The 144179-nt window shown below is 41.8% G+C and overlaps 1 protein-coding gene and 1 long non-coding RNA gene across 2 annotated transcripts; both read right to left on the bottom strand.

Moving 5' to 3' along the window:
* Positions 1 to 26622: 26622 nt before the first annotated feature.
* Positions 26623 to 28841, bottom strand: LOC135983809 (uncharacterized). Its single transcript, XR_010601627.1, has 2 exons — positions 27714 to 28841; positions 26623 to 27279 (listed from the first exon to the last, which is right to left on the bottom strand). It is a non-coding gene; the product is annotated as an uncharacterized LOC135983809 (long non-coding RNA).
* A 52209-nt stretch (positions 28842 to 81050) lies between these two features.
* Positions 81051 to 142262, bottom strand: NEDD1 (NEDD1 gamma-tubulin ring complex targeting factor). Its single transcript, XM_065560866.1, has 16 exons — positions 142130 to 142262; positions 139060 to 139208; positions 136471 to 136565; positions 133168 to 133284; positions 130988 to 131128; positions 124775 to 125004; positions 124074 to 124275; positions 122299 to 122491; positions 105331 to 105462; positions 103918 to 103965; positions 103330 to 103559; positions 101343 to 101499; positions 99799 to 99955; positions 89588 to 89654; positions 84492 to 87422; positions 81051 to 81628 (listed from the first exon to the last, which is right to left on the bottom strand). The coding sequence occupies exons 2-15, from the start codon at positions 139190 to 139192 to the stop codon at positions 87318 to 87320; spliced, it is 2007 nt and encodes a 668-aa protein (XP_065416938.1). The 5' UTR covers positions 139193 to 139208; positions 142130 to 142262; the 3' UTR covers positions 81051 to 81628; positions 84492 to 87317.
* Between the last annotated feature and the right edge of the window lie 1917 nt (positions 142263 to 144179).

The following is a 144179-nucleotide window of genomic DNA, read 5'->3' as shown; positions in this document are numbered from 1 at the left end:
TTCACATGGCATTTTTGTAGCCGGTATTGCAAGGTATTTATGTACCAGATATATTAAACATTCGTATGCCCCTTCATGCTTCGGCCACCATTCCAGAGGACATGCTTCCATGCTGATGACGCGTGTTAAAAAAATAATGCATTCATTAAATTTGTGACTGAACTCCTTGTGGGAGAACTGCATGTATCCTGATCTGTTTTACCCGTATCCTGCCATATATTTCATGTTATAGCAGTCTCGAATAATGACCCGGCATATTGTTCATTTTAAGAACACTTTCACTGCAGATTTGATAAAATGCAAAGAAGGTACTAATGTAAGATTTCTAAAAATAGCTACAGCACTTGACCAAAGGTTTAAGAATCTGAAGTGCCTTCAAAAATCTGAGAGGGACCATGTGTGGAGCATGCTTTCAGAAGTCTTAAAAGAGCAACACTCCAATGCGGAAACTACAGAACCCGAACCACCAAAAAAAGAAAATCAACCTTCTGCTAGTGGCATCTGACTCCGATGATGAAAATCAACATGCATCAGTCTGCACTGCTTTGGATTGTTATTGAGCAGAACCTGTCATCAGCATGGACGCATCTCCTCTGGAATGGTGGTTGAAACATCAAGAGACATATGAATCTTTAGTGCATCTGGCATGTAAATATCTTGCGATGTTGGCTACAAAAATTCCATGTGAACACCAGTTCTCACTTTCAGGTGCCATTGTAAATAAGAAGCGGGCAGCATTATCTCCTGTAAATGTAAACAAACTTGTTTGTCTTAGCGATTGGCTGAACAAGAAGTAGGACTTGTAGGCTCTAAAGTTTTACATTGTTTTGTTTTTGAATGCAGGTTTTTTCTGTACATAATTCTACATTTGTAAGTTTAACTTTCATGATGAAGAGATTGTATGACAGTACTTGTATTAGGTGAATTGAAAAATACTATTTCTTTTGTTATTTTACAGTGCAAATACTTGTAATCAAAAATAAATATAAAGTGAGCACTGCACACTTTGTATTCTGTGTTGTAATTGAAATCCATATATTTGTAAAAATGTAGAAAACATCCAAAAATATTTAAATAAATGGTATTCTATTATTAACAGCGTGATCAATCATGATTTTTTTTAATTACTTGACAGCCCTAGTAATTAGTAATTGCTTCAAGGAAGCCCTCATAGCCAGTGCAAGGGTTGCCTCTATCTGCTGGAGACAGGAAGCAAAGCAGATGTAATTTGCCCATCTAGGTAACATGATATCATCCAAACTCTCTTCTTTCCTATCATTGCCCCTGGCTGCAGGGATCAAACCTGGTACCTCTGGATTTTAAAGCATGAGCCTCTACTGCATGAGCTAAAAGACCAACCTCTGCCAGCCAAGGCTCTAGCCAGCTTATCAACCTCTCGGAGTGTCCCAGACACCACGAGAAGGGAACAGATCACCACACTAAATGGGCGTGGATTACGCACATAGCATTATATATAAACTTACCATAAGCAAATTATAAAATTTTCACAGAACACCTGTGATTATTTTTTTTAATTTTAAATTAACAAAGAGTAAAACAGCAAAGAAAATAAATCTGCAATTATGTTTCAAAACATTACACTGGAACACAAATTGGAAAAAATATATGAAATTTACAGTTAAAGTGTCACATTTCTTAATACCCTTCCCCTCCTTCTCTCTCCCTGGAACTCACAAGTTTGGAGTGAACTCATTCTTGCCCTAATTTCTTCACTTTTGTCATTTTGTGACATAATCTTAGTATTATTTCAGCATAATTGTTGTATTTAATACGTTTGCAGTAACAGTTATGTGGCAAAGTCAAATATCATTTACAGTATATTGAAAAAACAAAAATATTAAAAATCCAAAAAACTAAATTATATCTCCTATTGTCTACCTTCAGAAAGCATCTTTCTTCTTTCTATGCTGTCTTTTATTAAAATCTAACACTAATACTGGGTTAATGTGACAGCTGTGAGTATACAAACCAGGTTTGGAAGGAAATAAGGTTTTATTACTTTTGCAAAGATACATAGATAACTTAAAAGTGAAAGAAGGATGAAAAAAATCTACCAATTCTGAAAATAAATAGAAAAGAATGTATAAGCTAAAAAAATTCCACTATTTCTAGTTAATTAGGCTGTGAAGTTTAAGATAAAAATACCACTTCTCTCTGTGGTATGTTAGATAGAGTTCTGTAGTTCCCAGATACCTATCTTTCCCAATATAAATGACTTTTATGAGATTCAAATAAAACACTTGTGTAACATTGAAAATTGTCTGATTTTAAAGATAGAATTATAAAGGTGGTATTGTGTATTAATATAGATATATACCACTAATGAGAATTAGAACTTGGATTAGTCAAACCAAAAAATATACATAAAACAACTCATAAAAATAGATTTACTCGTGCTGGAATTCTTCAGGAGTGTTATGACTTCAAATGTAACCGTTGCAAAATTTCAGCTGGAGTTCAGCTTCTTAAAAAGCCATTAGACATCAAAGAGTGAGTCATTCTTCAGTGAACATTAAATGACAGAAAGTTTGGATGCCATTAATGAAGTTGAACATTAGGGTTTTTGTAAATCATTAAAACAGATGCAACTCAGTGTTCCAGTTATGTCAACATTTTAGAAAGTTTTGTAAATTTATGTATTACTACAAACTTGTCCTTGCGGATGAACCTTAACAATAACACCAAATCCAAAACAGCCCTGTCGTTTGGTTAAGTTTGAATTCTGAACCAAATTCTCATCTGAATTGCTTAGCTTGGGTCCCTCTCTAGTTAGGATAACACAAAAGAGAGTTCTTCTTACCTTCTTTCTCCTCCTTTCCCCTCCCCCCCACCCCCCGTGACTCAGTTACAGTAGTACAGGCCAGGAGTCCAGTGGCACCTTAAAGACTAACAGATCCGTTAGTCTTTAAGGTGCCACCGGACTCCTTGTTGTTTCTGTGGATACAGACTAACACAGCTACCCCCTGATACTTGACAGTAGTACAGGCCTGCACCTTGTCAAGTAGGTGCAATCAGTTGGAACCAAGGGCTTTGCACCCCCTGAATTGCTACCTTCTCTCCATGATGCTGCCCTTCTATTGAGTAGGGGTCCATTTCAAAACATTGCAGCACATTAATTTCCATAGTTGGAGAGAAATGGATGTTACAGAGTCAAAACTGATATAATTTGTTTATCTATCAACACTATATATGCAAGTTCTGTTACTCAAATAGAGTCAGACCCAACTTCACACAGGCAGCTCTGGAATCCCCAGCTCAGTCACCAGGCAAAAACTGCCTCCATTGCTGTCCTTCCAGGTCTCCAACCATCCCTTCCATCCATCCATCTCCTCCTGGCTGTCTGCCATTTCACCCTCCAGATGAGAGCCAGTACAGCAGTAGCAGATGCATCACCAACTCTCACTGCCAAACTGCTACTGCTCAGATTCATTGCAATAGCTACACAGGTTACTATTTAGAGAAACCAACAGATAGATAACCAACACATCTTCACAAAGGCACAGAGCCAGTTTGCAAGCCAAGCAAAGTGAGCTGGTGATAGAGTCCTGTAGAATGCTATCAGTATATGATGCATTTGAGGAACTTCTTCCATAGAAGAGGTTGTGAAAGAAATATGCAGCGCCTGTGGGCTTGTTCATTTCAAAGAAAATGATAACTTTTGGAAAAGAAAGAAAAACCACAAAAGACACAAGAAAATATTCTTCCATAGCTGCACATTTCTGCCTGATCTCCACTGAACCAGGAATCAAACTAATTAATGTAGACTGAGGAAAAGCAATGCAGCTCAAGAGCATGAAACATTCTGTCCAATCAGATGGAAGGGAAAGTGGTAGCCTAATACCTCTACCTTGTATTCCTGAGGCACACAAAAAGATAAATCTTTGTTTTGTTCTCTACTCTTAGCCCAAGTTCATTTCTCTCACTCAGCTTTCTTCTCACCTCCTCGTTAAATTCTTTTGGATTGTTCTACTTTGTTAATCGTTCCTATTGTTTATTCACTAGCTGCTGCTATTTTCCATCGCCTAATAGTGATAATATTATCACTAGCATCCAGGTAGGGTGATCACCATAGACCATGGAGCCTGGTAAGATAGTCAAGAGAAAGGAGAATATAAATTATCATAAATCAGGAGGGAGGATGTCACAACCAGAAGGTGACCATGAACATCATGGATACACAGAAGGGTGGGATGGGTGAAGAGTATAATCATAGTTAGGATGAGGCTGGATAAACTCAAGTATCTTATTTTACATAGGTTTCAGAGTAGCAGCCGTGTCAGTCTGTATCCGCAAAAAGAACAGGAGTACTTGTGGCACCTTAGAGACTAACAAATTTATTAGAGCATAAGCTTTTGTGGGCTACTGCCCACTTCTTCGGATGCATATAGAGTGGAACATATCTTGAGGAGATATATATACACACATACAGAGAGCATGAACAGGTGGAAGTTGTCTTACCAACTCTGAGAGGCCAATTAAGTAAGAGACAAAAATGTTTTGAAATGATAATCAAGCTAGCCCAGTACAGACAGACAGTTTGATAAGAAGTGTGAGAATATTTAACAAGGGGAGATAGATTCAATGTTTGTAATGGCTCAGCCATTCCCAGTCCTTATTCAATCCTGAGTTGATTGTATCTAGTTTGCATATCAATTCCAGCTCAGCAATCTCTCCTTGGAGTCTGTTTTTGAAGTTTTTCTGTTGTAAGATAGCCACCCACAGAAAAACAACAGAAAAACTTCAAAAACAGACTCCAAGGAGAGACTGCTGAGCTGGAATTGATATGCAAACTAGATACAATCAACTCAGGATTGAATAAGGACTGGGAATGGCTGAGCCATTACAAACATTGAATCTATCTCCCCTTGTTAAGTATTCTCACACTTCCTATCAAACTGTCTGTCTGTACTGGGCTAGCTTGATTATCACTTCACAACCTTTTTTTCCTCTTACTTAATTGGCCTCTCAGAGTTGGTAAGACAACTTCCACCTGTTCATGCTCTCGGTATGTGTGTATATATATCTCCTCAAGATATGTTCCACTCTATATGCATCCGAAGAAGTGGGCAGTAGCCCACGAAAGCTTATGCTCTAATAAATTTGTTAGTCTCTAAGGTGCCACAAGTACTCCTGTTCTTTTTGTTTATTTTACATAGGGTCCTACAGAACCTATAACTGCCCTGGAGAGAAACTACAGTATCCATCAATGTAGGTTAATAGCTTATGAATCACAGAACAGACTCAATCCAGTTCATTCTTTTCTTCTTAAAAACCTACTATCATGAGTCTTTCTGTCCTTGAAGGACAATATTATCTATACTGGCAATGTACTGTATGTAGTAGAGGAAGACATGTATTTGAATTACTTCCACCAGAAATGCTGGAAATCTTACAAAGTAAAACGCTTTCTCTCATGTCAGTAGCCTGTGGTACAAAGTGTCTTAAAAAAAAAAAAGCATTAGATTTGTCTAATTGTTTTCTAAACGGATTCAATCCTTAAAATTGAATGAAATTTATTTTTCTTTCTACATTTCAAATAATTTAGTTTTTAAATAATTAAGTGGTTTATTTTAATAAGTTTGTTCTGAATTAAACAGGAAATAACAAAACTGAAAAGTGACCAGAATTTGTTAGGAATATGATAGCTTCAGTAGGTTGCAGTATTTTAAAAAATCCATTATACATAATTAAGCAACTTGATTAATATAACTACAGATTTCCTCAAAGTGTTTTAGTTTAACATATATAGCATATATAAATAATTATATAGTAAATGGTGGGGGAATTTCAAACTCTGACTGTAGTATGTATATTACCAAAACCATTCTAGAATGTTCTTAAAATTAGAATTGGGTTTCTCATCTTCACAAATAACTAACTTTGCACACGTGCACACACACTCTCACTTCGCTTGCTCCTCGCCCCACTTGCTCCATCTACACAGGTGGATATTAGATTTTTATTTTTTTTTAAACAGCCAGCTAATGTACAGTAGTTGAATGAGAGAGATGAAGATACACAAGAGGAAATGTGTCATTAAACAAAGTAAAGAATAATTCTTTAGAAATTCCAGAATACTTTATTCTGGGCTCATTTTACAACGAGAAAGGTAAAACTCTTACAGCTGCCCACGGTGGGAAGTAATGTAAGCAGAGCCACTGAGCTCTTTCACACACTTACAGCTGTTCAGGAAGGTCAAAGTAACGTACATGCTGAGGTAGCATCTATGTGCCAGATCTTCTCAGGTGCATTTATGCACCAAAGATTATATTGTCTGCTCACCCTGTCTCTAATACAGTGACGAACAACTGTTCTTGCTACTGGGCTTGGACAGGAGCCACCAACTGGATTGAAATCTTAAGCATTAGGACATATCTAACCCAATGCAGTGTTACTCAAATAGTTGATGGAACATTCACCCAGTTTAACAAACATCAAGTTTAACTTTGCATATACTGATATGTAATGAAACTGTTAAAAAGACTGTCTAAAAATGTTATGATTGCCTATCTTACAGAAAGAAGACAATTTGCAGCCAAGTAATTGGTACATTTTCCTAGTGTGTTATGTTTCTCAACACATATTACTGTGGATGGATATTATTCTCCCTTTTCTTCAACAGGAAAATGACTTGCCTCTGAGAATGAACAGAATCTGTCATTCTGAGAGCTGACAAATGCTAACCACCTCTGGAGATGTTCTTTACTAACATCTTAAAAATAGGGAAATATCATATCACAGGATTTAGGGAACAAACAAAGAAAGGTTATGGGGGGAGGGAGAAATACCACAACTTAAACATGCATATATTTAGTGTCTAGTTCACACTGGCAATGACAAATAAAATAAACAGTGGACTTTCAAAATAAAGTGTAACTCATGATGTTTATATTACGTAGCATTTTCCAGTGCAAGAGGATAGAAAAATGTGCTTTGCTAATAAACAAGTTATTTGTTCAGTGATGAGCACAAAACTAACATCAATGGTGGTGGTGAAACTAAATGAACATGATAGTTCCTTTCTAGCCTTAAAACCTGTCAATCTATGAAGACAGTTTAGGGAAACCCATATATTTGTATCACGAAAATGGTATTAATTTTCCCTTTCTCTACCTCGAGGATTTATGGAAAGCACTTCAAATATTAGCTCGCTTTATACTTTGTTTTGTTCAGGAAGACCAGAATCTAGGAATAGAAGCCATATTGGAATGGAAGATTTATGAGAAATGCCATTGGATACAGGGTCCTGAGTTCTCCACAACAGAGGCTTTAAAAACAAGCTAAAAAGGACATTTAGCTAGAAGAGTACAAATCTGAAACCAGTAAAGCATAACAAAAAGGAAGCTAGAGAAACCCACATATAACAAATCTGAAACAAGAATTTCTCAGTCGAGGAAGGCAGTTCTATTTTTCTAATAATTGCTGCATTCGTCATTAATTCTTGAAATGCTGATCTAACAATGTCACATCAAGTGCAAGAAAAGTGGGATGGCAAGCCTATTGCTTGGCTCAAACAGTCTTAAAAAACAAAAAACAGAAGTAGGGCTCCTTATATTTACAGCACCTTGTGATAAACCACATCCAGTTTTTAAGCAGCTCTCTCAACTTCCCCATTGCCCAAAGTCCTTTTTAAGTCCTGATCCTACATGATATTCTTGCTTCAAATGACACTTGCTACCTTCAACCCTGTAGTTAGTGTGGAGAATTTCTAAAAGTCTATAAGTTCCATGTTTGCTTTAAATGTCATTCATGGTTGCTGCCTAACCAGCAGGCATGAGTACCAAGGAGAGGGAGAAATAGAGCATTTAAATAGAAGTGGAGTGAAACTCAGAATATAAAGGACTGTTCTCCTTTATTAATACAGAATGAGCTCCAGTGTACTACAGCCTCATCCAAAATCCCTAATTTTTAAGAGGTCTCACCAAAAGACCTAGGTAAGGCTATGTTTTAATCACAGGTATTTTTAGTCATGGACAGGTCACAGGCAATAAACAAAAATTCACGGCCCATGACTTTTACCATATACTTCTAACTAAAACTTGGGCTGGGGGCACAAGTGCTCTGTGGGGAGGTGGCCCAGGACCCCGCTAGTGCTGGGGGAGGTGGCTGGGGACCCCCGCTGGTGCTGGGGCTCACAGGCTCCCTATCCAGCTCTGCCACATGTCCCTGCAGCTCCTAGGCAGTGGAGGGGCCAGGGGGCTCTGTACGTTGCTCCTGCCACAAGGGCCGGCTGTGCAGCTCCCACTGGCCGGGAACCGCAGCCAATGGAAGCTGCTGGGGCGGGGCCTGCAGGTGCAGGCAGCACATAAAGCCCCCTAACCCCTCCGCCTAGGAGCTGCAGGGTCATGCCAGCGGGAGCCAGGGAGCCCCCTACCCCGAGGTAAGCACCTCGCGCCCCTAGCTCCCTCCCACACACACACCCAACTGCTGCCTTACCCATAAGTAAAGTTTTTGTAAATCAAAGTTTCTATAGTCGAACAAAAGCGCCGACAATCCAATCTAAAGTTTCCTACAAGAATTGGCAAATCTCTCTATTCATGAAGTTCCTTTAAAACTGCCCCTCACACATTTTAAAACAGTTCCTTCAGTTCCATATCTCTCCACTTAATGTCAATAAGTTCTTTCCCATATCATCTCAGAAGCTGTCATGCTCAAATCCCATTTCACATTTTCATTGCAATTCTATACAAAGTTTTTATAATTCAAAGTTCATTTATACATTTGTATATATTGTATATGTAGCTATCAGACTCATTGGACTCTTAAAAACTTGAACAATCTTAGCCTTTCACTGATTAAATAACCTTTACAACTTCAACAATAAAATCCACTTCCGTACAAAAATATATTGTAGAATTTATACCAACTCACTGATTGTGAAAGTATGTGCAAATATTTTTAAATTTCTTTCACTCTTCATTTTTAACAAATGAAGTGATGTTACTTAGCCAGGAAAGGAGATAGTTTATACAGAAGTTGAATGAGGAACTCGGTCCCTTCTTTTTACCTTTTCCTGTAATACATTAAGTTAATGGCCATTAAATTTAAAACAAATAAGAGGCAATACTTCTCTGCTTTGACTGGAATGGTTAACTGGTACCCACTAACCTCCATGTCAGGACTGAAATTCCAAACCTTAACTTAAAACAAGAACTGTGCACAAGGTAGGAATTCCTGGATGAGAGTCAAGACAGTTGAGTCCCTCACAGAAATGCCAATTGCAGGTGGTCCCAAAAATCTAAGATTCCTCTTTTCATCAGGCTATAAATTTGTCAGTGTATGGTAGGAGAAAAAGAAGGAACTGGCAAGTTTTTATCCTACCCGCCAGAATTTTAAATTTCTCTGCCAAGCTCTCTATAAAGCATCTTCTTTCTTAGCTAAATAACTTTTTTTTTTAAATGAAGAATTAGTGTCCGATGAAATAAGTTAAATAGTAGTGAAAGGCACAGGCTTCAGAAAGGCAAGGTTGGTAACACTTTATCCCAGGGCTCTGATTAACTCAGTATCTAAGTGATTTGGGAGGCCTACATCAAGATTCTGTGTGAGCTTAAAATACTCTTCCTTGATGGAGACAGACCTTGCTTGTCTTAACTCAGAGAGGATTACAATAAATGACACTGACTCCTCTGATGCCTCAAAGTCCTCCACAGGAGTTTGCCCAGCACAAACACAAATCTTTTTCAGACCCCACAGGATCAAGGTCCAGAGAGCTTTTTTTTTTTAAATCTAGAAAAACTTTGAGCCTTCAAAGGCCACCTGCAAGGCCTTCAGATGAGTCCTCAGACCCCATATTGACAACCACAATGGGGAGAAGGGACGTAGCTTGTGAAGCACACAGTTAGTCCCCAACTGCTGTCTGAGATGTTTCCTGTCTGCCCTATCTTAACTCTGTCTTGTGGAGGCGGAGGGAGAAGAATGAGGCCCCCTCTCCAAGAGCTGCAAAATTTCAAACAGGGGCTAGGGTTGAAGTTCGCAGCCCTCCCTGATCCTTATTGTGTTTCCACATTGGTGGGCCTCAGTCTCCTGGTTGTACCCCCTGCCAGGCCAGGGCTCTACTTTAGGGCTTTTCCTGGAGAGAGGACCTCTCTGTTTCATCATTAAAAGTGGCTGGGAGGGCCCACACGGTCCGCTAGGATTGACAGTGTATCTACTCCACATAAGAAGCATCTTTCTGAGTCTCCTCATCTATGCAACCATCTGCAAAGGTAAAGAAACATCACTGGTTACAGGAGGTGGGCTGAAAAGTAAAAGCCACCAAAATCATCTTCAGATGACTGGCTAAAGATGGAAGTGCTACTCACTGTACAGCATCATAATCATCATTTACCTTTTTTCATTACATAAAGATTATTGGAAGGAAACATGCTCAGGTGTTTTATTAATGGATTGAAATTTGTATGTATTATAGGTGGAACAGTAGGATCTCTTGTGAATAAATATGTGGATAACAGAACAGCGTTTTGCTGGATTTGCTGGAATGAAGGAGACCAAGCAAATGTTGACTGATCAGGCACGAGGAGCACGAAAGTAGAATCTTTCAACAACTATAAGCCAAATCCTGCAAAACTCATCAATGTATATGGACCACTTATTGCTGCAGGGATCCTCTCCTGGGATTTTGTGTGTGAGTAAAGTCTGGTGTGTGTGGATTTGTTTTCAGGAACTTGGTTACCTCAAGCTCATCATTACGTTCCCATGCCTGAAAGCACTGCTGGTACCGTAAAGAGTGCAGGTCCTCAACCAAGAATTTCAAATATTTGTGGTTTTGTTTTAACCCTCTAAAAAGATGTTGGACTAGAGTAGAAGTATCATACCTCAGAAGCACAGGAAGGATCCAGACAGGTTAAATATATGAAGATGTCAGAGAACAGCAAGAGAATGATAAAACTGAAGTCAGTAATATTATCCAGTTCAAAAGCTATGTGGTAATTAAGCATGCTATAACATGGCCAAATTTTGGACTGAGGTGGAATTTTGGCCAGTTTCCTAACATACCTATGCATAAAGAATAGTGCTTCTAGCCTGCACTTCTAAAATGCCTTAAGAAACTTCCACTGCCTTTCCTTAAGTAAGATTGGGATGCTTTTCATTGACTGAGAAGTTTGCAGTATTATTTTGCGCATGTTGATGTGGTGCAATACTTGCAGTCGATATCATTTTTATGTACAAAATTGTGCTATGTAAATCTAACAGCAGCCTTTCGCCATCCAGTAATGGTGTAGTGCTGATAGGATTTCAATTAGGATGGGGAAGATGTGGAAGAATGCCAGCATTAAAACTTTCTGGTATCAAACAGCAGGTTGCCTTATGTATTCAGCATCTTAGCATTTAAGCTCACTGCAACTGAACTCAGTTTGTATCAATGGTGATTTATATCAAGCATTGGGAAGACAGGTCATCTCCTAGTGCTGTCTTGCAGAATTATCATCGAGAACACAGAAGCTTATAGCAACATAGGAAGTCAGAGAAACAATTCATGTACTATCAAGTCCTGTAATGGTCCTTCTATTGCTAAAAATATCTCAGAGATATTTTTGTTTATAGCAGTTTTGGTTTTGGAGGAAAAACACATTGCGAACACCATTTTGAGTGTAAACTACACTGCATTTTCACTATCGCCTTTTTACCTTCATCTTGGACTGGGATTCCAAGGGGTGTTAGCAACGGACTAACAGTACATAGCAATCAAGAGTCATTAATCTGGAGGGTCTCCCATTCAAATGGAAGCACCTTAGGACAATAAGCTAGCGGATACCAGAGGAACCAGATCAACCAGGTGGGCTTATAACAAAGCTGCAGAGCATCTGATAAGAGACTTGAAGCCACTGAGGAGAGTCACCTGTTTTGGAGGGGAGAGGCAGGAAGAGAAAATTTGAACCTTATAAAAGGAAGGCTCTCTCACCTGCCATTTTGGAGGGAGAAGAAACCAGAAGTAGATGAAGGCAAGACTGGGCAGAAGGAGAAGGAAGAGAAGAGGTCCTGACCAAAGGAAACTGACCAAAACCCAAAGGGCTCTTGGTGTGGTGAGGAAACTGAGGCAGGGTTTTGCATTCAGGGTTTGTTATTTTCCATAGCTCTTTATATATCTTGCACTTTGTCCATGTGACAAATGTAACTGGTTTAGAGATTCTGTTGCAAAATCTTATGTCCCTCTCTTTCATTGTAACATGGTCCCTGAAGGGGAAAATAGTAATCCAGAGGGTCTACGGCTTTGGTGAAACTTTGGGAGCATGCAAGAGCTATGAGGGAGGTTTGGATGAGCTGGCATGAGTTTCAGGGTCTAGACAGTTGGACTGCAGAGTCCCCATCTCTCAAGTACGGGTGCTAGACAGAGGCTCTACATCCTGAAACTGTACCTAGAAGCAGCCCAGAGACAGTGCCTAGACCCCACCCAGCCCAACAGCATGTGGGATCCAGTGATTGGATCCAAGTATAGTAACCTGGTGAGTGTCAATCAGTGTTGTAACAATCCTGGTAGAGCAAATTTTGCACAATTCAATTTCTCAACTTATTCAAAAGTTCTTATATGTTTAACAAACACTAATAAGCCAGGGTTTTCACCCTGCTCTAAACACAATGTAAACATTACATATCTGGTCCAAACTTCTCCCTTACTTCAACTTTACAGGTAACTCAAGCTGCAACCATAAAACCTCAGCATCAACTTTCTCCTCAATGTCTCTTTTTGAGACATTCTTGTCCGTCAACTGGAGGTAATAAGATCAATCCACAAATTTCAGTTAGCAATAGCCTATCTGCATCTTTATGCATGGGTCTAATATCTGAACCTAGGTGGCTCAACAGAAGCCCCCTAATTTCTTATGCAGGGTCCTAGAAATTAGAGCTGGTCAGAAATGTATTTACAAAGCAGAGGGTCATCAGAAAATGGTAATTCATCACACCCAAAATAGTTTTTGGAAAAATCTCTGGTTCAGTGAACATTCAGTAAATCAAAGGCCTGGTCCACACTAACCCCCCCACTTCGAACTAAGATACGCAACTTCAGCTACGTGAATAAACGTAGCTGAAGTCGAAGTACCTTAGTTCGAACTTACCGCGGGTCCAGACGCGGCAGGCAGGCTCCCCTGTCGACTCTGCGTACTCCTCTCACGGAGCAGGAGTACCGGCGTCAACGGCGAGCACTTCCGGGATCGATCCGGGATCGATTTATCGCGTTTAGACAAGATGCGATAAATCGATCCCAGAAGATCAATTGCTTACCTCCGGACCCAGAGGTACGTATAGACCTACCCAAATGTAGGTGTTCTGATGAAACCCTGCTTGATGTCTTGACAGGTTGCCAAGTGGGCTGTCTGGTTCAGAGGCAGCCAGCCATGCCAAGACTTCCAGGCTCCCTAGCATGGAGCCAGGATCCTAAAAGCCGTGGGAGCCCTGGCTGTACTGAGGGCTCGGTTCCCAGCTTTGCAACAGGAAGCCTGGAAGCCCTGACAACCCTGGGTTGAGCCACAGCTCTCAGGCTTTGCAAGCTCCCTGCTGTGGAGCCAGAAGCCTGGAAGTTCTGGAGTCCCAGGTCCAGGGCAGTCTGCATGCAGGTTTGCCCTCAAGCCAAAGACTCTGGGAGCCCCTGCAGCTGTTGAAATTATTCTCTATTACCAGTAGTCAAACTGAAAAGAATATCCAGTTCACATCAGCTTTTAGGGTCCCAGGAAGCATATTTCATTTTGGAGACACTATATCTTTTTCTTCAGAATTTCCTGTTTGCATGAAATTAAAAAAGAAAAAAAAAGTGTTTGTTTTGAATTGTAATGAACCCAAATTTCAAAATAGCAAAATTTCCATTAACTGGAAAGTTCCTGCATTTTGGCCAGCTCTACTAGAAACGATGACTATTGCACTCCTCTCCCATCAATTAATATTAGGGTTATCGATTAATCGCAGTTATTTCACGTGATTAACTCAAAAAAATTAATCACGATTAATCGCATTGTTAAACCATAGAATACAAATTGAAATTTATTAAATATATGATGTTTTTCTACATTTTCAAATATATCTATTTCAATTACAACACAGAATAAAGTGTACAGTACTCACTTTATATTTTTATTACAAATATTTGCACTGTAAAAATGATAAACAAAATAAATAGTATTTTTCAATTCACCTCATACAAGTACTATAGTGCAATCTCCATTATGAAAATGCAACTTCCATTTTTTTTTGTTAAATAATTGCATTAAAAAACAAAACAATGTAAAACTTCACAGCTTACAAGTCCACTCAGTCCTACTTCTTATTCAGCCAATCGCTCAGACAAACAAGTTTGTTTACATTTGCAGAAGATAATGCTGCCCACTTCTTAATCACAATGTCACCTGAAAGTGAGAACAGGCGTTCGCATGGCACCGTTGTAGCTGGCGTCACAAGGTATTTACGTGACAGATGCACTAAAGATTCATATGCCTCTTCATGCTTCAGCCATCATTCCAGAGGACATGCTTCCATGCCGATGATACTTGTTAAAAAAATAATGCGTTTAATTAAATTTGTGGCTGAACTCCTTGGGGGAGAATTGTATGTCTCCTGCTCTGTTTTACCCACATTCTACCATATATTTCATGTTACAGCTGTCTCGGATGATGACCCAGCACATGTTGTTCGTTTTAAGAACACTTTCACTGCAAATTTGACAAAATGCACGGAAGATACCAATGTGAAATTTCTAAAGATAGCTACAGCACTCAACCCAAGATTTAATAATCTGAAGTGCCTTCAAAAATCTGAGAGGGACCACATGTGGAGCATGCTTTCAGAAGTCTTAAAAGAGCAACACTCTGATGCGGAAACTACAGAACCCAAACCACCAAAAAAGAAAATCAACCTTCTGCTGGTGCCATCTGCCTCCGATGATGAAAATGAACATGCATCGGTCTGCACTACTTTGGATTGTTATTGAGCAGAACCTGTCATCAGCATGGATGCATGTCCTTTGGAATGGTGGTTGAAACATCAAGAGACATAGGAATCTTTAGCACGTCTGGCATGTAAATTTCTTGCGATGTTGGCTGCAACAGTGCCATGCAAATGCCTGTTCTCACTTTCAGGTGACGTTGTAAACAAGAAGCAGGCAGCATTATCGTCTGCAAATGTAAACAAACTTGTTTGTCTGAGCAACTGGCTGAACAAGAAGTAGGACTGAGTGGACTTGTAGGCTCTAATGCAGTGTGTCTCAAACTTTTTTTTTCCACGGATCACTTGAAAATTGCTGAGGGTCTTGCGGACCACTTAATGATCTTTCCAAATGTTGTTTGTACCGTTAGCTAACTATTGTAAAGTGCTTTGGATAAAAGCACTATATAAAAAAATAATAAACATTTTTTGTTCTACAAATAAAAGCACACAACTCATATTTTAATATCAGTAGTTTTACCTTTCTAATGTGAGGGATGTGCCCTCTCTCCCCCACTGTGGCAGCCCCCGACCTGGGGCTGGGAAGGAGGGGGTCTCTCCCCTGCCACAGCAGCCACAGTGCTGAGGCTGAGAAGGAGGGCCGTCTCTCCCCAGCAGCCACAGCCCTGGAGCTGGGGAAAGTTGCCTTTTTCTCTGGCCACCGCAGCCCTGCACATCCCTAATTCCCCCCACCCCCTCTTCTCACTCCACTGCCCCCTCCCACGTACCCTCTATTCTCCCCAAGGCCACCACCTCACCTTACATGTGTGTCTTCTCCAGACTCCAGGCACCTAATTAGTGGAGCCATGCCTGCGCAGCTCCACTAATTAGGTGGGTGGCCCTTAATTCTCTCATGTGCAGCCGCCCAGGTGTGCACTTCTGAGGGAATGATCTGCAGACCACCTGAATGGAGCTCACGGACCACTGGTGGTCCACAGACCAGTTTGGGAACCTCTGCTCTACAGTTTTACATTTGTTTTATTTTTGAGGTCAGGGTTTTTTTGTATATTATTCTACATTTGTAAGTTCAGCTTTCATGCTAAAGAGATTGCACTACAGTACTTGTATTAGGTGAATTGAAAAATACTATCTCTTGTTTTTTTACAGTGCAAATATTTGTAATAAAAATAAATATAAAGTGAGCACTGTACACTTTGTATTGTGTTGTAATTGAAATCAATATATTTGAAAATGTAGAAAACATCCAAAAATATTTAAATAAATAGTATTCTATTAATAGCGCGATTAATCACAATTAATTTTTTTTAATTGCTTGACAGCCCTAATTAACATGGCTAGATCTTAAGATAACCAGACAACCTTCTGCCATTCCTTACAAGCCCAGCAGTTGAAGTTTATACATGTGACAATCCGGACAAAAGAAAGCACTACTTGTAATTTTTCAGTCAATACAGAACACATCTCACCATATTCAGCACAAAAAAAACCTTTTCAGAAATGGCTTAAGTCAGCATGAACAAAGCTGGGTAACCAAGTTCTTATATACTGTACTAGAAGCCAACATCTTTAATGTTTCGAATAAAGGTTACTGTTAAGACCAAATCATGTGAGATGAGATTTTAGCTCTCTCAAACCATTTTTGTACCTTGTCTGTCCTTAAAATAATAAAAAAATAAAAAACACTTTCTTATTTCTAACATGCTGATTTTTTTTCATCTTAACATTTTAATGTTATATGGACACCAACTGCAATATTGACATGCTAAAAATAAATACACTGACAGCTTACATTAATTAAGCAACAAAAATGTATAATTAGTGTTAACTTCCTTCTTTAATTAAGAGTGATACACGATACAAAAGAATGATTTTGAATAGCTGATGAACCAAGACAGCAGGGTTGAAAATAATGTATTACAGATTGGGAAAGTATACGTTTTCTTAAATGACTAAACAAAGCTAGGATTTCTGAAACTTTTAGTTGTATTTATTGAAATGGTATTCCTCCCAGACTGATTTTCTCTTTCAGTATCTTATTTCCTATATGATTATCTTCTGTTTTTTGAAGGCTGCAGATTAGGAACTCTTTAAATAAGGGCTGAAAACCCTAAAAAAAATCATCCTTAATAGTTACGGTAAGCTCTTGGAAAAGTATTCACATTTTCAAAAGAGGAGGTATACGATGAATCTGCGGAAGGTTTTTAGTTATCCTTGTTTTACTAATTATAGACACAGACATTAAACATACCCATTTTTCAACAGTATTCCTACAAGTTGACTTACTACAAAAGTATACCTTTGAAAATAACAAACATCTCCTAATTCTTCTTTGCTCAGATATATATAGTCTATATTGACCTTTACAAATACAGCCAAATTTTTCAAAGTCACAAAGGTTTTACTGTGTGTTGACTGATTTTCTTCACTGACAAAATGTCTGAAGATTACCAACAGGCCAAAAAAAAAACAACCTTCAGCCAAACAAAAAACCTATTGTTCCATTGCATTCCATTCCTGTTAAATCAACCTGATATACGTGATAAATTAAATCTACACTGCAGGTCAGTGAATTTTCTATTAACTACTTATTATGGAAGGAAGTAAAGCAGCACAGTCAAGAACTCTACACATCAGCCAAAGCAAGCTGTCACTCTGTTTAACTTTTACAATAAATGTCCCTCAGACCCACACACGTGAGAGAAGAAACACTATTAGGCATTTAAACTTTAGCTGCCAGTGTGCATTAAAGCGAGAACCAGCCCGGATTGATTACTCCTCCTGATTTTAAAAGGTCAGGAATTGGTATGGTGGCTTTTTTAGGATTATATGTTTTCTTAATTTACAAACCAACTGTTTTAAAATTGCAAATTCCAAAATGATATAAATGGATACAATGAACAGCATCTCAAATTCAAAATTATTTTTAATCACTCTTATCTCATGCTTAAAGTTCTAATAAGTCAAAGACTGAATGGTACATGAGAAACATACATAAGATCCTTCTGTCTAGGATTTATACTACAATCTATCCTTGTAATATTAGATGTGGGTGGCCCCTGCATTACATGTAAGCATAAAATATCTGAACAATGAAATTTCATATGAAAATCAGTTTTTTTACTCCCTTCAAATTGACACTAATTTATCTCCCCTTTTTGAAGGGGGAGGAATGCAGAGAAAAATATGACAGAATAAATAAACCAAGATGTTGAATATACAGGGTTGTCTGCTCTTAAGGTGCACCAGCAAAATGGAAGCCTGGCATTCTATTAAAATCAAAATACAGACCTTCAAAAATCAATTGAATGAAAATATTTCACCTTCATCTCTCAAATTTTGCAAATTATAATCAGAAATAGCCTCAAACGACTCTATTTGTAGCTGCTTTCTTCATTTTGTTGATAGACTGCACATAGAACATAGCTAATTTTTTCTTCATAAGTAACCTAATACTATGGTAATGAACAAATGGGAAAAATAAAACTTACTACTGTAATCAGTAGGAGGAAAATAATTTCACAGTATAGTCAGAGCAAAATAAATAATATCTTTGAAAAAATAACTAGTTTTTCATGACCATTTCTCAACAAATTAAACAAACTCAATTATTTAAAAATAATGCAGACTTAAAGCCACTGAAAATGGAATAAGTCAGATGTACCTAGGCTGTATTCACATAGGCGTGGGAAGTAGGGGAGCAGGGGGTGCCGTAGCACCCCCAGGTTTTATGCAGGGACCCCCGGCCCCGTGTCTGCCCCCTCATCCCTGTCCGTGTGTCATCGTACCCCTTCCTGGAGACACTCAGCTCAGGCGGGGGGAGGGAGGGCTACTCCTGGCCTCAGCTCTGGGGGTGGGGAGGAAGGGGCACGAGGTAAAAAGTATGGGGATAGTTTTGCTGGCTTTCAGCATCCCCACTCTGAAAAAGCCTTCCAGAGGCACAGTGTATTCAGGTGGATAAGCGGATAATAGAATCATAGAAATGTAGGGCTGGAAGGGACCTTGAAAAGTCCTCTAATCCATCCCCTCAAGCTGCTGAAGGATTAAATACACCTCTACCCCGCTATAACGCGACCCGATATAAGGCGGGTTCGCATACAAGGCGGTAAAGCTCTGACTCTGAGCAGCGTGTTAAGGGTGCCGGGCCAGGCTGGGGCCGAGGGGTTGGATAAGGGGCAGAGGGTCTCGGGGGTGGTCAGGGGCTCCCCCCACCCCCCAGGGTCTGGGAGGCAGGAGCTGTGGGGGGGGGGCACTTTTGGGCTCCCCGCAGTCCCAGAGTGGCCCTGGGGATTAGCAGGGGGCCAGGAGCAGCCCGCTCCGCTTCCCTCACCCTGGCCCCAGCCATGTCGCTCAGGGGAGGGGGTTGGGGGAAGGGATTTCCCCCCTCCCCCCCCGCACTCACCTGCACCGGGAAGCAGAGCGACGCGGCCCCAGCCCGTTCCACTCTGCCACCTACCAGCTGTGGCACTCCGCTTCCTGCTGCAGGTGAGTACGGGGACCGTCCTTTCCCCAACCTCCCCGCACTCACCTGAGGCGGGAAGCAGAGCGCCACTTCCCGCCGCTACTAGTGAGTGCCTGTCAGGGGTGGGGTGTGTGGATAGGGGACAGGGAGCAGGGGTCTCTGAAGGGGGTGGTCAGGGGACAAGGAAGGCCGAAGCAAGATATAACGCGGTCTCACCTATAACACAGTGAGATTTTTTGTCTCCCGAGGACCGCATTATATCGGGGTAGAGGTGTATATCTAAAGTATCCCTGAAAAATGTTTGTCTAGCCTCTTCTTAAGAACCCGCAACGATGAGATTCCACAGCTTCTACTGGTAAATTACTCCAGTATTTAACCATCCTTATTAGAACATTTTTCTAACATATAGTTAGAACATTAATACTGTACCTAATCTGAATCTCCCTTGATGCAGATTAAGCTCATTACTTCTTGTCCTACAATGGTGGACATGGAGAATAATTGTTCACTGTCCTCTTTGTAACAGCCCTTAACATATTTGAAGACTTATCAGCTCCCCCTCATTCTTCTCCCTCAATACTCCCTCACAGGGCATGCTTTGCAAACCTTGTGTCATTTTTGTTGTTCCTCTCCGGACGCTGTCCAATTTGTCCACATCTTTCTTAAAGTGTGGTGTCCAAAACTGGACACCATATTCCAGTTGAGGCCTCACCAGTGTCAAGTAGAGTGAAAGAATTAACCCTGTTTATACCTCCCAGAATATTAGCCTTTTTCACAACTACATCACATTGTTGGCTCATATTCAATTTGTGATGCATTATAGCCCCCAGATCCTTTCCAGCAGTACCACTACCTAGCCGTTTTCCCCCATGTTATAGATGTGCATTTGATTTTGCCTTCCTAAGTGTAGAACTTTGCCCTTATCTTTACTGAATTTTATCTTGTTGATTTCAGACCAATTCTCCCATTTGTCAAAGCCATTTTGAATTCTAATCCTGTCCTTCAAAGTGCTTTCATCCCCTCACAGCTTGGTGTCATCTGCAAATTTTATAAACATACTTTCCACTCCATTTTCCTAGTCATTAAAAAAATATTATTGATTAGTATTGGACCCATGTGGGACCACTCTAGATACGTCCACTCTAGATAGGACAGCGAACTATTCTTTGAGTGTGGTTTTTCAATCCATTGCGCACTCACTTTATAGTAATTTCATCTAGACCACATTTCCCTATGCTTATGAGAATGTCACATTGGACTGCATAGAAGCCTTACTAAAATCAAGAGATATCATGTCTGCTGCTTCCCCTGCATCCACTCAAACCCTCTCACAGAAGGAAGTTAGGTCAGTTTGGCATGATTTGTTCTTGATTTATCACCCTATTATCATCTAGGCACTTACAAACTGATTACTTAATACTTTGTTCCAGTATTTTTCTAGGTATTTAAGTTAAGCTGAATGGTCTAATTCCCTGAGTCCTCCTTGTTCCCCTTTTGAAAAAATGAGTACTATATTTGCCCTCCTCCAATCCTCTGGGACCTCACCAGTCCTCCATGAATTCTCACAGATAAACCTTTGGAATATGAATTACAGACACTCAAAGTGCTTCAATCTCAGTTATTTAGGGAGTTGGATTTGTGATACATAAGCTTTCATATGGCTCAAAATGAGGGTAAAGTGAGGCTAAAAAGGGGCATGGCTAGGGTGGTCTGAAGTGTGCTATTTCAGCACCCAAGCCCCAATGCACTGCTATTCCACAAACCACTTAAGCAAATATTTAGCTTTAAAGACATTTGTCCCTCTGACTTCATGTACATCCTTAAGTGTTTTAGTGAACGGAGATAATTTAAGCACATGCTTAAGTTTATTTGCTGACTTCAGGTGCTACTGAGCTCTTACCAAAAATCAGAAGCCACTCAGCCCCTTTCCCCATAGTACAGACTCCAGTGGAAGGTAATAGAAGTAGCACTACCTGCCCTTATGTGAATCTATCTGTTGCACCAGTTTTCTTAGTCTGGCCTTAAGAGTGTAAAAAGATGCTGTAACATTGAATAAAAGCCATGCATTACAATCTACTGCATACAAAGCCCAGGCCAATTTTCATACAGCTAGCTGAAAATAATAATACAATAAATAGATAAACCCCAAACAACCTGTGCAAAGTGTTGATTTATAGAACTATTGTTACACATAGTAAAAATCACTTTCCTTAGTGGTTAGGGATAGTCAGTGGTTTGAGCATTGGCCTGCTAAACCCAGGGTTGTGAGTTTAATCCTTGAGGGGGCCATTTAGGTATCTGGGGCAAAATCAGTACTTGGTCCTGCTAGTGAAGGCAGGGGGCTGGACTCAATGACCTTTCAAGGTCCCTTCCAGTTCTAGGAGATGGGATATCTCCATTAATTATTATTATCAGTTTTAATCTTATTTCACTAGTTTAGTTAGGACTTATGTTAGAGGAAAACTAAGATGTGTTTGCTGAGAAGACAGTCAGTGAACAGCACATAAGAAAGCTACTGCCCATTACCAGTGCTCCTATCAAGCTTCATGAAACTGCTATGTGACATATGACAAGTTTAGAAGTAGGAGTAGAAGGTATCCAATGGCAGCCATTCATTATTATGCCAATGTACTAGCCCTGATTACAGTCTACTTTCAAGTCCACATGTAATACAAAGTGCATTAGTCAGGCAGCAAGCTTAGATACCAGACAGTTGCAAATTGTATTGAAATCACAGTGCAGTGCAATTAAGGGTAAGAAGAAGCTCTGAACTTTAGAACAAACAGATGCATAAAACAAATTAGTCTCGTTTTTCCAAACTTATTATTTTGGAGAGGTTAGCCACTTACTCTACACTTACATTTGCATTTCTAAGGATACCATTATTAGAATGCTTATTCTGCTTAAAATTATTAGCTGAACACCTCAGGAGACATAACATTTATAAACTTCTTGTCACCCAACCTGGTTATAAGATTAATTTAAATGAACCGCACTAATAGTTTCTCACTTGCTATATATAAAAGTGACATTTTAGATATTCACATCACCAGTTTTTAGTGCCAAAAGAAAAAAGAAAAAAACCTTGGGAATGCATCAGCATTAGCAAATCTATAGATGAAGAATGCAGTCCAGAACTATTCTTACCTGCCAGCACATTTTCTAATAATATTACCCAAGGAAACTGCTCCTTTCCTTAGTGAATTATCAATGATGATATATTGCATAACACAGCTAAAACCACACAATGAGATAGTCATTTGTGCTGACAAAAGGTAGAATGTATGCGCAAAAGTGGCTTATAGTAGGATTAATAAGCCAACCGGTGCACTCATATGCCACTGTACATATACATTCTGTCTTTCACAGGTGCTAAAGATTGTGAAGTCAACATCATCCATGTAAATTTGAGGGTATTTTTGTAAATACAGCCCCTAAAGATCACCAAGAACAAAAACTATGTTTCTCAATATCTATTATTTTGTATTTTTATATTCCCTTTGGCCAACTTTTATCAGCAGTTCTTAACGAGGGAATTATTAGACTTTTGGGAGGCTTCACATATGGATGCAAGTTATGTCTAAAAAAATATTTGGAGCGGGAAGTGCAAGGAGTCCTGATTTTCAACGCAAGACCTTCCCTACTTCCTGTTCAAAGAGGCAAACCTCTCCACAGCTATGGTGATGGCTGCACCCTTGAAGTCTTAACTTCTGAGCACAGGCAATCAAAGTTCTCAGCAATTGCTAGCTCTACAGAATAATCTGTGGGTGTGAATTGCAGCTTGATGCTGCTGCATGGCTGTCCTCTCTTTGGGGCCTGAGCCAAAGCCTATTAAAGTTAACCGAGTTTGTGATTTGATAATCAGGATCAGCCCCTTACAGCTTCTCGCAGTCTCCGGACGCTAAAAGTCCAGCGGGGCTAAGGCAGGCTCCCTGCCTGCCCTGGCCCCGCGCTGCTCCCAGAAGCAGTTGGCACATCCCTGCTTGGGGATTGGGGGAGAGACAGGAGGTCTCTGTGCGCTGCTCCTGCCTGCAGGCACTGCCCCCATAGACCAGGAACGGGGAACTGCGGCCAATGGAAAGTCCGGGGCAGTGCCTGTAGGGAGGGGCTGTGCATGGAGCCACCTGAACAGCTCCCCCCCGGGGGCTGCAGGGACGGGTCAGCAGCTTCCGGAAGCAGCGTGGGGCCAGGGCTGGCAAGGAGTCTTTCTTAACCCCGCTGCCTGAGGTAAGCACTGCCCGGCAGGAGCCTGCAGCCCAACCCCCTGCCCTGAGCCCCTTCCTGGAACTAGGACCCTGAACTCCCACCTGCACCCCAAACTCCTGCCCCAGCCCTGAGCCCCCTCCTGCACCCAAACTCCCTCCCAGAGCCTGCACCTCTCACCCCCTCCTGTACCCAACCCCCTGCCCCAGGCTCAGCCTGGAGCCCCCTCCCACACTCCGAAGCCCTTGGCCCCAGCCCAGAGCCCACACCCCCTTCCGCACCCCCACCCCCAGCCCAGTGAAAGTGAGTGAAGATGGGGGGAGAGCATGTGATGGAGAGATGGGGGATTGAGCGAGCTGGGTGGGGTCTCTGGGAAGGAGCAGGGTAGATCCGAGGTTGACTTAAATTCAAAAAGAAGAACAGGAGTACTTGTGGCACCTTAGAGGCTAACAAATTCAAAAAACGATCTTGTGCTTAAAAAGGTTGGAGACTACTGCTCCAAGGACTAACATCCAATGCTCTCTTGAGGTGAATCTAGAACCTCTTCTATTAATGGTGGTAAGAATTTTCAAAGATACCTCTGGGAGTTAAGCACCCACTTCATACTGAAAGAAAGAGTTAGACATCGCTTCCTGGGGCTCGTTTAAAAATTCCATCTGATAGTAATAATTCCAGAACAAAAAGGTAGCTTTTCTGCATCCTCATTCAACTTAGTATTTAATTTTAAGCATGTGCTTAATTCCCATTGACTTTACATGCTTCAAGTTTGTGGCTTGAAGAACCGGGAAGGACTCAAGTACATGCTTAAGTTTAAGTATACACTTATGAATTTTGCTGACTCAGGGTACTAATGCCCAAAATAGAAATGCTAATACTATATCATATCATGAGAATTAGCAGTAGGACACCATTGTTAGGTAAAAAGCAACAGAGGGTCCTGTGGCACCTTAGAGATTAACAGAAGTATTGAGAGCATAAGGTTTCGTGAGTAAGAACCTCACTTCTTCAGATGCAAGTCATTGTTAATCCATCACCCTGCCAATGAAAGATTGATATCAACTTTACTGGTATCTTTTCTGATGTGATTAAGTCATTTTCAAAATTCTTTTTAAATAACAGAAGTTGATATTTTTTAAACTACCTGAAAAATGTATTTTATATTAGAGGTAACAAGTCTGACCTTTTGCAGTCATAGGAGAAGGAATTAAACTTGGATTCATAAGATTGATGGATTTTAATATATTTTGGCACTTGCCATAACAACTATATTGTCTGTATGCAACAGTTGCAATAGACATACCCAAATATACAAAATTAGCTAGATTCATAATTGTCCCAAAGATAGTCCCACACTGTTGCAGCCACAGAGCAAATTTAAAATAAAAAGCTGTACTTTCAAAATGGATAAATTATTCACTGGAGAATTAGAGGGCTGTAATTTATACATACTATTAAATTTTATAACTTTTTTTTTACAAAATTCAGACTGTCAAAAATAAAGGAGCAACTATTCACATAGTATTAGATGAAAATCTGAAAGATATTTAAAGCCTGTAAATCCCCTTCCAGTCCTGCGATTCTGTGATTCTATGAAAGCAATATGGTAGTCTAAATGCTTGCAGTGTACCCATAAAGAAGCAGAACCAAACTTTTCTTTTCTCATGTCATGTCCAAATGTATCAGCAAATAGAATAATGTAATTAACAAGTATATTTGTAGTAAACAAAAAAAATACTCAAAAAACTGAAAACCAGGTAAGGGCCCAATTCAGGGACGCACTACTGTTGTCTCAGGAGGTGCCAACCCAACAAATTTCACCAGCACCTAATTCACTTAATATACACATACTATTTATAACTGTGTGATGGTAAGGAGGCTAAAGGTGTGTATACGTATAATTTTATGGCAATTCATCTTTAGGAAAAAAATTGGTTTATCTTATCTTAATTAAAAGGTTGCATATGCCATGTGTCTTATGAGAAATGGAAGATTTAAACTATAAGAAAGACCCCTAATTATATGAATCACTTGCACAAGAAACAAAGCAAAAATTACTTCCATCAATGGAATTAATGCAGTGAGACTGTCTTGTTATGCATGGGCAGTATCTCTCGAATTGTTCATGTTGCTGGAATATGCATAAATAATAATGCCAGCTCCAGAATGCAAGATGCTTACTCACAATAAACATTCTACTTTTTCTAAAAAAGAGAACACCAGTCTGTTTCTTCAAATCATCTACAGATCAGGTGCTCTGCTTCTCTTTGTATCATTGGTCATTTTTAAAAACTTTACATTACAAAATAAATTAGCCTATCACTGCTAAACGCATTTTCAATAGGAGCATTATATTTATCACCTGCAAGGGGTACTTTTCAATGGTGTTGCAAGCCCTGGTGGATCTCAAGGGATGTTTCACCGACATCAATGTAGGATGGCCGGGAAAGGTACATGATGCTCGCATCTTCAGGAACTATGGTCTGTTTGAACAGCTGCAGGAAGGGACTTACTTCCCAGACCAGAAAATAACTGTTGGGGACGTTGAAATGCCTATAGTTATCCTTGGGGACCCAGCCCACCCCTTAATGACATGGCTCATGAAGCCATACACAGGCACCCTGGACAATAGTAAGGAGCTGTTCGACTATAGGCTGAGCAAGTGCAGAATGGTGGTAGAATGTGCATTTGGACGTTTAAAAGCGCGCTGGCGCAGTTTACTGACTCGGTTAGACCTTAGTGAAACCAATATTCCAATCGTTATTGCCGCTTGCTGTGCACTGTGAGAGTAAGGGGGAGACGTTTATGGTGGGGTGGGAGGTTGAGGCAAATTGTCTGGCCGCTGATTACTCGCAGCCAAACACCAAGGCGATTAGAAGAGCACAGCAGAGCGTGCTGCACATCAGAGAAGCTTTGAAAACCAGTTTCATGACTGGCCAGGCTACGATGTGACATTTCTGTTTGTTTTTCCTTGATGAAAACCCACCCCCCTTGTTTCACTCTACTTCCCTGTAAGCCAACCATCCTCCCCCCTTCAATCACTGCTTGCAGAGGCAATAAAGTCAATACTGTTTCAAAATCATGCATTCTTTATTAATTCGTCACACAAATAGGGGGATAACTGCCAAGGTAGCCCGGGAGGGATGGGGGAGGAGGGAAGCACCAGTCGAGGTGGTGGATGAGGGGAGGAGGGAAGGACAAGGCCACACTGCACTTCAAAACTTATTGAATGCCAGCCTTCTGTTGCTTGGGCAGTCCTCTGGGGTGGAGTGGTTGAGTGCCCGGAGCCTTCCCCCTCCCCCCACGTTCTTGGCATCTGGGTGAGGAGGCTATGGAACTTGGGGAGGAGGGCGGGCGGTTACATAGGGGCAGCAGCGGCAGTCTGTGCTCCTGCTGCCTTTCCTGCAGCTCCACCAGACGCCAGAGCATATCAGTTTGATCTCCCAGTAGCCTCAGCATTGCATCCTGCCTCCACTCATTGCGCTGCCACCATCTCTCATCTTGCTCCCGCCCCCTCTCTTCTCATTCGTCCCTCCTGTCCTCGCGTTCATTTTCTGCTTTCCTGGACTCTGACATTGTTTGCCTCCACACATTTTGCTGAGCTCTTTCAGTGCAGGGGGACTGCATGAGCTCAGAGAACATTTCATCCTGAGTGTGGTTTTTTTGCCTTCTTATCTGCACTAGCTTCTGGGATGGAGATAATAGGGGTACCATTGAAACATCTGCAGCTGCGGGAGGAAAAAAAGGGAGAGTAGTATTTAAAAAGACATTTTAGAGGACAATGGGTAAACTCTTTCATGGTGAACCAAGCTGTTAACATTACATAGCACATGTGTTTTCGGTACAAGGTCGCATTTTGCCTCTTATATTGAGGGCCTGCCGGTTTGGTGTGAGAGATCACACATGCAGGGCCGGGCAACGGAATTCAGCTTGCAGGCAGCCATGGTAAGCCACAGTCTTTCAGCTTCTTCAACCTTCATAACATGTGGGAATGGTTTCAAAACAGCAGCGCCCTCCTTTCCCATACCAAGCACCCATTGGGTTGGCCATTTAAAAGGAGGGGCTGTACTGGCCGCGAATGCATCCCAAGTCTTCAGGGCAAATTAATCATTAAACACACTTGCTTTTAAACCATGTATTATATGTACAAAGGTACACTCACCTTCTCTGGCTTCATGGTCCGTGAGCCCGCCTTGGTATTTGCTCCAGGGTGATAAACAGTTATTTATTTATTTATCGTTCCTGGCTGTTGGGGAGAATGGTTTCTCCGCTTGTGTGCTGTGCGCAATCCTCATCCTCCTCCACCTCCTCATCTTCCTCATCCCCAAAATCCTCATCCCTGTTGCATGAGACTCCCCCCCTGCAGGAGTCCACGGACAGGGGTCGGGTAGTGATAGGGACCTCCCCTAGAATTGCATGTCTGGGGCTCTGACCCAGAGTGGCCGTTTGCCTCTTTGGTTTTTCGGTAGGCTTGTCTGAGATCCTTAATTTTCACATGGCCCTGCTGAAGATCCCTGTTGTAGCCTCTGTCCATCATGCCCTTGGAGATTTTTTCAAATATTTTGGCATTTCGTCTTTTGGAACGGAGTTCTAATAGCACGGATTTGTCTCCCCAAACAGCGATCAGATCCAGTACCTCCCGTTCAGTCCATGCTAGAGCTCTTTTGCGATTCTGGGACTCCATGGTCACCTGTGCTGATCAGCTCACCACGCTGGTCAAACAGGAAATGAAATTCAAAAGTTCCCGAGGCTTTTCCTGTCTACCTGGCCAGTGCATCTGAGTTGAGAGTGCTGTCCAGAGCGGTCACAATGGAGCACTCTGGCATAGCTCCCAGAGGCCAATACCATCGAATTATGTCCACACTGCCCCAAATTTGACCCAGAGATGTCGATTTCAGCGCTAATCCCCTCGTCGGGAAGGAGTACAGAAATCGATTTTAAGAGCCCTTTAAGCCAACAAAAATTGCTTTGTCGTGTGGACGGATGCAGAGTTAAATCGATCTAACACTGCTAAATTCGACCTAAACTCATAGTGTAGACCAGGGCTAAGTGTGTGGAGAGGGGGCAGGGAGGGAGGAAACTACAAAAAAGGGTCACCTTGCAACTGGAAGAGCAGCTGAAAAGCCAGCCAGGCCAGTGAAAAACCATTATGTTCTGGGTATAAACTCCTCTGTCCATGCTTATATATGTAATTTGAATGAGTAATCTAGTCAAGTTCAAATGGATGGCCCATGTGGCATAGCTACTATATGCTCAAACTCCAAGCATGTTGATGAACTATATATTCTGCTGGACTTCTTGCTTTTCCAGATTCTTCCTAGGGCTACCTATGGAATACAAGAATAAAAATAATTTTTGTCTGGCAGTCAGTGCTGAAGACCACTCATTTGTAAAGTGCTAGTTCACCTACAGCTGATGTTAAGGCTTGAGGGCTTTGGTTTAAACCATTATTCATACTGGCAGAAATCATTTCAAGTTAAAGAAAGGATTTGTCAGTAAACTTCTAAGGGCTTGTCTTCACTACCTGCCTAGATCGGCAGGTAGAAATTGATCTCTCGGGGATCGAATTATTGCATCTCGTTGGGACGCGACAATCGATCCCTGAATTGACACACGTACTCCACCAGCCCAGGCAGGAGTAAGCGCTGTCGACGGGGGAGCCGCAGCGGTCGATTTGCCACCATCCTCACAGCGGGGTAAGTTGGATTGGATACATCGAATTCAGCTACACTATTCACGTAGCTGAATTTGCGTATCTTAAATTGACACCCCCCCCAAATGTAGACCTAGCCTCAGTCAAAGTAGATCAAGGTTTTTTGTTCCAGTCCAGTCAGCATTTTGTCCTTCCTCATCCCCAGATTTAAGTTCAGAAACCCATATCATTATGTAACTCAAACCATTATGGAACTGACCAAGAAAGCTGTGCAGAGATAACAAATGGGAACAGTTTTAAAGACTGGAACACTTTAAAGAAGTGGTGAATCCAACAGCAGTTAATTTCTCCAAAAATATTCAGCAGAAATCCAAGCAACATACTACCAAATTTTAAAATACACATTTACCCTTATGTTAGCAGATTCTTGAATATGAAACTGACTTTTCTTGCTTTGCATAGAGAGAAGTAACATGGGTGATGAAGTACCAAACCCTTCTTTTTAAAATATAAAATATTCTACTACACACTACACAGAACACTAAAGTTAGAAAATGTGGCTGTATTAAATATTAATATTTTGTAAGAATTTTATCGCTATTTCAATACTAAATGTGGCCAATAGCCATACATGCTCTTATCCTTATAGCTGCTGAGCAGGTGTGCAGGTAACTGGTTACCAAGACAACATATTGGCAAGGGATTAGGACAGACACTTGTAGGTGTATAACTGTGAATAATGCAAACATTACTAAGTGATACATTTTTCATGATCTTTACTTCATGTTGTTTTATGACATCTAATATTTTGCCTGTTGAACATGCCCCTATTAAGAATCCAATTCAAACCCTACAAGTAGATGCAGTAATAGTTTTAATAAAACAAACAAACACCATTTTGTGTATTTCTTACATGTGTTAGATAAGCAGTTATCCAAACATCTGTTCAATTTCCTGTGTCACATTTAGAAAAAGTAATTGGCAAGGAACAGATTTTATAAAAATTAAAATATTTAAAGAACTATGGGCAGTTCATAAACTTTAATCATCCACAGATCATCAAGAAACAAGCTCCTTGGAAGGAATGCACCCACATTGATAATTCTATCTTATTTATTCTAGTGCCAGATTTCAAATTCCTTTTGTAATTTGTGTAGCTTTGTTTTGTTAGGCTCTGGAAAGCACTTTGAAACCTATGAAAGTGCTATATAAAATGAATAATAATGTTAAGTAATTATGCTAGTTAGTAAGAATATGCACAAATGCATAGAGACTGCATATTAAATGGTTTTCTGTTCTTAGTCACAATTTGAAATGCTGTTCATAACACAAAGCTTAATGTATATTACAATTGTAATATCTCAGTGCTAACTTTAATTGGGCATTTTTATACAGTCGGAACACAGGCTAGTTGAATATTCCCTGACAGCTAGGGGGAAAAGAAAACACGATTCACCACTTTTTTGTAATGGTCCTAGGATACTGAACTATGATGTACTAAATTGCTTAGCTTCGAGAATACGTAGCAATGGAAGCCTGCTCCTAACCTTTTGACCTACTGGGATACACACTGACAAATTCATACAATTTCAAACAGCTTAACTCATGTCTATCAGCTGTAATATACTCAATATTTGATGGAAAGGGTTGTTAAATTTCTCTGTCCCTCCCTCCCACCATGGTGAGAGAAAAGCCAAGTACATAATCCTCCAAGTATTTAATTCTTAAACATTTTGCCTTTTTTTGGTTTGTGTTTTAGGGGTCATTGCTATATATTCTAAATTCCAAAGAGAGGATAATAAAAATTGAGAAATTCTGACACGTGGACTTAGGAAATTTGCTTTTTAAATGCAACCTAGTGAGCACAAAGACATTTATACTTATTTATTTCCCATTATCAATCCTCTAATATAACCGCCTCCTGCCTTGGAGGGTCTATCTTCTACTGTTAATAGTAAAGCAATATTTCAGTCTTGAGACTAAATCCTTAGAGAGCGGTTTTAAGATTAGACTACGATAACATTTTCAAAAAGGTTCCTAAGTCATTCAAGCACAAGTCCCATTTTCAAAGTAACAGCCAGATTTTCAAAGGTATTTAGGTACCTAAAGATGCAGGCAGGTGCTTTTGAAAGTCCTAGTAGGTGCCTAAGCAAGTTAGGTGCCTAATCTTCAATGGGCATTGAACCTGTTTCGGTGTTTTTGAAAATCCTGCTGGACACCTAAATACCTTTGAAAATTCTGGCCCTCGGGAGCTTAAGTCTCATTGAAAGTCAATGAAATTTAGGGTCCTAAGTGCCTGAGTCACTTTTGAAAATGGGACAAAGGTGTTTCTGAAAATTCTATTCCAGGTATTAAATTTAAGACCCAAATCCTGCAAACATGTGTAACTGTGCTCATAAGAAGTCCTGCTGACTTCAATGGCAACCAAATGACCAAATTTGTAAGATAAGGGTCATAATTTTGTTGCAGACAGTTCTGAAAAGACAAAAGTGATACCCTGTCACCACTTTATTGGACTGAATTACAATTCCCTCTGATCAGTGTCCTCCAAAGAAACAAGCACTATCTGCTTCAAGTTGCAAACATTCTTAACATCCCAACCTGGTTTATATTAAAGCTAAAGCTGAAAATCAAAGCCCAAATTATGCAAGTAGCTACCTACTAGGTATATAGTTACGCCTACAAGAAGCCCATAGAAGTCAATGAAACTCCACAAAGGAATTACACGCATGTAACTGTTAGCAAGATTATGCCTCAAGTGTCACAAACCATATTTGAAAGGCTTGACTATCTATGCCTTTACGGAATACAAGGACTTATTGTATAGAGTCAGAGTTGTCCTGAAGCTTTGATTGCTTATTTTAAAATAGAGAGTCTTTATTCCTCCACTAGAAGCACAAAATTCAGTGCAGGAGAAACGGAATGTGGTACTGGCAAGATCACAGAACTAGGGTTGCCAGGGGTCCAGTTTTTGACTGGAACGCCCAGTCGAAAAGAGACCCTGGCAGCTCCAATCAGCACTGCCAACTGGGCCATTAAAAGTCCTGTCAGCAGCGCTCCCCGCCTGCCCCAGCTCTGCGTGGCTCCCGAAAGTAGCCGTCAGTCCTTGGGGCCCCTAGGTGCATGGGCAGCCAGGGAGGCTCTGCGCACTAGCCCTGCCCCGAGTGCCAGCTCTGCAGCTCCCACTGGCTGGGAATTGCGACCCATGGGAACTGCGGGGGCAGCACCTGCAGGCAAGAGGGTAGCGCACGGAGCCTCCCTGGCCACCCATGCAGGGACTTGGCGGCCACTTCCCGGGAGCTGAAGTAAGCGCTGCCAAGACCCCTTACCCCCACCCCCTGCCCAGGCCGGAGTCTCCTCTCACACCCCAAGCCCCTCATCACCGGCTTCATCTGGAGCCTGCACCCCGAGCCCATACCCGCCCCCCCGCACCTCAACCCCTGCCCCAGCCCAGGGAAAGTGAGCGAGGGTGTGGGAGAGCGAGCAACGGAGGGAGGGGGTGGGGCCTCAGAACTGACAGGGCATGGGTGTTCGGTTTTGTGCCATTAGAAAGTTGGCAACCCTACACAGAACTCTTAAGTTTTTATTAATACATTCCTCCCTCCTTTCTAGCTATTTTTATACTTTTATGTGGTGAGCTTTTCTGACTCACCTATTGAATCTTATGTTTGTTTAAGGAATAATTATATTGGTCTTGTGCGTCTGTCTGCATAATTGGGATGTTTCAGTTTCACTGTTAATGAACTGAACCTTCCCCTTACTCCCAAATTTAGTTTCTTTCTTTTGCAAAGACAATCAGCAATGAAATTGCTGCATGGAATCATGCTGGCACTATACAATACAGTGTGGAAATAATGTGATAAGAGGCTTAAAAAAATAAATTTCTTCCTTTGCAGCACATCTCTTCATATATAACTGTATACAAAGGGGAACACCTCTATATATAGTATCTAGCATTTAAGGATATAGGGAACAAAGTTGCTTTTGTTTTGTTTTTTAAATTAGATCTAGAACTGAGTCCTGTTTGCCTTATTCATGTAAACTAGATAAACAGGATTTGGATCCTTGTGTTGTCACTCTTCCTCCAACATGATCCTCTACTGTTCTTGCTGCTTCTGCCTCTGGGGGCAAAATATCACCCATATCTTTATGCTTCCTCTTTAAAAAGCCTGTCTGTCTCTCCCTGTTCCCCGCCCCCCTTTCCCCAACTGATATAATCTAAGCTAGTGTGGTAGTGAGTGTATCTCAAATTCCTTTACTCTAGCAGAATAAGATGTTCTCTCACACATACCTTCTACTAAATTTGTATTTTCTATTTACTTTGTTTGTTTTAATAATAGAAGAAATTACCAGGAAAGAGAGAGCACTGAGCTACAGGACAAAGCTACAAGGACAGAATAGTTCACCCCAATCTATATTTGAAAAAAAAGGAACTCAAATTTGACCCAAAATGTAAGCAAATTTAAAAAAAAATGCAAAAGGTGATGACAAGAGAAGTGCCATGGGATCAGAAGATAAAAACATATTGCGAAGTCAAAAATGCATTAATTTACACTCTGCTTATTGTTTATGCTGAAAGTAAACTTGACAAGCTATGAATGAATTTTCTGAATGTCACTGTATAGTTTTCCAGTGATCACAGGACGTATGCTAACATTGTTTTTCTGATGGTAAGAACTGGGAGCCAAACAAATTCTCCACTTATCAATCAGTTCTTTGATTAGCAAGTATTTTCTCTGGGTGTGTAATTGTTTCTGTTTCTACTACTAGCATTGCTTCTGCTGATCAAATCTTTGCAACCTGGTCTTCAAAAATGGTCTTAAAAGTGGAACAACTTAAAAGATAATTTAATTTAAACTGTATATTGCTAGATGCATCATGTCTCATTTATATGACTAAGATACAGAATACACAAATAGCATAGTATCACAGGTGGTGAGAAGAAATCGAAATGAAAATAAACCATCTGTTTTCTGAATCATTTGCGGTATTTGAAATTTATATTAAAATATTCACAAAGGTACACAAATAAAAAGTATTTTATAGCATTATTAAAAAGCTTTTACAAACATGAAATTATATAGGACCCAATTATGATCATTCCAGCCTGTTAGATTGGATTGAAGGGCAAGGAAAAAGAGAAATGGAGGTTCTTCAAGAGGTGGAATACAGATAGGGACCACACATGTGGATACCTTGTGCCCAAGATCTGAGACTTCTAGCAAGTAGTGTCAGTCGGCTGCAGCTGTTCACCTCATGCTCCAAACCGAGGGCATAAGGAACAGTGCGGATCGACACCTTTCCAATTCCTTTTCTTACCATGAATCCAGTCATGATTCACAGCAGTGGGGAGTGAAGAGTTGATGAGGGTGTGTAGTTGAATACAGATGGTGACCATGCATCTTGAAGGACCTCCAGCTACAGGTAAGTAACCTCCATTTCTTCTTTCTTTCAGTGCTGGTCCCTACGTGCATTCCACACGTGGGTGACTAGTAAGCAACAGTCAAGCAGGAAAGGGTTTGAGGATATTGTTGGTATAGATGTGTGCAGTACTGTTGTCCCCACAGCTGCATCTGCAGACGAAGCTGGACTAATGTATAATGTTTTGTAAAAGTATTACTAGAGCTCCAGCTAGCTGCCCTACAGATGTCCACTATAGGTATGTCTGAAGAGAAGCCAGGAAAGTTGTTTGTGCTCTAGCAAAGTGGACTGGACTCTCACCCACCCAGAGGAGGAATATGTGCCAGTTGATAAGTCTAATGTAACCGGAGATCCACTTACAGAATCTCTGAGCTGATAATACTTGTCCCTTAGATTGCTTCATTAAAGTGACAAATAGCCTAGGCATTGTCCTAATTGACTGTATGCTCTGCAAACAAAATGCCAAAACCCATCAGATGTCAAGAGAGTGAAGTCTTCTTTCCAAATCCTCATCCTTCCAATGAGGAGAGAAGTGAATAGGTTAAATTTCTGAGTTCCACATGAATCATCTCAGTAACAGTCTTCAAATATGTCAAGGGCTACTTTTAAGAGGATGGTGATCAATTGTTCTCCATGTCCACTGAAAGTGGGACAAGAAGTAATGGGCTTAATATGCAGCAAGCGAGATTTAGGTTATGTATTAGGGGGAAAAAAAACTTTCTAACTATAAGGATAGTTAAGCTCTTGAACAGGCTTCCAAGGGAGGTTGTGGAATTCCCATCATTGAAAGCTTTTAAAGTATAGGTTAGATAAACACCTGTCAGGAATAGTCTAGGTTTACTTGGTCCTGCCATGGCACAGGGAGCTGGACTGGATATCTTCTGAAGGTCCCTTCCATTGTTGTGTTGGTTTCACCATCAGCAGGAAAGTTCTCTTGAGGCTCTACAGGAATCTGGGTTTTTGTTGTTGGATGAATAAAAAACAGTAGAGCCATCAAATGGGGAATAGAAAGTGCAGATTGCTGCAAGGTGGACCTGTAACGAGCTAACAGAAAAGCCCTAGGTCTCAAGAATGAGTAGGCAGTCTAAAATAACAGGATTCCCACAGATTCTGGGGATAATTGGTTCTGTTGTGTCCTAGTGAAGGAACACCTCCTTTTGGCCAGATAGGCAGAAAGAACTCCACCAGAAAATGCTATGATCCTGAGACCCCTCATTGCCCTCAGGCCAGACTGTAACGCATATCAGGCCTGACACTCACGCCTCCACCACATTGATTCTTGGGGAACCTCAGTGTAAGCAACTAAGCCAGGATAACAGTTCACCCCAGTCACTCATTGTTACAATACATCCCCAGCATAGATTTCAGTGTTCCCTTGAAAACTTTCAATAAAACCATTTGTTTCTGGGTTCTCCAGAATGCACTCAATAGCTGGGACATGAAATTTGACGCAAGATCTGACAAAGTCTCTTAAGAAAAACCTACTCTGCTGAAAAGAGAGAAAAAAGAACTTTTGCCACTGTATCAACTTCTATACTAGACAAGGCAGCTGCTTCTGGACATGTAGTGGCATAGTCCACTACCACCAAAAAACATATTTCTTACCCCTTTGGGATGGTCAGGTCATAGGGCCTATAATATCCATTGCCACCCTAAAAATGCCTCCTTGATTACAGGTAAAGGTTGTAGGGGAGATTTATGAGACCTTATAGGCCTCTTCCACTTCTGACATAAGTCACAAGACCTGCAATAGTCTGTCACCTCATTCTGAATATCCAGCCAATAGACATTCCTTTTTAAACCTTTCATATTGTCCTCTGAGTCTCCAAGTGACCTGCAAAAGGACAGTCATAGGCTAACATCATTAGCTCCCTATGAAGCTTAAATAGGCGTAACCAGTTGCTTGTCTGACTTTCCAGCACTTATTTTTCTCCACAGGAGCTTCTCTATACATCCTTCCCTCCTCTTCCAGAAACCTTATAAAACATAGGTTAGGGAGAATGGGGTAAGTTAGGGTCTGCACTCTGTTCTGCTGCAAATTTCTGCCTGCTGTCAGCTCTGATGGCTGCCTCATCCACTGGGAGTGGCTCCTCCCTGGACACACACTGCTTTCTATGCTAGGGATGGGAATGTCTCCTGCTCCCTTAGCTGTTTCTCTGTCTTCACAATTCCCCTTCTGGGATTACAGAGCAACATTCCTTTTTACTTTGGTTTAGACATAGTTTGTCCTAGACATAGTTAATCATTAACCTTGAGAACTTCTGCTCGAATGCAATCCAACATACCAACTTTTAAAATGCCTTCTAGACCTCCTCACTCCAAGTGCACTTTAGCCAAAGGCACAGTGGTTTTAAGTTTTCCCATTGCCAGGAGTTCTAAGTTTTCGCCAAGTAACACATCAGTTTCCCTGACCATGCCCTCTGATCAAAAAGATCTGGGTGCCAGTGTCTCACTGCCCTGGGCATTCTTTCCCATTTAACTTTGCAACTTTAATAAATTCAAGAGCAACCTCTAATAGGTTGGACCCTACAAAATTAATCAGGAGCTCCTCAGACACCTATGTGGGTCTTGTGTTTAGGACAGACACATTAACTTTGGTTGGATGAGTGTGGTCTTAGATTCCCTTTGTTTAGGGCAATTGTCCCTCAGGTGAGGAGGGACTGCAATCAGGATTACCAGAAGGGAGTCAGTTCTGGTGAGATGAGTGTTTGCGCTCCCACTCATGCTCCCTTTTCACAGGCATAAAAGAGGTCCCCCCTTCACACTGGACTTCGGTTCTTCTTTTTGTGGCTCGCACTTACTGAACACTCTGGTTTGGTACATAGAAATCAGCCACCTCCTGTACAAAGCCCAGGGATATATCCCAAATGGCCTCTGATCTCCTCAGAGCATATGCCCAGAGAGCATTCTAGTGCAAAGAGGTCAAATAACTGGTCATAATTCTCAGTCCCTTCCCCTTTCACTCATTTTCTCATCAAATCACATTTTATATACACTTTCTCTGTGGTTCATCTTATTTTTGAGGTCTCTAAACATTAACCTACACACTTCAGGGGTAATTTGAAACTTTTGTAATGCAACCTTTTAAAAGCGAGTATATTTCAAAGCCTGTTCAATTTCCATTTCATTAAATACATGTAATGCTTTACCTGAGAGTTTGGAGAGAAGCACTGGAATCTTCTTGTTGTCTGGAGCTTTATGCAATTCGCACAGTCTCTCAAAAGTAGTGAAGTATTCCTCAATACAATCCATCTTTTTGTATGTCAGACACAAATTTATCCAAACTGTGTATTCCTTGGGGAGATGGCATACCTGGAAGCTATAGAATCTGCCCATGCTTTTCCCACCAGCTCATGTTGCCTTTGCTTCTCTCTTTCCAGTTCCATGGCTTCCTCCTGCTGCTGTTTTTCTGCCTCCCTGTCTTTGACTCCCAGGTCAGTCTCACTCCTTTGGTGCTCTTGGTTCTTTCCATTTTTGCCAACTCCAAATTTTTGGTCCACTCTGCTATCTCCAACTTCTGTAACTTTATCTCAGACAGCTTGAATTGAATGACTGTCTCGCTGTGGGCTGTGTTTTGCCCTCCAATCCCTTTGGTAGTCTAGTCCGCCTACTAATTTTTATATACTCTCCTTTGTTTCCTTTTGGACAAGGAAACACAACAAAGTAACAAAAAAAACTAGCCTTTTCTGACTGTTCCCAGCCTCCTCAGTCTGAATTATTTAAAAAAAAAAAAAAAAAAATCTAGCTCACAGGTGCTTGAAGTGTGAACCACAGTCATCCAGCAAGCTGTGTGTAAATCCTGCCATCTATGCCACTGGGATGCTCTGGGCACCCAAAACTGTAAAAAAAAAAAAAAAAGCTTTGTTAGGGCTTAAACCGTGTTTCAGGTTCTTGATGCTCCAGTTTGTCTGCCTTGCAACAAACTCCTTGAGACTCTGCCAGTCTAAACCTTGCCTTGCAGGTAACAAGTCCGTGAACCCCAGTTCCCGAGGGACATCTCCCTACAGTGTCCAGGCCCTCTCCCTTGACACTAACAGAAACTAAAGAAAAGATGGTTATGATTCAAAGTGGCTGACCCTACTGTATCATTGGAAGTGGCAGAGGGCCAACTTTACAGTAAGTCATATCAGGCCTCACACTCACTATCCCCAACACACTGTTGTCATAACACGTATCCAAAAGGTATCTTGTAAGCTATCCTCTAAACTGATACAATCTGGTCACGAATATCAAGTGATGTATGTAAGTATGGCTTGTATAAATAGTTGTGCGTGCATGCTGGAAATGTGTTAATATTTATTTTGGAGGCAATGGTTAAATCGAGTCTGCACTAGAGAAAGGAATGTAGATTTACTTGTCTGACTGTCCTCTGTCTGCAATCAAGTCAATGAAAGTACATTTATGTATAAGGTAAACAAAGCCATCAAGCTAACAAGCAATGGAGGAAACACTTTAGTGGGCACACCGGAGGTCAGTCTGCACCCAAGAAGTCTTCCTGACTCTTGAGGCAGACACAATGGACTTTGGGAAATATAAGGGCAGCAAAAGGTCATTGTAGCCATCCATCACTTAGAGAAGAAAGGGGACAGAATGCTCTGATTCTGTGAAAGTTGGATCCCCTGAAGGGCTGGAGATGCTGGCAACAATGTAAGTGAGAAAACTGAAAAGATTGTAACTTGCTAACACTAAGCTTTAGTCACCAGAAATCATGTTTTTGTTTTGTTTGTAATCATATGTCTCTTGCTTAGTATCACTTAAATCTCTGTTCTTTATTCATAAAACTTATTCTTAGTTTTACTATAGCCCAACCCAGTACTGTTATACTAACGTATAGTACGAGTCCTCAAACTAACAGGCTGGTGTCTGGAGGCAGCAGATTTATTATTTCTATGAATGTCCAATGAGAGGGACTAGACACTGCAAAGAAATGTCTCTGGGTAACTCAGAAACTGGGGTTCACTGATTGTTACCTGCAAAGCAAGGTTTAGGCTGGCAGAGTCTGACAAGGCAGACAAACTGGAATGTCTGGGAGCTGACACACAGTTTAAGCCCCACAAAAGCTCTCCCTTGTTGAGGCAGAGGGGGTAACACAGTGGCTTGTGGTTTTGGGTGCCCTGAGACATAGGCGCCAACTCCGTGGATGCTCCAGCTCCCTCCCCGTCTTGCCCGGCACCTCCCACCCACCTGCAGCACCACTGATCAACGCCTCCCCCTCCCTTTCAGTGCCGCCCACCCACCACAGATCAGCTGTTCCATGGCATGCAGGAGGCACTGGGAGGGAAGGGGTGTGCTTGGGGGAGGGGGTGGAGCTGGATGGGAAGGGATGGGGACTTGTGGGAAAGGGTAGAGCAGGGGTGGAGTGGGTGCAAGGCCTGGGGGCAGAGTGGGGGGTTGAGCACCCCCAGGGCCAGGAGGAAGCCAGCACCTGTGCCCTGAACAAAGCATCAAATTGCTTTGACTGATAATAGGTTAACCAGCCTACATACATAATTGCTCTAGGTCTAATGTCCATCCAAATACAAGGCCTTGAGAAGAAGAGGGCCTTGGCTGAATGTTTGGTTTTGATGTTCTCTTGAGTCAGTAGGTCTAGAAAGGGTTGGATGGTGATGGGAGGATGGGTTGATATTCTCAAAAGGTCTGAAAACCAAAATTGCCTGGGCCAGTTACGCAATGAGAATGACCCAAGCTTTGTTGTGGCAAATCTTTTGTAGAACTTGTGATATCCGTGGAATGGGAGGAAATGTATACCTGAAGTGGTCTGTCCAAGGTAGCAGAAGTGCATTGCCCTTAGAGACCTAGCCCAGAGCTGCTCTGGAGCAGTAGAGGGGAAAATTTCTGGTTAGTTTGGGAGACAAATAGGTCCCAGGATGGTGTTGCCCAGTAGATGGCCTTGTTCAGGACAGAATTGTACATCTTCCATTCATGGTCTGTAGAGAAGTGTCTAATGAGGCTGTCTGACAGAGTTCTACACAGCTGGTAGGTAAGCTGCCAAAAGAGTTATGTGGTTTCTATGTAGTTAAGTCTAGGGTCGCTTGTATAAAATCTATGGTCTTTGTGGAAGTCACAGTGGACTTTTCTATGTTGACACAAATTCCCAAGGATGATAGCAGACAAAGTAGAAATAGGATTGCTGATTAAAACTCCTTGCTGGATCTGCCAGTCAAGAGCCAGTCATTGAGACACAGAAAGAAGGTGAAGCCATATTGTCTCATACAGGCCCCCACCACTATGTCAGGATTACAAGGAGAGCCAGGGCCAAATATTAAAGCAGGTGCAAACCTGAGGCTGGGAGTAGCCAAGGAGTTCATAGTCAGGTTCCAGACTTCCAGCTTATGCTTGGAAGGGCAATACCAGTTGTCTGAGTCCAGCTTACAGGGGGATCTCCCCAGCCTGGATCTGACTGGGGTCCCACGGCCTTCTCCAAAAGATGTTTTAGCCAGAGATCTTGACCCTCACAGACTCAGGGAGGGAAGGAGCAAAGGGGGAGATGCAAGCCATGCCCAGGCAGTAAAAGCAGTGCTGGTGATCACTCACTTATTGAGAAGGAGTGAGGGGCGGGATATACACTTCTTAAACTCCAGGACTCTGGCTATAGTCCTTTTCTGTAGGAAGGAAAAAACTCCAAGATGGAGTTAACTAAGCTATATTAACTATAAAAACTAAAAGTACTAAGAAACCAAGAACTATTTAAAATATTTTCAGATTAAGATGAAAAAGGCAGAGAGCTGTGGACACAGAGGATTCTGACTCAGGCCTTGTGGCAGTAAGAAGAGGAACTGAAGAGGTGTTAGTCCACCCTGCCCCTGATATTCTTAGTTCAGAGGATGAAGAGAACAACTGAGCAGGTGCAGACCAACAGACACTACTTGCTAGAAATCTCTGATCTCAGGTTCATGGTGCATGCGTATTCGCAACACTCATCACCGATGCATCATGTCTCAAAAGGTATAATGCCCCCAGGCACCACCACTCAGACTGTGCATCTCCTTCTCCATCCCAGACACAACTGAGCTCAGGATAAACTTAAAAGTAACATTTAAATTTGGGGGCACAATTTACAATTAGTAAAAGCAAGCTTTCACAAGATGTATGCACAGAAGTGTTTCAAATAGACATTCCCCTACAATACAAACATTACAGTACTGAGAATCTAAAATATAAACTGGCTGCAAACAAAAATGAACACTAAATTGGATTTTAATATTTTTAGCCTCAATAGTTTAAGGTGTGTGACAAGAAACTCTTACTACCAGCTGGCAAGGGGGTTTCAAGAATGTCCTGATTCTAATATGTACATTCTGGTTCACTAAATGAAGTCCAAGGTCAGATACTGGTAATTAATATCATTGTGAAATATCACTGCATAAGGAGTTATACACTGAATAGATTTTCTTAGATTCTCTATTAAGCTACAAGTCACCAAGAGAGGTGAATAATCAGGTTTTATGTCAGACAAGACATATTTACTTATCTCTGTTGTATTAAGTATTATTACGTAACACAATGGATGCCCAATTACAAAGTTATCCAAGAGATACAAAGTTAACAAGCAAGCAGCACACAGGAAAAAATAAGCCATAGTAGTTTTCCTATCTGAGTACAGACAATGAACTTTGGGTAGTAAAAGTTCAAGGCAGAGAAGATACCCCCTGATCCTGCACCTAGGAAGTAAAGGGGCAGTGCATGTACATTCGTGAAAATAGGAGCTCAGTCAATCTTAGTTGAAACGCTGCAGAGAACTGTGGGGGAAGAAAACTTCTTTACATATGAGGTTGACCTATTTAAATTTAGTCTCTAGACAGCATGTTATTATTTTGTTTTTATGTAACCATTTGTTTACAGTATTCTTACTCACTATCACTTGAATATTTGAAAAACTTATAATTGTCTTTTTCTATAAATATATCTCTGTGCTGTGATCAGGGCCAGCTCCAGGGTTTTGGCCGCCTCAAGCAGCCAAACAAACAAACAAGCCGCAATCGCGATCTGTGGCGGCAATTCGGCGGGAGGTCCTTCGCTCTGAGCAGGAGTGAGGGACAGTCCGCCGAATTGCCGCCGAACAGCTAGACGTGCCGCCCCTCTCCGAAGTGGCCGCCCCAAGCACCTGCTTGGTAAGCTGGTGCCAGCCCTGGCTGTGATATTAAACAAGGTGCTGCTGATCCTGAAGTGAATCATACAAACTGGTATGTACACTGTTCCCTCGGGGACAGCAGACCTGGTATTTTTGTGAGTGTTTAGTGGATAAGGGATTACACATTAAAGAGGAACGGTTAAAAAGGGACTCGGGTTCACTGGCGGTTAACCTGTAAGGCAAAGTAAGGGTGGCATAGTCCTGAGGAGATTGTTCGGATAGCTAACAGATTGGTGATGTCAGGGAGCTGACATCCTGTTAAGAAGAGCTCACAAGCAAGATGCCCTCATGCTAGAGGCAGAGGGTAACAAGGTAACCCTCAGTCCTGAGTACCTCAAGAACCATCACAAGGCATTATTAATCACCTACATAAAAAACCTGCTTATAATATATGATTTAAGGTGGAAGTATGCCTTTACCTTAAAATTTAACTCTGCATTTTTAGTAATAAAGGTAGAATATTAAGCTAATAAGAGAAACTTATATGTATAATGTACATGGATAACTATAATAGACCAAATACTAGATTACATGACTGCATATATTTTCTGTGCTGACTGCCAGTAAACAAAACTAAAAAAAATAAAATAAAATAAAATTCACACTGATGTATATGCATCTTGGCAGCTCTTCTCTTCATAAGTTATACCTTCAAGTAATTTCTGTAACAAGGCAATATTCTCAGATACTTACAGTGAAAATATAATAGTACCATTCTGCAGTATAATCTTAATGTTTTGTTCAAATCACAACTCATTGTAGTTTGATCTGCTATCTTGTAAGAATAATCTAACTTCCTAAATTGCACAACATTCTAAATTTCATATCTTGCTATTGATGCTTCTTTAACACAGAAGGACCAGAACACGGCTGGTCATCCTCCCCTCATCCTTGTAAATAGCAAGCTCATAACTGTTTGAATACACCACCTATAGAATTCTTGATTCCAAAAAGAGTTAAATCATGTGTTAGCCCTATTTAATGGATGTAAACTGTGCTGGTGGCACTGGAGACAGGGTGCGTGAGGTAATATCTTTTATTGAATCAACTTCTGTTGGTGAAAGAGATATGCTTTCAAGCTACACAGAGCTCTTCTTCAATAGTGGCATTGATCAGTTATCTTCTCTTAGCAATGGAAAAGCATAAGGTGACTATGCTGATATTTTAATATCCATTAGCAGCCTTTGATACTGCAGACCTTGAAATACTGACACAACCAGGGGTCCCAACAAAAGCGGAGAATGGTGCCATCCATGCCTTTCTTCTGGAAAAAGCCAAAGTATAAGCTATAGGAAATTGCTCGGAGTAAGGTTATGTTTATGTCATGGAGGTCACGTAATCCATGACTTCCAGAGACCTCTGACATTCTCTGCTTCAGCCCCAGGGGCTGCAAGACTGGAGCTGGTAGCCAGCGGGGCCCTGGTAGGGTTCCAGCGAGAGGCAACAGGGGCCCCCCTGCTAGGTTCCAGCGACAGGTGGCAGACTCCTGAGGGGGCCCTCCTCAAGATTCCAGCAACAGGTGACGCTCTCACGTGGGGGAGGGGTATGCCTCCGGCAGATGAGTGGTGGTGTCAGGGAAGTGTTTATTCCCCTCTATTCGGCACAGGTGAAGCCACATCTGGAGTACGGCATCCAGTTTTGGGCCCCCACACTACAAAAAGGATGTGGACAAATTGGAGAGAGTCCAGCAGAGGGCAATGAAAATTAGAGTGCTCGGGCACATGATTTATGAGAAGAGGATGAAGGAACTGAGATTATTTAGTCTGCAGAAGAGAAGAGTGAGGGGAGATTTGATAGCAGCCTTCAATCACCTAAAGGGGAGTTTCAAATAGGATGGAGCTCGGCTGTTCTCAATGGTGGTGGATGACAAAACAAGGAGCAATGGTCTCAAGTTGTAGTGGGGGAGGTCTAGGTTGGATATTAGGAAAAACTATTTCATTAGGAGGGTGGTGAAGCACTGGAATTGGTTACCTAGGGAGGTGGTGGAATTTCCATCCTTGGAGGTTTTTAAGGCCCGGCTTGACAAAGCCCTGGCTGAGATGGTTTAGTTGGGGTTGGTCCTGCTTTGACCTCCTGAGGTCTCTTCCAACCCTAATCGTCTATGATTCTCTTTGAGAAATATGGTCACCCTGCAGCTCCTAGCTGCTGTGGGCAGAGGCCCCTCCCCCCACAGCTTCCAGCTGTTGCGGGCGGAGGGGGAACCCCACAGCTCCCAGTCACCACGGTGGCGGGAGAAACCATGGAGCTGCAACAGCAAAAGTCAGAGAGGTCATGGCTTCCGTGAATTTTTGCTTATTGCCCATGACTTTGACTAAAAATAATCATGACATTATATTAGCCTTACTCATGAGTCATTTATCATGAGGGCTCTCACAGAATACTGAAGGATTCTGATTGAGAGAGGTTACCAATCAATGCATACACAAAGATGCTAAGAGAGTTAACAAGGAGACCTGGACCACTGTGTCCTTAATATGCTGATCTTTCCCTGCTCCCCCATCTCATTTATATCTGATGCAACTGGTGCAGTAGAACGAATGACTCAGTGTCTTTATGAATCTGAGGATTGCACAAGGACTAGCTGGCTGAAGCTCAATCTATACAAGACTAAAGCAGTTTTGGCAGAACTGAAGTTAAAATCCTCACCATTTTTTCTGATTACTAGTACTTATAGGAGTGTGTCCACTATTGGTTACCTAGGTTAGCAGTCTGAAGCCTCATTCGATCCTGGGGTTGCATTTTGATATTCAGGTAGCAACGATGACTAATGGCATTTTGTTTCATCCAAGCATGATAAAAAGAGAGGAACCATTTCCTTCAGATGCAGCTCTGACTGTGACCAGGTGCTTAAAATAGACCAGACTGAGAATGCCACGCTCAGGGCGGACTGCAAGAAACAGGGCAGATACACCCCAAAACAAGTGGCTTATACTACAATTAGATTCACCAAACCAGTGACCAAAAAGAGATCCTCTGCAGTACCACACAGTTAACAAGAAGCCAAAGGACAGTCTCTTTTAGGCATTCCAGCCCTTGATTCCCATCCAGACAAACTGGTCTTCTACAGTGAGAGGTTACTGAAAATGCAATTCACCGTACCAATGGTGAGGTTCTACCAATCCCAAAGGTAGAAACACTTGACTTGGGGGTAATATATATTTCAGATATTACCCAAATATCATGCTGTCAGCCAATCCTTAGTAAACTAAGAATTTATTAATAAAAAGGAAAGAAGAGAGAGAGTTAAATGGTTAAAAGATTATATATACACAGACACACACAGGACTGCAAAGTCCTTAGATCAGGTTTGTAGCAGTGAAAGCCTCTGGTAACGTCCAAAAGATTGGACTGAGGACCTTCCATTGTTCAAAATACTCCTTTTAGTTTTAAATCCACAGTCCAGAGAAGTGGAGCAGGAATGAGGAAAAATGGAGATGTTTCAGTTGCAATTTATACCCTCTCCCATGTGCATGGAAGAGAAGGTTACTCACCTTGTGCAGTAATTGAGGTTCTTCAAGATGGTTGTCCCTGTGGGTGCTTCACTTTAGGTGTCTTGGTGCCCTGTGCTTCTAATTGGAGACTTGTGGTAGCAGTGTCCCAGTTGGCCATGCATGCATGGCAGCCATCTCACACCACTCCGAGTGGCTACCCCACCTGCACACAGCCAACCGCCACCCAGTTCCTTCTCTACCCCAGAGGATCAAACCAAAACGCTGAAGCAGAGGGGAGGAGGGTGGGTAGTGGAGCACCCAAAGGGACAACCATCTTGAAGAACCTCAGTTACTGCACAAGGTGAGTAACCTTCTCTTCTTCTTTGAAGAGTGTCCCTGTGGGTGCTCCACTGTAGGTGATTGAAGAATAGTGTCCCTCAGTGGAGAGAAGGGGCTTTGGAGTTGATGTATGTACGGTGGAGAGCACCACTAGACCAAAGTGAGCGTCTGCAGCTGACTGCTGTTCCGGGGCATAATGTTTGGTGAAAGTATGGGGCAATGCCTAGGTAGCTACTTTACAAATATCCGTAATGAGTACATGTTTGAGAAAGGCTACCAATGTGTACATAGCTCTAATGGAGTGTGTACGAAGTTCAGAAGGAGCTTGCAGATTGTATTTTTGGTAAAATAATTGGATAGTTAGAGATCCATTTAGAAAGTCTGTTTGGAAATGATTTGGCCTCGTGATCATATCCACAAGAGAACGAATAGCCTGGATGATTTTCTGAAAAAGTTTTTGTTCTCTCTATATAGAATGCCAGCGCTCTGAGGTCGTCTAACGTGTGAAGGAACACCTCCCTGTTATTGGTGTGTGGCTTGTGAAAGAATAGGGGTAAGTAAATGGGTTTGTTGAAATGGAAGAGGGAGGCAACCTTAGGTATGAATTTAGGGTGTAGGCGTAGGATTACTTTGTCCTTGAGCAATGTGGTATAAGGTGGGTATGCCATTAGGGCACCCAACTCTCCCACTCTTCATGCTGATGGGATAGCTACTAAAAAGGTGACCTTCATGGATAAGTGTAGGAACGAGCAGGTCGCTAGTGGTTCACAGGGTTTGCCCATGAGGGCACGGAGAACAAGGTAGAGGTCCCTTAATGTGGGATAACTGTTCTCTATACCCTTGAGAAAGTGCTTAGTCAGTGAATGGGTGAAGACAGCGAGTCCGTCCACCTTGTGGTGAAAGGTGGTGATGGCTGACAAGTGTACTCTGAGTGAGCTAGTCGAGAGGCCCGATTTTTTGAGTGTCAATATTTAATCAAGGATAGTGTGTAACAGGGCTGATTGTGGAATGATTTCTTTGTCTTGGCACCAGATGAAGAATCTTTTCCACTTGTGTGCATATGTTTTTCGTGTGGAGAGACATCGTCTGTTAAGTAGAAGGTCTTGGACCTCCTTTGAACAGCATGTTTCGAGTTCTGTCATCCCTGGGATTAGCCATGCTTTGAGATGAAGCGTTGGAATGTTGGGATTACGGAGGCATCCTGTATCAGCAGGTGAGGAAGGGTTCATGATCTGACAGCCATCTGGGTCAGGTATGGGAACTATGTTTGTCTGGGCCGTGTTAACTCTTGTCTGATCTTGTGAAGGACACAACTCAACAAGGACACGGGGGGGGGGGAGGAGAAAGAGGGGAGAGAAGAAAAGGTGTACAGGAGTGGGGCCTCCCATTTCATGAGGAAGGCGTCTCCAAAACAGTTGTGTCCCAGTCCCGCTAGGGAGCAGTATCGTGGGCATTTGCATTGTGGATCATGATGAAAAGTCTATTGAGGAGAATCCCCATTGTTGGAATATAGTTTGCAGAATTTGTGGGTCTAGATCCCACTTGTGCATCATGAGATGTTCCTGCTGAGGTCGTCTTCTGTGGCATTCTGGTTTCCAGGTATGTAAGATGCCGTGATGGAGATGCACCATTGCCAGAGGCAGACTGCTTCTGTGCATAGCAGGTAAGATCGGGCCCCGCCTTGGCAATTTTTATAAAACAGTCACCAACTTGTCCACTTGAAACTGGTTTTTTTGTGGATCAGGGGGAGAAAGTGTTGGCAGGCATTTCGAACTGCTTGGAGCTCAAGCAGATTTATGTGGAGATTTGACTCCTGTCAGGACCATCAGCCCTGGATGGTGTTGTGGGCCAAGTGTGCCCCTCCCCCCATCCTACCAGAGAGGCATCTGTGGTGATAGTGACAGATAGGGGTTCCCTTCCAAAGAGAACCCCTGAGCAGACATTTGTTTGTTTTGTCCACCATATGAGCGAGTCTTTCACTCTGCTGGGCACTGTAAGCCATCTGTTGATTGAGTGTCTGTGAGGAATGTATACAGTGCATAGCCAGGTTTGCAGACATCGCATATCCAGCTTGGCATGTTTCACGACAAACATGGTAGCCGACATGCGTCCAAGAAGTTGTAGGCACATTCTGGTGGATGTTTATGGTCTGTGTCTTACTGTTGTGATTAGGTTTGTTAAGGCAAGAAACCGTTGTTGGGGTAGCAGTGCTGATGCTGTGACACAGTCAAGGTGTGCCCCTATAAAGTCCAGTTGTTTGGTTGGGGTCAGGGTGATTTTCTGTAGGTTGGTTTGTAAATAGGGTTAGAGTGGTGAGGACTGCCTTGTTGTATGTCAGTGCTTTTAGCAGGCAGTCATCTAGATAGGGGAATATGGTCACACCCTGCTTGCAAAGATGTGCTGCTGCAATGGTCAGTACTTTGGGAAAAAACCCTTGGAGCCGTAGAGAGGCTGAAGGGAAGCACCTTGGATTGGTAGTGTAGGTTGCCCAGAGTGAATCATAGGGATCTCCTGTGTGCCGGGTGGATAGTGATGTGAAAATAAGCATCCTGTAGGTAGAGGGCCGAGAGCCAATCTCCTTTCTCCAATGCTGGATTATGGTTGGCTGCGTGCATGAGGTAGCCGCTCGGAGCGGCGTGAAACGGCTGCCGCGCGTGCACGGCCAACATTGCTACCACAAGTCTCTGACTAGAAGCACAGGCACCAAGACACCTAAAGTGGAGTACCCACAGGGACACTCCTCAAAGAAGAAAGTTACTGGCAAAGAGAGTTTAGGTCACATGTCCACACCACATGTCTTGCTGAATCATAGGCGTAGCCATTGGCTCCACACTGTCTGAGGCACCCTCAGGGAGGTTTCCTGGAGAGTTGATTCCTCTTAATGCCCATCCACACCTGAATGGTCCATCAACACTGGGCTGGCTAGACTGGATGTAAATCTACCTTGTGAGTGTCACCCAAGAACAAAACCTATGTTTGAGATACAAATGCAGAGTAAATATTCATAACTTCAGATACGGTTATGATACATAGATTGTAACTTTTCCATTGCTCATGTTAAGTGAACTGGGACCCATTCTGGAATTTCTTCTAGGTAGGTTGGCTAGGTGCACAAATGTACAGCCTTCTATGCACAGTCCCAGAAGATCATGCCCACATAATGTATACAATTAAATATCATCCTGCACCTTTTGGAGAAACTCAGAAAAGGAAAGAGTTACAGAAGACTTACTTTTAGATTTTCATGTCCTTGTTTTACTAACTTTTGTCACAATTTAAATACTATGGTAGTGTGTTGTAGTATTTTCTTCTTTATATTTAAGCCCACTTTAAAAAAAATAATCATGAATAGCTATGAACTACATTAGCCTGAGTAAATACAGACTTAGCCAGTATTATACATAATTAGGATAAGCTAGATCTATAATTCAGTCATTTTAAGGCGTATCTTTAGGGATATTGTTGATTTTGCACATTAATTAAAAATTACAGAATAAACACTGTAGTCTGATAACAAAATTCAATCAATACTTTAGGGGCCAAAGGAAAAACAAAAACAAAACAAACAAAAATGTACAAGCTGTCTCTCTATCATAACTCAGATATTGTCAGGCACTGCCTCCTGAAATCAGGCCTAGTGGTTGGAGTGGAGGTTGACGTTGCACATCGGGTTGTGACTGGGCCAAGGGTGGCTCTCGAATTGAGATTGGAGGACAGGCTGCGGTCAGAACCAAGAACAGAATCCGTACCATAGCTGGAGTCTGGGTGAAAGCCAGGGGTCAAAGCAGGGCAGTCAGAGTCCAGGAACAAGCCAAGTCAGTAGCATAGCTGGGGTCCACATACAGGCCAGAGGTCGAAGCTGGGTCAGAGTCCAATGGTCCAGGGAGAGTCAGGAAATGGAGGCAAGACTGGAGCAGGTCAGTAACAGGACTGGAGCAAGATCAGTGTAGGACAAGGTCATGACTGGAACAGAGCTCAGGCAAGACTGGGGCAGGAAAAGGAACAAGGTCAAGAGCAGGCTGGGCGTCTCGAGAGTCTGATAAACTGCAAGGCAGCTGGAGGGTTCCAGCCATGTACTGCTGTTGCAGACTGATCTGCAGCTCTGGTGGGGTTGGGAAATACCTGACCTAGGGTCTGCTCAAGGATAGGCTGTGGTGAGAAAGGTAAGACAGTGCAGTCGAGTTGTTGCCACATGCTTGAGTGACGACTCACTGTTGGAAGAGCACCTATTGAGTTCCTTGGGGCAGGAAAGTGCCACACCCCAACTCCCTGCCTGAGTCCCCTCCTGCACCCCAAACCCCTCATCCCCAGTCCCACACCCAGAGCCCACCCACCCCTGCACTCCGAACCCCTTGGCCCCAGCCCAGAGCCCCCTCCTGCTCCCCAAACCCCTCATCCCTGAGCCTGCATCCCCAGCCCAGAGCCCATACCATCTCCCACACCCCAACCCCCACCCCATCCTGGTGAAAGTGAGTGAGGTGGGGGGAAGAGTGAGTGACGGAGGGGGGGCATGGAGTGAGCAGGGAATGGGGCCTTGGAGAAGGGATGGGACATGGGGTGGGGGCAGGGGTGTTTGGTTTTGTGCAGTTAGAAAGTTGGCAACCCTGGCTCACGGAGTATCTGTTGGAAGGGCAGCTGAGCTAGCAGCTGTGGTTTGGCTGCGGGTTTGCCTCACAGATACTCACCTCCATGTCATAAAATTGAATTTGCAAATGTGATACCAGCATCATGCGCATAAATAGCTTAGATTCTGAATACGTGTAACTATACCCAAAATGTGTTAAAATTACATATATCATTCAGTTTCAAACAAACAAACAGCCAGCCGCAGTGCAAGATTGAGATTCCAAGGTCAAAAAGGCACAGTGGGTGTATAAAGTGGAGTTGCACCTGCTTTTCTGCTTTTGAAATGGATGGATACCACAGAGATCTTTTTGACTTAGGCAGAAAAATCAAAGAAATAGCACTTTATTCTGATATTCTTGAGCTCAAGATGTCCCTTGCTACACCTTTAGCTCTAAATGAAGTTACTTTGTCACAAGTAATAAATCAGGTTTGAAATGGGACAAAGACTTTGTCCCTAGAACTATGAAACAAACTAAATTTACCTTAAAGTTTCTTCAGTGAACAAGCAAGAAGAAAGCAGTTATTTTTATCCCAAAAGAAGTTTTATTAATCCAAAGAGAATGAGTTCTTATTAGACTATCAGTATGAGTGATCCCTCAAATTGCTGAAAGATGCAGGGACAACATGTTTAAAAAAAAAAAAAAAAAAAAAAAAAAGAACACCCACACACCCACCCACACCCCTACCTCAAGCTCTCTTCAACTTTACAGATTCAATAACAGTAGTTGTAAAGCAATTCCTTCACAGAGAAATGACAAGGAAGCACATGATGCATCCAGCACGTTCAGAGAATTAAGTTACCATAGAGCTCACCCACAGGTGTATAAACAATTGTTCCTGGAAAATCTGGCAGGCTGACCAAGTATTATTTGTACAGTGATTGCACCCAGAAGCCATAACCAAGGTTTGAAGGTCCATCCAGCTCAGCACTGTATATCCATAATGAAAAGACTGTGCCTGCCACAAAGAGCAAACAATGTACTTATATATTACACACATGCACTATGGGAAAAGAACATTATTCAGGTTGCAAAGTCAAGCACTGAAAAATTAGAAAATGCCAGAATTAATGTTACCTGTGCAACCTTATTTCACTCACCTTGTTTGTCTGCATTATGATACAGTCTTTAATTACAAGATCAATTTTTTTCCATAGGCTTGTTAGCAGTGCAGAGCCATAAGAACATAAGAACGGCCGTACCGGGTCAGACCAAAGGTCCATCTAGCCCAGTATCCTGTCTTCCGACAGTGGCCAATGCCAGGTGCCCCAGAGGGAGTGTACCAACAAGCAATGATCAAGTGATCTCTCTCCTGCCATCCATCTCCATCCTCTGACAAACAGAGGCTAGGGACACCATTCCTTACCCATCCTGGCTAATAGCCATTAATGGACTTAACCACCATGAATTTATCCAGTTCTCTTTTAAATGCTGTTCTAGTCCTAGCCTTCACAACCTCCTCAGGTAAGGAATTCCACAAGCTGACTATGCACTGTGTGAAGAAGAACTTCCTTGTATTTGTTTTAAGCCAACACAGTCTGGGGATAATAAACTGGACTATATTTGAGTTTACAAATTAAGATTGAATGTAATGGACGCTGACTGCCAGTATTCTATTCAGTTTGAATTCTGAGAAGATTTGTACATTAAAAGCACGTGAGGAAAAAAAGCCACTGGGTGAAGGATATATAGAAGTCATCCAGATAGAGTCATTTTCATCCAGTGTCTACTGCAGAACAACAAAAGTTGTTCACATCAGTAAGGAATTTCAAGCCATCCCATTTCTCCATAAAAAGCCCGCACTTCAGAATAGAGGGCCCCACTCTGCCAGGTGAATTGACAGATGGCTTAATCTGTCTGCTAAGGAGATTCATTTTCCAAGGAGGATGATAGGAGTTGGAGGAAGGAGATGAATCTCTGAACTCTCTCTCTGTTCCCCATCTTTTGCTTGTCACTGTAGACAGTTACTGCAGTACTGTTAGTTCACCCTTGATGCACCTTCCTTATTACCTGGTTCCAAAGGGCTGTTCATTCTCCCTGAAATTCTACGAGATTTGTATACACTGTCCTCTCTAATCGATCACTTTTTAGTCCAGTTCTGTGAAGAGCTTCCCTTTGTCTTGTGACCTCATAAGAGACATCCTGGCGCAAAGAAGAGTGAAAGACAAAATCATAAGCACCTTTCTGGAAGAGGTCAACATAGCACTGAGCTGTACTCAAAGTGTACACTCCTACTCTCCACTTAACCTTTCAATTCTCTACCCAGTCTCTAAGACAGACTGTGGTACTGCCAAATAAGCCACGGAAACCTCTCCAGTTTAAAAAAAAAATTGGGATGGCCATCTTCTTCACAAATATTGGGGGGGGGGGGGAAATCCTCACCCCACATATACTGACCAGAAATGAAATGGAGTTGGCAAAGCATTGCTTTCAACAATCCCATTGCTACAGATTATAACATGGACACACTGGCTCTTTACTGACTGTTTTGACAGTTAGCTGTTCGCTTGGAGCAAACACAATCATCCCTTGGAAATTTGCACCCTGTGAACTGATGGTTAAGATAATGTTTTTGGGAGTAGATACTATGGGGATAAAAGGATTTAACTCAGCTCTGAGGTTAACAAAAGCCTGTGATGGAAAAATGGGTAAAGTGAGGAAGCAAGCAAACAAGGATACATGGAGACAGTTTCAAATGTGTAGTGGGGGAAGAAAAAGAAAAAAAAGATTGCAAACACCTCACATAAAAAAACAAAACAAAAAATCCCTGAATGGCTTAATGCTAGCAGAGAAGACTAGGTAAAATTCCTTATTTTTTTTTTTTAAAGTGGGGGTGTTGTTAAAAAAAAACATTACTTTTTACCTTTATTTGCACTATTTATGTTATTTGCTGTATCCCCTGAGCTTGAAATAACCTATTTCTAACCAGCCTAGTTTCTATGTATTGTTCTTCTCTCCTTACTCATATCTAGTATTTACAACATCTCCTAATTTAGTATCATCTGCAAATTTAACAGGCAGTTTACCCCTTTTTCCTGATTACAATAAATAAGTTCATTAACACACAGCATCACTGCAACATATCCTGGATACATTACAATTAGTTATTTTTAATAGTTATACATTTGAACATCCAAACCAATCTGTGGATGCAAAAACATCAACAAAATCTCAGCATTACCAACAGTTTACACTTCTTCATAGTTTTCAATCCATGTAACAATCTTCGTATTCAAACCAATGTAAATTATTTTTACAAGTAGTATTATATGAGATGGGTATCGAATGCTGTAATGAAATCCAGACATCTACCTCTGAATAAAATTAAAGCAGGCTTTCGAAAGTGGATTTTCTTTTTACCTAACCAACTTCACCAGTTGTGCAAATCCCTTTTATATTTTGCATCAGCAATCCAATGGACCATAACAAGTTCCCTGAACAGAGTACAGCAAAAACCATAATTCTGCATGTTCATGAGACTGTGGCATTAAAATGTATCAAAAAGCCTAGCTTTAGTTTAATAATTCAAGTTCTGATTAAAAAAAAAACCACTTACTTGTGACACACAAAAGTCACAAGCTTTAGTTTACAGTACTCTGAAACTTGTTCTCTGCACCATTTTCTGGTATCTAAGGCTTAGAAGTTACTTCAGTTATTGGTGAGGATAGTAATTATTTAAATGGAGACTTATGTATTAAGTGATCCAGTCTTTTTTTAAAATATGATGGTCTACAGAAGAGGCAAGAAACAGAAATCAATAATGGTGAAGCACAGCAAGTCAACTTCATAATCTGAAAATCATTAAACAAAACCAGTTTCATTAAATTTCATTAAAACAGTCTTCATGCTAGGCAACCTTCATAAAAACTGCTGTTAGACAAAAATCTCCTCAAATCTATTTCAAAGACTTCTACAAGTGAATGATTCTCAACTAGATAGTATCATTACGCTAATCTTATTTAAACTTGCCACAAACATGCGAACTGCAGATTTCTTGTAGCAGGCATAGAATCCATCTAATTTAGGATAGTTGTATCATCTATCACGGCGCACAGAGTGTGCCATGCCTTGAACCCCCTCTGCAGTCTCTTGTAAGTACACCTTCCTAATGTTAGGTTCTGGGCCTCCACTTCATTCACGGCGGACTCCCCTTTAACTGGGTCCCCCTAGGCTTCAGCACCCATTTCTCACAGTGACTCTTCTAGCAGAGCCACTTTGTCTTTGCTCCATGCAGGAGTGCTCTCTGCAGGGAACTCTGTAACCAGAAAATGTTTACAGTGACAAGCCAGCCTTATCAAAACAAAGTCTTATTTATTAGTCAACAGAAACAGTGATAGTACTCAGAGAAAGTGGTTAAAACAAAAGAAGGCCAACACACCTGAAACTTACCTAAACTTTATTTTCCATCCCCTTGCAAGATTAGTCAAGTTCCACTCAGCCTATACACCTTTACTCCTGGCCACAGAGAGAAAGACAGACCTTGCAGCATTCTCTCTGCTGCCCTCTGTCAGAGACGCACCTCCAGCCACAGCCGTCCAGAGTTCCTGCTCACCCCCCTCCTTCCTCTCTAAGAGGGAGTCTTTAATGGTTTTGTGTCATTTTGATCCCAATAACTTGGTCCTAGGGAAAATAAACCTGCTACCCTAGCTGGAACTAGGTGGGTGGGCATGTCACAATTAATAGCTCCTCCAAGTGTTCCCTTAAGGAACCCTAGTATTCTCTCTGAAGGCATCTTATCTCTGCCATCGTTTCATTTCCTGTTTGTTTCCCCCCCACCAACCTCCTTTGATTTAACTCTATGCAATCAAGCAGATTAACAGTAAGTAAAATGATGCACATAATATTAATAAATACAGAAGTCTCACATTCTCCATACCATTAAAAATAATTCAAGTGTCCGAGAAGTACAGGCCTGCAAGCTCCTGAAACTGTACGATTCACTCACATCTGTTCATCATTTGTAGTTATAACAACTGATATAATCCAGTTAGATTACTTGATTAGCTGTCCATGCATTGATTCTAGCATGAGAAACACCCAAAGTGCAAACTTGGAGATATTTGAATGTGTAGCTAAAGTCCTGTAGAAAAGCACTAGTACACTTCTGTGATGGAAAGTGTAAATTAGTTTCATGGCAAGTTTAGAGTGCACATACTGTTTATCTGGTGGCTGTGGAATTGTTCATAGAATTCACTCCTTCCTTACTGAACTGCTCCAGAATCCAAGTTATTTAAAATCAATACATGCTCCTTGCCCTCATAATTGTAAAGATACTAAACATGAACCAAGTACAAAGCAATGCCATATGGTCTTCCCAATTCTGGAGACAGTCGGAAAGGTATGAACTGCCCAGTTCATCTTAACAGGTTAGCTCAAACCAAATCATGACAATCTTATTGTCATTGTTTATTATGTCACAGATTTTTCACAAAAATATCTAGCTAAAATGTTTATCCCATAATTCAACACTGCCTCCAACACCTCCTGGTTGCCAAAAGGTGCCAATTCATAGATGTATAGATTTGAAGGCCAAAAGGGATCATTGTGATCATCTAATCTCACTTCCAGTACAACTCAGGCCAGAGAGCTTCCTCAAAATAATGCCCAGAGCCTATCTTGATTTAAAAATTGCTAGTGATGGAGAATCCACCACAACCATAGGTAAATTGTTCCCTTACTCAGTTGTGAGGCTCTCCAGCTTTCCCCTCCGTCCACCCAACAAAAACATCAACAATGTAGTTATGCATTGTCAATATAAAAGTATGTGGCATATTAGAAACTGAAGACGTGGGAAGAGTATAAATTGAATTAGATATAAACTAAATGGCAGTGGGGAGTATACTGATTAGTATATATACACTCAACCATAAGCCAGTTCGTTTATAACCCGCCCCGGCCCCCGTGATGGCTCAGTAAAAATTGAATTTTTTTTATGACCCATTCATAAGCCAACCCTATCATTCAGGGGTCAGCAAACTTTGACTCCCGGGCCATCAGGATAAGCCTCTGGCGGGCCGTGACGGTTTGTTTACCTCAAGTGTCAGCAGGCACGGAGGTAAACCTAAGTAAACAAAGTGTCCCGGCCCACCAGTGGCTTACCCTGACGTGCCAGGATAGCAACTGGTTGGGAAATTTTGGAGGTGGGAGAGAAGCTGGGGGATCAAGGGAGTAACCCCTGTGATCACCCCCCACATGACCCCACCCCTAGCCCAGGACCCCCACACTCTCCCCATCCCATCCCTTCCCACCTTATCTGGGGTGGGCCAGAGGAGGATGTCTCTGGCCTGGCCGGAGCTTCTCTAGCAGGCTGGGCAGCGCAGCTGCAGCCTGCTCCGGCAGGCCAGACAGCTTTCTGGCCACCCCAAGCAATAAAAAAAAAAAAAAACCTGTGGCGTGGCCGGAGACAGGGTACAGGGGGACTCCCTGCCCTGCAGATGTGCCCCAGCTAGCAGGGGGAAGGGAGAGAGAGAAGGGGGGCGGCCAGGGCTTCAGCGGGGCGCTGCCACGCGGCCCCTCCTGCCACACCACCTGCCGGAAGGGCTCCGCTCTGGTCGGCGGGGAGGGAAGGATGTGGGCTGCCCTGCCAGGCTTGCTGCAGAGCGCTCCCGTCCTCCACGCCGCCGCCCCCTACAGGATTGGGCGGAATGCCCCCGCCTACAAGCTGCCACCCCAAGCACCAGCTTGCTCGGCTGGTGCTGCAGCCTCCCAGCCCCAGAGGTGCAGCTGCTTCGGAGGCTGGGGGGAGAAAGAGAGCAGCGTGGCCAGAAGCAGAGAGACTTCTGGCTCCGCTGGCTGTGCGGCCTCTCCTTGCCCCCTCAGGGGGAGGGGCTATGTCCCACCTCTCCCTCCCATTCATAAGCCGATCCCCTTCTCTGATGCTTCCCTTTTTTACTAAAAAATTCAGCTTATGAACGAGTATATACGGTACATTATTCATTTTCATATGCAATTGATTATAAACTTCATTTTTACATTTTAGAACAAGCTGCCAAAGAATTTCTAGTCTGCTGCACCAGAATGCCATAGATTCCAAGGGCTTTGCTGCAGAATTTAGGTCCAATTTGCAACAGAATACATGAAATGCAATATATCTTACCAGTTCAGTCTTAGCTTACTGCAAACCCTAATGGACACTGAAGAGTAAAAGTACTCAAACTTTACTGCACCAGCCAGTCAAAGAGTAGGCCGTGGTTGTCCAGCAAGTTTATATGCTGTATAACGACCTCCTTGTGAACTCAATTACTCAAAACATGCATGTATGAAAGTCACCCTACCAATACAGAAAGATTACTAAAAATATGCAAAGATTTTATTGCTGAACCCAGTAATAAATCTGATCAAGAACATGTCACAAGGGATGCAATATACACAACAGTATTTCAGTAGTAATTAGTATATCATTTGAAAATGCATCCTCCAACATCAAATTATGCATTATCCTGTGGAAATAATGGTATTCCAATCTTTCTAATGAATACAAAATAAGAAATGTTAGGGCCAAAAAAAATCTCTTTTGCTGTAATTCCATTTACTTCAATGGAGCTCTGCAATCACATTCTTTGCTCTTTAATTTGTTTAAGGTTTCTAAATAATTTTGGTGAAATGCATGTAAAATGCAAAGGTGTTTTGAAATAATTTTGTGAAACTTTATATGGATCACCATAAACCTACCAAGTTTTAATAATCACGTCAGTCTACAATTTAAACAGGAATTGTTGTCTAGCAGTTAGAGCAGAAGACTGGGTATCAGCATTATTGGGTTCTACTCCTAGATATGCTCCCTGACCATAATCCAGTCCATTCGTTTTGAGGTAGTGGAGAGATTGTACTATTTTTCCTGTTTCAAAGAAATCTGTTCTTCACAAGACACAGCCTTGAAGATCTCAGACAGCTAACATCCAACCACGCTCTTCTATCTAATGCAGTGTCAGTTAACACAGCAGACCGTGAATAAAAGTATTTTCATTTTTAAAAGCTGGTGTTCCATAATGGAGGATGGTGCTCTTTATCCTTTAACTCATTTTTAAATAGGCATCATTTATATGCAATACCTAAAACATAGATACATTTAAGGGAATTGTAGGTCTGAGACCCTGCCTCCACCCTATTTTTAAGTTGCTTTTCTCTTGTGTCCTTTGCCCCCATAGATTTGTCTCTATCTGTAATCTTTCAAGACTAATAATTGTCAACCTTCACATCTATTTCACTATAGCATATCTTTTGTTTTCCTCTTCACATTACTCAATTTATTTCTCTTACTTTCCATGCCTACTAGAATATTTTACTTGCCACTTCCTCCTGGGTTTTGCGTACTTATGGCAGCCCTTGTGCTTCTCCAAACCCGGGGCTGTATAGCACCAAATATACCGTGTCTATTTTCCCTAACACTGCAAACTAATGCTATGAGCATCAACAATATGAGCATCAAGATGATGCATGTCTCAATTGCTAGTTACTTCTGACAATCTCTAAGATATTAAATTTCAGATTAAAAGATGGTCTCTCCAAGACTATTTTAAAATCAAGTTTGACATTTATGTCCTTGATCCCAGTCATCTGGCAAGAAAAAGACCAAAGTGAAAAGAGATGCAAGAGGGGTCATGCTAGAGATATAGAAATAATAAATGGTACAGAGAACGTAAATCAGATGTTTTTATTTTCTCTGCCAAAATACAACGGCAGTAAATTTAAAAAACAGGCCAAAGAGATTTGTTTACATACCACATAATTAACTTGTCACCAGACAGTGTTCCATTGTGGCCTACTGCTTAGTAGGATTCAAAAGAGAAATAGTAATGTATAGGGTTAATTAAAACACTTTTTATTTAAAAAAAAAGTATATAAACCCTCTTGTTTTTGATAGGGTAAGCAAACCTCCACCTAACAGGAGTTAGAAAGAAAGTTCTTTCTGGACTGAGCAACAGAGGATCCTGTGGCACCTGTTGATTTTTACAGATTCAGACTAACAGGGCTACCCCTCTGATACTTTCTGGACTGGTTATCATACAATTATCCACTCTGAAATTCCTTGCACCTTCCTGAGGCATTTGGTTCTAGACACTGTCAGAGGCAGCATACTGATCTAGATGGACTACAGCTCTGATCCCATGTGACTAATCCAATATTCCTGAACTATTAGTAGGAAGGGGAAAAAAATAGTTACTCTTTCCCTCAGTTTGTCAGTCTCACTTCTCTGAATCTGTTTGTGTCAATTATCATCTATTACTTTACTTTTATTCAACCTACTTAATGGAAATATTCTGCTTTTCTTCCAATAAACAGAATAGCAAAGCAGCACTCTGCTTAGATTTTTTTTTAAAGAAATAAAAGTGACAGTTAAAAGCCAGCACAGTGCTAGATGAAGACTAAATGAAAGCCATATTCAAGTGAAAACAAGATAGAATGAACAACAACAACAAAAAAAGTTTTAAAATTAAACTTATATTGTGGCAAAACATGCATGTGCACTGCTTTTAAACTACTATTTTTCCTATACTCAACTGGAACCATTACCTTCTGCTTCACTTTAATAAGAAGTGAATATTAAGAAGTGGCGGGGCGAAGTTGATAAACAATTGATAGCTGAAGCCAGTCTAATGAGAGAAGGAAAAAGTCTGGGAAAGAAAGAAAATGCTTTTAAACACACACAGAGTTAGGAACTATTCTTTGAAAACAACTGAGTATTTTTCCTTTATGGCTGCAGCTGCTTATTTTCTCTCCCCACTCCCTCCAACCCTACGTTATGAACATCTCCTGGCTGGTTTTATATGAAAGAGAGAGTGTACGCGCATGCACATCTGGGACCCCCACTTACAGATATTGTCAACATCTTCTTTGGTAGATATTGACCAACTCTGAAAGATGAAATAGTCTAACCAGTATTAAAGAAACCAGCACTGAGGCTTAAGACCTCACGAATTACCACTCTTGCTTTTTCTAAGCAAGCTAATCAATAAGCTGGGGGGAGGGGGAGTCTCCGGTGCCACTCATTTGCCAGTATCCTAGATCCCTTCCAGTCAGGCTCCAGGCCAGGACACAGCACAACATCCAGAGCAACAGCTTGTGGCTCTGATAAATTATATTCTCCTGTTCACAGGCAGAGGAAATATATCTTTTCTCTGCCCATCCTTCTGGACCCCTTTACAGCATTTGATACCACTGATCAACTAATATCCTCCTGTCCCAAAAGATGCTGTAAAGAGAAATGTCCTGAACAGAAATGTCCGAAAATGGCTCTTGTCCTTCCTCTCACTGTGAGCCAAGAGCATTATTATGGGATAGCAGCCCATCTGCTTAGTGGAACAGGTCACCAAGAATGTGTCATCCTAGTTCTCTGCTCTGGATCATGACTGAGTAAGGAATTAAAGTCTCAGTCTTGATATTTAAAGTCCTTTATGTGATTTACCCCAGCTGTTGGAGAGATCACCCCTCTTCATGACCATGTTCTCTCTTGACAGTACATTCCACTGGAAATAGGAAATGGCATAACATAGGGTACAACTTTTTCTGGAGCTATACCAAAACCAAGAAACTCATGTCTGCAAGAAATATGAATGATCACAGAACTCACCCCATTCAGAACCAGATGAAAAGCTCATCTCCATCTTACCTTTCCTGCAAGAAGTCCTTTATCTCTCACACAAACACAATTCTGAAAAAAAACCTAACCAAGATAGAACTATCTGCTGGAAAGGGAGAGAGGAGAGAGAGAGAGAGAGAATGAATTTCTTTTTAATTCTTAGGAGATGCTCAGATTCAACTGACAGGCACTATAAGAACCTATACAAATAGAAAATATTAAAAGGATTCAGAAACTAAATAAAGCCCCTCCACCCCATTTGTTTCTCTTGGTGTTAGATTTTGTTAGTGTTATGAAGTTACAATTAGGTGATTAGAAGTAGCTCTGAAGCATGTAGCTGTACTGATTTTTATGACATGACCAACTATGATTAGTCAGATAGCAATAATTGCTAACATAATATAATTAGGATTCAATACTCTCCGAAGCATTTTTTGGGTACTGCATTCTGAAGATTTTTTTTTCTGATAGCAACTGATCTGACATTTTTCACAAGTAAAACCCATCAAATGTTGTATACTAGTGTACCTTTTTAAATAATGTTGGAAAGATCAAGTCATTTTGTTGGAATCTGTACCCTCAAAAGCTAGTATTATAGAGCTACAATCCCAGAATTCAAAATTTGTCTACCAAAGTAATCAGGAGCACTGTCCCTATATATCTGGAGCCTGACTAGGAAAGGTCTGGGATATCTGAATGGTGGGTTACTTTTGCTCACTGTCCTTACACTTGAATATGACTATGCTTTAGTGACTAGAAGGATGTTCTTGATGGAGGGCCCTCGGCTCTGGAAATCACTTCCCCCGTTGAGCCATTTCAAAAGTGACTAGTGATTTCTGGTGCCCAAGCAGAGACATTTTAAAGGGACACTGATTTTCAGAACGTTTTGTGAATTGGCCCTCTGAAAATAAGGCTCCTTAAAAAGACTTGTCAAGTTGGGCTTCCCCCCAAAAAACCCACACAAAGCACCTAAATTTATTGATCATTTCTGAAAATTTAGGCCATGAACTTTGGTCTAAAGGATGCTTATGGTGAACTGAATTCATTTTAGGATTGAGTTCACTTAGTTTGATGTGACCAGTAAGTGTTGTTCATTTTTTGTATTTATCCTCCTAGCATTTTGGATGGCTTTTGTATATAAACTAATAAATTATTCCAAATTTTATTATAATTTCATATTAGCTAGGAGAAAATTAAGTTGTAGACTTATCAGTAAATATAGTTTTAAAGACACCCACACGCTATAGTGGCGTAAACTACTTCCAATTTTCCCCTGCTCCTTTGTTTTTAATGGAAATCAAAACAGAGACAAATGCTTAGGTAACATGATCATATGATTTAGTCCCTGCCCCCACCCCCACCCCAAAAATATTTGATTTTTTTACCCTAGTAAATACTCTCCCCACTAAAAATCCAACCACAACTACCAGTAGAGAAGGAAACTCACAAAAAGCTATTTGAAATGTATTCTACACCATAATAATGCTATGATCTAACTCCAATGTGAATTCTGTGTTTGGCATCTCCAGTTTAAGGAGGTGCATAAGAAAGTGTTTATAGAACAATTTCAAATATCAGTGTTCTACACTTGAAAACTAAAGCTAGAGAAACAGTTTTGTACAATACCACTTACAAAATTATAGAAAGCCATAGCTGTGAATCACCTGTTTATGAAAACCAAAGATATTGTTTTGATTACATCTCAAATTTTTATATTATATATGTTTGTGCACACAAAACTCACTCTGTCTAGTCTAAACAATTGCAATACAATGTGCTCATGTGTCAAAACTTTTGATGTTGGTTTTAATATTTTCTCAAAATGACTTGCAAGAGACTTGGACTTATGTACCAGCCAGCTGAACAACATTAAGGTATGAGAAAATAAGAATTTTAAGAAATATTTATTAAAAAGAGAGTTATTCTAGGAGTTCAAAGTGTATACAATTAGTTGAAAGCTAGTACAGTGCAATGTTGAATGAAGACAAAAGATGTAGGATAGTTCTGCCCTCTGCAGGGGGTATAAAGGTATTAATTAAACCTGTATAAAAAAAGCAATACAGTGCTTATGGAAGCATTGTACGAACACTTTAGAAACAAAGGTTTAGAAAAGTCTTCATGATATATTCTTTATGTAAACTATGAAACCATTACTAATGCAATGTTTCAGTGCCCAGATGTTCAAAAGCTTTCAGACTATTTGGCAGCAGAAACTAAAAGCTTCTACTGAGTAACTACTATGTAGGGATAACTGTTGGATATTAATTTTTTTTAAGTCAACTGCAGTTCAAAAATCAAATACTTTATAGTGTCTGTTTTCAAGGTGAGCTTGCATGCAAAATATACCTTTTAGGGCCCCAGTCCTGTAACTGCCTCCACATGACTGCCCCCTGAACCAAAACAGAGGGAAGTACAGGATTGGGGGCCTAAGATATCCAGCCTTAAGACTGGATATGAAAGTCTAGATGCAGTGTTTCTCAAATGCGGACACCATGGCCACATGCCTTTTCTTGCAGCCACAATCTCCTAGGCTGTTATGGGGGGTAGGGAGGGACAGAAAGTAGCGGCCTCTTCCCATTCCTGTTGCTCCTGGATGCACCGCCTTGGTGTTGATTGCTGGGGTGCCAGCAGGGGTTGGGCCCTGCCCCCCCGTGGAGACACATGGGGAACAATGTTGGAGGACCAAGCAGCCGGTGAGTTCCCCACCTTCCCAGGGGCGGCGGGGCTCAGGCTTCAGCCCTGGAGTGGTGGGGCGGCAGTCTCTGGCCACAGGGCTTCGGGCTCCAGTCCCCCACTGCCTCTCCCCCCACCTACCCCCATTGCCTCTGGCCCCCGCTGCCTCCCCCAACCCCCACATTACCAGGGGCAGAGGGGGGCGGGGTCTGTCCTCCCGCTGCGCCAGATACCAATTTCTGAACTGCAGGGCTCTCCCGGGAACCGCAGCAGGGAAAGGAGCAGAACATGGAGCCACTGGGCATCCCCACACTGGCAGCTCCTCCAGCACCGCTGCTGTACCACCCCCAGCTGGCCCCTCAGCCCTGTCCTCTGTGGGGCTGCAGTACAGACCCCAGTCAGGAGGACTCAGCTGCGTGGAAGGGCTATGGGTGCCGGAGGAGCTGCACGTTCTGCTCCTTTCACCGCTGCAGTTCCCAGGATAGCCCTGCAGTACAGGGCTCTCCCTGGAAACGGAGCGACAAAAGAAGTAGAACGCCAGCAGCACCTCTGGCTTGGCTGTACCGCCCCCCCAGCCCCACCCCCCAGCTCAGCTGCTGTACAGACCCCAGGCAGGAGGACTCAGGAGACACAGCTGCCTGGAAGGGCTGGGGGCAGGACTGGGGTAGCCCCACATTCTTCTGCTCCTTTCCCAGCTGCAGTTCCAGAGAGCCCCTCCAGCACGGCTGTACCGCCCCAAGCCCGGTCCCCAGCCCTTCCACACAGCTGCATCTCCTGAGTCCTCCTGCCTGGGGTCTGTACAGCAGAAGTGTCTGGTGCAGCGGGAGGACGACAGAGCCCTCCCCCCCCCAGGTAATGTGGGATGAATGTGGATCATGGGGAGGGGACGGGAGAGCGCAGGGGCCCCAGGCTGGGGTGGGGAGGAGTCACATGGGGAGGTCACATACCCCCCCTCCCTCCCATGAGTATAGCGCACCAGCAAGAAATGATTTCTACTTGCACCACTGATTGCACTAGAGCAGTTTTCAAGCTTTTTCCCTTTTGCAGATCCCTACAAGGTTTTGACTTGAGAGGCAGACCCCTTTGGAAATCTTAGACATAGTCTGCAGACCCCCAGGGGTCCGTGGACCACAGGTCAAAAACAACCACACTAAAGGGCATAACAGCTCCCCTACTGGGAGCAAAACAGCCACCCGCCTAGGGTGACCAGATGTTCCGATATTATAGGGACAGTCCCGATATTTGGGGCTTTTTCTTATATAGGCTCCTATTACTCCCCACCCCCTGTCCTGAATTTTCATACTTGCTGTCTGGTCACCCTACACCCGCCCTACCATGCACCAGTCAAATATTTGCAGTTTCCTCCAACAAAATTCGTGACAGACATCGCCGCGAAGTTACTGGCGGCTCCAAACGGAACCATCTCAGGATTGCACACGCCTTGCCACGGCCTCGGGGCTCCCTATGGTGCCAGTGGGAGACAGGCTCCCACAGCTCGGCCCCACCTACCCCCCAAAGCCCAGCCCTGCCCGCGGGCTCTCCCGCCGCCTGCGTTACAAGCCCCACCGCGGGGATTCTGCGGAGCGCTGGCGCTATGGAAAGGGCCCGCTCCGGGCAGTGCTGGGGGCTCGTGGCTCACCCGCTCCGTCCCCAGCAGCTCCCCGGGCGGGCGGGCACCGCAGCGAGCACCGCAGAGGCCGGGCGCCGACAATCCCCACCCACGTTACTGGCAGCGGAGCCGCTCTCAGCCCCCCGCGGGCCGCCCCGACACAGGTGCCTCTGCCCCGGCCAAGGGGCTCGGAGCTCCCTGCCCTGCCCGGGGGCGCGTCTCCCCCGCACTCACCCAGCGCAGCAAGGACGTGGCGGGCAGCCCCCGCTCTGGCCCCGTCGCCGGGCGGGCCCCTCCCGGGCCGCCTGCTGCCGCCGCTCTGCCTGGGCCCAGAGGCGCCGCGCAGCAGGTCTGGCCTCAGGCTTGTTCCTGGGGAGCGGAGCCGTCCCGCCGGGAGAGAAGGGGGCGGGACGGGGCTGCGCAGGTGGCAGGACGGTTCAAGGTGTAAAACCCAACCGGGATTAAACAAACCTCTGAAGTGTCACTTCCTTGGGGGCCAGGCAGTGCCACGAGGAGGGGGAGCCGGGCGGCCTGGTGCTGCAGCGCCGCGGGGGGGCAGGAAGGGCCAAGAAGGGGATACACTGGGGCACAGCCCATTTAAACTAGTTATCAGGGAACTACTGGGCTAAGGCACTCTAAGTAGGCCATAATAAGCTCCCAGGGGAAGTGGTAGAAACTCCATCCTCCAGCCATTTAAAGAGACATAAGAATGGCCATCCTGTGTCACACCAAAGGTCGCTCTAGCCCAGTATCCCGTCTTCCGACAGCGGCCACTGCCAGGTGCTCCAGAGGGCAAGAACGGAACAGATAATCATCAAGTGATTCATCCTGTCGCCCATTCCCAGTTTCTGACAAACAGAGGCTAGGGACACCATCCCTGCCCATACTAGCTAATAGCCATTGAGGGACCTATTCTCCATGAATTTATCTAGTTCTTTTTTGAACCCTGTTATAGTCTTGGCCTTCACAACATCCTCTGGCAAGGAGTTCCACAGGTTGACTGCATTGTGTGAAAAAAATACTTCAAAGCAAAGGAAGAACACAATGCAAATAGGAGGGCATAGGCCTGTTAAACATGATTTAATGCGTTTTAAAATGTCTCCTCTTTACTACTGGTTGTCCACCTAAACACATGTTAGAGTTGCCAAAGCCAAGGGGGTTGTTGTAAAGTTGAAAAGGGAAATGGTCAGGACACATACTGTATGAAGATGCGGCCCACGCTGTGAATGGAAGACGACCCATGTACTAAACCAGCCCATCACCATTTTTAATCTAGTACAGGACGTGGGCCATGTGTTAGTTGCTCATATAGACAATTTGATAGCCACAATTAATACTCCAAGGGGGTAATTCTGCATCACTGCACATGTACAGAATTTATGTCACCCGCAGATTTCTTTGCTTCCCCACAGAAAAATGACTGCTAGTCCGGGCTGGGGAGGACAGGACTTCCTCTTCCCCTGCATGGCATCTGGGGCCAGGTCAGACCCACCTCCAGATTTCTCCCCTGGCTGCAAGAAGCTCTGCAAACTCCCCACCACCACCACCACCATTATTATTTCCTGCACCCATCGCTCCTCAGCTGCAGGGAGAGGGAATCCCTGTTCAGGGATCCCTGGGTGACAAGGGATGAATCACTTGATTACCTGTTCTGTTCATTCCGTCTGGAGCACCTGGTATTGGCCACTGTCAGAAGACAGGATACTGAGCTAGATGGATCTTTGGTCTGACTGTTCTTATCCACCCAACCCCCATGCATCCAGACCCCCTCATACCCAGACCCTCCCACCAAGCTTTCCCCCCTCCTGCACTCAAACCTCCCTCTCCCAAATAAGCCACACTTCCCCCTGCACCTGGACCACCCCGATGAGCCCCTCACACCCAGAACCCCCGTTGAACTCCATCACCCACACACCCAGACCCCCTGCTGAGCCCCAAACATCTTCACCTGGACCCCCCTGCAGAGTCCCATTACCATTGCCCCCAGAACCCTCCCCACACACACACACACATCCCTGTGCACCCAGATTCCCTCTGCACCCAGATCCCCCACTGAGCCACCCACACCCAGATTGCCCCACACAGAACCTTCTCAACCCATACCTGGATCCCCCCACACTAAGCCCCTCCACATTTGGATCCTGCCTTGCTGGTGCACCTGGCATGAAGGGACAATGCTCTGGGGTGTTTCTGGGGCAAGCCTGGTCCTTGCACTGTATCAGGGTTGGGTGCAGCCTCACCCCTGAGTCCATGTCTGCGGGGGCGGGAGGGGAAAAAAAATAAAATAAAAAAATTTAAAAAAGCTGCTCAGTGATCTCCCACCTCTGTGCACCCAGTGGCCTGTGTTCCCCCAATACCATGCTGGAGCCTCTACATTTGACAAATAAAATTTGCAGACTATTGTGCACAGAATTTAAGTTTTTTTGGCACAGGAGTAAATTAAGAAAAACAAACATCTATTTTACTTCTAGATCTAGCAGTAGCCTTTAACAGAGTCAAGCATAAACTACTGCTAACCTCCCTACAAGTTCTGGCTGAGCTTAATACAGACACAAAATAGTTTTGCTCATAACATGTCTGCTAGATCCCAAAGATAGTGATAAGAAGCTGCCCCTCTTGCCAGAGTTCTCATTTGCAGAACCCCTCCCTTCTATCTCCTGTCTGACACAAATGTTAGGTTGAACTGGTCAGGAAATGATTCCACACACAAAATGCTGAAGCAAGTGAAACAAGTACTGTTTTCATCAAAAATGTCTGGACACTTTCCACAAAACCTTTTGTTTTCTCTACCCCCCACCCCCCAATTTTCTGTCAAAGTTTGGGTAGGAAAGTGTTAACCATGCCTTAATATCATTTCAGTAAGGGATATTGTAAGATGCAGATAACAGCCATATCTACTTTTCTTTCTTAGCAGAGCAAGGCAATGGCATTAGTCAGAAGAACCCATGTCTGAATGAAATAATCTTATAGATGAAGAACAGTTGTCTTGTGCTTAAACCTGGAAAGAAGGGATGCTTACTGGAAGAAGTGTTTGGAGGAACTGGAAGAATCTATTACTAAACCCTCTGACAGTATTTGCCCTATGGTTGTCGAAGTGAGGCAAAGCCTATGTCCTATTAGAGAGTTATCACCTCAGACATACACACTGCAACAGTGGAAAGAAATGTCTGCTTTCACACTTGGCTAGCCTGAAGACTATTCCCCTTCCTCTTAGCTATGTGTTGTTCCACATCTAGCCAAGCCTTTGTTACCCCTCGGCAAAGCTAACAAAGCATTCTTCTTAGCAGTGGGAGCAAAGGCCCAAAGTAACTTTTGCTCAGAACAACGTGAAGCAGACAATCTTAAAAGGAAAGGAGAAACTATTGTGATAAAAATAAACAAATCAGAATATTTATAATGCCTAAGTATACAAATTGACAAGAGCATATTCCATTGGTACACCAGACTCTCCCTCCATCTCCAGGCCAGCTTCAAAGTCATCTTTAACATGGGTTAGCATATTGATAAGTTAGCTCTCTATAGAATTCTCCTCCTGCTTCATTCTTAGAATGCTATGATCAACAGGGACCCAGTGATTGACACAGCCCATCCTTAGATGCATGGGAGATTAGGGCATGACCTTCACATAAGTTTGTTGGCATTGTAGCTCATGCAGAGATCAAGTCTTCTCATGGTCAGAGTACGATACTAGACTCTCCGTTTTGTAAGCCTCCCATCAATAAAGGAAGCTGCTAAACAGGCTGACACCACCTTCCTTATCAACATCTAAACATAACCCTTCAGAAAGGCAAAATAGGCTTGATAAAGCGGAGGTCCTGTTATAGATCTACTAATGTTACACATTAGTTACGCATCTAATTCTGATATTTGGTGCCTATAGACTACAGTGATAAAATAATTAGAAATTCATAGCTATCCTAAATTTGCACTGATAAATTTGCCTTTAGAACTGAGTTTTCTGACTCCCAATCTTGCACCAAGACCCTTAGACAAACAACCTTGTCATGTACAGTATTACACAAATGGCTAGATGTATGATGGGATTTTTTCCTCTTCACAGTGTAAAGCACCAGTATTGATCATTGCTGGAGGAAAGATGCTAATCATTTGGACCAATGCTCTGACTCAGTATAGGATAAGTCTTCCTCTGAAGTATGCCAATGCAATGCTATCACTATTCTAAAACAGTGGTATGAGCCCTAATCAAGTGAAATATTTCAAGCTACAATAAGTATATACACACACACCGGCTTGTAGCTAAAAGTGTAAGAATCAACATGAACTCCCAAATGGCAAGCTTTAGCTGAACTTGCCTTTAGGTAGTGAGAATTAAAATGGATTTTAAGAGTGGTGAGTTTGCTTGTTGGTTTTTAAAAAGATTTCACTGACAAATAATCCATCATTAAGGAAATTACTTTTCAACTGATTCCACTCTTATGTACACCTCAATTTTATAGTGGAGGAAAGAAAATCTTGCAGGACACAGAATATTGCTCAACTTTTTAATGCTCACACATTTGTTGTGGTAAATCAGACTCCTGCGTCCCTGCCTAAGTTTCCTCTAAGCTGCATGGCCGCGCAGCTGCCTATTAGCCCCATGCAGGGGCTCAGGGCTGCAGCAGGGAAAGGCACCCCTCCATCCGCCTGCCCCAGCATGGACCCGCTGGAGCTGCCATGGCCAGGGCACCTCTCCCCCAGCTGCTGTGGCGAGAGAGGGGAAGTCCTCTCTTCCACTGCAGCCCCAGGGCAGCCTGCACCCCAAACTCCTCATTGCTGGTCCCACCCCAGAGCCCACACCCAACCCTCTGCCCCAGCCCTGAGCTCCTTCCTGTACCCCAAACCCTTCATCCCCATCCCAGAGCCCTCACCCCTAGCCAGAGCCCTCACCCTCTGCCCCAGCCCTGAGAACCCACCATATGAATTGTTATGTGCACCAATATGAAAGTGATGTCTTCACACATCACCTACAAATTGGTGCGCATAACAAAATTCATTCCGCACATGGACATAAAAAAAATTAGAGGGATCCCTGGTCCCCGCCTACAATCATGGTATAGCTTTCCAACCATGAAATTAAATAACCTCACAGGAAGAGTTTAGGGATAGCCACACCAATTATTTCCATGGTAACAAATGTACTTCAGAAAAGAGAAGTAAAAGACCCTAAAGTGAACTAGAGTAAGCAGCAAAAACAACTGACAGCATGGGCCGCTATAAAGATTAATGTCTCTTGTTGTGGAACATTTCCCTATTTCACTTGGAATTCTGGCATTTATGGATATGTGGCCAATCCAAATGTGTCTCATTGAGTGATTTACAGCACACAGCATCACCTCTTGTTCACATAGCTTATTTTGTTCAGGGTTTTTCCTTTTTTTAAGTCCGCTTTTTCCCTTTTGAATTGCATTAGTTACTACGACAAAGGATGTCATTGGTCTGGAAATTAGTAAACTCAACCCATAATGCACTACTCTGATGGGGTACACTTACCTGGCACAATCACCCCCTTTCTCAGTTCATGTGCTTGCACCCTCACTCACTCTCTCTCTCTGTGTGTTTGTGGTGGGTCTTCACTGACTCAGCCCTCTGGCCAAGTCATATACTGTCTGAGGTAAAAGCAAAGCAAACTCCTTCCAGGGTACAAGTCTAACAGAGGCCTCTCTCAGTGCCCTCTGTAATGTCTCTCAAGTTGTACCTGCTCTGGTATACAGTGTTGCCCCAGGGCTCCTTCACTGGAGGTAGTGTTTTTGCCCTCCTAGGGCCTTTCTGGCCCCAGCTCTTCAGCTGGGCCACTAAAAAAGTTCAGTTTCCCTTCTGGGGTATATCAAAGTCCAGGCCACTTTCCCAATGGCTGGTGAGTGGGACCCAGTCAGCCCTCTACTCCGGATCCTAGCCCAGGGACCCTATAGATAGCAGCCATGACATGTCCCTTTATCTAACCCACACTGCTACTCTAATTTCCTAGGCCACTTCCCTGTGGCTCCAGCACATTCTTCACCTTTACCCAAGGGCCTCATCCTGGTGGAGTCCCAGAAGCCAGCCTGGAGATCCTTCATGTTCCCCTCAGCCTCTACCAGCATTTCTCTGTCCAAGGTCCTGTAGCACCCTCAGCAGCCAGACACACCATCTGTTAACCTCCAGGTCTAGTAAAGAACTGATTTTATACTAGCCTACTGGGCCAGGATTGGCTGCTCGCCACACAGCCACTCTAGGGACAACTCTACTGTCCTTTTCTGGGGCAGGGGGTGGCAGGGCCACGAGGCCACCAGCAGTGGGCCTCCGGATCTAATCCATCCCCGTCACAACTATGAAAACAATTTAGAGAATAGTTTGAAATTTACATTATGGGGGCTTATAAATATGCCCCTGGCTGCAGCGGAACCAATATGGCAAGATGAAGGAAACCCTTGCAGTTAGGGTATGCAGGATGAGGGTTTGTAGTGCACCAGAAAGGGGACTTGGGAGTGGGACCAACTCCCTATGGGGAACAGGACCTGCAAGTACCTGTTGAGTGATTCCAAGGTGGCTGAGACTGGGCCTGCAACAGTGACTCTAGAATCTGAGGGATTGAGTTCTGTTTCCACACCCATAGGACACCCTTGCACTACCTTTGTTTAGTCCGATTTGTCACAAACTTGGAGATTTCCCTCATGATGTGGGGAAATACAGGATTTAGGATTTGCAGCCTCACAGATGCAGTCTGTGTAAGCAATGAGACATTATGAAATCATGGCAGTGATGACAAAGTTAAAAGTGGAAGATGTCTTCCATTCTAAACCTGATTTTGGAACCCTCACCAACATTTTTGGGGGGCAAAAAAGCCTCCATTCTTCCTAAAATTTGTCATTAGTCTTTGTCCACAAGCCAACTCTGTTGTTTGTTTAAAGAAAGTGTGAGGTTAATTGGAGAAGCCAATTTAGAATTATGGGATTCTGGCTAACGTGATGACTTTTCACTTTTTGATATTTATGCTTTTGACACACTTTTAACTCAAAGAGCAATGTAAAATGAAAACTTGTTTTATATATTAACCCTTATGAAAAATATTACATTGGAATATTTTTGCCAAGCTGGAATATAAAGGTTTTTAGTTATTAGAGGATGATTTTTTTAATACCAGGGAGGCATGTGAAGAATTTTGCATGTGTCATAACATCCTTGAGAGGTTGGGTAGCTGTTGCAAAGTCTATTGCCTCTAATCTAAGTTTGTGGTGTTTATTTTTTAAAAATCTCTAGCATTTTTTGTTGTGAAGATAGCCTTATAGACAATTATTAGGGGTCCCATCCTTCACATATTTGTTTTGGTAAGTTTGAAACCCATTTTCCAAGCTATTTAATTTAAACATTCCTATTGACATGTTTAATAATTACAAAATTTGTTCATGATAGTAAATGGCAGATGTAATACACTTGAATTTTAATAAAGCATTTGATATGTCTCTGTTCAACTTATTTATTCAAGGAGACCTGGTTAGCAAATTGTCTGAGCATTTGGACTGATAACAAGCAGCAGAATTTGAAGTAAGAAACGGAACACTCTATAACACTTTCTTCCCAGCACATAAGGGAAGCTATGGAGGTTAAGTCAGTGGAACAAATCAGATAGTTCCTGTGATAGAGATGGGAATTTCCTGGACAAAGCTTATTGAATTAAGTTAAAGTATCTAAGGAGCATATTTTATTAAAAATGTAAATGTTTGTGTTATTGTATGTGACCTGTCCAGGAGACATGACTAATATAAACCTTGGGAAGGGTTATAAGCTTCAAAGGACTCTATTAAAACAATGAGCTAAGACAAAAACATACTGTTAGTTGAGTTGATTTCCTAGGAAATAAATGGGAGAAGGGGAATGCAAATACTCATCTATGGACTTGATCTTTTGTGGGGCAGGGACTTTTGTCTATGAATTATCTATTCCCAGGATCAAGAGGCCCAAACAGCATAAAGGAGTAACTCACAGTTGAATACATTTTCTTGTTCTGAGTACAAGTGGTTATGAACTTGTAACCACAGGAAAAGCCCTTGGTGGGGTGCAAAGGGCGGTTCACTGGCCAGGGCCCAGGCTGGAGTTGGGGTGATCTGTGGCAAGCTTATGAGCATGCTTGGAAGTTCTTTTATTCTTTCTATATGTAATACTTTTACTCGCTAATGCTTTTACCTTAAGAATGAATGTCCTTGCTTAGAAAGAGCTGTGTGGTAACTTAACTGTGACAATATGCTACTGTGTACTATCTCTGAGGAGAAAACTAAAGCAGGCCTGCTTAGTCTGATTTGCTGGGAATTTCACAGTGTATGGAGGGAGCTGTGCAGCCTGGAAATACTCCAATCAGGAGGGAGAGAGACACGTGTCTCCACCCAAGAGAGGTGACGGGGTAAGGGAACTTGACGCCTGAGAGCTGGTGCTCTGACTGTACCACGGAGATGGAATACAAGTGCCCTGACCTGTAACAGTCCCCTCCCCTCTCAATCACCACTTTTTTCCACCTGAAATTTACCCTAAAAAATTTACCCATATATTTTTTGCTTCCCGTAATAGCAACGGGATAGGTACGTTCGGAGTCCCAGAGTTCACGAGGGCCACTAAACTTAGGACGACACCCATAAAAGTTGCTGTCAGAAATAGCAGTGCTAGGTTGATACATTTAGACAAAGAATTTGAAGGCTCTTTAAATAAGAGTCGGTACCTTAATTTTTGGGTGTAGAACTTGAGTCACCCTAAAGACATCTGATTTTCAGAAAGTATGGGGCATTCACCCTCTGATGATCAAACATATTTAAAACATCCCAAAAGTTGGATGCTCAAAAACAACTCCCACCCCAAAAGTCAAAATCACTAGTCACTTTTGAAAATGTTAGCATTAATTAGTACAGTGGTTCTTCGCAGGAGATTTGGTAACAAGATGTTAATAATTAGGTAGAGGGCTATTAGAAGAGTTCTTCCAGAGCTGTAAAAATATTCCAGCAACCAATTATTAGTATTAATACAAAAGCTTGATGGAATATATATATATTCCATCAAGCTTTTGTAACCTTATATTATATGTTATAATGGATTTATATTATATATAACCTTAAGGCAATATGTCCAAGTCTCCCTTTAGAGAAGAACTGCAATTGTTACAAATTAAATTTGTCTTCACCAGTTGATTAAAGTAGTTTTAATGAGGAGAGAAGCTGCTAACAGAAAGAAAACTATCAGGTAAGAAATTTCTCATTCTGCTGCAGAGCTTCTCTCCTCTTTCATCACTAATGGAAAGTAGCAAGAAGTGAACCTCAGAAACTGGAAGGGAAAGGAGAATGCCAAGTTTTTATTATTATTATTATTATAGTAAAATAATAGGTAGGAAAGGAAGTTCTCCCCCAAACTATCATGTAAAGCACGAGCTTTGTTATTTAAGGAATTATTTGGGAACCAATCCAGTAGCATCTTCCTATCATAGGATGCTTCTGCAGCAGAATGGAAACCTATCTTCCAAGTCTTCCTCTACACTTTTCTTCACAAAGTCAATTGGGAGTTTTGCAGCAGGAGCCTTGACTTCTCCTGTTAATACCTTCCCAGATACCTACCATGCTAACTGGTACAGGATTTTAACAGATTGCCTACAGCCCCAGAGACTCTGCATTTTGGATAATATGAGGTGAATAGAATACAATTGGCATGTGTACTCCATATTCTTGAGATTTATCTTTACAGCACTAGGAATGCTCATTTACGCCACATCCCTTGGACTGGAACAAAAGGACAGGAAAATTATTTCCCCAAAAGTTGTAAAAAGGTTTCTGGAGCTATAAAAATAACCTTTTCTTGGGTCTAGAGGAACTAATTACAAACCCTGTCTTTTGGAGGTGCTGGCTTGTCTAATCTATCATTCCAATTAGGCTTGACAACTGATGAGATTCAGTCAGAAAGCCCACTGTGCCTGCCTAAAGAATGCCACTAGGGCTAGTACCCGCTTTTCTATGGTGTGTGGTCAAAGGACTCCAATCAATGCTCCTGGAGAAATTCTAATGTAGCTGAGATCACCAGAACTTTGTGATTATTATTACTGGTATAATGGTAGGTGTCTAGAGGATAGGACCTCGTTGTGCTGGGCACCATACCAACAAAGAGACAGTCCTTGCCCTGAAGAAATTAGTTTCCTTCACACTATAATTTGACCAGAACCAGAATGAATGAATGAGAGTTCCTGTTTGATTTCTGTCTGGACACTAAAAAGTATTGATAGACTGTTAACTGTAGGTTACCCAGGTTCAGATGAAGGAGGCTCTGCTTCTGGAGGTCAGATATTTTCTGAAGGTGTAATGGAGTTTCCTTGGTTATATCAAGTCTGAAGTGCTTTCTGGGGCAGTGGAAGATTGAGAAAACCTCCGCTCTTCCTTTCTCTCTTTTCCTGTATGCTTCATATGAACCTTCTTGAAAAGCAACAGATTCTTCTCTGCCCTGGACATTATTTCAGTGGCCCTGGAAAAGCTTTGATCTCTGGTTACTCCCTGGTTTTGGAAGGATATAAACACTTATCCCTCAATCATAAGCCACCCTCTAATGGGAGGTAGGAGACCTCCCCTGTGAGTACCATAACTGCCCACGAGATGGGTTTTTGCACCTTCTTCTGAAATAACTGGTACTGACCACAGTCATAGATATGATACTGGATTTGATGTCTACAATGGTTCAGATCAATGATCCATGTCTTTGTTTTTGTTTAGACACGCTACTGATAGGGTTGTCAAAATGAGCTAAAGGATGTGTACTCAGTGTTTTTGGTATGCTCCCAGCAATGCTTGTTTCCACAGTGAGTATGCAAGGGTCTAGGAGTGAAAGTGGCTTGGCTGTCAGCATGTTGTTTAGACATACCTCCCACAAAGGGGTATTTGGATGTGTCCAGGGAATGACATCTAGTTTTGCATTCCCATTAGTTCCATGTCGCAAAAGGAATTTCTGCTGGCACATTTTGAAAACTGCACTTGGGGGTTGACCCAATGCCCCAGTAATTAAAGCTGCTGGAGATGAGTGGCTATGGATGGCAACTACTGGGAAATGGTTGATGCTGTGAAGTTTGGGATTTTTGCCAGTCTGTACCATGGTGGTAAAATTCTGGCCAGAGCCTTGCCTGTGTTGAGTCTGGATGAGCAATTATATGCATTGGGTTCAAATGTTCTTGATTTTGAAAAACTGGTATGAATCATTTCCAGCAGCTGTCCAATTAAGAAGGGGTCTGTGGACAAGGAACTAATTTGTATGTTGTCCAGATGTATAACTCGCAAGAGAAGGTTACTTACCTTAACTGGAGGTTCTTTGAGGTGTGTGTTCCTTATCTGTATTCCACTGAGGGCTACGCATATGCACCATGTGCCTGGAGTGGGAACTTTTCAAAGTATTGCTTATTGGTCTGTGCATGTGCCCTTGTATTGCCTTGCAGTTTTGCAGAGGCTATAAAGAGTGGGATGGATCAACTGCATTGCCAGTTCCTTCTCCACTGCAGCCCTATAGAGCCGCAGCAGAGGGGAAGGAGGGTGGGAAGTGGAATACAGATAGGGACCACACATCTTGAAGAACCTCCAGTTACAGGTAAGTAACCTTTCCTTCTTCTTCAAGTGATGGTCTCTATTGTATTCCACTGAAGGTGATTGACAAGCAGTACCTAGATAGGAGAAGGGTGCAAGGAAGATGGCAGAACTGTAGAACAGAGGATTGTAGCACTGAATGAGGTGTCAGTTGCAGAATCATGTACTAGAGAATAGTTAGAGGAAAAGGTGTGTACCAAACTCTACATGGCCGCCTTACATATGTCTGCAAGGAGCATGCTGCAGAGCGCAGCTATGGTTGATGCTTGCATTCTAGTGGAATGGGCTTGTATCCCATCGAGTGGGGAGCATCCTGATAAGTGATAGCAGCGTGTAATGCAGCCTGAGACCCACTTAGAGATTCTCTGGATGGAAATGGCCTATCCTTTAATTCTCTCCACTATGGCAACAAAGAGCCTGGAAGACTTCCGCAACAGCTTTGTCCTTTATAGGTGAAATGCCAGGGCCCTATGCACATTGAGGGAATGAAGCCACCATTCCTTGTTTGAGGCGTGTGGTTTTGTAAAGAAGGTAGGCAGATATATGGGTTGGTTGAGGTGAAAATGGGAAACTGCCTTTGGCAGAAACTTGGGATGCAGGTGCAGTGACATCTTGTCCTTATGGTGAAAGGGGGGTTGCCACATCTCCCAGCTCACCAATCCTCCTCGTTGAGGTAATGGCAACAAGGAAAGCAACCTTCATGGAAAAGGGGAGGGGGGGCAGGAGGCCAGCAATTCAAAGGAAGAGTTAATTAAAGAGGTAAGGACTAGGAGGAGGGCCCATTGGGGAGCAATACATTGAATTGGTGGATATTATGTAAAAGGCTCTCCCAGAATCAGGTGGTAAAGGGTTGGGTAAAAATCAAATGTCCTTCCACCGGAGGATGGAAAGCACTAATGGTGGCTGGATGCACTCTGACTGAGCTGAGAGCAAGTCCTGAGGTTTTCAGGTGGAGGAAGTAGTCTAAGAGCATGGAGATGCCCACAATTGGGGACAAGACCTTGCTTTTGGGCCCAGGGGGTGAAGCATGCCCCTTTGGCCTAATAGAATTGCCTTGTGGAATCCTTTTGGCTACTACAGAGGACCTGCCAATGAACACTCTCATGTTAATGGAGGTGTCTATCCAAAAACCATGCCGTCCATGGATCTGGGTGCCGTTGTGTTGTGTCAGCAGTTCTGGAAATGTCTGGAGCAGGAGTGGAGGCAGTTTTGACATGTGGAGAAGAGGGAACCAGAATCCGCAAGGCCAATATGGAGCGATCAGAATGGCCATCACTCTCTCCTGCTGGAGTTTGTGGACGACATGAGGTAGGAGTATGGGGGAGAAGAGGAAGGCATAGTTCATCCAGTCTGACCAATCGATGACCAGAGCATTGCCCAGTAGGTAGGCACCACGTCCTCCCCTGGAACAATATTGGTGTTGGTGTGTGATGCAAAGAGGTATCTGATTGGTGTACCCCAAGATATCAGCTATTATCATGTCGTGCAACTCCCATCTGTGATCAATTGCAAAGTTCCTGCTGAGAGAATCTATGATCACATTCTGTGCTAGGCAGATAGGCTGTTGCCAAAAGGATATGATGTGCGATGCACCATCCCCAGAGGCGAATTGCCTCCATAAACAGTGCTGGGGACCTTGTGCCCCCTTATTTGTTCATGTAACATACTGTGGCAATAGCAGACAGCTGGTAAGAACACGTGGAATGCTTTGCATACTACACAAAGTTTGTGTGTGTTTACGTGCATCCTGGTCTCTCCTGTGGTCCAGGTGCCTTGTGTCATGTGCTCATCAATGTGAACTTCCCAGTCTGAGAGTGATGTGTCTGTTATGACTGTCATGGTCAGTTAGGATGGGAGGAATGAAATTCCAGAGCAGATTTCTAGCAGGTTGTCCACCACCAAAGAGATGACCTCTAGTGGAATACTGAGTATGGTGTCCATGGATTGGTGCATAGGAGAATAGACTCTTTGCAGCCATAGCTTAGACAGCAAAGGTGCAGGCGGGCAAAGGGCATGACATATGTGCATGCCGCCATTTGCCCTAGGATGGAGAGGCAGGTTCCTGGCTGAGACCAAAGGGTTGGAGGTTACCAGGGCGATTTGGTCCAGTAGGGTCTGGAATCTGTCCTGTGCCAGATAAGCTCGTGGGGTCACATCGATGCAAACTCCTATGCATTTCAGGAACCAAGTAGGGTTCAAAGTTGATTTTTTGATGTTGATGCTTACTCCTAGGGAAGAGAGGATTAGAAACTGGGACATCAATGCTTGAGCTTCCTCTTTGGACCGCAGTTAGATAGGGTTTCTTCTTAAGTTACAGGAAGAACAGACTTCCACATTCTCTCAGCCAGCTCCAAACCTCCTGGTGAGTCTCAGGGTCTCTCAAAGAGCTTCTCCCAGGTCTGACTCACCCTATTTAAATTGTTTTTGACTCCCCCCTAGGACAGCCATTAGACTTTGACATTGTCTCTTAACTCATTCAGGCATAATGCCTTGAAATCACTGGTCTTGTGACTATCTCACCAGTGGGTGAATACTGTCTGATCTCTTCTTCCAGGGGTCCTCAAACTTCATTGCATTGAGATCCCCTTCTGACAACAAAAATTACTATGTGAGCGGGAGCGTGTGTGGGGGCAAGCCCGAGCTCTGCTGCCCCAGGCTAAAGCACTCAGGATTCAGCTTCAGCCCTGGGTCCCATGGAGTCGAACGCTGGCCCTGGGGCTGCAATGCACTTCAGGGTCCCGACCCACAGTTTGAGAACATGAATATAAACATAAATCATATTTTGGGACATAGATTAATAATCCTTATTGAGATCCCAGTCATCTGTCACAGGCCCCAATTCTGATTTCACTTATTCCATTGAAGTCAATGCAGCTAGAACTGGTCAGTCTGAGGACCTAGAATATATTTTTTTAAAACCCTACTGTAACAGTGATTATTTCAACTTAGATTTCAGACTGTTCACAATGTTTGGCTTACTAGTATTGTAACTTTTTTAGCTATAAAACAGTTGTCATTTGAATGGTATAGTAATTATGTAAGATTAAATGGGTGGCCTTTCATTGTGCTAAAGGTATCTTCTCTGCATCTGTACAGCTTGCTAGTCCTACTGATCCAATGCACATTTTTTTCTAGTAAGATAGAATTTGTGGCTCTAATTTCTGGTCAAAGTTGTCATCTTTCATATAGTTAATAACTGGGACAAAATGCAGTCAAATTGTCCTCTTGTTTTCTAGCATGCCTCCTCAGATAGATAGCTTGGCTCCAAGCCTTGGAACCATTATTTCATCATGAGTGGCGATGGTCACCAAATCACCGTGATTTTGCCTTTATAAGTAAAAGATACATGCATTTTTACATGAATCCACCACTACCAGAGTTTGTGGGTTCATGAGGCTGAATATGTATTTTTACACTGCTGTTGAAATAACTTCCTACATTTGAGATTGCCCACAGTGCAAGGGGCATATCACCTTTTCTGAGAGTTTATTATATTTGACATTATATAGAATACATTTCATAGAGAATATAAAAAGGCTAATTTTACATTTACAATTGTTTTAACATCTTAACAGGTTTCCTTTTTCCAAGTGTAAATTTTGGTCTACCATCGATAGCTGCTTAGTACTGACTATTCTTAATTACAAAATATCATCATTTAATAATTTTTATTCCTGAGATGAAATTCTACTTCATGCTATTATTGAAACAAAAATATTTTAGAATAATGTAGTATAAACATACATTTGGCCCCAAACTGAATGTTCACCCTCTTTTCCCCAAACATCCAACAAATGATTATGAAGTACATTCTACAGTTCAAATATTCTGAGAAATATTATCCTTAAAATATAGTGGACAGCCTCTTGGAAAAGTAGTACTGGTTTGCTTCTTAACAGGTGTCAAATATATTTAATCAATGATCCTGCCTTTTTAAGTAAAATCTTTTTAAAAGACTATCACATTTCTTAGCACTGTCAAAAAAAATTCAGTCTGACACCAAGCCCATTTTAAAAATGCATATATATTATATACACGCCTGATATATACTGTATTTTCTGGCGTATAAGACTACTTTTTAACCCAGGAAAATCTTCTCAAAAGTTGGGGGTCGTCTTATACGCCGGGTGTCGTCTTATAGGGCGGGTGCTGAAACTTCCGAGCCGGACTGGAGAATCTGCGGTCGCCGCATATGGTGGGGGGAGCTCAAAAACGGCCGCGGCCACATCCCCGCCCGATGACGAGGTGAGGGGGCGCCTCACCGGGAAGGTGTAAGTGAAGGGCGGAGCAAGCTGCAGGCGTCCGGGACGCCCGGGGTATGGAAAAAAGAGATAGAGCGGCGCTGTGCCCAGAAAAACACGCCTCTTTCACCCGTCTGGCCCGCCCTTGTATCCTATTACCGTACCTCCTTCTCCGCCTCTCAGATCTCGCTCCTGAGGACTGCAGTGAAGCGGCGCAGGCGCGCATGTGCGAGATCTGAGAGGCAGAGAAGGAGGTAATAGGATACAAGGCGGGCCAGACGGGTGAAAGAGGCGTGTTTGCGCTACCGCTCTGATAGTCTTGGAGACAGGGAGGGCTGGGCAGGCAGGGAGAGCTGACCAATCCAAGCAGGCTTTGTATACAACAACCAGCCAATCGCCGGTAAGGTACATCGCTTGCCATGATTGGCTGGTTGTTGTATACGGGGTACCACATACAGTACAGCACCAGTATCTGTACCTGTTCATACAGTATAGCACCAGTACATACAGTACAGTATACAAATGTCCAACAGTCAAAACCCCATCATGGCTCCACCAGCAAGAAGAAAGAAATATGAAGCCAGTTTCAAACTTAAAGTGGTAAACTTTGCCATGGAACATAATAACTGCGCTGCTGCAAGCCAATATGGAGTAACAGAAAAGATGGTTCGGGACTGGAAAGCAAATGAAAAAGCATTAAAGAGTATGCCAAGGGGTAAGTGTGCATTAAGAAGAGGCACTCCACATTGGCCAGAACTCGAAAAACATGTAGCAGACATGGTGAATGAGCATCGCCAAAACGGTTATGTAGTGACACGAAATAAAATACATTTGTTTGCACTTCAGTGGGCCAAATCTAACCCAGATCACAGCAACAGATTTAAGGCCACTGTATCCTGGTGTACTAGATTCATGGGAAGGCATAATATGGTACTGAGGCAAAAGATGAAAATTGCCCCCAAATTACCTGCAGATCTTGATAGCAAAGTAAATAGTTTCCATCGATACGTAATACAACAGCGCACTAAACATGGCTATGCGTTAAGTAGTATTGGAAATATGGATGAAACTCCAATGAATTTTGATATGGTTGGAAATAAAACTGTCCATCAAAAAGGTGAAAAAACAATTTTAATTAAAACAACAGGACATGAGAAGTCCAGTTTTACAGTGGTACTAGGATGCACAGCTGATGGCGCCAAACTGAGACCAATGATTATTTTTAAAAGAAAAACAATGCCGAAATTCAAGTTCCCTGTTGGTTGTTTTGTACATGTGAATGAAAAAGGCTGGATGGATGAAGAAGGGGTAAAGCTATGGCTTGATAATGTATGGAGCAGGCGACCAGGTGGACTTATTCAAAAATGTAGTCTACTGGTGTGGGATATGTTCAGGGCTCATTTAACTCCCAGCACCAAGCAAATGCTTGCAAGACTAAACACAGATGCGGCAGTTATTCCTGCAGGATTGACATCGTTGGTACAGCCACTGGATGTGTGCCTAAACAAGCCATTTAAAGATCGCATTCAAGAACAGTGGAATGAATGGATGGTTAGCGGCGAAAAGTCATTCACAAAAGGAGGAAACATGCGTGCTCCACAGTTGGATGTTTTGTGCAAGTTTGTCATAAAAGCCTGGAATGATATTGATGCAGAAACAGTAATCAAGTCTTTCAAGAAGTGTGGCATATCAAATTCATTAGATGGTATGGAGGACGACTACTTGTGGCAAGATGAAGAGGAAGCCGAAGCTGAGACCACACCATCTGATACGGAATTCGATCCATACGATGACTGCCTTACAAATGTATCACAAGATGTCATTGATGTACTTATGATATCAGATGACGAACAGAAGGATTTTGAAGACTTTTAAAGGGAAACTGTCACGCCAGCAAAACCTGTAAAAATACCGTAGCTTGCAGTTATGATGGGCGTTGCTAACTCGCCAGGGACTTGCCCGGCACTTGGGGCTTGTCTATACTTACGCGCTGGTTCGGCGGCAGGCAATCGAACTTCTGGGTTCGATTTATTGCGTCTAATCTGGACGCGATAAATCGAACTCAGAAGTGCTCCCCATCGACTCCGGTAATCCTGCTCGCCGCGAGGAGTACGCGGAGTCGACGGGGGAGCCTGCCTGCCGGGTCTGGACCGCGGTAAGTTCGAACGAAGGTACGTCGACTTCAGCTACGTTATTCACGTAGCTGAAGTTGCGTACCTTAGTTCGATTTGGGGGTTTAGTGTAGACCAAGCCTTGCTCTCTCTCTCTTGTTTGTTATCTTCCTCCTCTCATCATCAGTTCCAGTTTGGTTGACAGCTTAGAAAACAAACAGCATGGCAGCTCCCATGGGTTTATTGTCTTATCCTTCCTTTCAGCTTTAGAGTGAATTAGGAAAAGTTTAATCCACTTGCACTGTTTTATGTTTACATGTTTGATGACAAACAGCCTTATGTTTATAAGTGACAGTTTTCCTGCTAAGTACCTGCATGTCATAAGCATTTGAATTAAAATTACCATATTGAAATCAAATCTGATGTTTTTTTAATTTTTTTTTGGTGTGCGTTGGAAGAGGGGTAGTCTTATACGGCGAGTATATCCCAAACTCTATATTTTAACTGGAAAAGTTGGGGGTCGTCTTATACGCCCAGTCGTCTTATACGCCGGAAAATACGGTAGGTCAAATTCCAGAATCCAGGTTCCCAGATAGGAAATACTCATCCTAAAAATCTATCTTGCTATAACCCAAGACAAGGGGGAAAAAATTAAACTGTTTATTTTTCGAAGAGGGAGGGAAGAGGAAGCATATATGAGTCTAGGAAATGACTGCACAGGAGGGAGGAGAGTCCAAGATCCCAGACTCACCAGTACTTGAGAAGGGGAGTAGAAAACATGCACTCTGCCTTTCCCAAAAACATTTATTTGAAAGTGCTCTACAGCAACAGCCATCGATCCTGTCATAATTGTACTCATTTCTAAGTCAGATATATCTATTACTCCAGAATCACATGGTACAAATGGAACATTTCCATAAACACCAATTCGTTTAGATGGCTGCCACATTCAAAAGTAGAGGGAGATACTGCAAAGCTCAACTCAACAAGGGATTCCAAGGAGGGATTCAATGAGACTTCTGGAGCTTAGAAACTTCCATAAGACATGGCCCATCCCTAGTTTGCAGTCTTCTTCCTGACTCATACACACTTCTGCATCATTATTCAAAAAAAGGGTTACCAGAAGTGCTTTGTTCTAAGAGTTAAAATAAAAGAATTTTATTTTAAAATACAGTTCAGATCTGTGTACAAGTAAAATGTGCTATTTGCCCCCCTAGGGGCTATCAGGATTGCTGGAGTGTCTCTGCCAGTCACCAGTGCCACATTAATCCTGAGATAAGGAAACAAGCCTCAGGACAAAAGTCAAAACCTTTTCTTCTTCAATCACTGTTGTTGCGATGTCCTTTGTTCAGAAGCTCAGAAGTTTACCCAAGGTTCTGAATAAAAAAGAAGTCTTGGTGACATCTGCAGACAAATACTCAGGATGCTTTTTCAATTCCCTGCTATTTTATGGCCATTGTGGTGTGAAAGCCTTGGGAACAGAGTCTGGACATGTTTGGGTGCTACATCAGTTTAACAATGCATGCTGTAGAACTGTGAAAGATTTGCCATACTTTTAACCACCATCTTTTTCACAAGTTTGTGGCTAGTATTTTGAGTGTCAGAAATTGCTTACTCATTCTACAAACTTACAAAAGCTTTACAAAATACTGTTATCTGTACATTATTTGCATTAAATTACTAAAAATAAGTTTAATGTATTCTGCTTCCTTGAATTCAACTCAATATAGAAACACTTTTTTAAAGCTCTTTTGAACATAGTAGCAATAAACTACAAACTGATATTCAAGTCCTGATCATAATGTTGAAGGTTACACCAATATTATTCAATTTTTTACAAGAAACAAATAATTAATTAGCTTGTAAAAAAATACAGGAACCGCTCCCTTATGCTTCCTTCTTTTAAAAAAATCACATTAAAGATGGTGACAAGATTCAAATAGTTTTCTTGCATGTTTCATACTTTGCAATGTATTATTTTAATTAAGTGACAGACGTTTTGTTATGGCTTTTTCATTTATTGGAAGAATGCCATGCTGGAGATAAACATTGCATGTTGTAGCTAATGAACTCTGTGTTCTCAGTATTTTCTTTTTTGAAATCTTCTTTTCAATTGGAACATCATGTAATGGTTGTGGGTATCTTAAGATCTTCAGAACATCATCTGCAAAAGGCACTTGTAGCAGACCCTGATCAGCCCTTGCTGAGGCAACACTTTCACTGGTGTGATTGTGGGCGAAACCCTGGCCCCAATGAAGTTAGTGGCAAAACTCCCATTGACTTCAACGGGGCCAGGATTTCACTTCAGATATTTTGCCTCACTAAGAACTGCAAGAATAGGCCTGGCAGTGTTATACTGCTGGACTAACAGTACTGGCATGACACATGCAGCCATGTTAGCTTATAGCTAAGACAAATGAATTAATTTGGTATTCAGCATGGCCAAAAGAAAGTTACAGTAGTGGTAAAGTACTACTGGTTAAGTGTTTTCAATCAGAACATTTCTAAGGCTACAAGTTATATTCAATGAAACTGGATAAGTTATCAATATGCCATTAAATTATGTAAATATTCAGACTTATGTAAGTGAAAGCATTCTAGTTTACACAACTAAATTTTAACAAAAACTCATCCTAAAATTTAACATTTATAACTGGGAGGAGGGAAGGGAGAGGAAGAATCAGTGGCAAAAGAGTAAAAACCATTACAAAAAAAAAAAAAACCAAACCCACAAGCAAGAGGATATCACATTCATTAATATTTCCAAGACTGAACCCAAGTTTTGCTCCATATAGGAAAAGTTTTGAGTTATTCATAACTGCATGTTAATCAGATAATTACTAGTAGATTCCCTGTTTTTTCCAGCTATGCAGAAACAAAACTCCAAAATGTCATACTGAAAACAATATGGTTTTTCACAAAAATAGTCGAAATTCTGAAGCTAAAAAGACTGCTGCTGACAAAAGTGTAAAATAATGCGTCAGTCTACATAGTTCTGACAGTAGGTATATATAAAAAATTCTTATGGAAAATACATTTGTCCTGTTTCCTTTTCATTTATAAAAGGCACTTCGTGGACAGCTAAAGATCTGATAAAATACTTATCCTGTTAGCTTTCCTGTTAGACAACACATGTATTTCAAGTCAGTTTACCATAAAGATATGAACACATTCTTTACAGCCGTTATTAGTGCAGATTTATCTCTGTTAAAAATTTTACAGTTAAGTATTGTGTCTTATAACATTTATTTAAAAGAAGAGGTTTTCTGAGTTCAAGAAAACAATACTGGTCTTCATACACGACTTCAGTGTTCGGTAGATGACATCTTGAAGGTTAAAGTACAAAATTCAAGAAATGCCAAGAAAATAAGCTCTGTGTGGACCTTTCAGAAGTGGGTCCTTAGTCTTTTGTTTTCCTCTCGTAGTCTCTCAATTTCAGCTACTAAGCTTTCATTTACAGAGTATCTTCCAAGCAAGGCATGCATTTCATTCTAGAGAAAAGAGAAAAACCCTCTTAGCAACAGCTAAAGTTTACTTTTCAAATTTTGTTCTCTGCAGTTTCCTCTTTTGAACAGATGAAAATTAATATAAACAACAACCTGAGAATATACTGTATCTTTTTCACAAAGGAATAAAAAAAAAAAAAAAAAAAACTTTTGATAAGTTACTAACATGACTTTTTTTTGTTGTGTACTGCACTCCCGTCATTAATTCCTTATTCTTTAATGGATATTTTATCAAAGTACGCTTTTGTCCCAGTTTTAAGAAGGGGAATATATTTTTCAATTTCCACTAAAAGAAGCATGACCAATGCTGGATACTAAAGATTTTTTATGTAGGCCAAATAGCAGAAAAATCTTAAAATAATTTATAGATTAGCTTAATTTCAAAAACAACAGATTAAAGACTTTCAATTTCTTAAGGTATTTCCTTACTCCATTTCAGCATGTAAACAACCCATTCAATTATTAGCTGATTCTTCTGCTTAAACTACCAAACCACAAGCAAAAAACCCAAAGATGATGTGTGCATTTTCTTCTCATTTTTGTTATAAAACCCAAGATTTGTAATGTTGGGTGATTTCAAATTATATTTTGCATCATAGTTTTGTTTTAATGAGTATGTTCTACAAGTTCCAGGATCTCTATCAGCACTCAGATGCTAGAATTATCACAGCAACAACTAATGCAGATACAGTGTCCTATTGTAATGGTTGTTAAAAGGAAATTCTATTGCCAAGGTAACTAACAATATTTATTTAGTTTTACCCTTGTCCTTCCTCTCTTCTTCTCCCTCTAGTCTGTTTTTTTACTTTCATTTATTGGAGCCATATCTGTGTTAAGGCCCAAATCTTGCAATTTATTGTGCCTGTGCTGAGACCCATGGCAGTCGCTGGAGCTTCATACATGCCCAGATATCTGCTCACATGAATCCATTAGCTGGATCTAGCCTAACAGAGTGAGATCATCAGGGCTATTCTGGCACCTCAAACAAATACTCCCTTGAGCATCTAAAATAAAATAATCATCATGTGCTCCACACTCCAAGTTGCTCTTTCTGTCTTCCCACCCTGCTCCAGTATAAAGATGGCCCCACCTACACACAGTTTTCTTGTATGACACCCACTCTCACATGATCACAAGTGGAGTCTCTCCCCCATGGTTAGGGAGTTTCTTTTTGTCCATGACTCCAAACACCAGAGAAAACATAACTGGTGTTGGCAAAAACAATCCCTTTCTTCCTCTTCAAAAGATAAGGGGGAGAGACATTGACCTTTCCAAGTTCAATCCTCCCTTCTCCCACATGAAAGGCAGCCTCAAAGCCTGATTGACCATCCTATCCTCCGTAAAAGGGAGGCATTAAACAACAGATTAGTTTCCTTCAAACTCCAAACTGGAGAAGAAACACTGGGGAAGAGGTGAAGGCAGAGAGACATTCTCTCTCAGCCTTACCTTCCTCCCTCATTAACGGAAACATTTGTTTCCCCCTCTGCTCACAGCAAAACCAAAGCATTCAAACTAGAGGTCTGAGAGTCATTTCAAGTTGAGCCCATGTAAGCTCAATAAAAATATAGTTAATGTGAATTCTTTTTAGTGTTTGCACTACAGTAGTTCAGAGTCAATGGTAATCTCATGAGTCCCAGTCCAGTGCTTTCTCTCCATAGGAATATGGACAAGGTAAGAAATAAATAGTTTAAGAACATAAAAAGCAAGTAATCTGATTTTGTTTTAGGATATTAAGTAGGAAGACCATCACCATATGGAGCAGTGTTCTGTGTTATACTGTATAGTTAGCACTAGCTGAGAGCATAAAAATAGGTCTGCTTCTCCTAGCATTCAGCAGAGCCTATAAAAGGGAGGGAGAGAGAAAGAAGAGAAACCAATGATAGTCAATTTCTCTTGTTGGTATCACATGTAACAAAAAGTTATTGGTTAGTTTAATTTACCTTTTGGTAGTCTACTAGATTTCAACAATTCATTTGTTCAGCTTGATACAGATTAATACATATATTAATATGTAGGTGTTTCCCATCCCTTCTCTGTATGTTTTCTATTTAGGTTGTAAGGCATGCATCTAACTTTCAGTTTTATCTGTAAAGCAGCAGGCACCCTTCAGCATTACTTATATACATTTTCATACTGTTCTTTGTACATACCAACTGCATATGGAATTGTTTAATCATCTCCACTTGCAAATTCACAATGTCTCGATGGCATGCTTCTCTGGAAGAAGAAAGGTATCATTTGGGACTTTTTATACTTTATTGTCAATTCCATAAAGACATTAGTTTTCCTCTAGTCCCCCAAACACACACACACACAAAAACCACAAAACCAACTGTCTTATAACACTATGGGATATCCTGGACACAGGAGTAAGGATAATGACTATCCCCACTCCTAACTGGTGCAGAAAGACAAGTAGAATTGTAATAAATCATTCAGGATGGCTCATGTCTCTCGCTACTCCCAAGTTTCTGCAAGAATAGTTCATCTAGTGATTATATGAATCCTTGTTCATAGTCCTAGAAAAAGGATTTTAAGAACAGAACAATACAGAACATTTGAGAGCTTGTCCTCTTTTTGCTAACAGGACCAGGAATGCCAATAGAAATACATTTTTACTTTTAACCAGTGATCCACAGATTGGCCTTTCATCTGATACATCATAGGTTTATCTTAGATTTGTATTATATTTTTAGTGTTCAGTTTGAATGTTAACCTTGTTGGAGGAGAAAAGCCTCCTTCAGTCACACAATACGATGCACAACAATGATGCTCAATAAATGAAAGTCATTCGCCTGTAATTGGAATTAAAGAAGAAGATTTTCAGTACAGGTCCACACTTTTGGAAGGTACCTGCACGCTGCATTATGGTCTGGAACAGTGATTAGGATGGGCCATAGAGACTTTGCCAAGTCCATAGCATATTTCAGGTCAAGTGATGTAAGAAGGCATGACCTCTTTGTCCTCATTTCCTAAGAATCTACAGTAAACTCCAAGAGAGTGGGGAATATGAATCTGTACTGATGATCTATTTGAAGGCCTCCTTTTACTGGCAAGTAATCCCCCCTCCCCAACCCTTCTGAGTAGTGTCAGTACAGATCTTTAACTTGAAAGGTTCTTAATCTTTGGCACTGGGCTCTATCTCTCAGCACAGAGAAGTCCCTCAAATGAGAATTTTGCACTTGGCAACCTGAGAATCTCAGTACTGGCACCTTAATGAATCCACTATTTTTAGTTTACTTGGAGGTGAAATGGATTCTGGGGAGCACTGGTGTAATTCCATCTTTCCTCTCTGAATTTCTAGTCCTTGAAGAATACTCAAAAGAGAGTCCGAGGCAACAGCCTTCCACACCATTCAACCCACCTCAACAGTCAGGCTCTCTTGGCACCAAACTTTGAGGCATCCAGAGTCTGGGATTTTGAGTAAGGTCTCACAATTTATTCTGATTTAGAATTTGTCCTAAAAGCTCTTAGCCTACTCCATACAATATGGATCCGAGCAGTCTCCCAATCGAGGACCCAGCTGATGAACCTTAGGTTTGATGCAAGAAAATGTATTTTACAAATGGGCAATCCTTAAACCTAGGCTCTTTAAAGGGATCTGCCATCCATAGTGAACTGATGAGGTTCATCTTAACAAATTTCCAGAGAAACTCTTTTCTTTAATTAAAAAATTCATAGATAAAAAAACACAAAACAAACAACTCAGAGGATGTTACATGTAATATTGCTAATCCTTTGAAAATATGCAGTATCTTTTAGAGCCAGATTCAAAGCAGCGAGAACACACTGGCCAATTAAACATACTTTGCAGACGCTTTGCATTGTCAGAGCAGCACAAACAGCCAGCGTGTAACACCCCATTTTCCCCAAACCCTCATCCTCCATAGTCCCCTGCACACATGCCACCCCCCCATTTCACCTTCTGATCCCCCAAAATTCCCCTGCATGCATACAAGTATTCCCCCTGTTGAAGAGACATGAATCAATGGGTAGCTTCTGAAAGGTAGTTAGGTTATTGTAATTTTTGCCACTATTTTCATGAATGCACATTACAGGAGCAGCAGAAGAATGATCCTCTTGTTAGGAGAAATCATTCAAAGAACTGTCCTCTTTCAAAATGGCCACCTCCTCTTGTTCACAACAGAAATGATGCCAAGCTGCTCTCTGGCAACACAGAACCCTCTGTGCTGTGAGAAAGCAAAGATTTGCACTGTGCGAAGCAAGTAAATGGAGGCAATGGCCATCGTTTTTAAGGGCAGCCTGCAGCCTTCGTTCCATTGAAAACAATCGGAGATGGCAGCCATTTCCAAAGAGCAGTTATTTGTGAGATTCGCTGTAGTAAAACAATTCTCAACCTTTGCTGAAAGAAACCTTCAGTCATAAAAAAAAAAAAAACCTGGCAAAAATGGTCATTAATCTTAAAAAAAAAAAAAAGTCTTCTAATGCTGCATATTCACGATTTTAAGGAGTTTCGACTATATAGGAAGCTTGATTCTGCATTAGTTATTAAAATCATTAAGGACAAAAGAGAGAGTGACATCAAATGCTAAATGTCTTAAAAGATCCATTTAAGTTAAAATTAACTCAAACTAATAGATTTATCTATACATTCTCAGAAAACATGTACCCAGTAAATGCTGTAATTTTGAAGAGCATATTATGTATTTTTCATAAATAAAGACATTAAGTGTAAAACATTCTACAGTCTTAAGTATGCAACAAGTGTTTCCACACAAAAAAGTTCTATGAACTCAACAAGACTTGAGCATCACCAATGAAGGTACAAAGGGATTCTGACTAATCTCTACCTGTTTGAGGAGTGCTATCCCTAAAATCATTTCCAAACCTGAGCCTGGAAAGCAACATCACAGTGTGATTCTGCTATTCCAATTGATGCTACTGTGGGTTGTTTTTTTTTTCTGTTCCACAAACAACTAATTACATTTCATTTCAAAGTCTGAAAGTGCAAAAGAATATGTCCCTTATATTTTATTCAACTACAATTATAAATACATTAGGAGGATACAGTGGTGTAGGCTGGAAGAATGATAAGAGAGAAATTTGTTTTAATTGGTGTTCTCTAGAGGCAGAGACTCTTCTAAAGATTTGGATCAAAAGTGCACACATGCCAATCTCAAGAACTGACCAAAGAGTTCTGTACCCTCTCTAAGAGGCCGATGAATACATGTACAATGAAAGGGGCAAAACTTTTGAGTCATAGCCTAAGACTGCTTCTCTCCCACTACAAATATCAATAATCTAAAACTAACTCAGTGGGAGCTAGGTCGATATACATGCAAATATATGAGACTTGCGTCACAGACAATTATAGATATGCCATTTCTCTTTGATTTCCCCCCAGTTTTTTCATTTTTTCCCCCCTTTAGCAATGAAATGTTCAAACAAAATTGTATTAAAAGCTAGCTGTAGGAGATTCAAGCCCTCGGCTTCCACAAACTAAGTGCCCTCCACAGACTCCTACTTTCAGAGCCTTTTAAAAGATGCAGAAATAAAAATCTATCAGACACATAGGAGGTAATATATACCATTAGGTTCTGCTGTTGACAAAATTTAGTGGCTGTAACAAGAGTGGCAGGTACTCCCCACCCAAACAGTGACACGAGCGCGCTTTACCCCATTTTGGGACACCACATCCCTTCCCTCTACAAGGGCATATCTACCCCTTTCTCTCCTCACTCAAACATATTCCTCCTGTCACACAATGAGCTTCCACCATTAGCCGCCTGGCCTCAATTTCTTTCCATGCTCCCTGGTTTATTTGATAAGGAACTAAAAGATTTTGCTTTGGTTTTCTTCATTCTAGGTATGACTTCCCTAGTGTCACAGAAGAGGAAGCTGAACCTTTTTCTTAAGAACTGGGGGTTCTTAAGGCAAGAAAAGGAAAGACAAGAAGACTCCCAAGAGGGGGAAAAATATACATTTTTATTATATTTCTTGATTAAATCCTGGAGTTTATAAACATAAGAAGCTATGGTATGGTATTTCTCTTGAAATACATATACAAAAAGAGAGAGAGAAAGAGAGAGGCACTTCTGGAGTAGATGGAATGATACTAAGACACAAAGAAGTAATCAGTGTCACAGTATAAATAGTTTTTGCTAGTAGCATAGCAATAGTTCTGTCACATCATAGCAAAGCTATTGTGAGACACCAGAAAATGTTTTGAACAACAAAAAAGAGAAGAACTATTATACAATGTTGTATATATATATATATATATATATATATATATATATATATATATATATATATATATATATATATATATATATATGAGAAAAACAAAAAGACTATCACAAGAACCAACACAATTTACAACATTTCCAGTTAGAGTAAAATTGTGTGAAATTATTAATTTCCATCTATATAATTGACTTGCAATTTTTTCGACAGAAAATAGAAACCAGTGCCACATTTCTGTTTGTATAAACAGCCTATAGAAATAATATACAATGACTTTTGAAAGAGTCACAAAATAACCTGTTTCAGAGTGGTAGTCTGGTTACTCTGCATCAGCAAAAAGAAGGAGGATTACTTGTGGCACCTTAGAGGCTAACAAATTTATTTGGGCATAAGCTTTCATGGGTTAAAACCCACTTCGTCAGATGCATGCAGTGGAAAATACAGTAGGAAGATATACACACACACACACCCCTTAGACGTTAGGGAGTGCTATGTAAAAAAAAATTTTTAAACACAAAAGGATGTTTAAAAAAATAAAAATCAAACACAAGGCAGGGCTCATTTTCGGAGATGGGTGGCTGGAAAGAAGTGGCACTCAGTCAAAGGAGGGGGCCTGTGGAGGAGAGAAAACGAAAGCCAATACAAACATAAGAATGTTGGTGCTGGCTGAAAAGAATAAGGAAGACCTGAGGTGATGCTGCACAACAAGTTAGACCCAAGTTTGTAAAAGAAAATGGGAGAAGAAGTGGGAGATGCAGACACTCCACCTAACAATCCAAAAATTTTGGGATGCAAAGAAAAAACAAACATACCACCCCCCCACCCCCACCCCGCCATCACATCATAGTTTGGTCCCTCAATAGTCCTCCTTTGCACAGGTCTGATTCAACTCTACCATTGATCACTCATTGATGGGAGTTCTCAGAAGAACAAAAAACCCATCGGAGTTCTGGAGGAATTAAATTAGGTGTCATCTACACCTGAGAATTTACCAAAATAGCTATTTCAGAATAATCATTGAAGAGTTATTTTGGGATAAGTCCCCATGTGGATACTCTTATTCTGGAATAAGAGTGCCTTCTTCCAATTTACAAAGGCACTTTCGCAGTCTGGAATAAGTAGTCCCATAGGGGCTTATACCAAAATAACTATCCCTGAATAATTATTCCAAAATAGCTATTTTGGTAAATTCTCAGGTGTAGACAAGCCCTAAATGAATCCCTCCAGAACCCTAATAGGTTTTTTGTGGTTATGAGAACTCCTGGCAATGAGTGATCTCAATCTGTAGGTACAGTTGAACCAGACCTGGACTATTGATGGACCAATCTATAATAATTATTCAGGAATAGATATTTTGGAATATTTCCAGGTGTGGCTAAATCCTTAGCTAAACTATCTGTCACAGCTAGTTTGAGCCCTTTAGGCGTCTAAAATCACCTTCTCTCCCTTTTAACCCAGCCAGGTGTTAAAACCCTACACAACTGCAGAACTTCATAAAGTTACTGGGGCAAGTCTACACTACAAAGTTTTGCCAGCATAGGTATGTGGGTAAGGGGTTTGAAAAACCACACCCCTTCCTGACATAGCTATGCTGGCAAAAACCTCTGTCCCTACACAGCTTATACTGCCAAGAGTCCTTTGGCACCCAATACAGCTTCTGTCATTCAAGGAGGTGGTTTTAGTATACTGACAAAATAACTTCTTTTGCTGGCATATGTTGAGTCTACATCTACGAGGCTTTGCTGGTATAGTTGCGCTGGCACAGCTGTACCAGCAAAGCCTTTGTAGCGTAGACTAGCATTTCTTCTCCTTTCTTACATGCTTTGATAAGTAGTGAAATACCTAACAATGCTCACATTTGAAGTATTACAATTGTTATCTGTGTTACCAACCACTAAAATGAATGGGGCAGTTTGCACCTCAGAGCTGTATCAGGCTCTTTGTGGGGGGGAGGGGTTGGGAAATCGATCTAAGATACGCAACTTCAGCTACGTGAATAGCGTAGATGAAGTCGACGTATCTTAGATCGAATTAAAATGACTTATTTCACGTCCTAGCGGCGCGCCGCGATTCCCCCGTCGACTTTGCTTCCGCCTCTTGCCGAGGTGGAGTTCAGCAGTCGACGGGAGAGCGATCGGGGATCGATTTATCGCGTCTACACTACACGCGATAAAATCAATCCCTGATAGATCGATCGCTACCCGCCGATCCAGCGGGTAGTGTAGACGTACCCTTAGTCACAGTCGGCCTTGTCTAGGCTAGGACTTGAAGATGTGTCGTTAGCTAACAAATTCTAACTAACTGTTTTTAAACCTAGTATCAACAAGGCAAACTGCCTTTAACATGGGCTAAACTGGTTGAGTTAAAGCCTAAAGCAAGAAAGAGTAAAGGTCAGGGTGAATGTCACACCAGAAAAAAAGCTCTTCAGTTTCCCAATAGAAGACCGACCTCTTTAGATACAAACAAGGCTGGGAAACACTAAAAAATAAATTGTAGGGAACAATTTTCTACCAGCAGGGAAATCAATTATGTCATCTAGTGTTTCTTTTCCTCTCCAGTTCCAAAATCTACAATTCCAACAAATGCAATGCACTGGACCCACGATACAATGAGTTAGGAGGTTTATGGCAAATGTTCCTATATTTTAGATAAGCTGTTTAAAAAGCCATTCCTTTGGCTTTTAGTGAGGCATTTTTTGTTTTCAAAAAATGAGAGAACTTTTAGTAACAGCTCCACATGCACAACAAATGGATGCCAACCAACGTTTTTCATTTACAATACTGGCTTCATTTTGTGTAGACCTACACTCAATACTGCAGTGCATAACTGAATTAATAGCTTTGCAGTTATTTAGATCCTGAGAAAAGCTCAAAGCATTGCTTTGAACAATTATATATATATTTTTTTTAACAAGAAAATATATATATAGTGATTGGCTCAATAAATTTCCACCAAAAGATAAAAGCAGAAGTGAAGGCAAAGTATAAGATACTGAGACCTATTTAATGGTTTTTTTGTAACACCTGACCTATCATATTAAAATTAATGCTCCAGTGATCTCTATTTGAGTGCATTGTTTCAAAAAAATGTTAAGATGGCAACAAACTTTCCCACTCTAACTTGAGCCATATCAAACCTGATTTAACTGCAACTGAAGTCCATAGCAGCCTTTCCATTGATTTGAATAAGAGTTGGATTGTGCCCTGGGAGGGGGAGGGGAATCTCCCAAAATAGTTAGTACCCAAAGCAGAAACTCCTGTTTCTAGAGAAGGGAGAAGCAACAGAAGACACCACAAAATCTACTAAGGAACTCATCATGCAGATCTAAAACTTACCCAAAAAGCATGTAGCTTACCAATCCTGCAAACGTATGTAAAATTTATTCATATGAGTAGTCCCCATTATGGTATCAACCTATTGAAATCAATAGGACTACTCACATGAATAAAGTTACGCACAAGCTTACAAGTTTGCAGTATTGGGACCACTGATATTTTCAGTGATAGGAGATACAGAAACTAGGACTGTCGATTAATCGCAGTTAACTCACGCGATTAACACAAAAAAAATCGCGATTAATCGCAGTTTTAATCTCACTGTTAAACAATAGAATACCAATTTAAATGTATTAAACATTTTAGATGTTTTTCTACATTTTCATATATACTGTATTGTGTTGTAATTGAAATTAAAGTGCATATTATTCTTGATTATCATTTTTGCTGTGCAAATATTTGTAAACAAAAGAAATAGTACTTTTCAATTCACCTCATACAAGTGCTGTCGTGCAATCTCTTTCTCATGAAAGTGCAACTTACAGATTTTTTTTGTTACATAACTGCACTCAGAAACAAATTAATATAAAAACAACGTAAAACTTCAGAACCTAAAAATCTACTCAGTCCTACTTCTTGTTCAGCCAATCGCTAAGATAAACTTGTTTATATTTACAAGAGATAATGCTGTCCTCTTCTTATTTACAATGTCACCAAAAAGTGACAACAGGTATTTGCATGGCACTTTTGTAGCCAGCATTGCAAGGTATTTACATGCCATATATGCTAAACATTTGTATGCCCCTTCATGCTTTGGCCACCATTCCAGAAGACATGCTTCCATGCGGACGATGCTTGTTAAAAAAATAATGCGTTAATTAAATTTGTGACTGAACTCCTTGAGGGAAAAGTGTATGTCCCCTGCTCTTGTTACCCACATTCTGCCATATATTTCATGTTATAGCAGTCTTGGATGATGACCCAGCACACGTTGTTCATTTTAAGAACACTTTCACTGCAGATTTCACAAAACGCAAAGAAGGCACCAATGTGAGATTTCTAAATATAGCTACAGCACTCGACCCAAAGTTTAAGAAGTACCTTCCAAAAATCTGAGAGGGACTGGGTGTGGAGCATGCTTTCAGAAGTCTTAAAAGAGCAACACTCCGATACGGAAACTACAGAACCCAAACCACCAAAAAAGAAAATCAACCTTCTGCTGGTGGCATCTGACACAGATAATAAAAATGAACATGCGTCGGTCCACACTGCTTTGGATTGTTATCGAGCAAAACCCATAATCTGCATGGATGCCTGTAGGGTTGTCGGGCATCTTGTTTTTGACTGGAACGCTCTGTCGAAAAGGGACCCTGGCAGCTCCGGTCAGCACTGCCAACTGGGCCATTAAAAGTCCGTTTGGCGGTGATAAAGCAGGCTAGTCCCTACAGGTCCTGGATCTGTGCTGCGCCCCGGAAGTGGACAGCAGGTCCAGCTCCTAGGCGGGGGGGGGCCAGAGGGCTCAGCATGCTGCCCCCCACCCGGAGCGCCAGCTCCGCACTCCCATTGGCCAGAAACCACAGCCAATGGGAGCTGTGGGGGCGGTGCTTGCGGGCGAGAGCAGCACACACAGCCTCCTGACCCCCCCATCTAGGAGTCGGATCTGCTGGCTGCTTTCCGAGAGCTGCGCGGAGCTGCCTTAGCCTCGCTGTGCTGCTGACCAGGAGTCACCTGAGGTAAGCCCACGTCCCAACCCCGAGCCCCAATCCCAGCCCTGAGGCCCCCTAAACCTGGAGTCCCCTCCTGCACCCCAAACTCCTGATCCATAGCCCCACCCCAGAGCCAGCACCCCCAGCCGGAGCCCTCGCCCCCTCCTGCACCCCAACTCCCTGCCTCAAACCGCAGCCCCCTCCCACACTGCGAATCCCTCATCCTACCTCCCCCAGCCTGGACCCACCTCCCGCACCCCAACTCCCTTGCCCAGTGAAAGTGAGTGAGGGGGAGACCGAGCCACCAAGGGAGGGAGAACGTAGTGAGCGGGAGGCAGGGCCTCAGGGAAGGGGCAGGGCTCGGGTGTTCGGTTTTGTGAGATTAGAAAGTTGGCAACCCTAGATGCATGACCCCTGGAATGGTGGTTGAAGCATGAAGGAACATACAAATCTTTAGCGCATCTGGCATGTAAATATCTTGTGACGCCAGCTACAACAGTGCCACGAGAATGCTTGTTCTTACTTTCAGGTGACGTAAACAAGAAGCCGGCAGCATTAACTCCTGCAAATGTAAACAAACTTGTTTGCCTTAGCGATTGGCTGAACAGGTAGGACTGAGTGGACTTGCAAGCTCTAAAATTTTAGATTGTTTGATTTTTGAATGCAGTTTTTTTGTACATAATTCTTTTCATGATAAAGAGATTACACTACAGTACTTGTATTAGGTGAACTGAAAAATACTATTTCTTTTGGTTTTTTACAGTGCAAATATTTGTAATCAAAAATAAATATAAAGTGAGCATTTGTATTCTGTGTTGTAATTGAAATCAATCTATTTGAAAATGTAGAAAACATCCAAAAATATTTAAATAAATGGTATTCTATTATTGTTTAACAGCGCGATTAATTGCAATTAATTTTTTTCATCGCTTGACAGTCCTAACAGAACCCTAATATTAGTTAAACAGGTTGATGATCAATGGAAATATCTACCGCACGTTTACCGTACTTTAGTTGAAAAGCTGAATTCTGATTATACAAAATTGAATGATTTGTTTTGCCATCCAGAGTTTGTATTAAAACACTTCATATAAAGTTACAAAATTCAATTGGGAAAAAAAAAAAAAAATCAAGTCAATGAAATATTCCAAACATTACATGAACATACTTTACCTGAAATCATCCAGCGTTTCTTGTATCATATTTTGAATGAAATGAATTTGAACTGATGTCAATGGTGCATTTGGTCTATTACTTCCAATGGTGTCTACTATTTTTTCAGATAATGAACTGGCAACTCCCGCAGTGACAGAAGAAGTTATCTTTGGACCTATAGAAGAAAAATGAAGTGTATTAGAGTGAATATGGAGAAGGAGACTAAGAGAAAACTTCTGTTACTCCACAAGGCATCTGTCTTGAGAGAGAGAGAGACACACCATAAACTAAACTAGTCAACAACTTAATACTGTTGCCAAAAAAAAGGCAAACATTCTGGGATATATTAGCAGGAGTGTTGTAAGCAAGACATGAGAAGTAGTTCTACTCTACACAGCACTGAAAAGGTCTCAACTGGCATACTGTGTCCAGTTCTGGGCATCACACTTCAGGAAAGATGTGGATAAACAGGAAAAAGTCCAGAGGAGCGCAAACAAAAATGAGTAAAGGTCTAGAAAACATGACCTTTGCGGAAAGACCAAAAATAAATAAATAAATCCCCTGGGTTTGTTTAATCTGGAGAAGACTGAAGGGGGAACATAACAACAGTCTTCAAGTACGTATAAGGTTGTTATATGGAGGAGAGTGATAAATTGTTCTCCTTATCCACTGAGGATAGGAAAAGAAAAGAAGCAATGATCTTAAATTACAAGAAGGGAGATTTACGTTAGACATTAGGAAAACTGTCAGGGTAGTTAAGTACTGGAACAAATTACCTAGGGAGGTTGTGAAATCTTCATCACTGCAGGTTTTTAAGAACAGGTTAGACAAAACAACCAACCAGGGTGCTCCAGATAATACTTAGTCCTACCTCTGTGCAGGGTACTGGATTAGATAATCTGTGGGGGTCCTTCCAGCTCTATATTTCTATGATTCTATGTTTTTGAATATTTTACCCATAAGTGACTTGAGAGCCTAAGGCCAGATCTACAAAAGTACTAATGATGTGGCTAGGTGCTTAATGGGATTTACAAAACCACTTGAGATATATGTCTAATTCAGGCACTTTGGAAAATCCTACCAAGTACCTACCTGCATCTTTAACCAGCTAAATACCTTTGTAGATCTGGCCTTTAGGCTCCCAAGTCATTTGGGAGTGTTTACACAGACACTTAGTTTGCTGTAAGCTGAAGTGTAAGTCTGCCGCACACTAAAAGTTCCCTAGTGCACTTTCAGCTACCAGACTTTGAAAAGGGAGTAGATCAAAATGCATGAGGGAACTTTAAGTGCATGGCAGCAGGGTCCATAAAGAGACACTTAATGTTCAGCAGGTTATATTTACACCCAAGCGTTCATTTAGACAAGCCCTTAGATGCTTTTGATTATTTTATCCTACATCTAAGCAGCTCAAGTTATATTTAGTACACTATCAAAAAAAATTCCTCAGTTACTTGCCCTTTAATTCAGTTTTAATGCTAAAGTCACTTCTGTGACAGTTTTCACATTAGGTATCATAACACACAATAACCACTTGTAAAACCAGACAACTTCCACACACTTACTTGCTGAGGTAGTACCATTTACTGGTGAATCGGACATCAAGAGTGCCTGAATATTCTTCCCTAGCCTCTCATTTGCTTCCGGAGTCTTGATTACAGTGGGCAAAAGTGGAGTATTTGAATTTCCAGACTCAGCATTCGATGAGCTCAATTTTGAAAGCTTGTAAGTCAAATTAAAAACAGTAATAATTGTAACACTTCAGTTGCACTTAATGATGGTTTACATTTTAAGATCTACATTGCCTCATGTATTTTTGTGTTTGGAAAGCTGGAACAAATAGGTCTGGCTAGAAAACAATGATTCCATTTCCCCCAAAATTTTGAGATTTTGGAATTTGCTTTTGTTCCACATCAGAACAAAACAGAGACCTTTTGACATTTTTCACAGAAATGAGGGCACCAATCCCAGAATACCCATTAGCCTAGTGGTTAGGGAACTCCCCTGGGATGTAGGAGACCTGCTCCAAATCAGGAGTGCCCTACACATCAGATTACACAGATAGTCCTCTCTGAAATGTTCCTAACAAAGTTTCTGGGGAGAAAAACTGTTTTACTGAGTTGGCATTTAACAAAAAAAGTGTTTAGACAAAAAGTTTCCAACCAACTCTAGTGACTAATGCAAACTAAAATTTAAATACAAATATTTACAGCATATCCTTGAAGCTGACCTCAAAAACTTGGCTTTGCATTAGTATTAGAATGGTAAAACCCAGTATCTACTTACTATTGTAAAAGGAAACAGACACTATTCATGACTAATGCAGTATTTTCCTTTCAGCAGAAAAAATATGGCAGATTAATTAGTTCTCTTCTCTTTTTAAGAGAGTAGAACTATCTCCTCTAGCCTGTAGCAAAGTCATATATGTTCTGGTAATGGTGCTACAGGTTCCACATGAGCCACAATTGGAGAAAAACAAGGAGTCAGCAATACAAGAAAAGCCAAAAGAACCTTCAGACTCAACAGTGCCCTTGGAGGTAGTTTGGCCACACAGTTCTTGGGCTCATGTGTTTATTCCCTTTCCGGGATAGTGCCAACACCTCTGGCACTGAAGACCTCTCAGTTTCTTACCTTTGTTTATGAGGACATGCCTGAAACATCCTCAGATAGAGAACCTGCTTGAAACTCAGCGGACTGTGCCCAAGTCTTGTTCTGCAACAGACTTTTCCAAAGTGAAGGAAAACCCTGACATTGAGGGAAAACTTGCTATGGCTTGTTCCAATGGAAGATGATGTTTGGCAGGTGCTGGCTTAGTACCACATCTCTATTATCTGGGTAGATCCTGGCACTAACAGGAGGACCCATAACAACAACAGATTCTTGAGACACAAAGATCAGCCTCATAACCAACTCATACTCAAAGCTGCCTACAGAAAGAAAAGAACTGGAATGACGTGGGCCTTTTGTAAATTCAGCTGTAAAGGTTCAGTGCTGCAAGCACTGCTTTCTAGAGAGAGTTCCTGAATCTCAACAGCAACAGAAGTGGAAGCAGATTTCATAAAGAGAAGTAAGCAGAGACCACCTCAAAAGAAATGACACCTTCCCCTTTCTAGGTCCTATGAGTTTTGTGGAAAATGCTTTCTGTCAAGAAATAATAGCTCCCAACTATTCAGAAATTAAAAATATTCTGCATGGTAGTATAGCTGGTCTTCATTGGTTTCAATGTATTATAATGTCAAGGACTTTTTTAAAAAGGATGTAAACTCATATCATGTTGCTCAAGACCACAAGAGACTTCTCAAAAGTGATTCATTGTAAGTCAGACATTTAAGAGATCAAGAATCAGAATGGTCTAAACTGGAGTAAGACAGAGACACTGTAAGGTTATTGTGACATCTAAGGGTTATTTTGCAGTCCTTTTAGTACACATTTCCTGGAACAATTTTTGGCAAATTCCAAATAAAAGTATTTATTGCAGGTAAAAGGCAACAGGCAGTCACTTATAAACAAAACAAAGAACAATCACTTAGGAGAGGAATTAGCATAGAGTACCTGTTTCAAGGGTTCTCTAGATTCTTGTTTTCCAATATTTATTTTTGTAGCTTCAGCATCTTGATTTGGATGCTCATCTTCTTCTTTAATAGGAGAGCCCACAAATGCATGTAATGGGCTAGAACGTGTCCCTTGCATGCAAGCACCTACTGTGTTTCTTTTTATGGGAAACACAGTGTTGAATTGGGGAAGGAAATCCAAACCAGGAAAGTAGGGCTGAAAATCCAAACCTGAAAGGGAAAGAAAACAAAAGGCTTTTCTGGCTTACACTGAGGTATTCATTAACACATAAACAAACAAACATGGAGAGAAAACCCATATCCTGCAGTACTTATCACCTACAGGAATGCTTTTCTTAAAACAGTTATGATTTGCTGTTACACAGCATACCCAACATTATACATATTGGGCCCTGACATTATTATGTCCATTTTATACCAGTGCACTTCCACGGATGTTTGACTGCATGGATGGTTTGGTTTCAATGGAATCATATCAGCATAAAACTGGCGTTAATGCCTTGGCTAAACAGGCTTGTTTTGTTTTTAGCCTTGACAGTAAACAGAAACGTACTGCAAAAACACTTACCATCTCCTTTTCCTGGAAGATCTTCATTTGTTTTGTAAACTGCAACATCTATAAAATATTGACAAAAATAAAGGTTAATTTAAAACTTGTGTAGACTGAATCTGTGTCAGTATTCTACATCAACACAGTAGTTTAATAATAAGCAATTAACATAACTATGAAACAGGAACAGCTTTTGTATTCTGGACTCCTGCTTCTGCATTCTGGACTCTTGCACTCATACATAGAGCAGTGTATGGATACAAAGTTTGTATCTGCATCCGATCCGCAGAAATGGTCTACAGATAAAGGCAGATATCCGCAGACTTGCAGGGCTCTACTTATACAGATTCATGACTTCCAATAGGATTGCACACAGGTGCAGAGATCCACATTAGTGCATGTGCTTTCAGGATCAGAGCCCAAAGGTGAAAGCAGACGCACTACTCTAACTTCCCCATCAACATAAGCTCCTAGAAATCAATAAAAATAATGCCTCCGATTGTTTTCTTATTAATTTGCCTTCTGGATATTTGAGCACCATGTTAGTCTATTTCATACTTTTGTTTCTAATAAGTTTTAAAAATACGTATCATAGGGAAAGAGTCTGAGGTGCAACCAGGATCCCAGAACTTTGGGAAAACTTGGATCTGGACTGTGCACCATAGGCCCATCTCGGACAATGAGTATTCAAATGACCACAGTGGCAGAATTTTTATTGACACTCAACACTGATATTTTCTTACAGCCAACTCTTGCATTTTTACAAATGTTCTGATGAAAGTTTGTTGTCTGCCTACTTAAAAAAAAAAAAAAATCCTAGTTTTCCAAAGCCTGCAAAAAGATAGGATCCTGTGCAATATGTGCAAAACTAAAAGCATTAAGCTCTCTGAGCCTTGTTGTATGGAGAAGTACTACACAAGATGATGCCAGACAGAGCACACAGCAAGAATTCATCTGCATTGTGACAGGTTTCAGTGGTAGCCGTGTTAGTCTGTATCAGCAAAAAAAACGAGGCGCCCTTGTGGCACCTTGGAGACTAACAAATTTATTTTGGCATAAGCTTTCGTGGGCTAGAACCCACTTAAGCAGATGTATGAAGTAAAAAATACAGGAGCAGGTACCTTCTTGTCAACTGTCTGTAATGAGCCACTCTCCTACCACTTCAAAAGTTCTTTTTCCTCCCTTGGTATCCTGCTGTTAATTGATTTATCTCGTTAGACTGACCTAACACGTGGTAAAGCACCTCCATCCTTTCATGTATTTATATCTGCGCCTGTATTTTTTACTTCATACATCTGCTTAAGTGGGTTCTAGCCCACGAAAGCTTATGCCCAAATATATTTGTTAGTCTCTAAAGTGCCACAAGGACTCCTAGTTTTTTTTTCATCTGCATTGTAACGAATCTTACAAGTTTCAATATTAACAACTTACCATCTCTGACTGGAGAGAACATGTCACCCAAACTATCTCGTCCCAGATCATCAAAGTTAGTCATATTGGCACTCTTCCCATGATCTGTTTCTTTAGATAGAATTACATCCATGCTGCCGCTACGAGGAAAACCTTAAGATGACAACAACATTCTATTAGGGACTTACTGTTTCATTACATCAAATAAAATAAAATAAAAGACTCGGCTTGCTTTACAAAATCTCTAACTGAACATCAATCCAAGCAGTTTCCCTAACAAAAGGCAAAACAAAGTTTGCTATACTTTTATTTTATGGTCTTGTAGCAATTCTAATTAGAAAACCAACTCTTTGTCTGTACATTCCTTCATGTGAGGGAGTTACCTCATTAACAGCCTCCAGTCACACACATGAAAGAAAAATATAGGTTGACTTTTTCCTTTTATACAAGGAGTCTTGTTAATGGAGACAAATGCTCAAACTAAGTTTTTCAGGTAACACTACAAAACGTATTGTTTACTTGATGGATGCAGTCAGGATTAATGGAAATTAGAAAAAACAAAAAAACAAACAAAACAACCCAGCACCCCACTCCCCAAAAAGTAAAGTACTTTTATAAGCTTGGAGAAGAAAAGTCACCTATCAACATTATCCAGCAATAAAAAGCAGTCTCTGCTTATACAGTTGTTAAATGTTCAGTTTAAAATTATATATAAATATATGTGTGTGTATCTTCAAGCTGCTTCCCCCCCCCCCACCCCACCCCACCCCCAAAGCTCTAAAACTAGTGTTTAGAAAATGAGCAGTTAGTTAGGTGTCCCTAGCCTTTGTTTGCCAGAAGCTGGGAATGGGCGACAGGGGATGGATCACTTGATTATCTGTTCTGTTCATTCCCTCTGGGGCACCTGGCATTGGCCACTGTTGGAAGACAGGATACTGGGCTAGATAGACCTTTGGTCTGACCCAGTATGGCTGTTCTTATGTCATCTTAAAGTTTAACCAAAAAAAAGTCTCAATTGAAAATTCTACAAGAATGAAGAAGAAATGAAAGATACGACATAAAAGAAAGGATTAATAACTATTCTTGATATCTCTTCTATTCTAAAGGTGGTCATTTTTCACTGGAAGTAAAAAGGTGGATATTCCAAGATTGATCCAACTCAGACTTTATAGAGTTAAAGATGGGCTAAGCCTGTCAGCCTCTACATCTCTTTTAAACCTAGAAAAGCAGCATAGAAAAACAAAGCTAAATATAACTTTAGATCACTTGCAGTAGTATAAATGTTGTCTGTCCATAATGGCTTGGGAACTGATCTTTATTGATTTCTAGCTCTATGAGGAGCACCCACAGGTATATACACATCTTAAAAACTCCAGTTACTGCACAAGGTGAGTAACTTCTTCTACAAGTAGCATCCCTGTGTGTGCTCCACTTCAGGTAACTCCCAAGCAGTATCCCTAGATGGAGATGGATGTAACACTGAAGACTGCATTGCCAACCACATTATTTGCTTTAGAAGAATGAATCAGAGCATAACGTTTGGGAAAAGGTATGTATTGAGGTCCAGGTTATGGCTCTGAAACTTCAGTGACCAGAATATTGTTAAATGAAAGCCACAGAAGTAGATTGGGACCTTGTGGAATGGGCTATCACCCTAGAAGGAGACTGAACATTGTCATAATAAGAGATAATTCATCCTGAAGACTCTCAAAAAGTGTATCTCTGGGTGTAACTGCAGATCTTCTGAATCTGTCAGCAACTGACACAAAGAGTCTAGGAGACTTCCTGAAATGCTTGGTTCTATCTAAATAGAACACCAGTGTCCTTCTGACATCTAAAGAAGGAAAGGCTGCTTCCTTTCTAGTCCAGTTTTCTTTCAAAAGTCATGCCAGGTGAAAACCTAGTTAATATGGAATTCAGAAGAAACTTTAGGTAGAAATTTAGGATGTGCTCATAATGAAACTTTGTTCCTGAAGAACATGGTGAGTGGGGGGGGGGAAGGGGGGGTCTGCCTTCAGAACACCCATTTCCTCCAACCCTTCAGAAAGAAGTGATGGCTACCAGGAAGGTTGACTTCATAGAAAGGTGGAGTAGTGCACAGGTAGCCAGAAGAAGTGCAAAAGGGGGCTTCATTAGACAGTTAAGGACCAAGTCCCCACCCCATACCGGGGTGGGTTCCTTGATCTGCATAAAAAAAAATTCAGCAGTCCTTTGAGGAATGTTGTCATCGTGAAGTGAGCAAAAACTGAAAAACCTCCATGGACAAATGAAAGGCTGTCATAGCCACCAAATGAACCATGATGGAACCATGACAAGATCTGACTTTTATTTTTTTTTTATTTCAACAGATAGTCAAGGACAGCAGAAAGGGAAGAGTAAACAGAAGAAGTCTGTCATCAGACACAGGCATGGTGAAATCTCTTCCACTTCTGAAGGTAAGCATTTTTCATAGATGTCTCTCTGCTGTACTTCTGTTGAAGAGGAAGTCTCTATCCCCAAGAATCACCGAGGAGCTGGGATGAAGAGGGCAGCCAGAGTCCTAGCACAGCACATAGGGAACAGGTGAACAAGAAGAGAGGCAAATCAGGTAAGGGTACCAGACCTGTCTAGGCCAAGTTGGTACAACTAAAATGACACTGGCTTTTTCTTGCTCTATGAGCACTCTCAGAAGCAATGGTATTGAAGGATATGTGCAGTCGTTCACAGAATAAGGATGACATCACTTAAAAAAAAAAAAAGGGGAGGGGGGGAACCAGACTTCCTTTCAAACAAAAGTTCCTGTCCTTTTTGTTGAGGGTGTCAGAAAACAGATCCACTTCTCGGACACTGCATGTTAGAAAGACACAATGGAGATTCTCGAGCCCAGTTCCCTCTTGTAATCTTGGGAGAAATGCCTGCTGAGATTGTCAACTCTAGTGTTTTGTTTGCCTGGTACGTAAGATGTTGACATCAGGATGTGACTGCTTGTGTGCCAGTTCCATAGCTTTATGGCTTCAGCCCAAAGAAAAGGGGACCTCACTTCCCCACTGATGTAAAACAAACGGGGCACATTGTTATGATTTTGATGGACTTGCTCCTGATTAGAGGAAGGAAGTAGATACATGCATTCCTGACTACTCTCAGTTCCAGAATGTTAAATGTATAGAAAAGATTCTTGGGCAGACCACTTGCCCTCACTTAGTAAGATCCCCTAGGTGCACTTCCCATCCCAGAAGGGATGCATCTGATGTTATACTGACAGTGGGAGAAAATGGGAAGAATGGGACTCCTGCACAGACTTTAGAGGGGTCCTTCCATCCACTGAGCAAGTTCAATTCATTGTGAGGGAATCATAGGTGCTTGTCTAGACTATGTTCAGAATATAGACTGTTTGAGCCATCCTTAAAAGGAGCGAAGGCATAATCTGGTATAGTGTATTACAAAAATACGTGCTGCCATAAGAACTAACATAGGAAGACAATTTCTTGCTGAAGTCTGGGGACCTACTTGCAGCTTGGAAATTAGGTTTGTTAGAGTTATAAATCTGTCCCTCAGAAGATAAGCTCTGGCGGTTATGGAATTCAAAGAAGCCCCTATGAAATCTATTTGCTAAACCAGAGTCAAGGTGGACTTGTCAATACTGAGTTGAAATCCTAATCTATGGAAGACGGACGTTATCAGATGGATGGCAGAGACACGGAGTTTTGTTGTACGACTGTGCCTTCAGCAGCCATCCAAAGTAAGGGAAGACTATTATTCCCAGGTAACGCAAATGAGCAGCTACCACTGCTATGATGTTTGAGGACACTCTTGGAGCAGAGGAAAGGTCAAAAGGGAGTACTTCATACTGAAAGAGACTGGCTGACTAGAAAGCGAAGAAGCCTCCTGTCAGAGGGGTGAATTGCAACATGGAAGCACACATCCTGAAGACTGAGGGCCAAGAATCAATTCCCACAATCTAACAATGGACTTATAGCTGAAAGAGTCACCATCCTGAATTTTTGTGATTTCATGAAGGTGTTTAGGAGCCAAAGAGCTAATATTGGTCTCCATCCTCTGTTCTTTTATGGGACCAGAATAAAAACTTGGAATTCAAACCTTTCCCTCTGTGCTTGGCTGAAACTGCTTCTATGGCCCCTATACACAGGAGAGAGTTGACTTCCTGCCTCAGCAAGTGCTTGTGAGAAGGGTCCCTGAAAAGGGATGGGGAAGGTGAGGATGGAGGTGAACTGAATGGAATAACTCAGTGTTATGACTTCCAAAACCCACTTGCTGGATATGATTTGGTCCCAGGCTGGTTGGAAATGGGAGAATCAGTTTTCAAAGGGAGGGAGGCAGATAGAAATCTTCAGCTGCACCATCCTATTGTGTGTGTGTGTGGGGGGGGGGGGGGGGAGGGAAATGTTCTGTGCCCTTAACCAAATCATCATCATTGATGTTTGGAGGACAAGGACTGCTAGGTGGTGAAGGTTACAATAGTCACAGTGGATAGTCTCTTCTTTTGATAGCTAGGTTTCTTTTAGGTGGTTCTGTGGATCTATGGGAGAAAGTGTATTGAACCAGATGAGCTCTCTATGCCGAGTACAACCTACTAAATTTCTCTTACTTACTGAGCATGGCCCTGGAATCTTTTCAAGTCAGAAGAGATTCATTTGAGGACTCAGAAAAGAGCTTAAGCTCACAAAAAGGAAGATCCGCTACAGTATTTTGGACCTCCCTAGAAAAGCTAAACAGTTGTAGCCAGATGTTCTATGCATAATGACTGCAGTAGAGATGGAGTGAGCGTGTGTTCTACTGGGAGGTGATCAATACAATTGTTGAATTTACCATAATTGATGTAGTTATATTTTGCCATCAGGGCTTGGTAATTAACAGGCTGGAATTGTAGAGTCACTGACAAGTAGTTCAAGTCCAAAAGGTCAAGACGCTTTTGTTCCTTGACACAGTGTGTTGACTTCATCTGATGTTGTGTGTTATGCTCACTGACAGCTTCCATAACCAAATAATTCAGTGGAGGGTGGGTAAATGAATACGAATTCTGAATTTTTCACCAGTATGCAATATTTTTTGTCCTCCCATTTGCAAGCAGGTATGCAGTGGCTGGAGTTTGCCAGATGGTTTTGTTAGGGTCCAGTTTTGTTTCATTCACCGGTACAGCCTCTCTGCCAGAAGTTGATGTACATAAAAAGTCAAAAAATGTATGTTGGGACTCCTGGACCTCTTCTGGCAGAATCTATAAGGATTCAGAAATACATTTAATCAATTTCTAAAACTGCTTAAAGTATTCAGCAAGAGAAGGTGGAAGTGGCACTGTGGCCTTGTTTGATGAGGTTGATGAAATATTAGTTTGCAATGTCACCTCCTTGTCTGCTCTAGCTTCCTGGTCTTCAAAAGACTCCTCCTGAGGCTTTTAAGGAGGGAGGAGAGGGCAGAGTCTCCATCAACCATCTCCATGGGAGGAGCTGGGAGGCTTTAAGAACTGGTGATAGCAGACAGCCCGGAGGTTCCAGTATGGCCACTGAGGTGGACCATAAGGCAAAGGAGGGAGGATGCAATGTTGGTCATGCAGGTAAAGAGGGGCATAAGATTATCTGTCCTCTGAGATTTCCCTGCAAGATAGAAAGATGGAGGAATGTCTCATGTAGAACAGTCAGAGGATCCCTATACAGAGATTGGCGAGTCTGAGGAATCATCCTTGATTTAGTCCAAAGGTGGAGAGGACACCTGAAGCAAATGCAACTGCCTGTCTGTTTCAATCGGTACTGGAGATCTATGAGATACTGGTGAAAGATATTGTCTTGGAGACCAAGTGGATCTCGGTTCAGACAAACACCTGGAACCCATTAACAAGAGGGATTATGGCTTGTCTTGTGTGACCAAGGCTCTAGAATATCTAAATTCTTGCACTACCAAGTGCAAATGAGCCAAAATAGATAAAGGCTCTGCAGAAATCGGTGTCGGTACCAAGAGAATTACCTGCTTCTGTGATCCCAACTTGGAAGATGGGGCAGATACCGACGGCACTGACATTTGAGACACATTCCTGTTAGATGGGACTGGTACCAAGAATAAGGATAGCCTCTCTTCTACGGGTATCAACATCTAGGATACCCATATACCAGCATCCAAGAGTCTGAAGATGGCATAGGCTTCTGTGAAGTAGAGTGCTTGGAGCCTCTGCTAGGTCTATCATGCTTTAATAGTACCTGGGTTGGTTTCAGTACCAAGGTATGACTGGTACCATGGTGTTTTGAAGAACTGGAAATCTTCAAAGAACTTCCAGTACCAGAGTAGTTTGGAGTCTTCACGGAACACCTTTTGGAACTGGAGGTCTCTGGAGCACACAGTCTCGGAGATGACCGGACTCTTTTAGATGGAGGCTCTCTACTAGGAGAACTAGAATTTCTTTTCTTAGGAGCCTGGGGGTACCTTCTGCAGTCTTTTCTGTCAAGGATCGACCAAGAAATGGAGGTCAATAGGGCAGTAAAGAGTACTCAGATGCCGATGTACAGAGAGATTCCCTGGGCCTGAGGCTGGTCACAAAGCCTATTCCCATCATTAGGAGCTGAAACTTGATTTAATCTGTTATTCTTCAATCTGTTGTTAAAAGAGGTGCAGATCTTGCACTCTGCAGATTATGTGAGTATCTCCTAAAGAGTGGATTCACCAGTGTCTGTCATTAACCAGGATGGATTCCCAGCAGAAGAGCCAACATTTTAATCATGAGGATCCCAGAACACCCCAGCAAAACAAACAAACAAAAACTCACCCCGCCACCGAAGCTCCCCTGGTGAGGGAGGAAATATTTTACAGGTGGGTTCTATATAATAACTACCATACCAAGCAAACTGAAATATACTAAAACTAACTGGTTAAAACAAAAACAGTAATGCTAAACTAGAGACTAAGCAAGATGCAGGCACACTAGATGATCCATCTCAGGCCAAGGGGAATTGAGAAGGAACAGAGGGCAGCTTGCCCAGATAATTCTCTATATATCTTTGGACCACAGCACAAGGAGGACTAGAGCGCAAGTGCAGTCCAAACAAGCACTCCAAACAAAAATTTCCAATCAAAAGGCACACGGGTGGCATGCGCATCTGAAGGGAATGCCCATAGGGACACTATGTGAAGGAGGAGACATTTATAATTTCGATCCTATCTTCATCCCTTCGAACAGGTCTCTTTCTGTCCTGGCTGAAGTTCCCATTGCCAATCATCTTTGGTTTTGTTTTTTTGGGGGGAGGGTTGGGCTGCAAACTAAGACTTGGATCAAAAGAAAACACATCCCCCGTAGAATGGGAAGCCCGCTTTTGGGAAATGAGTTTACAGACTGAATTAGGAGTGTCTTGAGCTTCTGAATTCCATACCCCTATTCCACTAACCCTGGTCTACAATTTTTGAGAAGTCGTCTGCTTCAGAGATAAAATGTGCTATTTATTATGTATTTTGATGTGCTGAATTCAAATATGACAATTAAAACAACTGATTGGCTACTGTTTCTAAGATATTTAAGTTTTTACATTTTATGTCTATGTATATTGTGTAGATAGAGTTTTAATCATAAATTGTAAACCTAGGTCTTTTCATGTGTTTATGGTTGCTTTCCATGATAATAATTCACCTGTCCTGTTTATGTAACACTTTAAAAATCAGCAAAAGGGTTATATAAATAAAATTTATTATGAAACAAAAGGCAAAAAACTATTCTGTACATAGTTTAGTCCTATTCAGTGTCTACTCGGCGCTTCTTGGCTTGTCTCTTGTATTCATTAAATGGAGCATCTCTTGTCACTGTCCAGCAATAGTCTGCAAGCATTGATGGGCTCCATTTGCCCTGATAGCGTTTTTCCATTGTTGCTATGTCCTGGTGAAATCGCTCGCCGTGCTCGTCGCTCACTGCTCCGCAGTTTGGTGGAAAAAAAAAAATCTAGAGGAGAGTGCAAAAAATGTATCTTTAGTGACATGTTGCAACCAAGGCTTTTGTATGCCTTGAGGAGGTTTTCCCACCAACAACCTGTAGTTGTCTGCCTTGTTGTTTCCGAGAAAATTTATTGCCACTAACTGGAAGGCTTTCCATGCCGTCTTTTCCTTGCCACGCAGTGCATGGTCAAATGCATCATCTCGAAGAAGTTCACGAATCTGAGGACCAACAAAGACACCTTCCTTTATCTTTGCTTCACTTAACCTTGGAAATTTTCCACAGAGGTACTTGAAAGCTGCTTGTGTTTTGTCAATGGCCTTGACAAAGTTCTTCATCAGACCCAGCTTGATGTGGAAGGGTGGTAACAAAATCTTCCTTGATTCAACAAGTGGTGGATGCTGAACACTTTTCCTCCCAGGCTCCAATGACTGTCGGAGTGGCCAATCTTTCTTGATGTAGTGGGAATCTCTTGCATGACTATCCCATTCGCAGAGAAAACAGCAGTACTTTGTATATCCAGTCTGCAGACCAAGCAAGAGAGCAACAACCTTCAAATCGCCACAAAGCTGCCACTGATGTTGGTCATAGTTTATGCACCTCAAAAGTTGTTTCATGTTGTCATAGGTTTCCTTCATATGGACTGCATGACCAACTGGAATTGATGGCAAAACATTGCCATTATGCAATAAAACAGCTTTAAGACTCGTCTTCGATGAATCAATGAACAGCCTCCACTCATCTGGATCGTGAACGATGTTGAGGGCTGCCATCACACCATCGATGTTGTTGCAGGCTACAAGATCACCTTCCATGAAGAAGAATGGGACAAGATCCTTTTGACGGTCATGGAACATGGAAACCCTAACATCACCTGCCAGGAGATTCCACTGCTGTAGTCTGGAGCCCAATAGCTCTGCCTTACTCTTGGGTAGTTCCAAATCCCTGACAAGGTCATTCAGTTCACCTTGTGTTCTGAGGTGTGGTTCAGAGGAGGAGGAGGGGGGAAAATGTGGGTCCTGTGACATTGATGGTTCAGGACCAGAAGTTTCATCCTCTTCCTCGTCTGACTCAAGTGAGAATGATTCTGGTGCATCAGGAACCGGCAGTCCTTCTCCGTGGGGTACTGGGCGTATAGCTGATGGAATGTTTGGATAATGCACAGTCCACTTTTTCTTCTTTGACACACCTTTCCCAACTGGAGGCATCATGCAGAAGTAACAATTGCTGGTATGATCTGTTGGCTCTCTCCAAATCATTGGCACTGCAAAAAGGCATAGATTTCCTTTTCCTGTTCAACCACTGGCGAAGATTTGTTGCACAAGTGTTGCAGCATATGTGTGGGAACCACCTCTTGTCCTGATCTCCAATTTTGCAGCCAAAATAAAGGTGATAGGCTTTCTTAACCATAGTGGTTATACTGCGCTTTTGGGATGCAAAAGTCACTTCACCACAAACATAGCAGAAGTTATCTGCACTGTTCACACAAGTACGAGGCGTCTCTGCTCACTTTGGCTAAACAGAAACGTGTCCCTTTGCAAAATCAAACACTGACAAATAAGAGAGCACGACACTGTATGATTTCTAGAGCTGATATAGGGCAATTTGTTCAGCAGAGTGATGTAAGCTTCGTTATGATTGCATCATCCATGACTTCTAGGAATAACAGGATGCAATTCATATCATATATGACGCAATACCAGCTTCAGATTGCATCATTCATTGTTTTGCCTAAAAAGCAAGTACTGTCCAAACCCAGTCATAGATTTATTCATAGATCCAGTCAAAGATGTATTTTAGTCATTTCTGGTTTAAATTGAGATCCCTTCCCTTTATAACTCACTTATCCTCCACAATTCCCAAGTCAAGGGTCGTATATACTGATCCAATAGCATATCTTGAAAACTAGAGCCAATCAACAATTTTAAGCATCATTTTCGTTCTCAGTGACCCAGAATTAGTAAAGTTTAACTACATTTATTTCAGAAGCATTTTGGCTGTAGAGCAGTGTAATTATTAGTGCCTAGAGCTGGCCCATCCTGGACACTGAATGAGGCTGGGGTCCTGTGGAAAAAATAGTATTGATCATGTAATTAAAAGGGGCAAATTAATGTTGGATTGAAACCTTAATTCTGGCATTTCCAAACTTCTGAGTACTTGACACTGACATTTTTTTAGTGTTCTTTTAAACTTGTTTGTGTTTGTAATTGCCTGTTTCCAAAAAAGCAAACTGAAAATCAGGAATTCCATCATGTCGCATCATAATGATATCCACATGGTCGTCGGCAGGCTTGGAACCTTTAGATCTACCATACAGACCTCTGCCAGCCCTGCCTATAATTAGCTACTCAATATACAAGCAGACCTTTCCACACCAAACGGAAAAGCTTGATGTGATGGACTTTGCAAAGGAAATTAAAACCAATAGCAAAAAGTTGTTTAGACGTACAAATAAAAAGAAAACAAGGAAAAAGGAAATGAAACTGCTAAGCACTGAGGATGGGGTGGAGATTAAAGATAATCTAGGCATGACTCAACACCTAAACAAATACTTTGCCTTAGTTTTTAAATAAGGGCAATGAAGAGTTTAAGGGTAGTGACAAGGTGGCTAATGGAAACGAGGATATGGAAGTAGAAATGACCACATTCGAGGTGAAAGTCAAATTCAAAAAGCTTAATGGGACCAATTGGGGGACCTGGATAATCTCCATCCAAGAATATTAAAGGAACTGGCACATGAAATTGTAAATCCAATAGCAGGGATTTTTCATGAATCCATAAACTGGGCTGTCATACCCCATGACTGGAGAATTGCTAATATACTACACTTATTTTTAACAAAAGGGGAGGGGGTGGGAAAGGATCCAGAAAACTACAGGCCAGTTAGTTTGACATCAATTGTATGTAAAGTCTTGGAACAAATTCTGAAAGAGAGTAATTAAAGACAGAGCTAAACGATAATTGGGATAAAATACAATATGGTTTTATAAAAGGTAGATCATGCCAGGCCAACCTGATCTCTTTCTCTGAGAAGATAAGATTTTCTAGACAAAGGAAATGCAGTAAATCTAATCTACCTGAATTTCAGTAAAGCACCTGATGCAGTTCCACATGGGAAATTATTAGTTAAATTAGAAAAGATGGAGATTAAGATGACAACTGAAAGGTGGGTAAGGAACTGGTTAAAGCGGAGACTATAGCAGGTCATACTGAAAGGTGAACTGTCAAGCTGGAGAGCAGTTGTTAGTGGAGTACAGAGATCAATTTTGAGACCAGTCTTATTTAACATTTTTATTAATGACTTTGGCACAAAAACATGGAAATGTGCTAATAAAATTTGTGGACGACACAAAGTTGGGAGGTAATGCCAATATGGAGGCGGACCGAAATATCATACAAGAATATTTGGAGGATGTTAAAAACTGGAACAACAGAAATGGAATGATATTTAATAGTCAGGACCTTGCACTTGGGAACTAACAACAAGAATTTCTGCTATAAACTGGGGATGTATCAGTTAGAAGCGATAGAGGAAGAGAAGGACATGGGTGTATTGACCACAGGGTGACTATGAGCCGTCAATGAGATGCAGCTGTGATAAAAGCCAATGTAACCATAGGACTCATCAGGTGATATATTTTCAGTAGACACTGGGAAGTGTTATTACCATTATACCAAGCACTGATAAGACCCCATCTGGAATACGGAGTGCAATTCTGATCTCCCATGTTTACAAAAGATGAATTCAAACTAGAACAGATGCAGAGAAGGACTACTACGATGATCAGAGCAATGGAGAACCTACCCTATGAGAGGAGACTCAAGGAGCTTGGCTTGTTTAGCCTAACCAAACAAAGGCTGAGGAGAGATAGGATTGTTCTCTAGAAATACATCACAGGGACAAATACCAAGGAGGCAGAGGAGTTATTTAAATTAAGGGCCAATGTTAGCACAAGAACAAATGGATATAAACTGGTCACCAACAAATTTAGGCTTGAAAATAGATACCTGTTTCTAACCATCAGAGGAATGAGGTTCTGGAACAGTGTTCCAAGTGGAGCAGTGGGGGCAAAAAATCTAACTGGTTTCAAGATTGACCTTGCTAAGTTTATGGAGGGGATGGTATGATGAGACTGCCTACAATGGCATGGTGACCCATCTGTGACTGCTAGTAGCAAATATTTCCAATGGCCAGAGACTGGACAATAGATGGGAACGGCTCTAAGTTACTACAGAGAATTATTTTCCAAGTGTCTAGCTGGTGGATCTCACCAAGATGCTTAGTATCTAACCGATTGACCTGGGGAGGGGGGCGGGAATTCCTTCCCAACCCTAAACATGGCAGATTGACAAAGATGCTGGGGGTGGGGGGGGGGGTGAGGACGGGTTGTACCCCTCTGCAGCATAGGACACAAGTCACTGGTTTGAACTCAGTAACTCAGCCAGAGGTTAAGCAGATGAGTGAGGTTCTATGACCTGCAATGTGCAGGAGGTCAGACTACATGATCATGATGGTCCCTTCTGGCCTTAAAGTCTATGAGACAAGGTGAATGATGATGCATCTTTTATTGGACCAACTTTTCTTGGTTAGAAATAAGCTTTTGAGCTTACATAGAGCTCTTCTTCAGGTCTGAGTATCACAGCTGAAATAAGGCAGCTCACCCACATTGTGTGTCTAATATCCTGGGACCAACATGACTACAACAATGAATATGCCTATGAATCTATGAATAAGTTAACAACAAATCAGGGTGAAATCCATTCATAGGGCCTAGTCCCGCAAACATTTACACACCAGTAACTTCAATCATGCAAGTGGTCCAACTAAACTCAGTGTAACTATGCATGTGTGTGAAGTTACCCATACGCATGTATGTTTGCATAATCAGATCCATAAACTTGTAATTTGGATCATATTCTGAATTTCACTTTGATATATTTTGGCATATAAATGTTCTCTCTGAGCTTAGATTCCTTTCCACTCTATCCTACATGTAATACTGCGATAAATGTGTACTATTTCACCTAGAAGGTTTACTCTCACCAACACCCAAAGGACTCTCCATAAAACTTAAGCACAGGGTTTTGGGCTCATATACAAGAAAATATGCTATTTTATAGCATTACCCAGATGCCAATTTCAAGCATGCACTCTTTAAATATTTAACTGAGTTCTAGCACACAAATAAGACCAATCATAAAAAAATGTAATTGTTTTTAAATAGGAAAGATGAATGCTTTTAATAAGTGCATGTTGTAACTGAAGGAAGACTCTCCAGATGGTGCAGTAATGTTGATTAGTGACACTTCTTGGGTACACAGGAAGCATTCTACTGCACTGCATACCCAAGGGGGTTAATTAATCAGTGTCCCTATAGACTGCAGTGACTTATTGCTTAATAAATGTTGTTAAACATATTTCTCCTTATTTAAAAAAAAGGGAAAGTTTAGCAGCGTAAAAAAAATCATTAAAAATTTCTTTTGAGTCTTGAAACCCCTCAAAGACCTGCTCAATAGACTTGAGAATATTTTTTCAGAACTGAATTTGCTCAAGTTAAATTCCAATAAGTTATACCTTAGAGAGCAATGGCATTTTACTTCCTTGCAGAGTAAGGGTCAGAACTCCTACAAAACAGCTGCTAATTAAAAGTGCTGTGTTTAGTTAGCGTTATCTCCTCTGTCAAATCAATGCACAATGTTAAAAAAAAAAATAATGCAACAAGGGCACATGAATTAACTGCTTTTGTGGTGAGCTTTATTTTAAAAGAACTTCCTGCACCTTTAAGCGCTAACTGTAAGTACTTCTGTCAGCCAAAGTACAAGGTATGAGGCATAAACTCTAGAAGAATGAGAAAACCAATTTAGCCTTCTCTTCACTACAAATACTGTGGCATGAAAAGCAAGATAGACTTGAAACTGCCTAACACTATTCATGCAAAAGTAAAACAAAAAAAAATTGGAGCATACTTTTAAAACAAATATCACAAAATATGCTGCACCATAATTTTCTTCTTCTGTTTTGTTAGCATCAGGCATATATACAATCTGAATTCTTGAGTAAAAGGCAAAGATCTCCAAAAGTCCCTGGGAGATTTAATTAACCTAACTCTCATCCTATATTCCCCAGCTATCTTTCTAGTGAGAGCTAGAAAGGGGAATCAGGGGGGACAAAAAACAAACAAACAAACTAGCCTGCAAAGCATTCCATCTTTTAAGCCTCTTGGACAAAAACTGCACCTAGAACAAGACCCTGCTAACAATAAAAAGCTCAGAGGAATGCCTTTCCACGGAGCCCTCTAAGTGAGGCTTAGAAAAGAGATGGCTAATGGTGACGGACGGATGGACACGGGACAGATAGATATGATAAAGGTGTATAAAATCATGAATGGACTGGAGAAAGTGAATAAGGAAATGTTATTTTATTCCTTCACATAACACAAGAACTAGGGGTCACCCAATGAAATTAATAGACAATGGATTTAAAACAAACATAAGGAAGTACTTCTTCACAAAAAACACACAGTCAACCCTTGGAACTCATTGCCAAGGGACATTGTGAAGGCCAAAAGCATAACTGTGTTCAAAAAAGAATTAGATAAGTTAATGGAGGATAAGTCCATCAATGGCTATTTGCCAAGATGGTCAGGGACTCAACTCCATGTTCTGGGTGTCCCTAAACTGCTCACTGCCAGAAGCTGGGACTGGACAACAAGGATTGGACCATTTGATAATTACCCTGTTCTGTTCATTACTTCTGAAGCATCTGGCACAAGCCACTGTTGGAAAACAGGATACTGGGCTAGATGAACCATTAGACTGACCCAGTATGGCCGTTCTTATGTTTTTATAATTTCATGCAGAACCTAAACAGTCTACAGGTAATCTAAATCTTTTTATCACTCTACCACAATTAAACTCAACAAGATTAATTATATAAAATGGACTGTGATGGTCTACTATTATGGTCACCACTTTTACAAGACTATGATAAATTTTGCACAAAGTATGCCTTGTGAGTTATCATTTGAAAAGTCATAATCTGCTGAATATCATTAACCTGTTAAAATGTGTAGCAACACTAAATGCAAAGTTATAAGATTCTACTGTATGATTGTTACTGAAATATGTTGTAATTTGGGGCAACACCACAAATCAGTTTTTCAGAGACAAAGGCACACTATCACACCAGACAGGTGTTAAAGGGCCATCACCTACTTTAGCGGCCATCCTCCAGCAGGGGGGGGAAGGTGTAAACAAGAAGTTTACATTTCACCCCAGGAACAATTTTAACCTCACATCCACAGAGAACTGCATGTCACCATGACTCAGCAAGGAGGTTTCTAGCCGAAGAAATTGAATTATGAAGAGGAAGGGAAACACTTGATTGCACCTCTCCTCCTCCCAACTCTCTGTCTTGACATCAACGACTCTCAAAGAGCTCAGATAAGGGGGAGTGGTCTTAGGCTGAAAGGAGACCCAGCCTGTGAAATTTATAGAACCATATGGTGAGATAAAAGATCTTTGATGTTAAGTTCACTTAGCTTGTTAAGTTAGGTATTCGCTTGTGTATTACTCTTTTATTTTGTAACCACTCCGGACTTTCATGCATCATCACTTAAAATCTATCTTTTTGTAGTTAATAAATTTATATTATTGTTTTATCTTAACCAGTGTGTTTGGATTAAAGTTTGTGGGAAACTCCATTTGGGATAAAACTAGTGCATATAACATTTTCCTTTGATGAAATGATGGGGACTTTTTATGAGCTTGCATTGTTCAGTAGCGTCCTGGACAATACAAGATGCACATTTCTGGGGTGACAAACCTAGGACTAAGAATTTGTGGGTGTTGCGCTATATGTAATTTATGAGTGACTGGTCAGAGTGCTCATGTATTTTAGCTGGGAGTGAATTTGCATGCTAAAAGCTGTGCTAACAGGGCAGGAGTGGATATTCTGACAGCAAAGCAGTGTAAAAGGCACCCCTGGCTAGAGAATTAGGGGGACACAGCTGTTCAACTGTTCAGATTGTATCCTGGGTAATGTCACATGGACCCAGTGACTTTCTCAGTTCCTTCAGCTCATACATAGCTATTCTATCATAAGCACATGCAGTTTTAGGGTGCAAGGTTGACACAATGGTGATTAAATTGTGGCTGCTCCCAACTTTATGGAAAAACAAATAGCGCCATACCTATTACACTGCAGGTTTATCTAGATAGCTGTTAGTGCGCAGCAAGCTGGGATGTAAATCTACCTCTCACTAATTGTCCACAGGGACCCTGCTGCTGTGCACTAAAAAAATCCCTATCTTGCTTTGATCTATTCTCGTTTCAAAGAGATGTACATCAAAGCGCACGAGGGAACTTTTAGTGAGCAGCAGCAGGGTCTACATAGACAGTGAGGTAGATTTACAACCCAGCTTGCCACGGACTAACTGTTAATCTAGACAAGCCCTAAGTAGGCTCGAAACTTTTACATTCTTTTGTTTTGGGGGTTTGACACTGCCTGTATCACTAACAATGTAAATGAGCAAAACGGCCACTTCCTGTACTAAGCTAAATATTAGAATTAAAAAAAAAAAACATAACAAAACCTACATTAAAAAGAAAATTAAGGCTGTGAAGTCAAAAACTTACAAAATGTTAAAATTCATGTTGCCTGTGGCCTTAATTTGGCCTCCTTGTGTGTATGCAATAGGCTACAGCCTTTAATTACACGATCTCATACTGTTTTTTTCCCACAGGATACCTGCCTCATTCAGTGCACAGGACGGACCCAGCTTGGGATTGAATTAAGGTTATCTAGCAATGGGGCTGTTGTTGGTCAATACCTTCCTGATTTGTTGCAGCAGTTTGAAGGCCTGTGGTGAATGAGGTAGGGAACTGTGGGAAGAGAAAGGATAGTCTCATGGTTAAGGCAGCTGAATCCAATTATATACACAAACGTATACAAATAATATTTCATGGTGACATAATGACTTGTGAACTTTCGTTCTGCAAGGCTGGCCAAAGCATGTGAAGTATTGCTCCAAGATCTTTTTTTTCCACAAACTCAGATAATTTCCTATCCTAAAAACCAGATTCCTTACCTGTTTTGTCCTGAACAACATCTGCTCCTTTACTCTCAATTGTTGACATGGGCTGGGGTGAAACTGTAATTGGTGTGTTAGAGGTAAGATTTTTGATGATGCCAGTATTCTGAATTCCTCCAACATTACTACTCGCTTTAACATCTGTTCTTTTGGATGCTGGTTTATTTGAAGAACATTTATTAAAGCTGGACTGAAGAGAAATAGCAAATTTAAGTAGTTATTTGTGCTCCAACTTAAAGGAAAAAAAAAATATGCAAATTCTTTTTTCCTGTTTAAAACATGGACAAGTTTCACAAAATGTTTAAATTGCAAGAAATTGGTCTAAACAAATACAACCTCTCAGTTTCTGATAACAAGTAGGGAGTCAGATGTCTTCAAGCAAATGTGGAGAATGTGGGAGATTTTGTACTATTTCTATTAATATCGTGTGTGCCTCATTTTACCTGCTTGCTATTACTCTGCTTGACTGCATGGAGTTAAATCAAAAGGAGGCTGTTTGTTTCCCACTAACAGGAAATAGAACAAGAGCAGAGATAAAATACCTCCAGAGAGAATATGGAGGGTCCTTAAGGGAACCACGGAGAAGCCATTTAACAGGGAAATGCCCACAGCCTAGCTCCTGTCAGAGTAGTGGGTTTATTTTCCCGAGGCCTAAGACTAGGCTCAAAAGGGACACAAAACCATTAAAGACCCCAGCAGCGAGAGAGGGCCGGGGTAAGTGGGCAGGAGCAGCTGGAGAGAAGTCTCGGACCGAGGTACAAAGAGAAAAATGTTGCAGGGGTTGACTGTCTCTGCCAGGCCAGGAACAGAGATATTTGGCCTGTGTGGAACTTATCCAAAACTTGCAAGGAGAGAATAAAGTTTAGGTTAGAGTCACGAGCTAGGCCTTCTCTGTTAATTTACCTTATTTCCCTAATACACTGTTCCTGTTGACTAATAAACAACACTTTGTTTGATAAAGGTTGACTTGTGTTGCTGCAAACATTTTCTGATTATAAAGCTCCCTGAAGAGAAAACTTATGCAGGGAGCCAACTAAACAGGCCCCACTAGAAGAGTCACAGTGAGAAACTGGGATGCCGAAGCCCGGGGACTCAGTCTAAGGGTATGTTTACACTAGGAGCTGGGGGAGTGATTCCCAGGTCACGCAGACATACTTGCACTAGCTGTCATCATGCTAGAGCACTAAAAGTAGTCGTGTAGCCATGGTAGCAGTGATTGATGGCATGGGCTAGGCATGCCGTGTATGTACCGATGGGATTCAGTGGGGTTTGAACTCAAAATGGCTAGCCCGTACAACCACTCACCATGCTACCCCAGCTACACTTCTATTTTCGGCACGCTAGCTAAGTGAGCGCTAACATGAGTATGTCTATACAAGATGGAAATCACACATCCCACTCCAAGTGTAGACATACCCCAAGAGAGACATTGACGTGTCACAAGACTCCTCCTTGGGTGAAGTGGAGGCCCAGAACAGCACTATAGCCACACACAAAAAGAGTTTAAGACTAAACTTCACTCATGTTACACAAGACAACTAGCAATGCTGAAACTGTACTTAAGAATGAGAAGAAAATTAAATGGACAATGTATACAGTTAATGTTTGTTTTCTATACAATTTCTCTTGGTGTGTTGACAAATCTGATTCTCCTTTATGTTGACACTTGTAATACACTGACAGTTCAGTATACACATTTCTTTAGAAGACTTAAAGTTAACGGTTTCCTTTTATTAACCTAAGTCTGAGTGATAAAGAAGGAAATGCTTTACCTTTGAACAAGTGCTACTGTACTGAAGGCGTATACACTTCACAGAGGTTTTGTGAGCACTGACTGTTTTTACCGGTGACGTCAGCTTTCTTAGATCATAATGGTAAATTTTTCCACGGGACGAGCCAATAGCCAGGGTAGTGCCATCGGGCATAAAATCTACTGCTGTCAGAGGAGATTCAGCTACCAGAGTTCTCAGTAGTCTTCAGACAGGAGAAATATAGGAAGAGGTTATAATTAAAAAGACTTTTTAAGTCACTATTTTTATTTTTAATTAGACTTTCCCAACAGCACTGAAGAATTACAGCAAAACTATATAAACACAGATTTTTGTAATTCAGCTACAGATTTGCAATATATTTATTCTTCTAAGGACTGATCAAATACCTACATAAGTCAGTGGAAAGGCTCCCATTGACTTCACTGGGCACTGGATCAAGCCTTTGTGAAGCTTGTACACTTATACATTATCAAAATATTATATATACACACCCTAAAAAGGAATTTAACTGGAGCACAACCACTATTTTCTAGAGAATTCAATCTAGAAGCTATCATTCTTAATGTGGTCTGACTTTAAAAACAAACACTAACAACCTCTAATCACAGATAAATGTACTTCTTGGAGTTACAAGAATTGAGTCAAATTCACGTACAATCCACTGATAAAAGAATGCTTACCAAAAGTTACATAATCCTTACTTTTTACTTGACGTGTCATAAAGAATGATCCTTTTATCCAAACCTATGGTGACAAGTAGCAACTCATTGACAGGAGAAAAGCAGATTTCTGAGGCTGGAGCTTTGTGAGCATTTTCAAAATTATGGTATGGATTTTGACTATTTACATCCCACAGCGTTACAGTTCCACTGTCAGACACACTGCCCAATAAAGACTTCTTAAAGGAAGAATATTTCAAGTGTCGAATAGGCTGTAAAATAAACCAAACATGCATAATGCACTATTAACTTAAAAATTATTAAAAAATTAAATGCATACAATATATCTGTATATAAAGTTAAGGTTAAACAAGTCTAAACCATTCAGACCAAAAAAAGTCATCTGAATTAGGATCGCAAAAGCTGACATAATTCAACAGGCCATAAGTCAATAGACTGACATCATGTTTCTTAGACAAGATGCTTCAGAGGAAGGTGGCTTTAAAAAACAACCCACACACCCATAATGCATTTGGCCAGTATCGCAATGCAGTATGTGTGAAGTGAAAATTCCTTCCTGACCACTGTGCTGCTCAGCTTACACCACAGTCAAAAAGTGAGGGTTAAGGAAGCAGCAATAGAAACTCCTGAGAAAAGTTTCCTGCTTTTATGCCAATATCTCTTATAATTAAAGGAAACTTTAAAAAAAATGCCTGTATCATAAAGTTAACTATAAGGTATCAGTTGGTCTATGGAGCATGTGTCTAGACAAGTGAAAAGCAATATTATAATTTTACTAATTGCTACCTTACCAAGAGTGCTGAACTTTTTAAATACGCCACAGTGATAGGAACGTAATTTGGTAAAACATGATGAAGAGGAGGAGGAGGAAGTTATAGCTAGCATGTGATATAGCATTTGTAATCTAGGGGGAGAAGACTTGGCTGCAATGTGGGCACTATACATTAGTGTAAATACAATAACTGAGGAAATTCAGTTGACCGAGGCGTATCCTGTTTGTCTTTTAATTTTGCATGCAAAGTTCACCCCACCCCTCAGTGACCTCATGAATAGATGAGTTAGTGCATGATTTTAAGTCTTTGCTCTGAAGTGAATGGTGAATATGATCTCCATCAGCTTTCTGAGTACTGTCTCTTTAAAATGGAGAGAACTCACTTCACTGCTGCAGAGCCAGTTGCCATTTTGTGTTCAGATGCAGAAGTCTCACTCAGAGTGTGTCTTTCTTATGGAAACAAAGCTTGGGATTTGAGTGATCCGGGGGAAGTGTGTAATTCACATAGTCTCATGTGGTGCTCTATGCCCCTCTAGTGGAAGCAGGGCCACATACAGCCTTGGGTTATCGTCTGTGTTGACCTGCCACTACACAGAGATGGGGTGAGACACTTTGCCAGTGGGATTCACAGCTAGGGAAGGGTGCACTAGTGGTTAGACCCTTCTGCCCCAGCCCTCCAGCCCCTATCACTCCCTCTCCAGCTCCTGCCCCCACACCCTTATGCTCCTGCCCATGTTCATCCTTCCCCCACTCCTATCCTCTACCTTTGCACAACTCATCTCCCCTCATCTTCTGTTTCATTCTGCTCCTGTCCCTCTCCCCTCCTGCTCCTATCCTTCCACCCTCCCTCCTCAGTACAACTCTTCCCCCTCCTTCTGTTCGTCACCCATCTGCTCTTGAGTTAGGCAGCTTCCTGCTTAGGCACTAGCAAGGGAAGCATAGACAGCCCTGCCTCCTGGCCTCACAGCAGCCAAGAGGAGCAATTACAGGAAAGTCCTGCTTAGCCCCTAGAACCCTGGGCTCAAGCATATTTAACGCAGGCATAGTTAGGCAGTTAAATTGGCCAAAGATACCAACAAGTCTCTAAGGATGTGTGAACTCATATTTTTCAGAAACTCTAATCTAGACAAGTTTTCCTTCAAACAGCAAAAGACACATCCCTGACACTAGTGTGACCTCCCCACCAAGTCAAAGCTCAAGTCCCTGCTCCAAGCCACAGAGGTACAAGAGCTTTTCAATGAGACAGTAGTAAGTCACAGCAGCAGGAACAGGTGCAAGAGTGGACAAGCAGGGGCACGTCCTCCCCTCCCTCCCCCAAAATCAGCAGGGGCACAGAAATCCTTCAGGGCAGGGAGATCCAGCTCCTCCAGCTGCCAGGAAAGAGCGAGCTCCACCAGCCCTCGGACCACAGGTGAAGGTGGCAGAGCCAGCTCCTCCGGCCCTGGGGTGGGGAGCAGAGCCAGCTCCTCCGGCCCTGGAGGGCACAGAAAGTGCCCCTCCAAAAGCAGGCAAATTTTTATTCCTCTACACACCCCTGCACAGGAGATTTTTAGTTTCAAGCATGGGCAAAGCAGTGTATTTTCTCCTAATCATTCTCTGAAACAGCTGAACAATTTTATCTGAAACTTTCCAAAAGCATTCAGCCTGTGGCAGACACCCGACATGGAAAATTTCACCCTAACAGTTACAGTCTGGCAAAGTTATAAGCAACTGAAGAAAGGGTCTTGATCATGACACAATCTTAATTAAGGTGGTACAGCCTGCACCACATATGATGCATCCTAGCTATCAACACTTTACTTATAATTCCTAACACGACAAAGATTAAATTCAACACTATATCTTGGAATGAGAAAGGGCCAATAAAAGTAACACTAGAAACCCCTTACATTTAAAGTTTTGGCATTCCATTATAGCTTTATTACAAGAAAAGTCTTTCAGATATTGAACAGTTTGCAGAGTTGTCCAGGACTCATCATACAATTAGAATTTAAGAACCTTATCAAAACAGGCATGTCTGCAGAAAGAATGGAGCTTGTTTTTCATTTTAAATTAATTGGAAGCTATACAGGCAATTGGATTTAGTGTATCGGAACACAGGAATTGCCATACTGGTTCAGAGCTGCAGATCATCTAGTCTGGTGTCCTGTCTCCAACAGTGATCAGCACCAAATTCTTCTGAGGAAGGTTCAAGACACCCCACAGCAGACAGCTGTGGAATAACCTGACCCCCTTTTTAGCTCACCTCCTAATCTCCAATAACTGAAATTAGCCTAAACCAGTGGTTCTCAATCTGTTTTCCATTGTGAGCAATATATGCAGCTCTCTCTGTATCATATGGGCCGCATTCACACAATAGATGTACTACCTGTATGGCTCAGAGGATGGCACATGGGCCGCAGCTGTGTACTGACTGGGCTGCAAATGGCCTGTGGGTTGAGAACCACTGGCCTAAACCCTCTGAAGCATTAGATCTTCTCTCCCTAATACTCCTCATTTATCATTAATTATTGTAACTTTTGATATTTTTGCTATCCATATAAAACATTCAATCTTTTTTAGAATCTTGCTAAGTTTTTAGCTGCAACATTTCTGTGGCAATGAGTTTCACATTAATTTTAGTTATATATTGTGTGGGGGGAAAAAACTATTTTCTTTTATTGGTTTTAAATTTGTTTCATTGAACATCCCTTTTTTCATGTTATGAGACAAGGAAGAATCGATACTCCCAATCTACCTTTCTCTATACCAATTATTTTATATGCCTTTATCATCTCCCCTCTTATTCATTTCCTTTCTAAGATACAGAATTTCAATCGTTTCAGTCTCCCTTCACAAGAGAGTTTTTCCATACCTGTGATCATTTGTAACCCCTTGTCAGAACCCTTACTAACTCTACAATCTCATTTTTATGATAGGGTGCCCAATACAGCACATAGTATTCTAGGTGAGGCTGCACCACTGATTTATATAAAACAACATTCTCCATCCCATTCCTTATACAGCCTAGCATCTTGCTTTATTATTATTATTATTTTGGAGGGTGCAGATATACTGTCTACAGTGATGTCCAGGTCCCCTTCCTCAGTTGATACAGTTAACACAGACTCTCTCGTAAGTTATGTGAATAGTTTCATTTTTCTCTCAAATGTGCATTACTTTGTATTTATCAACAATGAACTTCATTTGCCATCATCTACCTTAGGGCTTGGCAAGTATAAAGTTCTACTGCCAAGACTTTAAAAAACTATTGCCCCAATTCAGCCCTGACAGTAAAACTTCTTTAATGTAGCAGACAAAAACATAAGATCCAATGGCTGGAGGTTGAAGATAAACAAATTCAGTCTAGAAACAAGGCACAAATTTTTAATAATGAGGGTAATTAGAGTTCAGCTAAGGATGCAGTGGATTCTCCATCACTTGAAGACTTTAAACATTTTTCTAAAAGATATACTTGAGCTCATCAACAAGTTATGGGCTTCCATGCAGAAATCACCTGGTGAAATTCTGTGGACTTTTTTTATACAGGAAGTGACACTAGTCTTAATGGTTCCATCTAGCCTTAAAATCTATTAAGACACTTATAAATAGTAACCATGTGCCTAACATTAAGTCAAGTTAGGCAAGTGTTTAAGTAACTTGCTGAACTGGGGCCAGAGTGCCCAGTTTAGCCTCTTATTCAGAAATGTAATGATTTCAAGAATGTTGAGGGGACAAACAAGGTAGATAAAGTGAGTGGCTGTGGAGCTCATGATTATCATTTCACTATATGAAAAGAATAGAAGCCATCACATATCTTCACAGATCCCCAGCTGCTCAAACAGCTAAACTAACCCTGTTGCTGGGAGAACAGTGCTAGGCATTCAAGATTTGAACAAATGTTTTCTTTTGAAACAGACTTCAATACATTCTCACACAGCAAACAGATAAAATCTAGTAGCGTTAATAAAATCTAAAAACAGCAGTTGAAGACTCTAGGATTAGATGGTCTACATACAGCTTAGTGCAAGAACATACAACTCAGTGCAAGAACTTAATTCTAATAATGCACATACATGTGAATTTACAGTCACAATTAGGACAATTCTTAGGTGAAATGCAAAGTTTTCATATCACTGAAAGCACTATGACCATGGGCTACGCTACTAAATGTAGAGCCTATAAAGTTTCAGATATTAACTGATCAAGAGATTACATTCCATTTTGCTGAATCAGGTGAAGACAAGCCACTTTTATAAAGTTAGTCTGGCCTCAGCTTCACAACAAAAATGCTTAACTTTCTGTAGTTTTTCCCCCTTAATAAGGGTCACCCCTCCTTAGCTAAGCCAAAGAACCTGTGCCAAAATCAAGAGGTACAATACATTGTTTACCCTGGAAACTTCACCTTTACAGAATTAGACCCTTAGGACTACAAATTCTTGGAGTAGGCACAGTCTTTTTTAAACTCTGTAAGAGCATTATATGTATGTTTAGATACTAATATAACTGTATAATCCTGCAATTCTCTACAAATTCCAATGAAAATCCAAACCAAAAATAAAACTATAGGTAAATAGGAGCAAAAAGATTTTAAAAGATGCAGTATATGCAAATAAACTGGAAATCTAAATAGCTACCATGTTACATAATTCCAAACAATTCCATTTTGACACAAAAACACAGCAATCAAGTACCCATCACAGTACCTCATTAGAAAATATTATAGGCCCCTTAGTGAGAAAGAGTACTATCTATATGTATGCAATTACCTTCATGTAACACCTACAATAACTTTAGCCATCTTCCGTCTAGTTGTCTGACCTCTTGATTTCATCTCTATCAAGAAAATGGCTATTCACTGTATTATTGCTAATCATCCTCAAGCACCGGAAAAGCAATCTGATCTCTCTTCAGTGAAAAGTTAAAATATACCTGAATAAATAGCAGCTACAATAAAGGCTTATCAATTTGGCACCTACTGAAAACACCACTTGAACAATGTAACCCAGCTGAAAGTTTTCCAGCTCCTTGTCGCTAGTTCTCAAATCCACATTTCCTGTTTTCACCGTTATGGTCTTAATGACCACACACTGTCCATAAATAACTGCCAAAGATAATCCTCAAGAAATGTACTTCAAACTTGTCCAGTTTTGACTCTTCATATTCTACTGCCTTCCATTTCTAACTGGAATAGAGCTAAAAGCCTCCATTATCATCCCTGTCAGTACATTTATAAATTTCCAGAAAGGAAATGGTAGGTTAGTAATTTAATAATCTTTTAAAATATTACTACTACTAGAGGCTATGCTGATTAATAAGCAACAAGAGTTCTTAACACATTTTTAAATTCACATTTATGACTTACAAACCTAAAACTTTACAGAACAAACGTTCACCATTTTACAATTGTGTAAAATATTCAATAATCTAAGATTAAACTCCAAACCCAAAATAGTTACTACTTCACTATACACATACTGTACCTGACTGCTACCATGACCAAAGGGAGTGCTGGATAAATTGGTAGTAACATTATGGAGAATAATTTCACCACTCATAGATCCAGAAGCAATGTAGCAATCATTCCAATTAAATGTTACACAAGTTACTTCATCTTTATGATCCTGAAAGAGAAACAAACAAACTAAAACAGAGTGCTGAAGAACGTTCTAGCAGAAGACAAAACGTTTTTTCCATGCTATTATAGAAATACTTCAGCTTCAGGCTTTTGTTTTGCCTCTTCTGTAACAAAGATGACTTTTTGCAAAATTATTTCAGGTTTAACTTGGGCACCCAAACAACTTGGATTTTCATGCTGATGTAACAAAAACTGGGAACCTTGATTTACCCGACACCTGATTAGATTTTTCAGAAGGTTCTTTTATAAAACCCAACATGTTCTTCATTAGAGTATCAACAGTATGTTAATTATATAATGTAAAGACCTCTAGCACACATAAATATCAAAGTAAAATCTTTCAGGGACAACTGCCAGTTTAACAGAGTTATATTAAGAGCAGTCTACTTTTGCCAGATTTCCCCCTTCAGTAGCTTTACTGTTATTGAACATATTTGCTCAACAGCTCTCTCTTTGGTAGTGAAGGCATCATCATGTCTTTGTACATTAAACTAAAATGTCCAGGTATATTCCCAGCCCAAAAAGTACACGTTTGAAACATGTATCCATTACCTGTAAAGAAAAACTTTTTACAATACTGCAGATATAAAAGTCTGAAAGTCAGGAAAAATCATAGTTAAGGTTCACAGCTATAGTGGTACATTTTTAAAGGGCTTGGTGGATGGATGACTGGCACTGATATGGGATTAGAGTTAAGGATGCAGCAGAACCTTAACTATGATTTAAAGATCAGGCAAAACTTTCCCTGATTTTAATTAAGAAAAGCCATGACAATCTTAATACCATGTGTCTGAATTTAATATTATAGCGGATAATAAAAAGCTATTAATATTCCTAATATGAGGAACCTCCCCCCCTCCAGAATTTAAGATTACATCATAGATTGTGTCTTTTATTTTATCTTGGCTTCCCATTTGCAAGACCCAAGCCAAAGTTCCTTCAAAAATTACATTCACAGATTTAAGATACGTCTGCCTGGACAGACTTTATGATGCATGCAGACTATCCTGAAGACTCAAAGGTTTTCAAGAAAAGTGCGGACTTTAGATTCTACAGACATTATAAAGCCCTTAGCAAGTGACTGCAGCAGTCACCCATACAGCCTTTTTCCTTGTCAACCTCCACTGCACCGAGGCTCTAGTTGCAAACAAAAGTACAGATAAATAAAACAAATTTGAAGTTAGTAGAATGAGGTTTTTTTGAGCAGTGGTTTTTATTTAATTCCACAAAATAAAAACTCATTTTCAAACATTCATAATGACAAAACATCTCAGTTGATTAACCGGACCCTTTTTTTTTTGGGGGGGGGGGGGGGGGGAGAGACAGTGGAGAGGGTAGGAAAAGGGAAGGCAAGTTTGGTAAAAAGCAAACAAGTTACATCCTTAATTATGGAGTTCATACTTCTGCAGCTCAATAAGATGTCATGGAAATAAATGAGACTAGCACAGGGTTTTTTTGCATTATGGCTTCACTGTAGGATTGAGAATCCAAAATGGACTGGTAACGGTGGGGGGGGGGGGGGGGAGTGGAAAATGACCTTGCTCTAACACATACTTTTTCTCATTAAGATGCCAAACCTGACAACACACTTTCATACATGCTTAAAGTTAAGCACATATCGGAAGTTATGTATGTCCTTTTGTATTTGCAGGATCAAGGCTGTAATAAGGCAGGAATAATAGAAAGTGCAGTTCTTGAAATGATTTGTTTTAGGACTTGGCTATTTGCCAGTTTCTTCCAATATGAAAAACCCACTTAAAACATTTTGAAATCACAAAGTTTGTTATTCCGACCTTGATCTTGCAGAGACTTACACATGTGCTTAACTTTAGGCCCTATGAGTAGCGTCCCTGATTTCAACTGAGCTGCTTATAGAGCATGAAATTAAGCATGAGAGAGTCTTCGCAGGATCAGGGTGGTAAATTGTAGCTTGTTTGCTCGCAAGATGGTTAACAAAAGCTAGAAAATATGGGATCTACTTTTTTTTCTCTGTTAACTATCAGAGCCAAAAGAAAAAATAGTTACCTTAAGGCTTCGATGAAGTCTTCTAGACTTTAAATCCCAGATTTTAACAGTGTTATCAAGGCCTCCACTGACAATATGCATAGAACTGGAATTTAAGCTCACACATGTCTGTTTTGCCTGGTAAGAAAATAGGGATAAGAAATGTTTATTATTGCAGACAGACATTTTTATATATATATATATATATATATATATATATGGTGTGTGTATCTCATGTAAATACTCAAGAGCTTAATCTTTATCAATACAAGCAACAGTCCCACCGACTTCAATGAAACCACTGGTGCACCCAATGATTACTTATATATTATATGTCATTACTTTTACTTATATATGTTAATTTACAAATATTAAACTTATCATATGGCCTCAAACCTCTCACTCCACCTTTTCCCCCTTCCCATTTATGTCGCCACCACCTCGGTTTCCTTTATTTCAATATGCATTTTCCCTATGCAGTATAGCTCCCAGAAGTGATGCCATACCCCTCTAGTCTCTCACAATAGCTACTGTGCACAAATGGGGTAAGACTTTCAAAAGCAAATTCCTTTAAAAGACACTGCAAAGCTGTCTAGGTCTCCAAGTTCATATTCTTTAAACATTACAGAGAATATTATAGTAGCAAGCCTTCCAATTCCACAAAGTGCTTCTTTTTTAAAATAATCACTGCAGCACTGAATTGGGGAAGAGGGGGGGTCGCCACTCTTAATGACACACCTACACTGAAGAAAGAAATGTATTATTATTATTATTATTAAAGATTCACTTTGAAGTTCTTGGGTCTGGGAACACTAAGAAGAGTCCATTTATTTTCCATCAGACTCATTCTAATCATTGGCATCAAGGAGTTAAAAATAGCTATGCTGTATTTGGATGTCTAAAAAACAGACATTTTCACTGTTATTTCACCAGTATTCCTCCAAATAAGTAATAGCCCAGCCTTTATACACTTCTGTACCATTATTTTAGTTTCCATCAGGATTTAGTAAGGTTTTTGATGCTGTCTTGTATGACTATCTCATAAACAAACTAGGAAAATACAATCGGGGCAGGCAAACTTTTTGGCCTGAGAGCCACATCGGGTTTCTGAAATTGTATGGAGGGCCGGTTAGGAGAGGCTGTACCTCCACAAACAGCCAGGCATGGCCCGGCTCCCCCCCACCCGCTTCTTGCCTCCTGACGGCTCCCCCAGGACTCCTGCCCCATCCACCCCTCCCCACGCTCTCTGTCCCCAGCCCCTGGACACCCTGCCCCATCCAACCACCCCTTCTCCCTGACCGCCCCCAGACATCCCACCTCTAACTGCCCCCTGCCACTCCATCCAACCCCTCCTCTCCTTCCTGACTGCTCTCCTCCCTCCACCCCCCCAAGATCCCTGCTCCCATTCAACCACCCTGTTCCCCACCCTCTGACCGCCCCGACCCCTATCCACACCCCCGGCCCCTGACCATCCCCCGAACTCCCCTGCCCTCTATCCAACCCCCTCCTCCCCTGCTCCCTGCCCCGATACCGCGCTGCCTGGAGCACTGGTGGCTAGCGGCGTGGCTGCACCAGGACAGGCAGCCGCGCTGTGCAGCACACAGCACCGGGTCAGGCCCCAGCCCTGCAGCAGTGCTCCCCGAGGAGCTCGCTGCTCCGCTGCCCAGAGCATTGCGCCGGTGGCAAGGCGCACTGAGGCTGCAGGGGAGGGGGAACAGTGGGGCAGGGGCCGGGGGCTAGCCTCCTGGGACAGGAGCTGGACAGGACAGTCCTGCGGGCCGTAGTTTGCCTCTGATCTAGATGGCACTACTATAAGGTGAGTGAATAACTGGGTGAAAAACCATTCCCAGAGAGTAGTTATCAGTGGTTCACAGTCAAGCTGGAAGGGCATATCGTGTGGAGTCCCGCAGTGATCAGTGATTCAACAAGGATTTAGATAATAGCCTAGACAGTACACTTATAAAGTTAGTGGATAATACCAAGCTGGGAGGTGTTGCAAGTGCTTTGGAGGATAGAATTAAACTTCAAAATGATCTGGACAAACTGGAGAAATAGTCCAAAGTAAACAGGATGAAATTCAATAAGGACAAATGCAAAGTACTCCACTTAGGAAGGAACAATCAGTTGCACACATACAAAATGGGAAATGACTTCCTAGGAAGGAGTACTGCAGAAAGGGATGTGGGGGTCATAGTGGATCACAAGCGAAAAATGAGTCAACAGTATAACACTGTTGGGAAAAAAAAAAAAAAAAAAAAAGCAAACATCTTTCTGAGATGTATTAGCAGGAGTGTTGTAATCAAGATACCAGAAGCAATTCTGCTCTACTCCATACTGGTAAGGCCTCAACTGGAATACTGTGTCCAATTCTGGGTGCAACATTTCAGGAAAAATGTGGACAAATTGGAGAAAGTCCAAAGGAGATCAACAAAAATGATTAAAGGTCTAGAAAACACAACCAATGAGGAAAGATTGAAAAAATTGGATGTGTTTAGTCTGGAGAAGAGAAAACGGATGGGGGGAAATACGATAACAGTTTTCAAGTATGTAAAAGGTTGTTACAAGGACAAAGGAAATTTTTTTTTCTCTTTAACCTGTGAGGATAGCAATTGGCTTCATCTGCAGCAAGGGCAATTTAAGTTGGACATTAGGAAAAACTTCCCATCCAGGTAGTTAAACACTGGAATAAATTTCCTATGGTAACTGTGGAATCTTCATCATTGGAGGTTTTGAAGAACACCTGTCAGGGATTGTCTAGAGAATAATACTTAGTCCTGCCTCGATTGCAGGGGACTGGACGAGAAGACCTCTCGAGGTCCCTTCCAGTCCTATGATTACAAAAGCAACAGTAGTGCAGAACCTGATTATAACAAGTTAGCACTCCAACACAGTTTACTCAAGCAGCCATGTCAGAGTATTACTCTATAAGTGGGTCTCTCTCTCCGGCATAGTAAGTTTTATAATGTATATGGGATGGGACCTAACCCTTGTTACAAAAAAATTGAGTGATTTAACACACTCACACTCAAAACAGCCTATAGTCATGACAACCCAGTAAAAAATTAAGCCTCATTTTCTGCTCCTGCAACTAGGTAGCAGTTACTGACCGATACATTGTGTTGTCCCACGGAACTCGAGTTAATAAACTGGTAACAAGCTAAATACTATACATGTTGCTCAATTTTCTGATACTTGGCATTGTATGTCATAACCTTAACAGTACTTAATTATAAGTGGTATCTAAATAAAGTTGTAAAAGAAGTGAGCAGAGCAGACATAATGCAAATACGAGACAGAAAAAACAAAGCCACAAGTTATACTTACCCCTTCAGCTAGTTCAAAAAGTGGAACAGGTTTACTCTTACAGCTTGAAACAACTATTTTATCACCAATGGTAGATGCAGTGACCAGAAAATTATCTGAATTGGGAGTTAAGGACCATAGAATATAGATCATGAAACTTTGTACAGCTGCTGGCAAGCAAGTGTAGGTACTACCCATTATTGTACCTGTTCAACTTTATTGGCTTAAAGTACAATACCTTGAAATGACATCGCTGCTTTGAAACATTGCTCTTTGAAGGGGGGGGGGAATAAAATGATATGCTTTTGATCCTCTTTTATGGAATTTCATTAAGCAGCTGTTATGTAAATAGTTTGCCTTTTCCTGAAGTAGATTCTCCTATATGATGCCACGGCCCCCCAACCCTAACAAAAAAATAAGGCAAATTTCGGGGGGGAGGGAGAGAAGGGTATCTGGATTATTTTTGTTGGTTAAATCTCCACCCTGCTAGGCTGCCTACCCTGACAATATTTCTCTCCCATCTATCCCCACAACATTTTCCCCCTCACTTCTTTTAGGCTCCATCACAACTCTAGCTACCATTAAACAAAATTCCAAGCAATGTTTGTTACCGTTAGTAAGCCTAGAAATCTAGAGAAAACCCCTGTTCATGACAATCACTAATCCAATTCAGTGTGCTGTTCCTAGAATATAGCATAGGTTACTGTGGTTTAGTTTCCAGTGGTCTCCTTCTAGATAGGGAAACCATGCAATACTTCTAATAAAAAGTTATTTTGTGTTTAGAATTATGAAAATGAGTATTTTAGGTATCCGTTGCAGACACGATAATAAGCAGAATCAGATTACAGTACAAGTACTGTGAAAGGGAGATCATTATCCCATAGTTAATTTTAATATGAAATAAGCTTTACCTAAACCTTTTGAATGACGAGAAAACTCAAACTAGAGCCCTTTTTTGGGCTTAACTAACACCAGAGTACATTAGCAACTGTTGCAGTTATCATGACCCCAATGCCAATAAGTCTTTTGTCACCCAAAGTAGCTTATTAAGGACAAAAGATACTCTGGAGCAAATAACAAAGATGCAAAGTTTATCTTCACTAGCTGTAGCATAACAAAACTCTTTAACAGCTCAGGCATACAAAATAGTAAAAACAGCCTTTGACATAAAACAGATATACAAGATGGCATTCACCACTATGCTCTTCTCTCAGAGCGTTTGCAGAAAAGATGATAGATGAGTAGCAGGATAAAATACACAGGATCAAGGTGGGTGGAAATGGGAGAAGTGTAGCATCTTTTCCCCTCCATCCTACCCCAAGGAGTGCAGAGTGCCCGACTACCCAAACTTGAAATAACCAGAGTAACTATCCCCCCTGAGACACGTGTCCCGCTTATAGCCATCTCCAGGGCAGTGGATATGAGGATTAGTAACTGAAGTAAACAAATACAAAACTAGTTAGCTGGATTTGTAACCCAAGAAAATTAAACCTCTCCTCTTAAAATGGTGAAGCAGCCCTCTGCCATCTGAAAAAGCACACACATATGGCATTGGGGATGGGGGAAAAGTAATTCCCTAGTTCTGACACTGAGTTAACTCAACTTAAACTTGCACACAGAAGTATGATTTTTGCCATGTATTATTGTTACAAACACCACCTTAGATTAAGGAACAACTTAAATATTTTTTCCAGTTTGCATTGTGTATTTGATAGCACTTGTAGACAGGCAGTTCCAAGATTTCCCACACAATTCCCCTCTTTGCTTATATCTACCGTTGCTATCTATCTATACCACACAGAAACAAAGGACAAAAATATTATTTTTTAAAAATTAGGAAAACCTGGTTGTAAAATCCTACAAAGATTGGCAGAGGGATTCAGAGGCAGGTGTAGTAACTAAAATACTTTAGTTTTGTTTTAAATGGTCTAGAATTCAAGTTGACTATATCCCTTCAGAGCTCTGGGTTAGTATTTGCACTATATTAGTCAGTCTTTTCCTCAATCTATACTACTAAAATCCTCATCCACACCTTCGTTACTGTAACCTTCGCCTCATCTCTCTCTCACACTCAATTTAAACCTCAGGGGTTCGGGACCCAAAAGAGCCACGGTAGTGTGAATTCATGGTTTCATTTACTATAGTACTATATATTCATATTTAGACAGTATGACAGGGAAAATATTTTTTTATTAAATGTGTATACATTATTCTCACAGCAAAATGACTGACCAAGTATTATTTTATCAACTACAATTGGTTAACATAATAAAAGCATCTTGATTGGTTAATAATAAAAATCACTCTGTGTTTTAATATCATGTGCTGCAAAGAACCACAGGACACACATTACAGAGCCACTTGTGGCTCGCAGGCCTCAGTCCAAGTATCACTGATTTAAACAGTTTAGTCTCCCATGTAATCTCATATTTTATTCCTCAACTCTAAATATTTTCTGCATCAGCGTACAAAACCTTTGCCTAAAACTAAAAAAGCAGTTCTTCAAATCAAGACTAAATGAAAATTGACATTTACATATACTTTAATCCAGAAGTTCAATAGAGTTTTGCAGAAATGCACACAGTACCAAACTGACACAGTAAAGGATATTATTATTGCCCCAACATAGTGAGTTGACTGAATGTGAAGTATGTGGGTTGAACTGCTCCACCACTGTTATAGATGAGGAGTCCCATATTTTAATATCATCTCCTGATGAAGCAAAACGGATGCTTTCCTGCATGGCTGCACCTATAGGCCTAAAAAAAAGCATGGGGGGGAGGGGGGGGGAAGTCAGCTCCAGTTCACTTTGTATATTAAATTAAAGGGAAGGATTCTATCCACAGTTACTTACAAGATTTCCTTGATAAAATGACAAATTAAAGCATCAAGCTGACATTATACAAACAGTCAAAAAGACGGAATTTGTAGCCTGTGATGTTAAATCTGACTGGCTGATAACTCTCAACTGTTCAGGTTGAAGCACTACAAATGGTAAATTGCTGCCCTCCCCTCTCCCCAGCTGCCATCCCCATTCCCACCCACCCTCTTTTAAATGCTTAATTCTTTAAGTTCATAACAGCTTCATTCTGAACCATGAGTATTTTCAGAGACCTGTTTTGAAAAACAGCAGATGGAGCTATTCAGGCTAAAATAAATGAATTGTTCCAGCAAGGATTGGAAGTTTGAACTGTAAGCACTCCAGTGCCTCCCCCATCCCAGATCATATAAAGAGATGGGGGGAAATCTTAATCTGTGGTTTTAATGACACAGATCATTCAAAAGAATTTGAAGTTTCTAATTTACTGTCACTACCAATGCTGTTCGGTTTTGTACTACATTCAACTTCCACAATAAAAACAGACTACTTGGTTTCACTTTTGTTTATAAAAAGTTTCCTTTTCAGCAACTTATGCAATAGCATTTTCTTTTTTGATTTTTTATAGAAACATTTCCATATGATCTTTGGTTGTTGTGCCTAAACAAACGGATACTTTAACTTGATTCAAATTATTTTAAGAAAACCCACACATGCAAAATATGGAGAAAAAAAAGTTAGACATAAGACTCAAGGCCCATGACACTTGTATTCATTTAAGAGTGCCTGGCACAACAAACTAGCAACAGACGTACTCTGCCTACTTAAAATTTTCCCTGTAGTTTTAACTGAATTTCATATCCTTTTCCCCTGATTAGCCTAAACTTTGTACATGTGTAATGAAGTGTTGCTGTGTATTGTTTAACAGCTGCTGGATTTCACCCAATGGGGGCTGCGCTTCATCATAAGAGACAGAAAGTGGTGGTCTTTTTAATACCGGAGATTGTGTATATCTGTTAAGCATGCAAACTGCTATTTAGTCTTTCTAGATGGAAGATGCTATAAAAGCAAGTTATTATTCCTGTTAGTCAACAGAGATCTCAACACTTTTTGTTGTAAATGGAACAATACTTCCACAATTTGATAACTAGCATGCATTTTCCTTCAGTTATCCCTGCCACAGCAATATTCCCTCTTGAAGAAAGAACAGGAGTACTTGTGGCACCTTAGAGACTAACAAATTTATTAGAGCATAAGCTTTCGTGGGCTACAGCCCACTTCTTCAGATGCCCACGAAAGCTTATGCTCTAATAAATTTGTTAGTCTCTAAGGTGCCACGAGTACTCCTGTTCTTTTTGCGGATACAGACTAACATGGCTGCTACTCTGATTATTAGATCAAGTTCCTCTTCTAATTTCTACTAGAGATGGGCCCACCTGGAACACCAGAACCAAACTCTCACAATCTGAGGGTATGTCAATGCTAAAGCGCCACAGCTAGGCTGCTGCAGCTGTAGCCCCATAGTGGTGCTTCCTACAGCCTTGGGAAGGATTTCTCCCTCAGCGCAGCAGTAGCTAGGTCCATGTAGGGTTACCATACGTCCGGATTTTCCTGGACATGTCCGGCTTTTGGGGGCTCAAATCCCCGTCTGGGGGGAAATCCCCAAAAGCCAGACATGTCCGGGAAAATCGGGAGGAACGGAGGGCTCGGCGGTGCTCGGCCGGGACCTCTGGGGCTGGGGTCGGCGGTGCGGGTCGGCGGTGCGGGGCCGGGCCGGGGCCGGCAGTGCTCGGCAGGAGCCGGGGGTGCGGGGCCAGGGCCAGTGCGGTGCCGGGAGCCGGGCCCGCGGGGCCGGGCTGGGAGCCGGAGTCGCGGCGCCGGGAGCACGGTGCCAGGCCGGGGTCGCAGTGCTGGGCCGGGGTCCGGGGTCGGGCCCGCGGGGGCGCGGTGCTGGTCCGGGGTCGCAGTGCTGGTCCGGGGTCGCGGGGCCGGGGTCGCAGGGCCGGGCCGGGAGCCGGGCCCGCGGAGGAGCAGGGGGCGGAGCGTTCAGGGGAGGGGGCAGAGTTGGGGCGGGGAAGGGGCGGGGCCGGGTCCCCATAGAGTGTCCTCCTTTTTAAAAACTAAAAGATGGTAACCCTAGGTCCATGGAAGAAATCTTCCATTAACCTAACTGAGTCTATCTACATCAGGGGTTAGGTCTGACAATTTTCACAAGCTCAGCGATGTAAGTAGGTTGATATAATGTTTAGCTGTAGATCAGGCCTAAATCTCAACCCAGTGGGCTCAGGCCTTTCACCGGCTTTACATAAAGTTAAGCCGGGTTAATGCTGAACGGGGGCCAGTTTTCAAAGTCTGCAAACTCCACCCGCCGTGACATTTCAGCGACGCCCCCTACGTGCAAGTCTCGGTCCCCCACCCCGCCGGGCCTGGGGCTGGTTTCGAGCACGCCCCGGGCGAGGTCACCCGGACCATGCCGCGCGCCGCTCTGGGAGGGGGGGGGGGGGGATTTTCAGGGTTAAACTAGGCTGCAGCCCCCACCCGCTCCGGCTGCTCCCCCCGGCTCCCCATGGGGCGGCCCCGGGGCTACCTGGAACTTCGTTCGTGCTCCCCCGCCCCCTGGGGCTTTCACCTGCCGGCGAACCGATGGACGGTGCGGACCGCAGAGGGGACTGGCCCCGCCCGGCTCAGCGGGAGGGAGCCGCTGCCCAGGTAACAGGCACCTGGCCCGACAGCGCTCAGACCCCGCCCCGCGGCCCTTTCCAATTGGCTGGGGCACCCAGGCTCAGAGTCCTCTACAGGGTCCGACTCATGGTTCCAGCCAATGAGCGTTGCTAGCGGCAGCGAGCCCCGCGACACACTTACCGGCGGGCGCCCGCCCACCCCTTCTCCCCAGGCGCGGGGCGGCGACAGCGGAGTTTCCGCGCCTCTTGCAACTTAACAGCCCGTCCCAACAGCCACCGCGAGCCCCCTCCCCCCGCCGACTCCGTGTACGGCGGCCCAGAGAGGGCAAAAGGGGTAGAGCGCGTTCGCCTTCTCTTACCGCTCCGGCAGCGGGGCGGCGCCTGGCGGGATGCGGTTGTGTCTGGGCTGTACTGTAGCGTAGTAAACGGCTCCGCGTAGTAATGTGCTACCGGTAGCGGTTATTGATAGGTATAGAGTGTAAGACACTGCTATGGTAGTGAACTGCTACCGGCTGTAGCAAATGCCTGCAGGTAGCAGTTTCTTGCACTATAGTGTATGTGAAATTGCTACGGGTAGAAACGTTCTATCTGTAGCAGTTATTGATACTATATTGATACTCCAGCCGCGGCTGCTCTGCTCCTCCCCGACTCTTCGGCTCTGTTTAAGAGCCGAGCTGCCCAAGCGCTATGGGCTTCAGGCAGCCCCCTTGCCTCCGGACCCCAGCCGCCGGCCGGGCACTTCCCCTCCCGGGCTCCGGCGGCGCAGGGTCCGGAGGCATGGGGGCTGCCCGAAGCCGGTAGCGCTCGGGCTGCCCGGCTCTTAAAGAGAGCCGAAGAGTCAGCGGAGGAGCAGAGCCGTGGAGGCTCTGCACCTCCCCTGACTCTTCGGCTCTGTTTAAGAGCCGGGCATGGGGGCTGCCCGAGCGCTACCGGCTTCGGGCAGCCCCCATGCCTCCAGACCCTGCGCCGCCGGAGCCCGGGAGGGGAAGTGCCCGGCCGGGGGCGCAGGGTCCAGAGGCAAGGGGGCTGCCCGAAGCCCAAGCGCTACCGGCTTCACGGTTTGCCGGGCAGCCTCCAGACCCTGCGCCCCCGGCTGGGCGCTTCCCCTCCCGGGCTCCAGCTGCGCTGGGGAAGCGCCGGCCGGGGGTGCAGGGTCTGGAGGCTGCCCGGCAAACCGTGAAGCCGGTAGCGCTCGGGCAGCCCTTTCCCCGTGGCTGGGAGTGGGAGGGAAGAGGGGGCGGAGTTAGGGCGGGGAAGGGGCGGAGTTGGGGTGGGGAAATGGGCGGGGCCAGGGCCCGTGGAGGGTCCTCTTTTTTTATTTAATAGATATGGTAACCCTAAGCTACACCAGGTGGCCTTTTTTAGCAAAGTAGGACCTGTTGCTGCTGCAGATAGCACAGTCCTACAGATAGCATTTTCACACACACAAATGTGTAAGAAACTGCAAACTGTAGGGATGTGCTACCTGTAACACTGCAATCTGATGAAGCTAATTCCTACGGGTAGCAGTTTCTCACACCAGAGGTAAGTGAGACTGCTATCTGTAGCAATTTGCAACCTGTAGATTCCTGGGGTAATCATTATGTGTTTGTGCATTCCTTCAATAAGCCACTAACATTGTCTGGCCTCGTTCAACAGAGCACATTTGAAATACAGAGACATGGTCAATATTTCTAGCCTCAGATACAAACGTTACATGCATACAGATTGGATAAATACAGTTAATAGGTCTTAAGTTTTGCAATGATACCCCACATCAGCCATCTTGCATAAAGTACATATTAGCTATGTCATATCCATATCATAAGCATATTTTCATAAAAAATATAGAGTGTCCAGTACTTCAATTCCTTCAATTGATATGCTCATTAGTTCATTCACATGATCAGGCAGAAGGCGACTTCTTTCAGAACACAAAATTCTATTCAATGATGAAAAAGAACGCTCAACTGTAGCCGTTGTGACTGGAAGTAGCAAGAGATGAATTCCTACTTCTTTCATCCCAGGAAACATAGCCCAAAGATTGGGTTGAGCCACTAGTAGTGATAAAAAAGAAGTTGAAGTCAAATCTTCATTCATTCGTCATCTGATATTCCACTCTGTGTTCAAATTCTCTATTCTGTCCTGATCTAGGGTGACCAGACGTCCCGATAAAATCGGGACCGTCCCGATATTTAGGCATTTGTCCCGCGTCCCGATTGATCTTCGGTCGGGACGCTGCACTCCGCTTT

The sequence above is a fragment of the Chrysemys picta genome, chromosome 1, assembly GCF_011386835.1.
Source record: "Chrysemys picta bellii isolate R12L10 chromosome 1, ASM1138683v2, whole genome shotgun sequence".
NCBI classification, from domain to species: domain Eukaryota; kingdom Metazoa; phylum Chordata; order Testudines; family Emydidae; genus Chrysemys; species Chrysemys picta.
The sequence above is the reverse complement of the archived record's forward strand: the minus strand, read 5'-3'. Positions and strand labels throughout refer to the sequence as shown.

Excerpts from the sequence above, each read along its gene's own strand:
- NEDD1 (XM_065560866.1), bottom strand. The coding sequence starts at position 139,192 with ATGCAGGAAAGCATCCGTTTTGCTTCATCAGGAGATGATATTAAAATA. Across the intron at positions 136,566-139,059 it reads ACTATGTTGGGGCAATAATA|ATAATTTTCTGGTCACTGCA; the intron begins ATATCCTTTACT and ends CTCCCAATTCAG. Across the intron at positions 103,560-103,917 it reads TCTTCCAGGAAAAGGAGATG|GTTTGGATTTTCAGCCCTAC; the intron begins GTAAGTGTTTTT and ends TTTCCCTTTCAG.